General features: G+C 43.0%; 3 protein-coding genes and 1 long non-coding RNA gene across 5 annotated transcripts; 2 read left to right on the top strand and 2 right to left on the bottom strand.

Annotated features, from left to right (window-relative positions):
• Nucleotides 1–17,419: 17,419 nt before the first annotated feature.
• LOC125644863 (uncharacterized) lies at nucleotides 17,420–36,724 on the bottom strand. Of its 2 annotated transcripts, XR_012664453.1 has the most exons (4): nucleotides 36,264–36,724; nucleotides 35,739–35,862; nucleotides 25,839–25,902; nucleotides 17,420–17,744 (listed from the first exon to the last, which is right to left on the bottom strand). It is a non-coding gene; the product is annotated as an uncharacterized LOC125644863 (long non-coding RNA). The 2 variants fall into 2 exon arrangements; XR_007359139.2 differs by lacking the exon at nucleotides 25,839–25,902.
• On the top strand, nucleotides 20,722–29,861 carry METTL21A (methyltransferase 21A, HSPA lysine). Its single transcript, XM_048869477.2, is given in 4 exon segments — nucleotides 20,722–20,796; nucleotides 22,467–22,643; nucleotides 24,119–24,230; nucleotides 27,114–29,861. Coding segments are annotated over 3 exon segments (669 nt in total). The 5' UTR covers nucleotides 20,722–20,796; nucleotides 22,467–22,484; the 3' UTR covers nucleotides 27,512–29,861.
• A 5,694-nt stretch (nucleotides 36,725–42,418) lies between the features above and the next one.
• Nucleotides 42,419–89,067, bottom strand: CREB1 (cAMP responsive element binding protein 1). The gene is made up of 8 exons (XM_048869481.2): nucleotides 88,908–89,067; nucleotides 65,604–65,725; nucleotides 61,686–61,832; nucleotides 59,810–59,910; nucleotides 55,762–55,904; nucleotides 54,052–54,234; nucleotides 52,607–52,757; nucleotides 42,419–49,090 (listed from the first exon to the last, which is right to left on the bottom strand). The coding sequence occupies exons 2-8, from the start codon at nucleotides 65,715–65,717 to the stop codon at nucleotides 48,946–48,948; spliced, it is 984 nt and encodes a 327-aa protein (XP_048725438.1). The 5' UTR covers nucleotides 65,718–65,725; nucleotides 88,908–89,067; the 3' UTR covers nucleotides 42,419–48,945.
• Nucleotides 89,068–89,219: 152 nt separating this feature from the next.
• Nucleotides 89,220–94,088, top strand: LOC125644865 (uncharacterized). Its single transcript, XM_075118113.1, has 4 exons — nucleotides 89,220–89,373; nucleotides 90,968–91,070; nucleotides 92,405–92,548; nucleotides 93,520–94,088. Exons 2-4 carry the CDS (start codon nucleotides 91,023–91,025, stop codon nucleotides 93,964–93,966), a joined length of 639 nt encoding a protein of 212 aa, XP_074974214.1. The 5' UTR covers nucleotides 89,220–89,373; nucleotides 90,968–91,022; the 3' UTR covers nucleotides 93,967–94,088.
• Nucleotides 94,089–137,574: the final 43,486 nt, after the last annotated feature.

Below are 137,574 nucleotides of genomic sequence, written 5' to 3'. Positions count from 1 at the left end.
ATAGCAGCTATCTGACAGCTGCTCAGAGGTTGGGAATGTTAGATTACACCCTAGGGAAAGGTTTCAGAGTAACAGCCCTAGGGAAAATGGATTACTAGGCAAGATACCTCATGACACAGTCAAAGTTCATGATAAGTACAACCTATGCATGGCTCTGCAATGTATCACCACAAAAAAATGTATAACTCTAGATCCTGATAAGAATGAAACCACAAAAGATTGAAGAGAATAAGATTTTTGCAGGAATATATTGAAATCAAGGACCCTAGAACACAGGCATTTATCCAAAAATTAGTGGAATTGATATCCGTTTTGTAGTAATAATCGTAACTGAAGGTGCATCTTGCATATATGAACATATACTTTTAGAAACAAGATATCCACCTTATGAAGAGAAGAAGTTATAAATGCTATATGACTAGAGTCCAGCTGAGTTAACAGTGTTATAAATACAGGAACCTATTGATTTATATAGTCCTAGTCTTACATGTGGGCTAAACCCTTATACTGATAAATTATGTTTTTCACCTGCATGCTAGTTCTGCTAAACTTTAGTACCACCTATGTCCATGTAACATGTTGTTAAAGTCTAAAGGCATGTTACCCTAGAGAAATGTGTCATTTAATACAAGAGTGGTTTGGACTAGACCAGCAGTTCTCAAACGGTGGGACAGGACCCGAAAGTGAGTCGCAACCCCCCTTTGAATGGGGTTGCCAGGGCTGGCTTAGACTTGCTGGGGCATGGGGCTGAAGCCCAAGCCCCAGTGCCCAAGGCTGAAGCCAAAGCCTGAGGGTTTCAGCCCAGGGTGGCACGGCAGGGCTCAGGTTGCAGGCCCCCTGACTACGGGCTGAAGCCCTTGAAATTCAGCTTTGGCCCCCATGCCTGGAGTGGTGAGGCTTGGGCTCCCCCTTCTCCCCCCGGGGCAGTGGGTCTTGGGCAGAGGCGATCCCTGCCTGCCTCAGTACAAGCAAAAAATTGGGGGGAATGACCCTGCCCGCCTCCCCCTATGCATCTCCCCTGGGCTTGGGTGGGCTCAGGCTTTGGTCCCCCCTCCTGAGGTCATGAAGTCATTTTTGTTGTCAGAAGGGGATTGTGGCTCAATGAAGTTTGAGAACCCCTGGAGTAGCCTTTTAGGGCTTGTGTACACAAAACACTGAGGCTAGGTCTACACTACAGCTTATATTGGCATAATTTATGTCGCTCAGGGGGGTGAATAAATCACCCTGCTTGGCGGACCACCTGAAACCTGCTCACAGACCCCTGGTTGAGAACCACTGATGTAGACAAATCCTAGCCGCCGAGTAACCCCTATGTTTCAATGTGGTCTTAAAGGGCACTTTGCCAAGGCTGAGGTTTGGGGATGCAAAAAATCTGTTGCAGGTTAAAACACAGACAACTGAATGAGAGAGATGAGGAACAGTGGTTAACCAAAAAGAAAAGGAGTACTTGTGGCACCTTAGAGACTAACCAATTTATTTGAGCATAAGCTTTCGTAAGCTACAGCTCACTTCATCGGATGCATACTGTGGAAACTGCAGAAGACATTACATACACAGAGACCATGAAACAATACCTCCTCCCACCCCACTCTCCTGCTGGTAATAGCTTATCTAAAGTTGTCATCAAGTTGGGCCATTTCCAGCACAAATCCAGGTTTTCTCACCCTCCGCCCCCCCCCCCCCACACACACACACACAAACTCACTCTCCTGCTGGTAATAGCCCATCCAAAGTGACCACTCTCTTTACAATGTGTATGATAATCAAGGTGGGCCATTTCCAGAGAAAACCTGGATTTGTGCTGGAAATGGCCCACCTTGATTATCATACACATTGTAAAGAGAGTGGTCACTTTAGATAAGCTATTACCAGCAGGAGAGTGGGGTGGGAGGAGGTATTGTTTCATGGTCTCTGTGTATATAATGTCTTCTGCAGTTTCCACAGAATGCATCCGATGAAGTGAGCTGTAGCTCACGAAAGCTTATGCTCAAATAAATTGGTTAGTCTCTAAGGTGCCCCAAGTACTCCTTTTCTTTTTGCGAATACAGACTAACACGGCTGTTACTCTGAAAAGTAGTTAACCAGACTCCAACCCAGCTGATCATTAGGACTCACCCTATGATAGAGTACCAGTCATAAAAGGTAGATGGGAACTAGGGTGGATAAATCTGATTTTTTTTTATTTAAATCGGATTTTTTTTTATAAAATGCTTTTTGAGGAAAAAACCTATCTAAAGATAGTTTTAACTAAGATACATTATAGCTCATATCTCATCATGGAATAGGGATTATAAATTCTAATTCTTATGGTATGAATTCTATAGTATATATTCATGTAATGTTTAAGAAAAGTTTTGTAAATGAGTTCCAATAGTTCATGGATTAGGGACCCAATCTTATGGGGTTCCAGAGGCTTCTATACAGATTATTTAGGTTAATCTTTCTATGTACCCAATGGGACTCAGTGCTCAGTCTAGAAGATACCATCAGAGATGCTTAGTTTTGCAGTTCTCAGACTGTGGATTTGTGTCTCCAGAGGTAACATGCCTGTTAACTGCAAAAAATGTTTTTAAATAAATAAATAGAGGGGAGAAATAACAGACCCTATTGTCCCTCTGCAAATTTGTGTACAGAGAGTCAATCCCTTACCTCTCTCTAAAAGTGCAAAGTTTCAAAAAGTTCAATGAACAGAAGAATGTTGGGGGCGGAATAGATCTGATAAGGAGAAGTCTGGAGATAAATGTGAGAAGCAAGGCACAGATGCTTGTTTTGTTAAAATATTATACGTTTGCTGTTGAAAACATAACATCATTGTTTTAGTTAAATACAACAATTTAAATGCCTGTCTGGTGACGTTCTCCTCCTAATACAGCATGGCAAGAAAATCCTCCAAATATTAATGATTAACCTGTTGAATTGGAGATCGTTCACCTCCCAATGACTTCATAAATATCTGCTTCAATTACCTTTGGTAAATGAAATAACCAAACAATCATTCATTTTCTGATATAGCTGTAAAACTAATCTGAAAAGTTTTCAAAATAAATCACTTTAAAAATGTATAGTGTGTATCTTCTAAAAATGAAACCTACATCTATCTCTGAGTTGTGAAGAATCTGTATTAAGGTTATAACAACCAACAAGAATGTACTTTTATGTAGAAAACCATAATTAAATCAAGTCTTCCTGACTAGTGATTTAAATTATGATTGAAATCAAATCCACCATGATGGCCATAGGCACCGACTTCTGCTGGCGCCGGTGGGTGCTCGACCCCTTCCTCCCCTGCCCAGTCCCCTCCCGCCCCTGCCCTGTCCCCATTCCAACCCCTTCCCCAAAGTCCCCGCCCCAACTCTGCCCCCTCCCTGCCCCTAAGCGCACTGCATTCCCACTTCTCCCCCCTCCCTCCTAGAGCTTGTTATACCGCTTAAAACAGCTGTTTCGTGGTGGCAAGTGCTGGTTGGAGAAGTGGGGACACGGTGCGCTCACGGGAGAAGGCTGGGGAAGGGGGGGCACGGTGGGGAGCTTGGCTGCTGGTGGGTGCAGAGCACCCATAAATTTTTCTCCATGGGTGCTCCAGTCCTGGAGTCAGCGCCTATGATGGGAACCAGCATTGATGTGGGTCTTTTCTCCCACAGTTACTAGCAAGTGGAAGTGTATGATTTACACAACTCCCAGAGGCTGAAGTTTCTTGCTGGATTTTGAGCTTGATGCATCAGGCTGCAAAGGAGATTGATTAGGATAAACATATTCCTTCTGCAACAAGCTCTTTACAAAAGGAGCAGGATGCAAGAAGAAAAGAGACTAATCAGAAGTCAGTTTCTCTGAAAACTCTGAAAACTAATCAGAAGTCAGTTTCCCTTTACAGCCTTATTCATAAAGATCAAAGTCCAAAAGGAAACTCCAGCCCCTGGGAACCCCAAAACAACAAACTGTGTCACATGTCAGTAACTCCAGGAGAAGAACACTTTTCCTAGTATCTAGTTTAACCCTTTCCTTCCACATTCCCCAAATATGGCCACACATTATACTTCCCATCCTATAAGAAGTCATATCCAGATCTTGTTATGTCCCTTTAGGTACAGAAATGGGGGGTCTTCAGTTTGTTCCCCAAGTTTATCAAGTTAACTCTTGGGGTATGTTTATACAGTGATAAAAACCCACGACACGGCTGAAGCTGGCCCAGGTCAGCTGGCTCGGGCTCATGGGACTCAGACTGTGGGGCTATAATATCGCAGTGTAGACATTCAGGCTCAGGCTGCAGCTTGGGCTCCGAGATCCCAGGATGGGGAAGAGTGAGCTGAGGCTCCAGCTCAAGTTGGATCGTCTACAATGCAGATTTTTAGCCCTGCAGCCCAAGCCCCGTGAGCCCAAATCAGATGACCCACCCAAGCTTTGAGTCTTGGTGCTGAAAGTTTTTTATTGCAGTGTTATTTTGCCACTGGAGACTTTGTTTCTTGATAAACCAGATCCTTCATATCATGAATCAAACTTTGTACTCTCTCCAGGACCAGGATATCCTTTTTTAATCAGTGTTTCCTTACTCAGGCCTGTGGAGAGAGACCATTATATCTTTGATTGAAACATTATTCCCTTATTTATGAAATTTAACACCCTATTGACTCCCTGCTAATAGCAATACACTGTATCTACGATCACAATTTATTACCAGCCCTAGGTCTCTTTCTTCCACTGTCTTACTTATTTTGATTTTCTGCTTGATCTAAGTCGATACATCAGACAGTTCCCACTATAACAAAATCACTTTGGTCTACAAATATGGACATTGTTCCATATTTCACACAATAAACAGGGGGTTTGAATATGATCAATTCCAGCATAATGAATTCATGTGCTGCAAGCAGTTTACTCTATACATGAGATTTGAACCATTGTCGTGCTGCCTCAGAAAGCCTCCACCCCTTGACCCAAAGGAAAATTTCTGTGGCTGCTGCTATTAGTAGACCTTTTATTCTCTGTCTGACAGTCGCTAGAGAGCAGCTAGTCACCGACTCACACCCAACCAGTGCCACACCACTGTGCAGTCCAGTGGATTGGAGTCAATATTTTCTTGACTGTTTGTAGGAAAGAGGAATTCCCCATTACATACAAAATCCCCTTACTACACTGTTTATCCTGTCTGGGCCCACAGCATATATAGGACAATTGAAACTATAGTTTCACTAAAGTGCAAAGAAGTTTCACTAAAGTGCAAAGAAGTAGAGCTAAATCCTTAGCTGCGGGAAATAGCTAGGTTGAAGTGTGGCAGTTTACACCAGCTGAGGATCTGTGCTATAAAGGTCAATATAACTTTATTACAGATCAACAGTTATAATATACGACAGTGGGAGAGTTACTTACTAATTCTATTAATTAGGCAATTAATCTATACTTATTATTTACAACATTTGTAGTGTGGGTTAGTGCTACATTGCTATGAGAACTGTACCTTTTGTAAGTTTAAATTCATACCACTAATGCTCAATTAACCTTTTGTGAATTACATTTTATCTTATCGTTTGAACACACAACTCCACACTGCACAAGACTAATATAGATTCATAGATTCCAAGGGCAGAAGGGACCACTGTGGTCATGTAGTCTGACAGTAGTCTGACCTTCTGTATGACACAAGCCACAGAACTTCCCCAAAATAGTTCTTTGTGAACGAGAGCATCTCTTTTAAAAAATAAACACCCAATCTTGATTTAAAAGTGGCCAGTGATGGGAATCTAAGGGGCAATTGAAACAAGAAGTGCATAAACCAAACTCCTGGATTCAAACACCCCTGTATCCATAATTAGAGTAAACTTTTCAATTTGTAATCATATTTCAAACAAATTTCAACCACTCCCTAAAGAAGAGAAGAATCATTGACCATTCTTTTCTTCTGAATGTGTAATGTGAACTTAAGAAGTGGTATTTACATTATTGTTCCCACGACACCATGTGATATTGTTAATATAAAAATGAATGCTTTATCAAGAATAGATCGTGCTAGGTTGTTTTTTTTTTTTTGTTTTGTTTTTTTTAGAACATGCCATCCTATGGTTAGATATGCACTTCTCAGTATTTTATGGCCCCACAGAGAATATCTATTTGCTAGAGAACTAAACTGATCCAGTTGAGGTGATGACATAGGTAATACTGTGAATATCAGAGTCTGGTCATACAGCAGTGAAAACCAAGAGCAGGAATTCCATTAACTTAAGGGAGCAGGAGCAAGCCCTAAATCAGTGTTTTCCAAAGGGTAGGGCATACCAACTCTCCCTCCCAAGAGCCAAAGGGATGCAGACAGGCCTCTTAATTGTTCTCCAGAATCTCCACTTTCACAAAGGAAAAAAGTAAGTCTCTTGTTATTATGATTACAAAGAAAATCTTACGCAAGTGTAACCTATGCAGCCATGAATGTCTGAGTTTGCAGAGATCCTGACACAGTAGTTCAAAGGTGAGAAGTCCTGATGCATTTCAGTGAATGCTAACAATGATAGTTAATGTTGACAGTTAAAGTATGTCTCTGTCAAATTATGTAAGAAAGGAGAGCAAGTATATTGTGTAGATCTGCGCATTCTACTCTGACAGCTCATTTTGGATAGGGGTTTAACAACATAAGGTTGAAGGCGGTGTGATGGGTTTTGTTTTTCTGAAAGGGGGAATCAACTTTCAAAAGCCTGGAAATGCCACCCAAGGTCACCAGGGAAACTTCAAGCAGCCTCTGAATATTGTTCAGGATTCATAGGTGGACCTAGTTGTCATGTCACAATGACATTAGGAGGAGCAGCCTATATTCTAACAGGCTCTTTCTCTCTCTAACATCTATGATTCCTTTAAGCTATGAAAATATAATGGGACAAATTCATTCCTGGAGTAACTCCAAGGACGTCAAAGGAGTTATACCAGGGAGGAATTTGGCTCAGTGACTATTGTGCACAGCATTTAGGTGATAAGCATATCTTTGATATGCATCCTGCAAGTTATTATATAAAATAATTTGAAGGATGCCTATTAAATGAAGACTGTCAAGTTAGACAGACTAATATTAGAGCCAGCAGCTGTGGTTGTGCACACATGAGAGCATGTCATTCTGTCTTTTCACTGTGTCTGCCTGCTCCGTATATAGAATCAGGGAGGCCCTTGAAAAGAATCCTGCATCTCAGAGGAGTCTTTTACATTTTGAATCCCCACACTGTCCCTGGCGTGGTTAGCTCTCTCTGTTGATTTTTATATGTTTTCATGAACTCTCCCCCCCACACACTTTATAAGCTCAGCAGTAATGTTCATAACCACATAATTAATGCTGTTTCCTTACACCCTTGCTTCACTGTGTAAAACCATTCTCTCCTGAGATCTGGGGGCGGGTGGGGAGAAATAGTCTTGTGGAGAGAAAAAAAGATACAGTAGCTGAAACCATAGTTACCGGAATTCTGGTCTCAATAATGGCTCCTGAAAATGCCAAAAATTTAGAGTATATTTTTACCCAGACTAATTGCAGCAAGGAATTGAGATGCTCCTAAAAGCTATTTCACAACCAACAGGGGCTCTGATGCTTTCCCCAGTCCTTTCCCTCCTCTCCCTTTGTAGCAGCCCTTATTCCTGTAAAGGGAGAATGGCTCTTTGAAACATCTATGCTGTGCTTCCAGTTGCTAAGAGAGTCTCATCTTGCAAATTCTAACTGAGATCTTGACACTAAGGGGGCATCTTCACCCAGTGTTGGATATAGAATCCGCAACCTCTTTCCCAATGCACAACCTCCTCTCTTGCACATCCATAGGTGGATGCCACCAGTTTAGGAGTGCTCTTCCTTCATCTTCTCCCTTCTTAGAAAGTATTTCAGCTGTCACAGATGACTGTATTTCCGCTCTTCCTCTCAGGGCATTCTATGGATCTTTTTGGACAGGAGCCAAGACAGAAACATAGCTACAGGAAGAGTGAATCAGCAGGCTGAATCTGTATAACCAACTGAAAACAAAAGCTCAGAGTTGGGTGTTTTCCTGTGGCATACAGTGCGCATTCTGGGAAAAGAAAATCTTCTGTTTGGAAAATCCACCACCAAGCAACAGGACAAGAATGTTGGCTGGAATGATTTTCTTCTGAAGCTGGCAAATAATGCAATGAAATTATAGCAGGCAGGATCACCATTTAAGTGAAAGAGCCCGAAGGAAAACAGTAGTTAACAGTGAAGTATGAATTTCGGACCTATTAAGACTTGATTTAACCATTCATCAGTGAGGGTGAGTGAAACACACACGCCTAGATTTTCAGTAACCACATAGATTTGCACTTTTCTATCACCTCCATGCTACTCTTGGCTACTGGTAAATATAGCCTAACTAAGGCTACCATCCCATGCTTGATAGCACAAAGGCAGACTGCTACGCCTCTGTCCTAGATTAAAATGAGCACCTTTGTTGTCTCAGCAGCAATGTAAAGATTGCTGTATTGATATCCATAGTATGTCAAAACACAACCCTATACAGAGGTTTGGTTTGACTATCTCTGTTCTGATCCTACCTTCAGTTTGTCCTGAGTAGACTAATTTTGTGGGTAGCTAAGTAGTACAACGAAGTGCAGCTAGTAGAATCAACCACCTCTTTAAAATGCTTGCAAGGGAAATGGGATCTCTCTTCAACTCAGGAAAGCTTAAAGCCTAGTCAGCGATATTGTGTGTAAAGTGAGGCAGAGACCTGGCAGAACCTCTTCTATGACTTAGCATGCTGTAGCAGGAAAGAAGTTGATACTACAGGTCATGTTTAAAAGTTTCCTTTGCTGTGAGGAAGAGGCAAATCTTTTACAGCACTTTGGCCCTGGGGCAGTGGAATGTCGATGTGAAAGTTCTTCTGGAGGAATAATGTTGCAGGAGTAACCCTTTTATTGAGCCTGAGGAGTCAGGGCCGTTAGCGGTGGGCCACAGATGGAAAGAGCCCTCTAGCACCACCCACAATTGGGGAGGAGCTATAAACGAGCCTCAGAACAGCTTTGAGTTACTTGAGGATGTTATTATGTAGACTTGATTACAGCCTATCAGCGGTGTGAAGGGTTTAAAGTGCTTCGAGAAGAGAAAAGACATATAATTAATGCAGCAGGCACGGTATTTGATATTTGTGTTTGTAACCTAGGATTTTGGCTGTTTTAACTGGAAAACTTCGCACAGGTTCAGGTTGCTTCGGGGGATGCTATTTTTTTTAAGGACTCTGCTCGTTTCTATAATTTCTTCTCCAATTACATAAGATAGCAGCTGTAAATAAAACTGCAAATCTGGGTGCCTAAAGTTTAAGCTTCTAAATCCATATTCAGGCTCCTAAATAGAAGTGAAATGTGGCGCAACTTTTAGAAATTCTGAACACCCACAAATCCCATTAAAGTCAATGGGAGTTGCGGGTAGCATCATAGAACTGGAAGGGACTTTGAGAGGTCATCTAGTCCAGTCCTCTGCACTCGTGGCAGGACTAAGTGTTATCTAGACCAGTGGTCCCCAACCTTTCTGTGGGAATAGCATCTTCCTAGTCCCAGAAGACTGTGGTGGCAGCCAGACACCCTGCTGCTGAAATGCTGCCGAGAAGTGGCAGCGGCAAGAAGGGTCGCCGCTGAAATGCCGCCAAGAAATGGCAACCCTTCTCAGCAGCATTTCGGTGGCGTGGTGGCCTGCGGGTGCACAGAACTGCCCCGGCAGGTGCCATTGCGCCCGCGGGCACCGCGTTGGGGACCCCTGATCTAGACCATCCCTGACAGGTGTATGTCTAACCTGCTCTTAAAAATCTCCACAGCCTCCGTAGGCAATTTATTCCAGGGCTTAACTACCCTGACAGTCAGGAAGTTTTTCCTAATGTCCAACCTAAACCTCCCTTGCTGCAATTTAAGCCCATTGCTTCTTGTCCTATCCTCAGAGGTTCAGAAAAACAATTTTTTCTATCTCCTCCTTGTGACAACCTTTTACATACTTGAAAACTGTTATCATGTCCCCTCTCAGTCTTCTCTTTTCCAGATTAAACAAACCGAGTTTTTTCAATCTTCCCGCATAGGTCATGTTTCCTAAACCTTTAATCATTTTTGTCGCTCTTCTCTGGACTCTCTCCAATCTGTCTTATAAGCACTTCAGCCCTTTCTAAAAAGAAGGTACTCAGCACTTTCTAAAAAGAAGCCAAACTTTTATTTAGGAGCCTAATTTTAAGCACACAGGTTTGAAAGTGTTGTTAATTGGTCATCTAAATGATACTATAAGGTAAATAACATCAAGGCTCCACTCTGCTAAGCAGAGTATAGATACATAGGCCCATATCCTCAAAGGTATTTAGGTGCCTTGCCCCCAGATTTAGGTGCACTTTTGAAGATCTGGGCCATACTGAGAGACCATGAAGTGCTTATAAGACAAAACAAAAGTTGACAGAAAGGAAATATTATCCCTATGTTAGGTAAGGTACGGAGGCAGGGAGGAATCAAAGCCCAGATCCCCACAGAAATTTGGGCTGCTCACATCCATTAAAATTAATGTTTGCAGTGTACGTGTAGCCATGTTGCTCCCAGGATATTAGAGAGACAAGGTAGGTGAAGTAATATCTTTTATGGGACTAACTTCTGTTAGTGAGAGAGGACAAGCTCTCAAGTTTACAAAGAGCTGCCCAGGGCAGTAGAATGCATTACACCACCTCAGACCCTCTACGTTAGTTTTCCTAGCTCTTTCTGGAATGACCACAGGGCTGATCCTTGACCCCAGCAATCGTTATTTTGTTTGGGCATGGGGTATTTGATTCAGATCCTGGTGCTGTGAGAAGAAGATAATATTTTGGTACCAACTGGTAGCCGATCATGTTTAGCCTCACATCTTGAGATTCTCAAGTCTTTTATTACAAAGACTGTTTGCCGGTGGCGGCTGCTGTTGAGGGAAAAATGGTGAGAGTAGCACTGTAAACACATTCATGGTTTGTGATAAGTGACAGCACATGTCTAAGTATTGTAGCACATCAGGTTTGCATGAAATGCCTACTGTATCATGCTAATATCCAGTACATGTTGATTTGTCTTGTTTCTTGTTATCATGACTTAATTAAGCTTTCAGAGTAAGTTATCTTTCAAAATTGCAACACCTTTGAATCATAAGTTATATCACGCCATTAAAAGCGAAGCGTTTCTTCTGTAGCAAGGCATTTTCATAAAGGTGGAGATTATGTGTGACTAATTATCAAGGTGAGGTTTCAGGCACTTACATAATATTACTGAAGGAAACTATTCTGCAGAAGAATCCAAAATCACTTACATTTCGGTTCATACACAGCTCTGTTATTAAATTGTGCATCTGTGTATTTTTGTAGCTGAGTGTGTGAAGGAACACACAAATTGGATTCCTTTCCAATATCCAATAATTCTTTGCAGGAGTCTTACTAAACAGGCAGGACAAACTGCCACTTCTCTGTTCAGTTTCTGCAAAACTTAAGCTTTCATTTGAAACAAAGATTTTGGCCTCCCTGGTTTCAAAGATAGCATTAACCTCAATTTGATCTATCTTCTTGTGTCTGCAGTCTGACAGATACAATGAGCCAAATTCATCCCAGGTGTTACTCCATTTTCTTCAACAGAGATTAATTTAGCTCAATGCCTCTGAAATGTAAACTGCCCATCCATCTTATTTGTGTGATAAAGTTGAAACCTAATGATGAATGTGTAAATGTAAAAATTGTTAATCATTTCACGGCTGAACATTTGAGCAGAACAGTCCAGTTGTTTGTGACTGTGTGTGGTTCTTAAGAAGAATAAGTCACTGTCTTTTCCTTGTCTATTTTCTTTGCTGACTAATCGTAGTTGTTTCATGAAATTTTCATAGCAAAGTATCTATGTATAAAATGTTCGTTTCAAAGATACTTTTCAAGAATTCAGCAAAATGGAGCACAGAAGGGACTGATGTTCTTGTACAGAAGAAAGAAATAAGCAGCATAAATAACTGGAAATCTTTACCCAAATGGTTGTTGCTAGTCTTTTGTTGAACAGAACTGTTTGGAATAAGCTACAGCTATTAGGGACTTGTGGACAACATGGGTTTTCACAAGCAAAGTGAAAAAAATCCAAATGTTTCTATTTATATCACATTTCCCCTTGGTAACTAGAGATTGCTTGTTTAGTGCAGTATTTTCTCCACATCACAAATCACTGCAAGCTACCATGTGCAGTCACACAATGTATGTAGTAGGTAGGATTTCACATTATGATCAAAGTAATTTCAACAGAAGCCAAGGATTTTAGTTATTAAGCAGGAAAGAGAAGATGTCAGTAACATATTTACAACTATTGCTTTAAAAATAAACCTTATTAACTTGTATCCATCTATCTGACTCTTTGATCTTCTGAATATTATTTGCACAATAACACTTAAAAGAAATTGTTAGATATCACTTAAGAAGCTTATATGCTTCTGAGCTGGCAGCGTTCACTGATAGTGAGATACAGACCCGGATGATCCCATCAAGTAGCCAACTGAGCGAAAGACCCCTCCACATTAATCACATAACAATGTATCTGAAGCAGTGTTTCTTGATTTAAACCTATTTCAGCTCATCCTACAGCAGACAAGTATCTATGTTACAAGTTTTTTAGAAAAAAACAGAGAGGGAAAGCTATCCTAGTAATGTACAAGTATCACAATGCTGTCACACAACAGATCCAGGTTCAAGGATGACTTCAGAACTGTGACTCCTCAAGTCAGCAGAGTTCAGCACTTGCACACACCCCAAAAAAGTTGCACCTGTGTAATGTAGGGCATGAATTTCAACCAATGTAGTTAAACTGCTGCAAAAGGCTGCATGGATGCTCTTACTTTGGCATAAGGGGGTTTAAGTTGATCAGGAGCAGGGTTTAGCTAAATATAAGTAACCCACTCTTACGCAGAAATAAGAATGTCCACAGAGCCTTTTGCTCTGGTTAAACTACATCAGCTTAAAAGCAGAGTCAAGAAATACTGATGCAACTTTCTTATTTAGCTAAGCCCTTAACATAAGAGAGATTAAGTATTTCAGCTCTCTGGCAAGTTCTCAAGATCAGTTCTCTGTCGGTACCTCCCGCCAGTTATTTTATTATCCCTCACTGTGGGGGAAGCCATGTAGCTCTTCTCTGCTCCTGTAATACCCAAGATAAGATATCATGAGAGCTGATGAGGTTGGACAGAAAAAAAAAATTGGTAAATAGCAGATTTAGAATGACTAAAGGGAAACTGTTGTAGAGAGGGCCAGATCTATAATCCATTTAAATCAATGAGAAAATGGTCATTCACTTTAGTGGGCTTTGGATCAGGAACCTAATCTGTACTGGCCTTGTAAGCAGCATGGATGGACTCCACGAAGGGACTTCGGTGTTGCAGCATGGAGCATCGTAGCAACTGCTTTTAGGTACCTAGAAAAATCACAGGAACAACACTGCAACCCACAAAGCTAAGTCAGGCGCCTAGGCTCCCTATACGATGGATGGGGAGAGACAGGCCCCTAAGAATGCAAGCCACAAAAGCCAGCACGCTAAGAGGGGAACTGCCGAAGGGAGCCAAAGAGATATGCCAACAACAGGGGGGTGTACTAAGCCCCTCCCTTCTCGCAGAGATCGGCGCCTAAATCCAGGCTGTAGGGAGGTGGCCTCGTTCAGCGAGTGATCCGTGAATGGGAACCAACTGTCTGGATCCAGGCACCATAGGCCCCGCAGCCACTTGAGGGAATGAATTCGGTGCGAGAGGAGAAGACGGTGACCTATAGCTTTTAGTCTAGTGGTTAGAGCACTCACCTGGGATGTGGGAGACCCACATTCAATCCCCCTGGGTCAGCCAGAGGGGGAAGAAAGGATTTGAACAGGGGTCACCCACATCTCAGGAGACTGCTCTAACCACTGAGCTATGGGACATTTTAACATGGGGCTTCTTCAGGCTCTCCTGCGAGAATGATTCTGTAGCGCAGGGCACCCTGGGTCCAGACCCCCAGCTCCAATCACTCTCATTATTTATCCATGGTGGAACAGCTTCAAATCCATCTTCTCTACTTGCAAAGGTGGGGGGGCGGGGGAGGACGAGGGATTGAACCTGGGTCTCCCACATCCCAGGTGAGTGCTCTGACCACTGAGCTGAAAGTTATAAAGTTACCACCACCATCTCCTCCTCTAGATTTTGAATGGAACCCAATCTGGTAGACATGATGCGAGGCCACCTGTGAGATCAGGCCCCACATGCTACTTAGGCAGATGAACACCTATTTTCCACCAGATTAATGGGATCCCATCCAGTAGGTATGATCAGCGGCCATCTACAAGATTGGGCCCTACATGCAACCTAAGGCAAATGCTTATCGTCCCCCAGTTCATGAATCACTCTGGGCCTTAGGAGATAGGTGCCCGGGCACCTAGAGGGTGGCAGCCACCCACCTGCTGCACGGTCTAAAACTCAGAGAGCTAGGGAACTTTCAGTGGAAATTTAGGTGCCAAATGAATTTAAGCAGGGTTAGGTGGCAGCCAAGCTGGAGTTTTGCAGATCAAAGTAGTGCCATGCATGGGGGTTTAGGTACCTAAGCTGCTTCATGGATTGTACCTTATGAGACTAATCTACTTCCTTCAGTTCAAGGGAAGTCAGTACCAAACAAAGACATTACCTGGGAAGAAGGTAGAAATCAAATAAGTAAGTTTTTCTGTGACATAGAGCTGGCCTGGTATGGTATCCACTGAAGGTATTTAAGGATCCCTGACTTACTCATAGCGCTGTCTTGTTATCATGTCATTCCCCAAATGTTCTCCTTTGGGATCACTGCTGTATCACTTTATGGACAGAATTTTTTTTCCAGGGTTGGTGGTGGTGTCAAATAACTTAGAATCATAGAATCATAGAATATCAGGGTTGGAAGGGACCCCAGAAGGTCATCTAGTCCAACCCCCTGCTTGAAGCAGGACCAATTCCCAGTTAAATCATCCCAGCCAGGGCTTTGTCAAGCCTGACCTTAAAAACCTCTAAGGAAGGAGATTCTACCACCTCCCTAGCTAACGCATTCCAGTGTTTCACCACCCTCTTAGTGAAAAAGTTTTTCCTAATATCCAATCTAAACCTCCCCAACTGCAACTTGAGACCATTACTCCTCGTTCTGTCATCTGCTACCATTGAGAACAGTCTAGAGCCATCCTCTTGGGAACCCCCTTTCAGTAGTTGAAAGCAGCTATCAAATCCCCCCTCATTCTTCTCTTCTGCAGGCTAAACAATCCCAGCTCCCTCAGCCTCTCCTCATAAGTCATGTGTTCGAGACCCCTAATCATTTTTGTTGCCCTTCGCTGGACTCTCTCCAATTTATCCGCATCCTTCTTGTAGTGTGGGGCCCAAAACTGGACACAGTACTCCAGATGAGGCCTCACCAATGTCGAATAGAGGGGAACGATCACGTCCCTCGATCTGCTCGCTATGCCCCTACTTATACATCCCAAAATGCCATTGGCCTTCTTGGCAACAAGGGCACACTGCTGACTCATATCCAGCTTCTCGTCCACTGTCACCCCTAGGTCCTTTTCCGCAGAACTGCTGCCTAGCCATTCGGTCCCTAGTCTGTAGCGGTGCATTGGATTCTTCCGTCCTAAGTGCAGGACCCTGCACTTATCCTTATTGAACCTCATCAGATTTCTTTTGGCCCAATCCTCCAATTTGTCTAGGTCCTTCTGTATCCTATCCCTCCCCTCCAGCGTATCTACCACTCCTCCCAGTTTAGTATCATCCGCAAATTTGCTGAGAGTGCAATCCACACCATCCTCCAGATCATTTATGAAGATATTGAACAAAACCGGCCCCAGGACCGACCCTTGGGGCACTCCACTTGGTACCGGCTGCCAACTAGACATGGAGCCATTGATCACTACCCGTTGAGCCCGACAATCTAGCCAGCTTTCTACCCACCTTATAGTGCATTCATCCAGCCCATACTTCCTTAACTTGCTGACAAGAATACTGTGGGAGACCGTGTCAAAAGCTTTGCTAAAGTCAAGAAACAATACATCCACTGCTTTCCCTTCATCCACAGAACCAGTAATCTCATCATAAGAGGCGATTAGATTAGTCAGGCATGACCTTCCCTTGGTGAATCCATGCTGGCTGTTCCTGATCACTTTCCTCTCATGCAAGTGCTTCAGGATTGATTCTTTGAGGACCTGCTCCATGATTTTTCCAGGGACTGGAACTTACCTGATGGTAGGTCTTCTGAGTCACCTTATAATAAGGACATTACTCAAGAAAAGAAACAACCACCCTACCTGCCCAATGCTTTCTGGAGTCATGATAAGCACAGGTTAAGTGATTCCAAAACTAAACCAATCTGAGATTTCCTTCCAGGTGCGATTGCTCTCATCACTAGGTGAGAGCTTTTTCTTATACCGCCCACACATGTAATATCCAGAAATGCAGCCAGATAACAGCATTAGCAACTCGAGTTCCCACTTGCTGTACTAACAACAACAAATCAGCACTTAAGGCACTAAACCTCAACATGCTGAATCACTACACCTGCCCTGGCATGCTTCTAATCATGGGGTTTACTTAGCATGAGGCACGTATAAACTGGTTTGGGAAACTGGAATTTCACTTGCCCATTTCCCTATGGCAACAGTTTTTCCCTCAAAAAAGTTTGGTTCATCCCATCCTTATGCAGACTATTATTGTCTCTGAAGAGCTTGAACTGATTTTGACCAACTGTGTTGAAAATGAGAGGCTTCAGATGTTACCACGTTAGTTTCATCTAGCTTGGGACAGGTTCTCTCCTGCAGCCAAGCTGTGCTCAATGCAGAAGAGCAATGGGACATCTGGGAGCGGGTTACGTTCTCTGATCCCGAGGGCTGGTCAGCGCTGTCCCTGACCCTGACCATTTATTAGAGCAGCTGAGGAGGATCGGCAGATTCTATGCCAGTGGTGGACCAATGTAGTGGAGCCCTGCCATAGTCCCTTGCACCCTGACTGGGCAGATCCAGGGGGTGGTGCATAGGCAGCAGCAGCTTTATGCCAGGTGGGAGTGCGACGGGTTCAGTCACAGAGACCCCCTTGAGGCTGTTACCTGATGTGCTGAGATTACCTCTGAGCCCGTTTTCCTTGCCAGCTTGGGACTCCAGAACCCTGCCTTGTTGAGCCAGACACACTAGCCTGCTGCAACCCAGACCCAGGTCTGGTCCACGCCCCCCAAAGCTGCAGACTTTAATCAAAAATTGCTCTGCAGGTCACCTGACTCCAGCACCCAGAAACCCTGTTCCCAATGGGATCCAAACCCCAAATAAATCCGTTTTACTCTGTATAAAGCTTATACAGGGTAAACTCATAAATTGTCCGCCCTCGATAACACTGATAGAGTGATATGCACAGCTGTTTTCTCCCCCAGGTATTAATCACTTACTCTGGGTTAATTAATAAACAAAAGTGATTTTATTAAGTATAAAATGTAAGATTTAAGAGGTTTCAAGTAATAACAGACAGAACAAAGTAAGTTACCAAGCACAATAAAACAAAACACGCAAGTCTAAGCCTAATACATTTAAGAAGTTGAATACAGGTAAATCTCACCTTCAGAGATTTTCCAATAAGCTTCTTTCACAGACTAGACTTCTTAGTCTGGGCCCAATCCTTTCCCCTGGTACAGTTCTTGTTAGTTCCAGCTCAGGTGGTAACTAGGGGATTTCTCATAACTGCAGCCCCCTTTGTTCTGTTCCACTCCCTTTTATAGCTTTGGCACAAGGCGGGAATCTTTTGTCTCTCTGGGTCTGCACTCTTCCTTCTAAATGGAAAAGCACCAGGTTTAAGATGGATTCCAGTACCAGGTGACATGGTCACATGTCCTGTGAGACCCCAAGCCTCCATTCTTTCTGGCCTGACTCACAGGAACACTGGAAGGCTTAAAGTAAACAGAGCCATTTACAACCAATTGTTCTAGTTAATGGGAGCCATCAAGATCCTAAGCCACCATTAATGGCCCACACTTTGCATAATTACAATCGAACTTTAAAAAGAAAAGGAGTCCTTGTGGCACCTTAGAGACTAACAAATTTATCTGAGCATAAGCTTTCATGAGCAACAGCTGACTTCATCGTACAAGAATGATACATTCATACAAATAGGATGAACACACTCAGTAGATTATAAGCTTTGTAATGACACTTTACAAGAGACCTTTTGCATAAAGCATATTCCAGTTATATTATATTTACACTCATAAGCATATTTCCATTAACATATGGAGTGCAACATCACAGGGAGTTTCCCTACACCAAGGCAATTCCCTGCTGCCCCTTCACAGCTAGATTCTGTCTCATTTGCACTGCCCGAGGGATCTCATTTAAGAATCTGATTCTGTATCTTTTCAGGGGATAGACCTAGTCTGTGCCATAAAGGCCAGACCCACAGCTCAATGAAATCGATGTGAAGTCACCCAATGGCTTCAGTGGGCCTTGGATTAGGCTCCACATAACCGGATATTGAAGATGGAAAAAGAGAGACGCAGTATGTCAGGTCCTATTGCTTTCCTAGGCTAAACAAGTAGCGTTTGAACAGAAACGGGATAAGATGGACAGAAACCCCCTACATAAACAACTCTGCAGGGACATTTACACCAAACAGCCACTATGCAGAGCATCTTCCAATCCTGAGATATGCTTTGACCAAGATAAGCTAAAAGTTCAGTGCTGCAGTAATGGTCAACTGTGTTTACCCAAGAACTATTTAGATATGAGTAATGAAAACTTCCAGGTGCTTAGGTCATGTTCATAGCCGTGCAAATGCAAACAGGCAGGTACGTCCCTCAGCCCGCGCCACTTCCTGCAGCCTCCATTGGCCGGGCACAGCGAACCGCGGCCAGTGGGAGCCGCGATCAGCCGAACCTGCAGATGCGGCAGGTAAACAAACCGGCCCGGCCTACCAGGGGCTTTCCCTGCACAAGTGGCGCCCCAAGTTTGGGAAACACTGGCCTACCAAACTCAGGCTATTTAAAGCAAGGCAATGGACAGTTAAGGAAATAAGAAATCTTAGCTTGCCCACATTACATATAAATTACATTATTAGGGATAGCTGAAAATTTTCTGACAGAAAAACAGATTGACGGAAAAACAGACTGCCAACTAAACAAAACGTTTCAAAGAAAAATAACTGTGCACCTTGAAAAATTTTGATTTTTTTGTAAAATAAAAAAATCCCAAACCCTGAATATCAGATTTAAAAAAAAAAAAAGAAAGGGGGGGGGGTTTGGCCCCAAACTGAAATATTCTGGACAAAACCCCTAATATTTTAATTCTAAAATGCTGCCCTGGTGGTTCATATTCCCTTCCTCCTCAATGGGCCCCCAGCCAGACTACATCTCCCATGATACACCATGGTCATGCAACTGCCCCGACACATGGCCTCACCATAGGAAAGATTGTGGTGTATCAGGGAGATGTAGTCCGGCTGAGGAGTTCCGTCTATAGAGGACAACTCCCATAAGGTACAGTGTGGGCATTTCGGATTCAAAATAGTTCAGTTTTTGATATTTTGCTGTAAACTCAAAATCTCCCCATGTGTAGCCCATAGAGCTAGTTTAGCATTCTTTTAGCAGTAGCGCAAGAAACCTACCGCTTTATATCCAGAAAGAAAGCATTTTCAGACCAGCTATAATTACTATTAAATAACAGGTTTCAGAGTAGCAGCTGTGTTAGTCTGTATTCACAAAAAGAAAAGGAGGACTTGTGGCATCCGATGAAGTGAGCTGTAGCTCACGAAAGCTTATGCTCAAATAAATTGGTTAGTCTCTGAGGTGCCACAAGTCCTCCTTTTATTAAACAACATGTATATTAAATCACACCCTTAAAACCTTATCTCTATTTATTGGAGTGTTTTCTGAGGGATAAAACAGTAAAGATTGTCAACACACCAAAGCTGTATTGCTTTAACTGTACCACTATAGTTAAAGCAGTGTAATACCCACCCACCCAGTGTGGATGCAGTTATACCAGTATAAAAGTGCTTATAACTTCCACCTGGGAAAAGAAATACATTTCACCAGTACAAGGCACCTTTATATGGGTATAACAGTGCCCACTCTAGGTTGTACTGGTATCACTATACCAGGGGGGAAAAAATCACACCCATAACCAACATAGTTATACTAGTGCAAACAGTGTGTAAAGCAACAGGCCTCAGGAAGGCTGGATGTTTGCCAACTCTCAAAAAGGAAATATTTCAGAGGCTTTCGATTTCAAAAAGGCTTCAATTTATTCCACCCTTTCAGAACAAATCCCAGTCTGTCTCTAACTAGCTGCCAGCATGGCAACGTTGGGCTTGCAGCCAGAAGCCTAGGGGACCACCCTGGACTATTGCGTCCACCATCTCAGCGCTCCCTCGCACTCCCCCGCCTGCCTGGCCCAACCCTTAGACTGTAAACTCTTTGGGGCAGGCACGGTCTCTCCGCTCTGGTTTGTCCAGTACCTGGCGCGCTGGGGCCCTGGCCCAGGACTCCCTTATGCCACAGGAATGCACATAAATTATCACCCCCCTCGATCAGGGCCACTGGAGGCTTGGGGGGAGCTATGCCCTCTCCCCCAAGGAATGGAGGGGCTGCGTTCAGACATGGGGGGGTCTGGCCCCACGCCGGAGCAGGGAATCCTGCCCCCCCCCCGACTCACTGCAGCCACCGCGACCATTGCAGCATTTTTTAACCCTTGGGGGCCCCCCATTAAACCAGCGGCCTCCTCCCCTGCGGGGCCAGCTCCCCCTGCGGCGGGCGGAGCAGGGAGCGACACCGCCCCTTTAAGGGGCGGGGTGGCCGAGGCGCAGCGCGGCCTGCAGCGAGGCGGTGGCGGGTGAGTCCCCGGCCCCGGGTGCAGCAAGGGGTCCTCGCGGCCCCGGGGCTCGCTTGCAGCGGGGCGCGTCTCCAGTGGGGCCGCCCCCGCCCCCCCCCAGCGTGTGCACGGCGGGCAAAGGGCGCTGCGGGCTCACTGCGGTGCAAGGGCGTTTGCAGCCCTGCGTGGGCCGCCCCGAGCGCGTCCCTGGTGCCCGGGCAGCTCCGAGCGCTTCCCTGGTGCCCACCGGGGACAGGGCGCGCGGGCGGGGACGCCGCAGCCAGGTACAGATCTCCCTTGCCTTACAGAGCCCCACAGATTACGCTCACCCCCCCCCCCCCGCCACACACACACACACACACACACACTCTGTTTTCTTTCCTGTTGCAGGGTTTGGCCGAGACCTGGGCATTCTTAGAGGAGTTAGCATTACTCCCAACGGCCCGGCCAAATTCCACGGGGGATCATTTACCGTCTCCTTGAATTCCTCCTGCAGCCTCCAGTAGTATTCCTCATGCTCGGTCTGAAACCCTTGTGGTATTAAGCTGTCTTTGTTCCACCCACCAGAGTGGGTGATGGGATTCCCAGGAGTATAGGGGACTGAGCATCATCAGAAGGCATGACAGTTTAGGGCAGGGAACCTAGACTGCCGTCTCCAGCGGGTTCAATCAGTCAGTGGTACCAGCGGTCTTTACAGAGCATGGCGTATGCGCCAAGGAGTTCTTTGGTGGCTGCTGAGTCCAATGGGCTAGTGACCGCTCCGTCCACCAGCAGGGCACACCCACGCACGAGCAACGCTCTGCATCCAAGCAGCAGATTCTTTCCTTCTCTGTCGCCGGTCATCCACGAAGCTTGATCCAGTCCACCTCGCAATGCTTCGACCCATCTACAAGCTGACTCCATCAACCAGAGCGGCACTCTGCGTGCCTTTCCCAATCATCCACAGAGATTCCAAAGGATTCTAAGTTCTCTTTGCAAGCACCCCGAAATCTGCGCAGCAGCCTGCCTTTCTTTCTAGGCCCTCCGCGAGCTTCAGAGTACAGCACGCTCTTCGGGATCCTGTAGTCCGGCATTTGCTTCACATGTCCAAGCCACCTAAATCTTTTCTTACTAATCAACGTTCCCGTCAATGACATACCCGCAGGATTAAACATTTCCACATTTGTCACCCTGTCTTGCCATCTTATTCAAAGAATTTTACGCAAACAGCTGCTTTGATGATGTGAACTGGGAAGTATCGGCATTCCTCTGTCTAACTCACCTGAGGGGCCTATTTGGTAAGTGTGCTCAGAGAGCACCTACTGCATGAGCCCCTACAGGTGAGTTTACACAAAACAGAGAGGGAGAGGAATGCCTTCTTCCTCCACTTTTAGCCCAGAGGTTAGGGTACTCAACTGGGATGCAGGAGACCGCCAGTTCAAGTCCCCCCTCCAGCTGAGTGAGAGAAGAGGTGGTCAAATTCCTTAGGTGAATGCCATAACCACCGAGCTAAGGGAAAGTCTCGCGTGGGACTCCTTCAGTCTCTCGTTGAAGCTGTTCCACTGTAGCTAAACGAGTGAATTATTAGGATCCAAAACGGTATTTGGAATCTCCCTCGTTATTTAAAACAAGCCAAATTAGTTTGAGAGGACAAAACAGATGTTCTTTTCTCACTGAGGTTTCACATAGACTTGTTCTCCCTTGTTCCGTAGGTCAGAGAGATTTGATAGATGGATAATAAAATGGCGTTGGTTCCCTATGATGACAGTGCGGTCTGGGGATTGCAGAAGTTCCATAAATCTTCATCTGTGTATCATTTTGCCAACCACACAATCCAAATCAAACAAAACTGGAAGCAACTGGGTGTAGCTGCAGTCGTATGGGATGCCGTATGTATGATTAAAATAAATATATTTTCAATTTGTGCAGAATATGTGTCTGTTTCAAGTCCAACCCCAAATAATACTGAGCTTTTGTGTAGTGTCTTTCGTCAGTACACTTCAAAACTCTTTACAAAGGAGGCCAGTACAATTATTTCCATTTTACAGAGAGGTGAAATACATGCCCAGCAGCTTAGGAGAGCTGGCTGCAAATTCTCTGCATGAGAAGTTTTTTCCCCCAATTGAAAAGTGCTCTTTTTATATTTTAAAAAAAACCTTTTTATGGTACATTGTCGTCATGATCAAAACTTTCCATTTTCACAATTTTCTGCAACATTTAAAAATTAATAATTTGATCTAAATGTTCAATATTTTTAGAATTTTGTTTTGTTAGATTGCTAGTGTACTGGAAACTCCTGTTTTCAGTAAGAAAATCCACTTTTTGGTAAATGAAAAATGTTGACAATTATTGCAATAGAAAGTTTAACATTTTGGAAAAAAAGATCATGAAAGACTTTGGGAAATAGGGCCTCTTTCAAGATTTATCACAAAGTTGTTTTCCCATTTTTTTTAACCAAGTCTTAATAATAATAAAATAATACTTTGTATTTGCATAGCTCTTTTAATCTTCAAAGTGCCGGGCAGCCACTAATCCCCATACCACCTTGATGAGATAGTTAAGTAGTGTCATGTTGTAGCTAGAGAACCCAAAGCACAGGAGTCGTCAGTGGTTGGGTTTGTGTTGGTGTTTAGCTGTACCTGGGTCCTAGACCTGTACTTTGACCACTAAATCATGCCCCTCTCTCTGGTCATAAATAATGAGTTTGGCAGTTGAACTGCTCGCATTAATTGGAGCATATACGCTAACACAGCTATCATCCTGTTCCTAAGGATACTGGTGAGACAGAATTTTCTATAGCAGGTGCTCTTGCAAAGTCATGATTTGGGTGTGGGACCTTGCTTAACAGTAGCTCACATTGGATTTACTTTGTACTTAAATAGAAGTGCTCTTAATCCATTACACTCAACTGCTTGACCTTCACACACACTATGGAAGAGCATGCGTACCAAGATTAAACCAAAAGGTTTTGGAAAGATGTAAGAAATACGATAAAGGGCAATGGTGCCTCTCAACAGTTCTGCAATTTTGCATTAATTTTTTGCATCAACAAAAATCCTGCTTTTCTTTTCTTAGTGCAACTGTTTCTTTTTCTGCTTCCTTCTGTTTGTGTTTTGGATTTAATGGAGAAACCATCCCATGTCATTATTTTAACCTCCTTTGCAGGATTGATAGTTTGGATATTCCTTTCTGCCTCCCGTCAGCCTTTGTATAACACGGATGGCGAAGTATACCTGCAGACTTGAGGTGCTTGATTGTCCACACCTTTCTTGCAACCTTCTCTACTGGTTTCAATCAGAAATACTGTGATCTGGCATCACTAAAATGATCCCCAATTCTTAATTAGTCCTGTCTCTTGATTCAGGCTGTAGTCCTGTGTACTTATCTGGAGATGGGAAGTATTGATCTACAAGGGCGCTCAGTGATTGAACTAGGAGCAGGAACTGGATTGCTGGGAATAGTGGCCACGTTATTGGGTAAGTTTTTTTTTTTTCTTTAAGGAATTGGTACCGCTGTAAAATTCACACACAGGTGACAGGGTTGCTGTGTAAGTTAACAGCCACGCTGTGTGACGGTTACTGTGATGTTTCATCTGTGGCTCATCCTCCTTTTCTTATTCGGTTATTTATTGTGGTGATGGTGCTACAACAGGTTGCTTCAGAGTAGCACCCCCTTAAGGCTGCCTGCTGTTTCCATGGCGGTGAGCTCAGTGGCCAGGGCCGTCTTTACCCATACGCAAAGCAGGCAGCTGCGTAGGGCAGCAGGAAATTTGGGGCACCACATTTCCTGGTGCCCTGCACAGCTGCGTGCTGCTCCAGCCCCTGCCCCACCTCTTCCCCATGGCCCCCACCCCTGCTCCGCCCCAGCCCCGCCCCCACTCCCCCGAGGACTCCAGAAGCAGGGGGGCCTGCACTCACCGGGAAGTAGAGTGACCCGGCCCCAGCCTGCTCTGCTCCCCTGGCTCCCAGGTTTGGGGGGAAGGGGGAACCGCCCCCCAGCACTCGCCGGCAGCACGGCTGGGAGCCAAGGGAGTGGAGCAGGCTGGGGCCAGGTCACTCCACTTCCTGCAGGAAGTAGCCATCCCCCATGGAGGCCTGGGGCGGGGCCCCACGCAGCCGCCCAGCAGAGGCCTGGGGCCAGCCCCCCCTGCTTCCCTCTGTGGAGGCCTGGGGCCTCACACAGCCCCCCACGGGGGGGCATCATAGGGCACCAAAATAGCTAGGGACGGCCCTGTCAGTGGCATCCCTTTCTTTTCTGTAGCTATTCTCCCGCAGGGAATAAATGCTGTGCTTATGTCCTTCAGCTTTATTAATACTTCACATTTTGTACAGTGAGCTCCATCAACAGATAGCAAAGCACTTTACAAAGATGCATATGCGTTATTAACCCTGTTTTTGCAGGCAGGGAAACTGAGGCACAGAGCAATTAAGCAACTTGCCCAGGTTCTGTCAGTCACCCAGTGGCAGGGCCAGGAACAGAACTCAGGTCTCCTGATCTAGTCTGATGTCCCATCCACTGTGCTGTGCTGCCTCCCCTTTACAATGGGTGCTAGTGAGTCATGGCATCGTTAGACCAAGAGTGGGGCCAGTGATAAGTCTGGTATCTCACAGCCCTAGCTTTGCTTCCTGCTGTATTCACTCATTGTTTATTTCAACACCCTAGCGGTAGCACAGATTAAGAGTAAATGTAGCCCAGGACTCCTTTGCCTGACCACCGACAACTCTTGACAAATGCTCAGTTCCCCTAACATTAACTAATATTAGTTTGATTTTCATTTGAAAAGCAACCGGTATTTGATTATTTTAAAACTAGCGCCTTCTTTATCAGAGAAACTCACTTGTTCTAACTGTAATTAATTCCTGCACGGTGTGTGTTAAAAATACATTATTTCCCCAGGCCTCCCCTGGGGGGGCATGGATCAGGATTCATGTCGCACTCCCCCTCGGTGCCCAGTCCAAGCGGGGAAGCTAATGATCCAATCTGCGGACCAAATTCAGGGATGAATCCTTGTCACATGCCACCGGAGGCATGTTACGCATACGCTAAAATGACACCTTCCCCCCCCATCTTATTTTTTTCCTTACCTTTGCTGTAGCCGTAGGATTTGATCGTGCACTTGGATCTGTGAAGGTGGATTTGATTGGAGCCCTAGGTGGGGATTTTCAAAAGCATTCAGTTTAGCCTAGTTCTGTACTCAGTGTAGTTAATGAAGTCAATGGTAAAACTCTCATTAGGCCAATGAGTTCTTCTGCTAATTTACATAGGTGTAGAAGTGGGGTGGGAGTGATCTGACTCTGACCCCATTGAAGTCAGTGGAGTTATGACAGTTTATCCTGTCTGAGGATCTGCTCCGGGGTGTCAATTCTTAAATGTTAAGTCATCTTTAACATGTGTTAACTAGCACAATTCTATAGTCTAGAGCAGACAGCACACACATTTGTGTAGAGTCTAAACTTGCCATGCCGATCATATCTCATTGAACTAAAACATGACTATATTCAAGTGTAATGTCTCTGTAGAGATAAATTCTAGCCACTATGGCAGATTTCCTTCTAAAATGGGGGTGAAAAAACTAATCAAATATTTATTAAATTATAAGATAAGAACGGCCATACTGGGTCAGACCAATGGTTCATCTAGCCCAGCATTGTGTCTTCCGACAATGGCCAATGCGGAGCTTCAGAGGGAATGAACAGAAGAGACAGTCATTGAATGATCCACCCCTGTTGTCCACTCCCACTTCTGGCCATCATGCTGGGGACACCCAGAGCATGGGGTTGTGTTCTTGACCATCTTGGCTAATAGTCATTGATGGATCAATCGTCCAGGAACTTATCTGATTTTCTTTTGAACCCCGTTATAATTTAAAACTCTGCCCAAATTCAAATAAACTATCACAACCATTAACTTAAACATCCATTGAAAAAACCAGCTGCGGCTAAGGCTCTTCAGTCACCCATCTGCTCTGTCTGGATCCCTGGGGTAATCTGATGCTACACCAGGGCAAAAATCAGTGAGACTTTTTTATAATAATCTCCCACAATTTATTCTGTAGTTTCCTCATAGAAAGACAGAAAGCAATTGGCTCCGTCTTTCTAAAAAGAAATAGTCATTTATTCCAAAAACAATTTTGATCTGATAGTACTATTTTTACCATTAAACATAAATAAAACTAAATATTCCAAGTGTCAGTTGACTTAAAATCAAGCAGCTCAGTAAATGTTTTCATTGTTGTTCAGTAATTTTGTTAACTCTTAATGGGAACTCGAAGTTGCGTCCCTTAAACCGTTATATTCCAAAAGCTGTATCGGTGGGCAACAGTTATTTGTCTTGAGACTTACACTCCTTGTGCCACACAGGTGCTCATGTCACCATCACAGACAGGGAAGCTGCACTGGAATTTCTCGAGTCAAACGTTCAGGCTAACTTACCTCCTGACCTCCAGCCAAGAGCCGTGGTAAAGGAACTGACTTGGGGAAGAAACTTGGGGAACTTCGCGCCATAAAAGTTTGACTTTATCCTGGGCGCAGACATAATTTATCTGGAAGACACCTTTGCGGATCTGCTTCAGACACTGGAGCACTTGTGCTCAGAACATACTGTTATTCTGTTATCGTGTCGGATTCGCTATCAACGGGATCAGAATTTCCTGGAGATGCTGGAGGGACGATTTTCGGTATGTGAGGTCCACTACGATCCCAGTAAAGATGTACGTGTATTCAAAGCACAGAGGAGCATTCACAAGGAAGACTTTTGACTGCATTTCTTTTCTCTAATATCAAACACTACCTGAAGGTTTGCTACTATTATTTCTACTACATATACTGTAACTTGTACTGATGAGCTTAATTTCAAAAGGATCCATCTAGCCTCTTATGCCACATCTGTCACCATGGTATCTGAGCACATTTGAAGGTTGTATGCTCCGCCCTTCTCATGTGTATGAGGCTCATTGTCAACATTCTCATTATCACTGAGTGAGCTTAGAAAAGGTCATTTGGTTTCAACTTTTTCCCTGTGAAAAATAGGGTTTAATTGAAAACAGCTGTTTTGCAGGAATATATCGTTTCATGAAGGTTGTTCAGTTGGTTGACAGAAAATTACGAACATTTTTTTTGTTTCAAAATGAACATTTTCCTTTTAGTTCTTGTAAATTGAAAATGTTTCAAAATAACAGATTTTGGGGTTTTCCTCCTCTTTTCTCCCCATTTTTGCACTGAACAGAATAGAATGAAGGATGTTGAGGGATTTCCCTTTCACTTCGTCTATTTTTCCCTCATTTTTTCTCTTTCCTTGATGTAACTTTTCAAAGCTCCCTCAACTTTGGAAAGTTTGAGTGGGGAAAAATGTAAACTAAACAGTGTAGAGACAAGTAACTGTCCCAGGACACCCCATTGTGGCCTAGGGCAGCCCTGTAGGCACCCTGCCTCAGTTTCCCTCTGAGTTCTGCTAAAATAATTCAGTCAAAAGCAAAGTCTTTGAAACAGTATTCCTCTTCTCCTGGGGTCTAATTCGTTGAATATAATTAAACTCCCACAAAGCTTCCTTTCTACTCATCTTCAGATTTAGGGTCTGAGTCCTCCTTGCGACTGTAGCTTTAAAGTTTGGCCTCCCCAGCCTGTAACTTACCTCGCAAGTCTGGGATCTCACAGTCCTCCATTCTGGGGTTGTGTGCTGGTTGACTTCTTTATCCAGCAACTTCCTAGTGTCCCCGAGGCCTCTCCCTTATATATCCCTAGGCTTGGCCTGACTTAGTCCCATGACTTTCCTGTCACATGACCAAAATCATTTTCTCACCTGGGGAGGCAAGTTAGGCTTGTCACTGGAGGACTTAGGCCCACCTCTCCTTAAAGGGCCAGCTGCTGCTATGCCACTGTAGTGTTGTAATATGGACACTTCCTACATTAACAGAAAGTGGTAGCTACGTCCTATGGGGTGGAGCTTTTGCCTCCCTGTTATCCTTGCTCTCCCCAAACCTTAAGGTGCGAACGTGAGCCCCGGTCCTCCCACTCCCACCAGGCTCCTAGGGAGGGTGTGTGGTGTCCCTTCTGATGACCTAGCTGCGTCTACTCCGGGGGTAGGTTGCTGTGGTGCTCCAGGCATGATATTTTTCGCAGCCCTGAGCAATGTAGCTAGGTCAATGTAATTGTTCAATGTAGACCAGGACTAAGAAAAAGGAAAAGTGTCCAAAAATCTGAAACCGTGGACACTCAGTAGCAGAAAGGAAAAAGTGAGGGGAAAACAAACAATAGTTTGAACGTTTTCAAAAAAAATATTTCATGAAAATTTTAAAAAGCCCTGCTAAACTGAAACAATTTTTAAATTTTGTGGTTGGGTTGTTTTTTTTTTTCATTTTTTCCCACCGGCTGTAGGAACTTTGACACTGAAGTCCTGTCAATAGCAGGATATGCCAAATAGCAGGGTGATTTTTAGAGCAAGAAATGTTAAGATTCACACAGAGAGTGAACATTCCTTGGTGTGTATGCACCCATGCGCGTGTGTGTACATGCACAAAAAGAAGGGATATTGTGAGATCAAGACAAATGGATTTTTAAAGACCTAGTCAGCCTTTGGGTCTCAAAGAATGGTTACAGCATAGTGTTCTAAGCATCACCACCTCAGTTACATCATTGTCATGAAACTCCTTCTATTATTCTGACCTGATAAGTTTTCAAATAGGTTGAGGGCTCTCATAAAGAGGATGGTGATGAATTGTTCTCCATGTCTGCTGAATGTAGGACAGGAAGTAATGGGTTTAATCTGCAGCCAGGGAGATTTAGGTTAGAGATTAGGAAACACTTTGTCAGGGTTGTTGAGCTCTGGAACAGGCTTTCAAGGGAGGTTGTGGAATCCCCATCATCGGAGGTTTTTTAAGAACAGGTTGGACAAACACCTGTCATGGATCGTCTTGGTCAGTGGTTCTCAAACTTTTTTTTTTTTTTTTCACGGCCCACTTGAAAATTGCTGAGGGTCTCAGTGGACCACTTAATAATCTTTCCAAATGTTATTTCTACTGTTAGCTAACTATTGTAAATCACTTTGGATAAAAGCGCTACATTAAAAAAAAAACCCTTAATAATAAACGTTTTTTTGTTCTACAAATAAAAGCACACAACTCGTATTTTAATATCCGTAGTCTTACCTTTCTAATGTGATGGATGTGCCCTCTCTCCCCCGCCGCGGCAGCCCCCAAGCTGGGGCTGGGAAGGAGGAGGGTCTCTCCCCAGCCACAGAGCTGAGGCTGGAAAGGAGGGGGGGTCTCTCCCCGGCAGCCCTGGAGCTGGGGAAAGTCGGCTCTTTCTCTGGCCACCGCAGCCCTGCACGTCCCAAATTCCCCCCAACCCCTCTTCTCACTCCACTGTCCCCTCCCACCTACGCCCTATTCCCCCCCCAAGTCCACCACCTCACTTTACGTGTGCGTCTTCTCCATGGTCCAGGCACCTAATTAGTGGAGCCACGCCTGTCCGGCTACACTAATTAGGGGGGTGGTTCTTCATTCTCTTGTGTGCGGCTGCCCAGGTGCGCACCTTAGAGGGAACTATCCACGGACCACCTGAATGGAGCTCGCGGACCACTGGTGGTCTGCAGACCACAGGTTGACAACCTCTGGTCTAGGTTTACTTGGTCCTGCCTCAGTTCATAGAACTGGACTAGATGCCTCTGGAGGTCTCTTCCAGCCCTACATTTGATTCTCTACCCTAATTTGTTTGTGGCTAAATCATCTGTTTTGACTACTATCCTTGAGAATTGCTATTTCTGGATGGGGGGTTGTTTTCTTGTAAACAGACCTCTCAGAGTCGAGTTATTGTGTTGATAATTTGTAATACAGCTGAGGGTCACCCCATCCCAAAACTACCAACCAAGATCTAGTAATGGTCCATCACAGTGGTCCATCATTACCTGGCAGGAGAGAGCCAAGATAATACAACTGGTTGTCAAAAAATAAATAGAATAACATAACAGGGATTTTAACTTAAACCAGAACAAACAGAACTGGATTCCACCTACCTACAATAACATTAAATAGATGAAGAATGTAGATAAGTTTCTGTGTGTTATAAATGTTTTTATTACTACTAAGTGTACTTAACTCAATATAACCCCCTAAATAAAGAAATATCTCTCTCTCTGTATGCACAGGCTATTATAGGTTGCTGTTGTTTTTATTATGTTAGTTCAAGGTTCCCCTTTCCCCAGATATGTCACAGGGTACTATCTAACGCTCAAGGCAGCCTTTGAGCCCTGAGTGGCTCTCCTGACTTCCTGAAGGGATGGATTTGACTCCAGTGGTGCTCGCTTGCAGGAGTGGATGTTAGACCAGACCCATGGGATCTGAAGGACTTTTGCTTCGCCTGTTGCAGTTCTCTGGCACCACCCGTGTCAATGATAGGAGATGACCAGAACCGATGGTGAGGAACGGAAGCTCAGGAACAGGCTATCGAACATGGACTGACTTGACCAGCCAGCAGAACCCTCTTCTGTATGCCCTGCTCAACCTCAGTCACTCCACTTACTCTCAGTCCTCGTTTCCTTCTGCCTCTCTGGCTGCCCTCTCCCCACACCCTATTTCTCTGCATTTACTCCCAGACTCTGTGTTTCTCTCTCTTTCTCAGGCTGCCCACTGCCTGCCTTTTCTCCCCCAACTGTCACTTCCCCTCTCTCTGAGAGTAGGGGCCACCTCCTCTCCATAGCAAACTGACAGTACATTCACCCTGAACACCCCCTAAATCATATATTCCCATACAGGGTCGAGTCCATTTACCATTTGTTTTGTTTTCAGCAGGTCTTAGTAGTTGCTGTTAGGGAAAAATATCATCCTTTGTATTGTGGTAGTTCCTAGAAATACCAGTCAAGAGCTGGACCCCATTGTACTATGCACTTTGTAGAGACACAGAAAGAAGCAGTCAGAGCTCCCATGAGCTTACGGTCTATCGCCGTCTTCTTGCAAAGACGCAAACGTGTAATGTTAACCAATGAAAGAACAAACAAGTTACCAAGTTAAAACAGAATTTGATTAGAAAAAGGAATGGGGCGGGGGAGAAAATAGACAATAAAATCAGGAAAAGATGACATCAAAACGAAGAAGAGAGTAAAGAAGGAAAAATAGAGGTGAGAAAGCAAAAGTATTCAAATATCAAAGGCCAAGCACCTATATCTCCAAATGTATTTGTAAAGCATAAAAAATACACAAAAACAACAGGAGTACTTGTGGCACCTTAGAGACTAACAAATGCTCTAATCTCTAAGGTGCCACAAGTACTCCTCTTGTTTTTGCAGATACAGACTAACATGGCTGCTGCTCTGAAACCAAAAAATACACAGTTTCAAAAATTTCTTTTTTGAATTACTTTTGTCTATTGTACGCTCAATTTATAAAGGCCCCAATTCACAAAAGAATTTTAAGCATGTGCTTAAATCATGTGCTTAAGTCCCAATCAGGCCTGTGCTAAGCTGTTTTCCCTGGGTCCATTTCCACCAGCTTTTTGACCTGGGGCCATAGTTCTTATTTCTCAGCATTACTCAGAAGTGATCTGTTAAGAACGTTAATTTTAAGCAGTGAAGGAGGATGTGGCCTGAAATGCACTATTCTGTGGATCTGCTTTTAGGAATATTTTCTTGTAATTCACAAGCCACAAGGTGTCACTAAAGCTGCAGACACATCGCTCAACGAAAATCAGCATAATGAAAACAAATATTAATTCCCGTTAGATGATGGGGAAACTGCATCTTCAATAAAAACACCACACCTCTAAATCATAAGCCATAATTTAACAGCAAATAAAGCTCATTCTGTAAGTGAGCTTGTGGATCAGCTGAACAGCGTTAAGAAAACTGTAGAACATTCACGTTCTCTTCCCTGGTGCATGGCTGGCCTCCAGATCCTGCCTCTCAATTACCTTCCCATTGGCCTAATTTCCAGTGCTGTCCACCCTTATTCCTCTCACACTCTTGATCTGTCATCACTGTACATTTAGTTTTTCTTTTAGGGCTTGATCCTGCAAAGAGCTTTGAACTAGGGCTGTCGATTAATCGCAAAAAGAAAAGAAGGACTTGTGGCACCTTAGAGACTAACAAATTTATTACAGTATAAGCTTTCGTGAGCTACAGCTCACTTCATCTTATGTGATTAACTAAAAAAATTTAATTGCGATTAAAAAAATTAATCATGATTAATCGCACTGTTAAACAATAGAATACCAATTGAAATTTATATTTTGGAAGTTTTTCTACATTTTCAAATATATTGATTTTATTTACAACACACAATACAATGTGTACAGTGCTCACTTTATATTATTTTTTTATTACAAATATTTGCACCGTAAAAATGATAAACAAAATAGTGTTTTTCAATTCACCTCATGTAAGTACATGGTGCAGTCTCTTTATGCTGAAAGTGTAACTTACAAATGTAGATTTTTTTTGTTACATAACTGCACTCAAAAACAAAACAACATTAAACTTTAGGGCCTACACGTTCACTCCGTCCTACTTCTTGTTCAGCCAATCATAGAATCATAGAATATCAGGGTTGGAAGGGACCTCAGGAGGTCATCTAGTCCAACCCCCTGCTCAAAAGCAGGACCCATCCCCAATTAAATCATCCCAGCCATGGCTTTGTCAAGCCTGACCTTAAAAACTTCTAAGGAAGGAGATTCCACCACCTCCCTAGGCAACGCATTCCAGTGTTTCACCACCCTCCTAGTGAAAAAGTTTTTCCTAATATCCAACCTAAACCTCCCCCACTGCAACTTGAGACCATTACTCCTTGTCCTGTCCTCTTCCACCACTGAGAATAGTCTAGAACCATCCTCTCTGGAACCACCTCTCAGGTAGTTGAAAGCAGCTATCAAATCCCCCCTCATTCTTCTCTTCTGCAGACTAAACAATCCCAGTTTCCTCAGCCTCTCCTCATAAGTCATGTGTTCGAGACCCCTAATCATTTTTGTTGCCCTTCGCTGGACTCTCTCCAATTTATCCGCATCCTTCTTGTAGTGTGGGGCCCAAAACTGGACACAGTACTCCAGATGAGGCCTCACCAATGTCGAATAGAGGGGGACGATCACGTCCCTCAATCTGCTCGCTATGCCCCTACTTATACATCCCAAAATGCCATTGGCCTTCTTGGCAACAAGGGCACACTGCTGACTCATATCCAGCTTCTCGTCCACTGTCACCCCTAGGTCCTTTTCCGCAGAACTGCTGCCTAGCCCTTCGGTCCCTAGTCTGTAGCTGTGCATTGGGTTCTTCCGTCCTAAGTGCAGGACCCTGCACTTATCCTTATTGAACCTCATCAGATTTCTTTTGGCCCAATCCCTAAGACAAACAAGTTTATTTACATTTATGAGACATAATGCTCCCCGCTTCTTAGTTACAGTGTCACCTGAACGTGAGAACAGGCATTTGCATGGCACTTTTGTAGCCGGCATTGCAAGGTATTTATATGCCAGATATGCTAAACATTCGTATGCCCCTTCATGCTTCAGCCACCCTTCCAGAGGACGTGCTTCCATGCTGATAACACCGTTTAAAAAAAATGCTTTAATTAAATTTGTGACTGAACTCCTTGGGGGAGAATTATATGTCTCCTGCTCTGTTTTACCCACATTTTGCCATATATTTCATGTTATAGCAGTCTCGGATAATGACCCAGCACATGTTCGTTTTAAGAACACTTTCACGGCAGATTTGACAAAACGCAAGGAAGTTATCAACGTGAGATTTCTAAAGATAGCTACAGCACTCAACCCAAGGTTTAAGAATCTGCAGTGCCTTCCAAAATCTGAGAGGGATGAGATGTGAAGCATGCTTTCACAAGCCTTAAAAGAGCAACACTCCAATGTGGAAACTACAGAACGCGAACCACCAAAAAAGAAAATCAACCTTCTGCTGGTGGCATCTGACTCAGATGATGAAAGTGAACATGCGTCGGTCTGCACTGCTTTGGATCGTTATCGAGCAGATCCCATCCTCAGCATGAACGCATGTCCTCTGGAATAGTGGATGAAGCATGAAGAGACGTGAATCTTTAGCACATCTGGCACATAAATATCTTGCAACACTGTTTACAACAATGCCATGAGAACGCCTGTTCTCACTTTCAGGTGACATTGTAAACAAGAAGCAGGCAGCATTATCTCCTTCAAATGTAAACAAACTTGTTTGTCTGAGTGATTGGCTGAACAAAAAGTAGGACTGAGTGGACTTGTAGGCTCTAAAGTTTTACAGTGTTTTATTTTTGAGTGCAGTTTTTTTTTTGTACATAATTCTATCTTTGTAAATTGCACTTTCAGGATTAAGAGATTGCACTACAGTATTTGTATTAGGTGAATTGAAAAATACAATTTCTTTTGTTTTTTTACCATGCAAATATTTGTAATAAAAAATAAATATAAAGTGAGCATCGTACACTTTGTATTCTGTGTGGTAACTGAAACCAACATATCTGAAAATGTAGAAAACACCAAAACATATTTAAATAAATGGTATTCTGTTATTCTTTAACAGTGTGATTAATCGTGATTAATTTTTTTAATTGACAGCCCTACTTTGAACACTTTAACCTGATCCAGTAAAGCACTTAATTTTGTGCTTAATATTAAGAATATGGGTAGTCCCATTGCAGGATTGAGGCCAGCATGCTTAGTGTCTTGCAGTGCTTCATGCTGTGGGCATTTACACCTGCAGGTTGCCACTTGGAAACTATTGACACAATGTAGTAACCTCAATTCAGCAGACCAGAAGAAATGCCAACGAGGCAGTCCCACACCCTGGAATAAACAAGTAGCTTCCATACTAGATCTTGGTGCAAAGAGGGGCTTTCCAACTGGAGAACAGTTTGACATTTGAACTTAAAACTCAGGGTTTAGTGTCACTTCTGCTTATTATTTAACAACTTGCAACAAAGGGTTTCCCACTTCAATGCATCTCCTCCCAGAGCCTACAATGAAATCAGAGGGTTGTAATGGTCCAGCTTCCCTTACCTGCTATGGTGGAACAGAAAAGGGGGCTGAATTCATGTGCTCTGGGCTCCAACCGGGAAGAGGAGTTAATGGTGTCCCAGACGATGCTAAGGGATTTGTGGTCAGCCGTAGCAGAAACGCTGATCTAGCAGAAACAAAACAAGTTACGTAGTGGCTAGCAAGTGCGACATCTGTGTGTAAAGTGCTACTCCACCCAGCTCTGTGTTCATACTGGGAAAAGCGAGGTCTGTTCACCAAGGGCCTGATTCTCTGTTTCCCCGCACCTTGTGCAGTTCTTCGCATGGCAAAGGGAGCCTGAAATACGGCCATTCTGATTCGGCTGTGCTTTGCACTCACTTTGCATTGGCGTTAGTGACTACATGAGGTGCAGCGAAATGGCAAATGGGAGCCAAGGATTGTAATTATTGACGGCCCATGAAAGATGCTGCTGAACTGTACTTCAACTCCTGAGAGCCCTGACTGCTCCAGGCCGAACAGCCTCTGAGAATTAAAGCCGTCACCCTCTCTCATTTTCCTTGTACTTACCAGAGGAAAGAGCTGAATTGCCTGCCCAGGTCAGCTTAGCTGTTGCATATCAGTATGCTGCACGCTGGGAAGGGTACAGGTGGCTTGTTTGCTCTCCTTCAGAGCCGTAGCGTGGGGCACCACTGCTTTTCAGTGCCTACTGGCAGGAAACTGATACACATGACAACTTTTCATTGGCAGCCTTGGCGCAGAAACGTGTGGTCAGTCAGTTCACCCACGATTGCAAAGCGGAGCTCAGATCAGAAACTTGCCCCCGGGGGGAAGGAAGAGGCTCAGAACCAGACAGGAACCTTCTGTGTTCCTTGGTGCCAAAATATGTTTTCCGAGGATGAGAAGCAGCGAGAGCATTTTGCTGTCCTCATCACCCGCACAGGCTGCACTCATGCTCTGTGTGTGTGTGTGTGTAACTTTGCCATCTGTTTGTTGAGTGAAGTTTGTGCTGCATCCCTCACACTGCTGCTGTGTCTAGTTAGAGCTTACTGCTGTTCTCTCCTGTCCCATCCGTGTCGTCCGTCCCGTCCCCCCCCCCCCCCCCCCGGCTGCATGCTGCTCACTCAGCTAACCTCACTGCAGGCTATTTGGGGAGGAGGGAAGTGATGTTGTTGAATTCCCTCCCCTTTAAATTGGATGTGGGAGGCCATAAGAAGCCACACAGAACACATATCCACACAGGGGTTGCGTCTGCTCGTGGGATGAGAGTTACTTTTAAGCGTAAAGAAATTAAAAAGGACAGTGACTGACTGAACTTAACCATACAGAGATTAATACACAACTCATTTTGGCTACCTCCCTGACCCCCCGCCTTTGTTTGAGGCTGTCATATGGTGGCCTTTCTCCTGGGGAGCCCTCCTGGGGCAGGCCATAGGACAACTAGTGCACCTGCCTCACTTTCTCCTTTCTTCCAGCATCTCCATTAAGGCCAGGCCTTTGTTTCCAGGTATAAATAGCCCTCTGCAGAGTTAATTTATTACAAAAAAAATCCCACAACCATAATCTAACCCTGCCCCGCACAGTCTAAATAGTGCAGTCAATCTTTCAAGTCCCAGCAGTCTATCCTGTACAGCTCCAACGTCTCTCACCATGCCTACAACCGCCCCCATAGTACAGCTCCAGCATCTCTCACCACGCTCCGGGTCTCAGGTACCGCTCTGTGGTCGCTCACCCCGTCTAGCTGGGGTGCTTCTCTGTGCTTCCGGTTTCATTCTCAGGTCTAAGTCTAGCTCTTGACCAGAGACATCAGCTGTCTCACTCCTTCATCATTCCTCAGCCTTCAGCTCTCTGGCTCAGGGAGCCAACAGGCATCTTCCTCTGCCACTTTCAGCCCTCTCTGGCCTGGGGAAGTTTGTAGGTGACCCAGACTGCCTTTCTGCCTTTTGCTTTCACCAGCCTGATCTGGCTCCGCTGCTCAACCAGGGAACGCTGACCACTCTCTCCTTCGGAGGCATCCCTGCCCATGTAGCTCTCAGCCCAGCTCTGCACTTCTTCTGAACTCCGTCTCAGGAGTCTGAGTTCTGAACTCTCCTTCAGGGCATCCATCCCTGAGCATCCTGCACTCTCGGTTCTGGACTCTGTCAGTGCCCCTAGGCAGGAAAGTTGGGTCTGAATTCATGGAAGGGACCAGCTACCCTGTTACAGAGAACAACCATAGTTTATCAGACAGCCAGTCTGAGATCCAGCGCATACATTGCTCGTCTTAGGAAATATCTCCCTAGCTTATCTCAGTTCTTCTTACACAGAAGATGGTAACTAATTTAACAGCCAGCAGCAGTCCAAGGAAATAATTGACTGAATTTGAGGTGTTTTCTTAATAGACCAGAGGCTCTCAAACTGCATTGCACCACAACTCCATTCTGACAACAAAAATTACTACACGACCCCAGGACAGGGGACTGAGCCTGACCCTGGCCGCCCTGGGCAGGGCGGGAGCCTAAACCAAAGCCCAGGGCTTCAGCCCTGGATGGGGGGGCCTGTGACCTGAGCACCGATGCACAGGGCTGAAGCCAAAGCCTGAGCCCTGCAGCCCAGGGCTGATGCCCTTGGGCTTTGGCCCCAGGCGGTGGGGCTCAGACTTGGGCCCCAGCAAGTCTATCGCCAGCCTTGGCGACCCCATTAAAACAGGGTCATGACCTACTTTGGGGTTGTGACCCGCAGTTTGAGAACTACTGTAATAGATGATTGCCCACCCATTAGCAGTACAGGGTAAGCCGGCTGTAGGAATCCACAGAGAATCTGGTGGCTTTGTTAGGACCAGTGGCTGGAACGTGTGTGCGTGAAGTATACATGCATTTCTGCTGAAAACCACCCGCATGAAATCAGCACCTACTTTCTTAACACATGTGCTCCTTGGGTGTGTTCAGAGTCACAGCTGCTGGCTTTAGTTACAACCCCCCCCCCCCTAGTTTTACTCTTTAGGCAAGACGTGGTGGTGGATTCCATTCACATCAGCCACACGCTTACTGCGCTCTGCTGGGTTACTCCTGGGAATGCCCTTTTGAGGCAACAGGCTTACGGGGGCGGGGCGTGTGTGTGTGATTGATGACAATTTGTCCTACACAACTGTTATTTCTGATTGTGAGGTGCAGGAAAGCAACCTGCTTTTCAGATTTCCAACTTGAACTTAACAAAAGGATTTTTTTCCCCACTGTAAGCCCAACATATTTGATAGGGACATCATTAAGAAATGACAATAAGGGAACCTAACAATGCCACTTGTACAGAATGGCTGGTAAGAATAAAACTGCTTTTTACAGTTTGGATGGACCCTGGCAACCATGTATCCAGAGGAGCTGAATGCCAGTTTCATCCATTAAGGGGACCCGCTTTTGCTTTCAAATTAAGTTGTACAGGTGAGCTAGCAAATAGCAAAAGAGAACACAGGTGCCATACAAGTCTCCTGATAGAAGAGTTAATGGTATTTTGGCCCCATCCAGACCTGTGAGAAAACTGGTAGACAAAAATAAAATGCAGAGAAAAAGAATCAGTTGAAATAAAAAAGTGTTTAAAAAAGTAACAAAAGTGAAAGATTCAAGTTAATGCAGAGTAAAGAATGTGTAAAAGAAAAAGGCAATTCAATCAATTTAGCAGTTAACACTTTAAAGTGTCATGAGCATAGCAGATGGTTAAAAAAACAAGAGACATAAACAGTTAATTCTATTTAAAGAGCTATCATGTTTAGAAATTAAAAACAAGTGAAAAGAAAGAAAAAGACTCCCCCAAATATTTAGCCAATAGAGCCAAAGGAACTAAAGGGAAAGTGGATGAGTATGGTTTTGATTTTCATTACATACAAAAATATTAAGCCCTGTGAGGGCTCTGAGAAGGGACCTCAGGATTCAACACATCCTGTGTGAGATTAAGAAAATCTGGAATCTAGGACAATTGACTGATTCCATTCTGTAATCTGAACATTGGTATTAGATTATTAATAGATCCCAATTATTCATTTTAGCAATATCGTTTACTATGTGTTTTGTAAAGTAATCAGATTCCATTGACAAATTTTATGTTGCTGCTTTCCCCCCTAGCACTGCAGAAGTCAATATGAATGTCTTTTGGGTACATCAGTCTGTGCACGAGCATTGTAATAGAATGGATGACAGCAGGAACATACAGTTACATAATCCCAGGTGAACACATCTTTGATTTCTCCTTTGTGTTAAGTGTTTAGGGCACACACTTGGATTTCAGGATGAAATCTGACTCATTTTACTTGTGCAAGACTCCCACGTGTGTCACTGTAGGAGTCTGATTGAAGTCAACGGGAGTTTTACGTAAGTATGTGTTTGCACGGGGACTCTTACTGTAACACTCCCATTGATGGGGTAATGAATTTTAAAAAGACAAATAAATATTCCATTAGGAAATTCCTGGTCAGTTAAAACCATAGGATCCAGGCCAGGGAGGTGGTCAGGATATTCACTAAAAGAAGAGGAGTACTTGTGGCACCTTAGAGACTAACCAATTTATTTGAGCATAAGCTTTCGTGGGCTAAAACCCACTTCATCAGATGCATCGTGGGTTGTGCAGTCCACCACCAATGACCCATTCCTTTTTCTGTTTGCAAAACCTGGCTCTGTCTCTGGTGTCAACTCTAAACTCACTTATGTCCTTCCTGCATCTCACTAAACTGATCGCAAAGGTAGAGTCCTTAGCTACAACAATTCTGTCTTCTGGATGCATAGAGAGACAAGGTGGGTGAGGTAATCTCTTTTATTGGACCACCTTCTGTTGGTGAGAGGGACCTGAAGAACAGCTGTGTGTGGCTCACAAGTTTGCCCTCTCACCAACAGAAGGTGGTCCAATAAAAGAGATTACCTCACCCACCTTGTCTCTCTATGCATCCGGAAGACAGAATTGTTGTAGCTAAGGACTCTACCTTTGCGATCAGTTTAGTGAGATGCAGGAAGGACATAAGTGAGTTTAGAGTTGACACCAGAGACAGAGCCAGGTTTTGCAAACAGAAAAAGGAATGGGTCATTGGTGGTGGACTGCACAACCCACGATGCATCTGATGAAGTGGGTTTTAGCTCACGAAAGCTTATGCTCAAGTAAATTGGTTAGTCTCTAAGGTGCCACAAGTACTCCTTTTCTTTTTGCGAATACAGACTAACACGGCTGTTACTCTGAAAGAGGATATTGACTAGGATTCATTGCTATGAAGCCTTGGGGCCGTTACTGAAATCTTGCAGCGTGTAACATTTAATAAAGGAGTGAACTTGTTTACAATATCATTAACACTAAGAAGATGCTTAAAAATATTTACACCATAAGGACCAAATTCTATTCTCTGCTACATCCAGGCAGCTGTTTTCAATAAGGTGGTGTGGCTAAAACTGAGGGCAGAATTTGGCCTTAACATAGGGAAAAAACTGCATCTTGTGCAAGTATTTTTCGGTCAGGACAAAAGACCCATTCTACTCAGGAAAGCAACCGCAAAGACATGTGACATGGATACAATTTTAATATTTTTGCCAGCAAAAACTATGTAACTGTAATAGCATTTCTGCAGCGTGCTAAACAAAGTTACCCTCATGTGGCCTCGCAGTTCCCACCACTACCTTTATATGGTATAGTGTTAACTGACTTCCTTCACAATGAAATTCGAGCCAAGTTTTACTTCAGTACTCATGAGAGGGTAAGCCCTGGTGTCACCCTCTCCTAGATGGGATGGTGGATTTTCAAAAGAAAAATGTTCCATTAAGAAATTAGGTGGTCACTGAAAACCAGCCATAGAAAGGGGATGGAGGACTTCACTGCACTCCAGTGACCTTAATGGAGAGGCATCTGCTTACGGCAGTGCTGGATTTGGTCCACTGGCTTTTACCCCCACTGTTTGACCTGATTTGTAGATTACAACCCAGTCACGATCTTTGCATGATCCCAGTGCCTCCCTGCATTTTGACCTGCCACACATCATTACTTTGCAGTATTTTAGCCATGATGGTCCCAGGATATTAGAGACACAAGATGGGTGAGGTCATATCTTTTATTGGACCAACCTCTGTGTATGAAGTAGACAAGCTTTTGAGCTTACACAGAGCTCTTCTTCAGCTTGAAAGCTCGTCTCTCTCACCAACAGAAGCTAGTCCAATAAAAGATATGACCTCATCCACCTTGTCTCTCTATTACTACTTTGGATAGTGCTAGATTAAAACAATAGTATAGGTTTTACAACGGGATGTTCAATACACTGAAAGGCAACACATTTAAACCCGATAAAAGGAAATACCTTTTCCACACAACACACAATTATTCCACAAAACTCCCTGCCACCATGACGGTAGGTTTCAAAAAAAGGATTAGACCCTTAGAAAGAGAGAAAATAGCAGAGGATTAAAAATAAATCAAAAGGTCCCGTTGTTTTTTTTTTTTTTGGAAGGAATATAAAACCTTGTACTTCAGGATAGAAACCAATCTCTAATTAACTTAAACTAATGAATTAAGCTAGGAAGAAACTTTCCCTACGGGCAGGTTATCCCATAACAGCCTACAGCAGGATTTCTTGTATCTCCCTCTGAAACAGCTACTGTGAGATAGAGGATACAGGATTAGACAGACCATTATTCTGATCAAATATGGCTAACTTCTTACCTAACTGCTTTGTAGCTGCTTCCCCCAACACAGTCTAAATGGAACCCACTCCACAAAAAAGAGACTTTGTAGAGTTTTTAAAAGCATGTTTATGTGACTGCACATCAATGTTTGTGTAAAAAGGGATTTATGACAGTTTATACCACAAAGGTTACAGTAAGAAAAAGCACTTCTTTATGACAATAATTCACAAATTCACAAGGATCACTTTAATATACAAAGCAATTACTACCATTCTGAAACACAAAGCAGCTAATATGTACATAGTGTTAATAAAACGCATTATAACTCAGTACAATTTTTTTTTTAAACACAGATAAAGCACAAAAAGATTAAGTAAAAAAAAAATTAAAGCAGGGATGTTTCTAGAATGTAGGGAATTGTAATAGGAACTTATTTCCCGCATCAAGGTTTCTTTGTTTAGTAATTTAACTCCCACAGAAATGCTGGAGTTAAGTCTGAAATACCCTGTTTTGTGCTGATAGTTTTGGGTAAAGGATCAGACATGGGGTGAGGTGAGCTTTACCCTCTCCATCTTAAATTAAAAAATAATAACCATAGTTAATAATAATCCTTGCTCTAGAAACCTCCCTGAAAAACATTGTTCTAAAAACATTTCAAATTATAAATCTGGCCTAGAAATGATTTATTTTTGACATGAACAACTGATATGTGGACAAATCTGTGGGGGGTGTTTGGGAGCAGTTGCTAGTTACCACCTCACTCTGCCCCTTCCCTTCCTCACCACAGAAAGTCCATACAAGCAGTAGAGTGATAAATTTCATACAAATTTGCAGTTCTATAATTTTATTTCTTTTTTAAATATAAATAATTTCATTACACACACAAAATGGAGTGGCACCTGGATAAGATATAATTTGGGCAGAGCACCCTGCTGTCACCGATTCTTAACCGTAACCATTTGCAGATGGCCAATGGGCACAAGGCCCTTTTCTGGTTGGTTACCCCACTGCATGTTATCCCAGCTTTCCCCTTACTTCACAGAAATGCTGCCATAGGCTGAGACTCAAGGAACTGATTTCAATACCAGTATGCTTCCAAGTCACAAGTACAGCAAACGGTCAGCTTACGTTAAACGTGCTAACCTTGGATCATTAGCCTCCCTTCCCTCACCCTCTTCCCTGCCCAATGTATGTCTCCTGAGGACAGTAAACTTTCCCTATTTCTTGCTGGTGAGAATGAGATCTAAAATTACCATCTTATATCGTGAGCCAAAAAGTGCAGCTGGGACCTGCGCTTGCAGTACCAGAATGTAGACAGGTCAAGGTCTTTAACTTGTGGCTAGGCAAATTTGCCTGTTCAATTCTCTTCACAGGCTATGATTTAAATACACTTACAAAAAACATTGCAAGCTGAAAAACCTGAAATACAAATCCTTTTTACAAATTGAATCTGGTCCCTCTTCCCTAAAGATACAGAAATATTGAAGCTACATCCATTAACAGAGCTGAACCTACCCTGAGCAAATGCCAGCTGGACCCTGTTTGTATATTGGTTTGAATCCTCCCAACCTAGCTCAGCTTTATGATACATTCAGGTCCCTCTCGGATCAGTATCTTTTATAACTAGCAAATTCAGAAGATCAAGGAAACCAGTCCTTAGTTACAGTCCACACAAACCGTGAATGTACAGGACATTTGAAAAGCTTACATTACAAGGATTCAGGGTATAGCTAAGTCATTAATTCCCCACATTGCCACTGCAAAAGAGAGTTAGCTGTGCTTTTTTTTTTTTTTTAAAGCTGAACGGGCGAGTTATCATTAGATGCACCTCCATTTCCTGGTGCCTAGAATCCATAAATCTTTTTGCATTTGTTTTCTTGGTATGCAGCTCCGGAAATGTGCAACTAGATCTCAAACTGGGGACAGGGGACTAACGTGACTGAAAAGGTTTCAGTTTTCCTTCCAAATTAATTCCCCTTTCTCACTTGAGTTCTTTGAACTAGTTCTGTTTTGTCTAAAAATAATTTAACATTCATCCCGTATGTGTTCCTAAGTGACACAATGGGATCCCTTACATTAGACCCGGGTATCTAGCCTTTTGGTACTGCCAGTTCAGATCCCCTGCCATTTTGAAGTAGCACCCGCTGAAAGTCACGTGCTAACAGGCTTCATGCTGAAAGCTCTTCATGAAAGAGTCAACAGATTTGTGGAGAGGAGTGAGAATCACAAACAGGTAGTAGGTCTGTAATAATCATGTCAGGGAGCTTCTCAAGCAAAGCGAATATCCAATTGCTCTAAGCTTTTTTTCTTTTTGTAAAAGTGCACATTTTATCAAACATTTACAAAGCATATCACGTAACAAAAATAAATATACAACCTTTCCTTTAGGTCATTGGCGAATGTTATGTCACGAACTCTGTTCTCAGGGCAAAAAATGGCAATACAAACAGGATCTCAGAAACGCAGAGAAACCTTCCTATAACTGCCACAGGTTTGTGACCACTGATAATGAACTAACTTTAAAGTGTAGACTTGTTCTTGCTTTAACTTGCAAAAAGCACTGGCTATCTGTTTTAAAAATAAGCAGAGACCAGTTTTAATTAACAGATGACTGCCTGCAGCTGCTGTCTACTGGAAGCCCAGATTAAAAAACGGTAGTACAAATTTAGATCAGAAATGTTATGTATAGGGTGATTTGTCCTTGTTAAATTAACCTTTATTTTTTCCTGAGTCTTTGTATGGTTCCAAACACCCCACCACCTTTCTGGTCAACATTTAGTACCAGACAAGCCAGTAGGTCTGAGACACAAAGACAAACCATAGAACAACCAAAAGCCTACAGATGACTTCGTCCTGAAGAGCATGACTGGCTGGAATTGTGCTTTCAGATACTAGCAATGCTGCTGGCAACTATCCAAATCTGGTGAAATCATTGGTCAAATAAAAATGCATAGCCCCTACACCATGAGAAAAAAAAAAGTCTTACCAGTGGTTTCTTAGTAAAACCCCTTCCAATTATTTTTGCCTTTGTTTTATAGCTGCCAAAGAGACAAAGCACAAAAGTGAATAATTTGGGGGGGTGGGGGGGGAGAGTTTTTAAACAATTGTTTACATTATTTCAAAATATCCATCTAAGAAAAACACAATAGCTTTGAAGGATGAAATAAAATCCTTTAAAATGGGTAACTGAACAACAGCACACACAAAAAAAATCAATAATAAGCGCCTGAATAATGTAGCCCAAACCTACTGAAAATGTAAGCGTGTGCACACACTCACACACACACAAAAGTAAAAATTGTTTGACCTCAGTATACTATAATACTCAGCATTCCTGACTTAAAAGCTCTCAGAGCTGTAGATTATATACTGTGTGTGTGTATATATATATATATATATATGTACATATTATACATATGTATTTTTTCCAAGAATATCTAAATTAAGAGAGCACCTCTGACAATATCTTAACTGCCTGCTTGGTGCCTTTGTTCTGAAAAATAATGACATTACAAAAATTATATTTGAAATCAATTCTTATTTATTATGAACGTAATGGATCTAGCCCTTTCTAACCCTCTCTTCAGTTAAAACCAGGCTATTAACGCTTGAAAACTCACAACCGTGAGATCTAAAACAAGCCTCCCATTTAGTTTCAGCAGAATTTCTGTTCTACAGCAAAATGGCCCTAAGTTATAAAAGCTGACTACCCCCAACACCTTGCTATTTGTTACTGGATTCCTGTATTGTCTTTTTCTTTCCCTTTTTGGCCAATGTGAATACTAAAGCATAAACTGGTAAAATCAGCCAGCCCTGTACTTGGTCTAATATGATAATTTTTATTCTTGACTTGTTTCATTTCCATTAAAGAAATCCAAGTCCCCAAATCCTCAATGCTGCGCACAAAAATAAAGATTCTTTTTGATCTTTGGGTAGTTTAGAAGGCTCAATTTTTGTGTGTGCGACCTTAATGCTGATGTTAACCCTGAAGAGCCTATCCACAGGACATGTACAGCACGGACATTAGCAATGGGAGCTTTCCCACACTGCCCAGTGAATGATTCCACTTTGTCCTGGAAGGAGCACCTCTGGGGCTAACAGTTCAGTCTCCACAGCCTATTCAGTTCTTGGTCTCTCTCTGCTGAGAGACTATTAACAAAGGTGCTAATTAGTGCCAATTATCTAAAAGGAACAGATCTGAGATCATCAACTAATTTCATGCAGGTTCACCACAAAACCCAAGTTTTTGCAAATGGATGGTTCTGTAGTGAGAAAAACCTTGCTTCATGTAGAGTATTTACAGCTTTTTTAATTCTCAGAGCTGGAGTTATTACATATAATTGTTTAAATGAGGCAATCAGTAGTCCACTCCTGCAGTATCATCAGGAATTCTGCTTCTAGCACTAATTCTGAGAAAATACCATGCATTTATAGTAAGCTATTTGTCTAGAGTGGGGGGCACAAATTCACTCCAATATATGTATTCTCCATCTTTAAGAATCTGCAAATTTTAATAAAAGCACATTTGAGAATTTGGGGGCTTTCTTTAAGTTTGCATCACTAAACTCATACAGTGACCTCTAAATTTTAAAAAAATAAAATACAAAAGGAAAATCACTCCTCTATTGCAGATAAAAATAGGCCATGTATAAAAACTATTTGACAATCTTAGATTTGAAAACTTATCCTTTCACAATCCTGATACTCATGTTCCAGTTTTGTTTAATTTGACATACAAACAAAACTTGACCTTAAGTTATCTCTGACCCAAGATGAAACAATAATGCTCTTTCTTAAACCTCTTGGAAACCGAATGCCCTTTCAAATAAGAAAGCCAGAACTTTTAATACTGCTTACAGCTGTTTGAGTCAATTGCTTACCGTCCTCTCAGTGTCTTTTATTATAATGCCATCTTGGCTCTTTCACCATTTAAAAGGATCTTAAATTGAAATTTTACCTTAAACAGACTGAGTGAACAGGAGAAAATATTAGCTAATACTTAGATAGCCTAGGTATTAGTACAGACCATAGTCTTGTGTGTATGTCTATATACACAAAGCTTGAAATAATAACCAGGACCTGAGATCCAGAGCAAACTTATTTCATCAAATGACCAAGTTAAAACATCACAGTCTGGCTTTAAAGGGCCAATACACAAACTAACATGATTCTTTTTGACACACAATGGAAATCCTAATGTTGAGTACAGAGTTCACTGTTTTTAACATGATACATCTACTGTTTCTTGCCATATATTTCTGGGAAAAATAGCTATGCCCTCAGTGCATACTCAAGGGCCTGATCCTGCAAATGTTTGACACATGTGAGTAACTTTACTCAATAAGTAAAGTATCTGCTGGATCTGGCCCTTTACATTAAAACCATCCACTGAATAAATTATGTACATTTATGGTTAGGATGGGCAGGTTCATAGTCAGTATTTCCCCCAAACACAGTTCTCACCCTAAAAGTCTGCTAAAAGTGGATTCAGTAGGGAATATTTAGTCACATTTGTAGTCCTCATATTTGAAGTTGTCTTACAAAGACGAATTTTAAGTATAGAGGGAGGCCTAAGGGTTTGAAAAAGAATGTAGGAAACCAGTGTTCAACATAAAAGTAATGCAGATAACCTACTTGTTTGAGTACAGCTGAGACATTCAGAGGAATTCCATGTTCATCAGTGAATTTATACATGGAGTTGGTGATATAGTTGTCTTGGATAAAAACAGGTAGGGCTTTAAGCATTACTCTTGTTTACTATGTAACTGTCTTCTAAACAAAAGCTGTTCTATGTTACCTTTGTATACTTTGAGTTCATTTCCCATCCAATATCAAGATATTTCACTCAGTTGGTAATTTCTTTTAGTGTATTCAAAATATTGAACACACAGACACACATACATACACCTACCGCAAGAAGCAACAACTGACAAATAATGGAGCTAGTTTCAATTAAATGGTTTCTGAGGTATGGAGAAGCTTTTATCAATCTAGAAGGCGGAGAGATTACAGATGACGCACCAAAAAGCCTTCTGGGCTAGTTTAATAATTTTCTCTCCATACTAAGAATCTGTATATGGAGCTCCCTTCGTTTGGCATGCCACTCAGCCATATATTTGTATTGTTTATAATGAATATGTATCAATTTGGCAACCATTGCTTCTTCATCGCACCATACCTACTTTTATATATATGTGGTCCACAAAGTACTTCAGGCCAAGAGGATGAGGGTGATTCTGTCCCTAAGGCAATCAAAAGAGGTCAGCACAAACTCTTGAAATCATACAAAAGAACCTCCTCCCCCACAAGTCTTCACAAATGAACATTATTACTCCTTGAAAATGATGGGGGGCATGAGAAAGAAGTATTTTTTTCTTCTTCTTCTTCTTCTTCACGCTCAGGATAGTTGTGATGAAAATAATCTCTTAGGAGGAGAAGTGGAGGCAAGTGTTTGAACATTCACAGTTTAATGCAAAGCACAGACTAATTAAATTCTGTAGTTGCTTTCAGGCAGTTTCGCGCATAGAAAAAAAAGAAATGTTTAGAAAATAAAAAGTTTACTTTGTCTTTCTGGTTGTGGGTAAAACCAGTCTCTATCCCACCTTGACAAGTGAAAATGGGATCCAAAATTAATCTGATTTGTGGCAGTAAAGGTCCTTAAGTGCTTTCAGCTCCTCAATCAGTGTCTTGTTTTGGTTTTCAAGCACAGCCACTCGGTTTTCTAGACATTTCACATATTCCTTCTTCTTCCTGCGACACTCACGTGCTGCTTCCCTGTAAAGCAAAAAACGCCATTCAAACCCAGAACATTTGAGACCATGAGCTGCTTTTGAGCTTGATTGTTCAGGTCAAACTGCCAAAACAATATCAGTGTTTTCAGAACCTGGCTGTAGAATTAGAGGTATTTGTAAATCAGGAAGAAATTAAGTATATAATGATTTACATCTCAAATCACGAACATATCAAAATCACAAGGATCACTCCAATATATAAGTAGCAGCAAATAAACACCAACAAAATTCTGCCTGGTTTAGAACGTGACTCTGAACAGTATCGTAACTATGGCGGCCTTTGTGTTGAGTGCTACAATTTCACTGGGTTCTATAATAAGGGTTAAGATGAGTAAAAAACCTGTATAAGAGCAATGTTCATCTTTCTAGTAAACCCATCCATTTGCTATGGCACAACTGAATAATGACAGCAGTGATAAAAAAACGTTTAGCTTTGTTTACCCGATGCAACAGAAGCTATACTTAAGGCACTCGTGTATTTGTCCTCTACCTGTACCAAACCTTGCTAACAATGCCCTCATTTTACTGACACTGTTCATATCACTGCACTTAATATTACAAAAAGAAAAGGAGTATTTGTGGCACCTTAGAGACTAACCAATTTATTTGAGCATGAGCTTTCGTGAGCTACAGCTCACTTCATCGGATGCATACCGTGGAAACTGCAGAAGACATTATATACACACAGAGACCATGAAACAATACTTCCTCCCACCCCACTGTCCTGCTGGTAATAGCTTATCTAAAGTGATCATCAAGTTGGGCCATTTCCAGCACAAATCCAGGTTTTCTCACCCTCTGCCCCCCCCCCCCCCCCACACACACAAATTCACTCTCCTGCTGGTAATAGCCCATCCAAAGTGACCACTCTCTTCACAATGTGTATGATAATCAAGGTGGGCATTTCCTGCATAAATCCAGGTTCCCTGGCCCAACCTGATGATCACTTTAGATAAGCTATTACCAGCAGGACAGTGGGGTGGGAGGAGGTATTGTTTCATGGTCTCTGTGTGTATATAATGTCTTCTGCAGTTTCCACGGTATGCATCCGATGAAGTGAGCTGTAGCTCACGAAAGCTTATGCTCAAATAAATTGGTTAGTCTCTAAGGTGCCACAAGTACTCCTTTTTTTTTTGCGAATACAGACTAACACGGCCGTTACTCTGAAACTTAATATTACAGCATTTCAATCTTAGCAACCACATGGACACAATACACTCATCTTACCAGTGTCTATTGTATCAATAATACAGGGACCAAAAAGTGATGAAGTAAGCTTCAATATAGTAAGCCACAGGGCTGCTTTGTAAAAACTGGTGCTGAAGCCCCCTAACTCAGATGCCAGCCCTCTAAGTGCAGTGCTGGTACCAGAACGCTAAGAGCATCAAGGAAAAATACCTCAACAGTGCCAAACTAAGTGCATCCTGAAGCAATAACAAAGAGGCAAAAACTTTACGAGGCACTAAATTATCAGCACCAAAGTGTAGAGGAAAAACAGGTGTCAAAATGCTACAATACTGCACTGAAGCAACCAGAGGCAAGAACCTCAAAAATGAATGTTTACCAGACCTGACTGGAAGGCTGGATAAAAGATCTGTAAAGGATACCTAGATAGGGGGCACTGGGATCTGGTAAAAAGCTGTAGCAACCAGGACATTTGGAAGGCAATATTTACATGAAACAAGGAGTGGGTGTGACAGCCAGTTTCTGCCCTGGGTGTACTCCCTCTTTGAAGGGGAGTTCTGGGGTCATCCACCAGCTGGGGGATCTCCAACAGCATGACCGTGATGATCTGGATCACTCTGCACAAGGCCTGGATCTCATGGTGATCCCTTGAGAGGGTGGAGTTGGGGGCATGATCCCTATTTTTGTAATGCCTTTCATTCAAAAGATCTCACACCACCCCTGTTGGGTGCATAAATAAGATCATGACTGTTTTACAGATAAGGAAACTGAGGACCAGAAGGGTTAAAACTCATCACCAAAGGTCACAAAGGGCTTGATTCGTTTCCCATTAAAATCAATGGAAAGACCCCACTGACATAAATGAATGATGGGACAGGCCTAAAGTCACAGGGTGGCAAAGCCAGGAAAAGAACCCAAATCCCCTGCTCTATCCACATGTCATCTGGAAGCTGCATAAGACTTCTGTGTAACTGACATAAAGTCAATTCATGACTGTGACTCAGGACCTCTTTATGCCAACTAGCAGAGCCCTATGGTTTCTCAAATAGAAGAGGCTCTAGAAGGTAAACAGTTACACCAACTATTTACGAATATCTGAAACCTGTCCTGAAAGAGGAGACGGGACCTTTTGGGTAAAGACCTTTTGAAAAGGTGAATTCTGCAGTTCAGCACTAGTTATTTCTTCATTCATACTACTCAAACAGTGCACAACACTCTGTTCATGTGATGACCTCTCACAGTGTATCCCTGGCTTACCAATAAACAGAAGATACACTCACCGAGGTAACACAGTTGGCTTTTTGGAACAACAAGTCAGTCAATCAGACCCTTCACAACCCCCAGGATTTCTTTCCCATCACAGATGACAGAAAACATTGCCATTTTCTTTCTTTCCATTTTCTTTACTGTTTAATGCAGAGGTGTCAAATACATGGCCTGTTCTGCAGCTCAGATAGGTCACAGAGGGCCCAAATGGGAGGAGCTGAAGGGGGAGCTCAAGCTTGTTGGGGCGGAATCAGATAAACCTCTTTCTCCTTTTCCCACTCCCAGCCAGCCACTTTCACCTCCACAACATCTGTACTTGAGCAGGCTCTTTCCCAGCCTCTCTCTGACCCCACGCTCCTTGTTGCCCTCCTTCCCCACAGTGTAATAGGCTTGGGGGAGTGGCTGTTTCTCTCCCGCCTCATCAGTTCCTGCTTCTCCAAACATCCCTACCTCATAGCGTAGAGTTCCTTTTTCTCTCTCCCCCACCCTATCTGCTGCCACTGCTGAGACATGAGACTCCAGGCTCAGAGGAGCACCTGCTTCTCTATCCCTCCCCTTGGCTCCTGCTGCCTCCAGAGAATAGAACCCACGGGGCAAGTGCCCAAAGGGAATGGGTGAGATGAGAGAGAGAATTCACCGAAGTGGGAGGTGAGCACGGGGACTAGTGATCAGCAGAATGCACAGAAGGCTAAGTTAAAGAACAGAGGAAAGGAGATTGCATAAATGTATTTACTTAACAGATGCTAGTTGAAAGGGTAACTCAGCCCTTGCAGAATGAACTGACAGCCAAGTCTTATGGCTTCATAACCACAATATACTGAGTTACCAGATGTTGTTTGTCTTAGTTGGCATCTTTAAAGAAGATTGACCTTCTTCAGATAGTGTTTCATAAAAGGGATGAGAAAGGCCAGGAATCTATTTGCATAAACAATTACACACCCACTCTTCTCGAGACCTGTTAGAAATGTGATGTGTATATTGCACGAGTTTAACACTTAATACTCTAATTCTATGCACAACTAAAGCAAAATCAGCACTACACACATACCTGTTCTTCATTAGACGCACTTCTCTCTTCCGTGCAGCTTCCTCTGCTGGCTGGGTGGGAAGTGCTGGGGAGGAGGCCATGACCACGCCAGGTGCAATGGTGCTGGTGGGTGCTGTGCGAATCTGGTAGGTCTGCACGTCTCCTGAGGCAGCTGAAAGGGAAGTATAGTGTTAGGTTACACAGCACTGTGAGAATCCACTGTTAAAATACTGTGTGAATAACACCTAGTCACCAATCTAAGCATAACCAGATAAAATGAGGTGATGACTCTAGGCTACAATACAGGAGGGATTAGCATTATACGGGTTATCAATGGTAGTTCATTCCTAGTTTAGTATATTTATGGTTGCATCCATTCTTGCTGAAGAGGGCTTAGCTTGTGTCTGATAACTAGATTTATCTGCAGCTGCTGGTCCTACTGCACATTTATCTTCCACTGGATTTCTGACAGTTCTATTTTGTGAACAGGCTAAGCAACCATAAGTCTAGCAAGGTAAGCAGGAAATAGCTTTTAGGATCTTCCTAGGCAAACTGTACTTTTCAAGTGAACTCCAAATGACTAACTGCAGATGCGAACTGGTATCTGGGGGTTTTGTGCAGAAACGTAGGATGTGTATCCACGGCAGGCATGTGTGCAATTTAGACACTAACCTTTGAAACACAGCCCATAGCACAATGCTATTTCTTTATGATCAGCTTTTATTTACTTGGGAGTCTATTGCATTTTCACTATTACTTGAAGAAATGGCTTTTTAAAAAAATATACAAGACAGAAGATCAACAAGACATATTTTCCTCATACATATTATTAATCTTAATGCACTAATATTCATCAAGGCTTGAAAGTCTCTCCCTCGAATGACTTGAACAGAGTCAGAGCAAAATCAGAAGCATCCTTTTTTAACAATGTCTGTTTTGTAATGCCAGGAAGAGCATTAAAAAGGAACAGTGATTTCTAACGGGAGAGGGCAGTTAATTACTAGTAAAGGAAAATTCCCCTACGGAAAGAAAAGATTTTGAACAGATCTCTGCCCAAAGAACAGGAAAACATTCCTAAAACTTTACTTCTAATTTATCATCATTGCAGATAACCACTTGACAGAAATTAGGAACTCTCAAGAAATTTGTGTCACAGGTTTTGGGGAACAGATAGCAAACATTCTTTTGAAAGAGCTGAAGGAAATAACGGTATGGACAAAGCAAAAGTTAACTAGCTTTCAGGAACCGAAATAGAAGCATTTTCTATATCCAAAAATATCTTAAGTTTGTTCCGAGTGAGAGAAAATGTGACATATAGTTTTGTCTTGAATTTATTTTATCTGTTTTAGAATTTGATCTGTGCCAAAACTGTTAATTGCTTTTTCTGACATATTTGAGGGAATTATTTTGGCAAGTTAAATTCCCCTGGGACTAAACATAAAATGATGGATTATGACGTTTCGTACCCTGTACAACAACTTGGTTACTCGGTACAAGAATCTGTTGTCCATCAGTGGTCTGAGCATATTGTAAAATGGTGGTGCCAGGCTGGGTTGCAGCTGCGTTCGTCATGGTCAACGTCTGGAGGCCCTGTACTCCATCTGTGCCATTGTTAGCCAGCTGTATTGCTCCTCCTTGGGTGATAGCAACTGAAAACAAGTACATTTGATACAATAGTTAAAAGATTAATTTATTCAATATCCTACATGGTTATTTACCATTTACAGCCCAGTTACAGAAGAACAGTTTGAAACATCTGAGTTAAATCCCTCGCATAACTACATACCTTAACATCAGATAGGTCACTATAACTGTATTTTAGAAGTGGTCATTCTTCAGCAGTGACCTATCATTTCATTCAGTACCATAAGGTTGCCACCTTTCTGACAAACAAAAATATAGACCAAGTTTTGCCTCTCCTATCAATCACATCCCTGCGATGAGCTATATCCCTCCCAATGTAGAGCCAAGAATTGTAGTATTTACTGAGTTGATGATTTTCTTGTTGGCTACCTGCTCTTTTCTCTTTTTTTCCTTCTGCTCCTTCCTCTAATTCCTCTCCTACACGCTTTTCTCTTCCACTTTCACCTTGCTGTGTCCATTTTGTTCTCCAGTGTCTTTTCCTGTTCTCAATGGTAGCAGATGACAGAACGAGGAGTAATGGTCTCAAGTTGCAGTGGGGGAGGTTTAGATTGGATATTAGGAAAAACTTTTTCACTAAGAGGGTGGTGAAACACTGGAATGCGTTAGCTAGGGAGGTGGTAGAATCTCCTTCCTTAGAGGTTTTTAAGGTCAGGCTTGACAAAGCCCTGGCTGGGATGATTTAACTGGGAATTGGTCCTGCTTCGAGCAGGGGGTTGGACTAGATGACCTTCTGGGGTCCCTTCCAACCCTGATATTCTATGATTCTATGATTCCTGCTTGAATCTCCTTCTCCACTACCTCTCCATCCCCTTCCCATGCATTGTTTCCACACACACATATCCAGCCTCTCATTCCGTCTAATAATTTTGTTTCCTCTTCCCTTTCACTTCCTCAATCCAATAATTTCCATGCCAGTATTCAGGCTGCAGTGGGAGCACATCTTACACAGATCCCCTCATTCAGCGCCTCTAGAGTATTTCTCTGCTTTTCCACATCTATATCAGGATGTATCAGACAGAGCAGATATTGGCAGGAACAGTATTTGTACATCGATGGTAGAAGTGGAGTGTCAGCAACATCAATCTCTAAAAAAAATCAAGAGGCAGGACTGGGGAACAGACCATGGAGCAACTATAGCACAATGCTTTTAAAAGGACACTTATAAGAGGAATAAGTCATTTGATAGGTCTTCTCTTCCCCTTCTTGTACACTTAACAGGAGTTCATCTGTTTGTTTTAGCTGATGGAAAGTAGAACATGTACCATACTAACAGCAACCAACAGGGCTTGGGAATGTAAATTATACATTTTACACACCCACAGCTGGAATGTACTTAAAAGTCACAGACCCTAGTATATAGAGAGAGTCATGGAACAGGATTAATAAGGCTTCTGACATTGCATAAGGGTCAGATTAAACTAGTGTTATATTGGCTTCTTTTACCCCAGCCCAAACAGTCATGCAAGTAGAATTTAACAGTTCTCTTTCTTCCTGTCCAACTACCACAACCAATAATAAACGTAACTACATACTGTACTGCCCACTGCTGGTTTGGTAGATTGGAGTTGGCACTGTTACAGTGGTGATGGCAGGTGCTGATGTCTCCTCTTCGGACTTTTCTTCTTCAATCCTTGGCACTCCTGGGGCGTCTGAGGATAAGTCATTCAAAATTTTTCTGGCAAAGACAGTGTGTTGTAAAAATTTTAACAAAAAGTGAAAGTAAAATCAATTCTACTGGCTACTTGGTGCTGTGGAAAAGTGTAGCAAATAGGGAAATAAAATACATGGGATGGGAAGAAAAGTTAAAGCACACTTTAAAACGATTTTAGGTAACTGTTTTAAAAATGCCATCAGAAAAGGGTGCTGTGGAATCAATCTAGAATAGCCTGTGTGTTTCTGCATACTTGGATCTAGAACTCACATTTTCCCTTTTTCGTCAAAAACTTCTTTATCTTTTATATACTTTTTACAAGTTTTCTGCTTTCAGTCACAGAAAGATGTGAAAAAAGAAAGCAAGAGCATTTAAAGCACCAAACCCCCTCATTGCCCCCACCCACACTCAGAGGAGTGTACCTGCTGCAGAGGCCACCAAGGCCTAAACTTCACCCAGGGACTTAAGTTTCAAAAACTTGGCAGAAATTATTGTGAAGTGCAACCAGCACATGACCTACCATCTGTTCAGGAGACAAAGCTGGGCATTTTAATGAAAGTCACACAATTAAATCCACAGATTAGGTAACTGTTCTGCTTGAGAAAGCTTTGGGACTTGCAATAGTAAAGGGGGGAAGGAGCAATTTGGGTTTAATTACTGAGTTGGCTTAATTATTTAAAGCCAAAATGGACAAAACATAACATACTGTAGAACCTCAGTGTTACGGCCACCAGACTTATGAACTGACTGGGCAACCTCACACCTCATTTGGAACCGGAGGTTTGCCATCAGGCAGCAGCAGAGACAATCAATCAATCAAATAAAGCAAATATAGCACAGTACTGTGTTAAACGTAAACTACTAAAAAAATTAAGAGAAAGTTTAAAAAGAGATTTGACAAGGTAAGGAAATTGTTTCTGTGCTTGTTTCATTTGAATTAAGATGGTTAAAAGCATTTTTCTTCTTCATAGTTAAATTTCAAAGCCGTATTAAGTCAATGTCAGTTGTAAAAGTTTGAAAGAACAACCATAACGTTCTGTTCAGAGTCACAAACGTTTCAGAGTTACGAACAACCTCCATTCCCGAGACGCTCGTAACTCTGAGGTTCTACTGTAATCATAAAGGCCATGGATCTCACTGACTATGACTAGAACTGACTGGGATAGCTGCTCAACAAAACAGCTGCCCAAAATGCTTGGGTCTACCACCTGCCCGCTGTGATGCAATCTGACTGATAACTCTCTCTACCAAGAATACGGAGGAGTGGCAAACTCTCTTTTATTGACTGCACGCTCCATCGTATGCAACTGCAAAAGGCTTCATTAGGCAGCAAGGCAAATTGGGATTTTCTTTTGTTTTTGTATGAAGCATCTATTAGTTCTGATGTGGTTTGCACCCCTAGTTCTCATCCAAAAACATTTGAAGAACCCAGGCCCAGACTACACTGAATTTTCCTGCCTGGCTTTGGTAGCCAAACCTATATTGCTGTATTCCAAGGAGGCTAGTCAATTACCAAACAATTTGAGACGAAGACAGAGATAGAAACAGGGCTTTGTTGTTGTTATTAATTAGACTTTGTTAGTACCTAGGAACCCCAATTGAGGATCAGCTCCCCATTTTGCTAGCCGCTGCACAGACAAGTAACAAAGACAACAGTCATCTCCCTGGAGAGCTTACAATGTAGGAATCAGACAGGTGATGAGACAGAAAAGATGAGACAGGTGGACAAAACAGACAAAACAGATGGGGGGTTGTGGGGATGAGGTAATAATAAAACTAAACAGCAGTTATCAGAAAAGCAGAAATTACAGCTCACCACTTTCCTAACCAATGCCGGATGGGCATGGTAGGTGCTGTGGCAGAGGTAAAGTGTTAAGGAGGAATTTCAAAGATGATAAGGTGGTGGCTTTACGAATTTAGATGGGGACTTTCTCACAGGCACATGAGGTGGCGTGGAAAAAGTGCAAGATATCTGAGGAAAAAATGGACAAGCAAGGTGAAGGTGTGGTCATCAAGGAGTTGGTTATGGCTCCCTGATTCTGTGGGCTGATCTCTACCAGCCCTGTCCCTGATGTAAATTACAGCAGCCTGGGTTATGCTGGTTGAGAACTGGCTGTACTCTGGTCCTTTCTGTCCCAACATGACCCTTCCGCTGGGGTGGGGAGGCTGGCTGGCATAGGAGCCAGGTACACCAGGTTTATACCAGTTGAGTTGCCCCCTGCCTAAATGGCACATAGAAGCTGACTTGAGGGGAACAGAATCTGGCCCTAAGTGACTTCATCAAGGCTAGAGACGCAGTCAGTGTTAAATCTGAGATGAGAATGCATGAGTCCCTTGTTCTCAGTGCTCTGCCTTGTTCACTAAACTCTGTTGCCTCATTTCGTTCAACTGCCTTTTCCTTGTGGTCAGAGGTCATACTGGGTGCTCAACAGAGGAGAAAGCTCAGCTGCAGACAGCTGACTAGGAGGAAGTCTGTGGCAGATTTAACACCAGTAGCCCCTGCCCTCCACAGCTACAAACATACCTGGGGCACTCACAAAATGTAGAAGCCTGCCGTCATGGCTTTAATGGACCCCCAAAGACCCTGAATGGCTATAGAAGGGGACATAGAATAACCTGTGCACGCTAGGAAAAATGAATAACAAGTTTTCAAGCCAGGTGACTGGCTTATATTTTCAAGCCAATTTTCAAAAAAAGGGCTAGAAATGTATAGCTGGATTTTCAGAAGTACTGAGCACCCACAAATCACTTTGACATTGAGGGGAGCTGTGACTGCTTATTAAAACTGCATAGTTAGTACGTTTTAAAACAAAAGGTGAGATTCTCATTTTAAGGCCCCCCCAAATCAGAGTTAGTGTGAAGTATGATTATGGGTCCCAAGGCCAATTCTGATCCAAATAAGTGATTCCAGTACAGTCTCCATATCTGCTACTGACATTGTCCCTGCACATTTTCTGAGGATGTGGGGCTCATTCTAGACCTTCACATGCCAAAGTAAGGATAAGTGTCAGTTTCAGCACACCAAAAAGCATTGCTGAATGGAATTACATATAATCAATTGCTCCACGGTACTGAATTTTAAAAAGTAATTCATTTACTCAAATACAGAAGAAAATTCAACCCTGCCAGAATGAGCTGTTCTTTGTAACGTTCATGGGCATTTACTAAAGGAAGGAAGACATGAATGTCTGATTTAAAGAAAAATACCAGTTGTTCTGCTGCATAAGTGCTTACATGGAAGTTACAGATGCCGAAGGCTAGCTCTAACTCACACCCACGGCGTTCCTGATTTCGAGCATTTTGAAGAGAATAATACATGTAAACTAGCTTGACTAGGCCACTTCTCTCTCTGCTGGGCACCTACAGCCTGTTTGGTTATTAACTAGTTTTCCCCAAGAAGCATGGCAAATTCTGAAATACCACCTACAGCAGTTTTAATGAGCCACACAATGTCATGTTTCCACTGAAAGTCTCAGGTGAAGGAAAGAATTAAATCTGACTGTTGCTAGTGTTTCAACATTAACAATAAACAGAAAGGTTGATTTTACAGAGACTACAGAATATACAGCAGCAACCTGCCTGCACATTTCAGTGGCGCTCCAAGAATTAAATATCCGTTTAAGCGACTTCTAAGGCTCCTCTCACAGTTGTATCTAAATGCTACACATAAAGAGTTATTTAGCATTCAGCTTATTCTCAATTGATTTTCTTTCCTATCTCTCCATAACGGCAGATATTTTTCTCTTCCTCCTTATCTTATTCTGCTTATCTCCTGGCATCCCATCAGAAATTGGTCATGGAAATGTGTCACTGAAGGAATATTTTAATAAAAAAGTAGATCTCACATTAACTACAGAAACACACTATTTGTCTACCCATTTGCTGAATAAATGCATCAAGCAAAATGCTTCAGCTTTTAACATCCATACCTATAGGAGGGTCGTCTGGAAAGGATCTCTCTGCGTTTCTGAGAGTCTGTGACACTGTCCACTGACTCCTGTGAATCTTCACTTTCTGCAATAGTGGAGATCTGTAAATAAGAACAGAATAAATTTACCACTGTAAGCAAGTTTAACAAGCTACTTCTACAGTAATAAATCTACCACTAAAAGCAAGTTTTCACAGTATGCGAAAGACATTCCCAATACAAGTACTATACAGGACTTTGACCTAGAAAATCAGAAGTAATAGCTGATCACTTGTTACTGGATACATAGATGCCCAAACTCAACCATCTAGCTTCAGAAATGTATTTAACAATTAAGTCACTCAAATGAGAGAATATATAATGGGCAAATTATTATAAATAATGGTTCCACCCACTTTTTTCTTTCCATAACTCCTTCTTTCTATCCTGCTTCCATCCAGTCCAAAGAACCAAAGCAAGGTAGGCAGTCAGGTCTGGAGACACAGTAACTAGAAGCAACGTGGGATTGAAAGCAGAAGGGTCTGGAGACAAAGGGAATGAGGAGTGCAGTTGTGACAGAACCAATTATAAAACTCTACAAGGATATGGAGGTCCTGCAGGAGCCTTTCCTGGTTTCATGCTGTATACTTGGTGCTTAAGGCCTCCTTGGTGCCATGCTAACAGGTTATACAACCATAGCAGACTGTGAAGTACTGGACTGTAAATATCACCATTCCAAACACATTTTTGCATTTCATCCTCCTTCTGAATTCCAACATGATTTCATCATCAGTCTCTTACCTTGAATCACTAGGGCCAGAAACAAGTGCCACATACCATCTGAAAATTGTGCATCTCCAGATTTTAACAGGATAAAACACTAAACTCTAACTCCAGTGGTCTGAGGTAGGTAGAGGCTGACGAAAGTACAGAACTGAAGCAATGCAAGGAAATAACCAAGATCATTATCAGAATGATCCAATTTTAAAGCATGAGTTTCACCTAATGTTTTTTAAAATCAATACTGGTTTAAATACCTCTATAAAAAAAATCTCAATAGTTAGCCTTTAACTTAGTTTAGTTCTCATCTCTGTGGGTTCCCAATGCCCCAAAAATGATTTACAATCCTTATTTTATGTGGTCAGTAACAGCCTAAATAGTTCCTGCTTCCATGTTCAGCAACACTGGATTTAAAAGGTAATTTAAAATGTTGCTCAGAGAAGGAACCACAGTAGAGATTAAGACTAAGGCTTTCTGGACTACTGAAGCCTTTCTCCACGTCTTTAATAAGTTTTGAGATTGACTTTTCATCCTGTGCATTATGAACGGTCTTTCTTTGTTTATACAGCATCAAGCAATTATTAAGGTTTTATAAAGTTAACATTCAAAACGAAAATATTAAAATCACTTATTACAACCTGCCAGAGGTAGAAATACACATGCAAATCAGTACAGATGTTTTCCAAGAAGCAAAAACTTTGATTCCTGAACATCAGCCACATTAATAATTCGGCACTCTCTAAAATTCTTGTTGTTGTTCATTTAAGATACAGAAATAAGACATCTTAGAAGTCACTAAACAGACATAAAAAGGGTCTAGTAATGGTTAACCTTGCAGCAGGTAAAAGCCAGATATAGAAATAGTATCAGCAAAAAGCACAACCTAATAGGCTTACCAACTTCTAGAGGGAAATGAAACTCAATAATGTATGGAAATGAAAAGCAGATAAACCATAAAGAAAGAGACAAAAGTAATGGGGTAACAAGTACAGTACAGACTTTCCTTTCAACATATTCTAAATTGACATGACACAGAACACACATAAGTTTGATTAAGGTGGACTGATAAGGTTATATAGAATGCATGAGTTAGGAGTTTGAAAGCCTTTAATACATACCTGAACCGTCTGGACCTGTGGAGACTGAATAACGGATGGCTGGGCTGCCTGAATAACTCCATGGACTTGAACTGTCTGTCCATTAGGCAACTGTACTAAGGTCACCGTTGGGGCAGAAGATGTTGCATGAGCTGTCGGCATAGATACCTACAAAAGAGAGAGAGGGAATATATATTAGATTATTGCAGCATCTCATTATTTGACTACCAAGAAAATTCTTAGCAGTAAAAGGATGATGCCTCTTCTCCTAGGAAGGGCTTTGGTAACCAAAAGTGTTTAAAAGGGACACCAGAAAACAAAATAAAACAAAAAACCACACCCCTGTCTAGGCCCAACATTTGTCCTAATTTGTAACTTAATTTTCTGAAGAATGTCCCCCTGGCTCTAAACATCATGTTATAAAACCACTGCCAAGAAATGAAGGAAACACTTATTTTTTGAGGTAATGTAATCAAAACCTAATATGCGTCCCTCCCTTGCAGCAATTAAATATTGCTAGAACTGTGAATATTCCTACAATGAATATTTCCTTCCAAGCACTGGAATGGGTTACCTAGGGAGATGGTGGAATCTCCATCCTTAGAGGTTTTTAAGGTCCGGCTTGACAAAACCCTGGCTGGGATGATTTAGTTGGTGTTGGTCCTGCTTTGAGCAGGGGATTGGACTAGATGACTTCCTGAGGTCTCTTCCAACCCTAATATTCTATGATTCTATGAGATGTTGCTGACTCACAAGCAGAAACATATGGGAGCCGAGCTATGTTTGTTTTCAGACTAGAAAATGCAGGAGAGTATTTGCCAACTGTAAAAAGTCAAAATTAGTTAGGGAGTCAAATTTTGAGACTTGTTAGAAAGTATAGCCACGAAGTAAATCAAATCAAGTAGCTGGCAATGTCCTTTTAAATGAAGCCTACAGACCAACTGTTCAAACAGAGTAACAATGCATGTTTTCAATGGAAACAAATGGCTTCTAGGTAGTCATTTCAATGTTATACTGAAAGATACACAACTAAGAGTTAATTTATTGCTACAAAGAACAATGGTTACAATTTTCAAACATGGGTGCCTAAATATGGTTTTTGAAGCTTAATTTAGAGCTTATCTACATGGTGAAGCAATGCACACTATAGGGGTGTGATTTCTAAAGAACACCAATGTGCTGTGCGCTAACTGGGCCACGCAGACCCTGCTGGCGAGCATAAAAAGTTCTGTGTAGTGCTACGTTAACACGCACTAGTGTATATTGCTGTGTCATGCAAACAAGCCCTCGAAGACCCAAGTTTGAATATGCTAATCAATGTCACTATGTTTAATGGAGTTTTCAGGCAACTTAATAACTTTTGACTAAAAAAATTCTATGAACCTCAAATAATGTCATACAGCAGCATTAATATTTATTGTAATGCAGAAGTGAACACATTTATATCTTAACAAATGAATGATTTTCAAAAGACTGATCTCTGAATTTCCATAACCAACAATCCTTTATGTGAAAGCCTTGTTTGATAGAAAATCAAGGGAAATTGTACTTGGATCACCCACGTGTCTCCCCTTTATTCTCCAAATTTGGTGCCTGTCTTTTTGCTCTCTATTGTGAAGATGGCTGCTACAAAGATGCACTGCATTGCTGCACAGCGGCACTTGACCAATTTCACATGTGCCATCTGCAGCTGAAACCAGGAGCTACAGTAGCATGGCGCTACTCTTCTTTGGCAGTTGAGGGGCACTTGTGCCATGATGTCAGTTGACTGGAGGAAGGGTAGTAAACAATCTGGGAGATAAGCTTCTCAGGCAGAAGGGAAACAAACTTGCAGAAAAATCCGCTTTTTAATGTAATTTTTAAAGACAAATTAAGTTCCATCATCATGTGGTCTTATTAATAATGAATCCAACTGACTAAAGCAGTTCTTGCCAATGAAAGCAAAGCTGATCAACTGAAGGCTGTTGTGCTGTTGAGCTAAGCCAACATCTGATAATGATTTCAGCAGATGTTTCTGACTCATACCTAATGGAATCAGTTTACCTTATTCAAAATAGCAAGTATAACTTTTCTCTTTACTAGGGGAGCATTCCCTAGCCCTCGAAAAATGTAACAATAAAATTATAGAATCATAGAAACATAGGGCTCAAAGGGACCTCAAGAGATCATCAAGGCCAGCCCCTGCACTGCGGCAGGACCAAATAAACACAGACCATCCCTTGCAGGTGTTTGTCCAAACTGTTCTTATAAACCTCCAATGATAGGATTCCACAACCTCCTTTGGAAGCCTATTCCAGTGTTAAAGTATCCTTATAGTTAGAAAGTTTTCCCTAATATCTAACCTAAATCTCCTTTGCTGCAGATTACTTCTTGTCCTACCTTCAGTGGACAGGCAGAACAATTGATCACTGTCCCCTTTATAATAGACTTAAACATATTTGAACACTGTTATCAGGTCTCCCCTCAGTCTTCTTTTCTCAAGACTAAACATGCCCAGGTTTTTTAACCTTACCTCATAGGTCAGGTTTTATCATTTTCATTGGTCTTCTCGGACTTTCCTAAAGTGTGGCAGCCAGAACTGGACTTCGTACTCCAGTTGAGGCCTTGCCAGTGCCAAGTAGAATAGGACAATTACCTGCAGTGTCTTGCATATTACACTCCTGTTAATACATCCCAGAAGTAACTGCATCACATTGTCAATTTATATTCAATTTGTGATCCACTATAATCCACAGATCCCTGCTAGCAGGGCTACCACCTAACCAGTTATTTCCCATTTTGTATTTGTACATTTGATTTTTCCTTCCTAAATGAAAAACTCCGCACTTCTTTTTATTGAATTTAATTGTGTTTATTTCAGACCAATTCTCTAATTTGTCTAGATCATTTTGAATTCAAATCCTGTCCTCTAAAGTACTTGCAGTACTATACAGCTAAATTCTGAGTGTTTCAATGTCGATTATATAAGACCATAATCCCAGTGAAAAGAGTTTAACACTTGCCTATTACAAGGTGTCATGTATTTTTGTAAACATGAAAGTGGTAAATGATTTCATAATCATGCCATAAGACAGACATCAGAAATTCACAAAAAAAAGAGATGAGAGTGAGACGTAATTTTATATACTTTGGGGGAATGCAAATAATTTACAAAGTGAAACTGTTACACAAGGGACTGATGCCATAGGCCATATTCTATACTCATTTACACGCTGGAGTTACTCCTGGCAAACATCAATGGAACCTGGGAAAGAACTGGGTTCCAGAAATTAAGAAGATAATTAGATTTGCATTATTTCTGGCCTCTACAAAGTAACTTTTTTTGAGACAATAAAGGGTCTAATAGTGCCCCAGTAAAAGGGAGACAACTGCAGAATTTGAGTTTCTGATTAAAAGCAAACAGCATACAACAAATGGAAGTCTGTTCCTGTTGCTTATAATGGTCGTTATATCCATCCCTTTTGTTAATTTATGTATTCTCTGCATTATTTAACCATATAAAACAAATCAGTTGTTTTCTTAAGAAATAGGTATACTGTCATAACAAAGTTCCCAACTAAAATAAGCAAAAGCCTGTTTATACAAGTCAGTACAGAAACACAGAAATTCAAAGTTTCGAAGTATCTTTAAAGGATGGTGGGAAGGAATGCTACAAGTAAAACAAAGTAATTCAAAAGTCTATATCTGTAGTCTCTTTATAAATGGATTATACATTAAAACTACTTCAGTCCTAACACAGTCCAATATGATACTGAAGTTAAATCAACAAGTAGTACTGTACAACTCTCATTACAAAATTAAATGAAACACACATATTCCCTGTTCCAGACTCACATAAAATGGAACATTCTCTCATCCTCCTCAGAAAACAGTTTCCTTCTGACACCTTATGCAGTTGGGAACAATGCTGTAGAAATATTAAACCAAACCACTTTGTACCTGGGCTAATGTTGCAATCTGCGGTTGTGCCTGTACAGTCATCTGTTGGCTTTCTGCCTCTGTAACGGCTGCATCTCCACTCTGCTGGTTCTCTGCACCAGATTCCATGGTCATTTAGTTACCTACAATCACAATGATGTGTGTCATGAGTTTGGGTTTGCCTCTTTCATGGCTTACGTACCCATGTAATTCCATTATTATCGGTGGAGCTGGTAGCAATGCATACAGTTAATGTAGGCCAACATTTCATATTATAAGACCTAGTTTTCAGTTGCTTATAATTTTTCTTTTAACCATTCAGGAAGAAATTTTCTGTGCCAGCTGTCTGTCTCAGGCTGAATTTTCTGTTAAGTTTCAGTAAAAATAGTTTAGCAATTTCTAATAACAAGACTTGAAGAAAATACGTTGTTTGCCCTATGTTAAAATATTCTTACAACCGCTTTGTTGAGAAGTTCTAGTGCTTCCAGGGACTCAAAATCTCTCAGGAGGCTTTGCCTGTCGTCAGTTATATGCCGTTTGCCATCCCCACGAAAACCTGCCCCAATTTGGCCAAGTTATATAAACCTTCAAAAAAACCTACAGTTTGCACATGCTCAGCAACTTAAGTTTGGCAGCTAAATTCGCTGAAGATTCTATATGAACTATTCATGCTCCATTCCCCACAAATCCTATCTGTGATCACACTGTGCACGGACCATCCCCACAGAGCAAGTGAGTATGTGCCATCCCTTGGACTGAGCAGGATGTTTCTTACAAATGCTGTTCCTGTGAATAAAATTTTACCCACAATTGTGGGTAAAATTCACCTGCCAAAGAAAATAAACATAGGTAATACTGTAAGTCACTTCCAGAATGGACCAACACCTACATAAGGGATTTGGCATGATTTCCAATAATCAACCCATAATATTTTGAAATATTTTTGGAATTAGCTTTATAAAAATGTCGGAGGGCTTTATGCTGTTTTGTATACAACATGAATTTTCCTTGGCTAAATTACGCATCATAGACAGCTCTTAATACAATCTTATTTTAAGCGTTAATTGAATAAGTGTTTTTCAGTAGAACATACAAAATTCTATACAATGAAGTTGCATAACTCCAAAAAGCAAGCATGTAGGGAGAGTTTACTGAATGTTAAATCTGCACCAATCTGTGAAAGTGACGTTACAATCGCCTTTAAATACTCAAAAGAAAATATTTAGCATGTAATAAAGAATTGCCTCAAAGTTTAGAGAAGTCTTCCAATCACACTACCTTTCAATAAGCACCTGAATATTGTACAAACCAGTCACTTCTTAATGGTGGTGGTCTAAACATTTCATATGAAATATTATGGTAGAGAAGCTTCCATTTCAACAAGAACTGTGATTCAGAATTACTGGAATGTATATTCTTTGGGAATAGGCACTGCTCTCTTTTAAAGCGATCATTGTCTTTCACATTCATTCTGTTTATCACACTTCAGTCCTGGGTAAAATATGAAATCTCGATGGCTTGGATTAGAGTTACTGCATATCAGACCAATGAAAGTAAACAGCATTAAAACAAGTATCTGTGGAATGATGATCAACAATAAGAGTGAATTCTGGACCAGTTTAGCCTCTACTGAATATTTCCAGACTGTTAAAGAGAAAGCTCCATAAATACTGAAAGCAGCAACAGAAGACCAATTTTGCGTAAACAATTTTGTTTTCTTCAGGAAAAATACCAATGGAAAGATACAGGTGCCAACTACCTTAGTCATGTTCCATGGGAAAAGAGGAAGGCACTGTGCATAAACCAAAACGTGGTCATTCCAATACAAAAAAAATATTCCCTCAAATCAGCAACCTAGTTTTAGTGCTATCAAGTACCACATATGTAGTTCCAACATCAGTTTGGAAACAATTAGAAAAGTCCCTGGTTAAGATGGAGTGATGTTGTAATTAAGTATCACTAATTTAAGGGAAATATAACATAAGAACACAGTGATTCTAAAAATCCAAACACTATGCAAAGGAAGGAAATCAAGGTTAAGTTACACTTAAAAAACAAAAAACACAAAACCCTCTCCATTTCTGGAAAAAGCAAGTTAGGTTCTCCAAAGCATTCCAAACTCTGCCCTGCCTCCCACTGATGCCAGAATTTGTATATTCCACAGAAGGCAGACATGAGTCTGACAAATATCACAGCTCACAGATACCTGATACTCTATAATTTGGTAATCTGGCAGTGAATCTTGTAGTTTTAATGTATTTTAAGCAGTTTATACCTTACAAATTTTCATTAGGACTTCAAGAAATACACAGCCTGTGGCCGGGTAACCATCATGAATCATGCAATCAGAATTCAGATTGCAGGGGCCACACATTGTTCATACACAGAATACAATTTTCATCTATTAGTATCTATAGGAAGCCTGCCACTGAGGATCGGAACAATTTAAGATTGGTTCATTGCATCCAATGGTGGGTCTGAGGGAACAATATTAGGAAGGTAAGGTGAGATTTGGATAGGTCTTTGTGTGTCTGACCTCTAAAAGGTGTGATGTTCGGGTTGCTGGTTGGTCAGGAGAGAGCAGACTGGAGATACTATGGCCATTTGGTTGGCAGATGATGCAGATATTAGTATTTCAATTGTGGGATGTGTAGTATGTGGTTGATTTTGTCTTAGTTGGAAAATGTAAAGGTTGCTTGCCTAAGAATATCTCATGAATGGAGTTTGAGCATAGATAGGATAATGGGGTTGAGATAAGGTTGTTTGAGACAATTTAACTCATCATTTTTATATATTCTATAGTTTGTTGTTTTGTTCTATAGTTCAAAGTTATTAAATTTTGTTTAAAAATAAAACCTTAAACTTCCTTCCTTTATAATGCTTAATTTTGTGAACGCCAGTGTTTATCTATCTTTAAAGTTAGAAAGATTTATTTACAATCTTAACTCTGACCTTTGATTATGTTTTTTGCATGGAAATCTCTTTAAGTTATTAAACAGATATTAAGATTTGCTGTGTAACAATCTGATGTACATAATTCACTTCTAAACTAGGAACATATTTGTAGTGTGAACCTTCACGAGAATCCATGCAATAGTTAGTCCATGATCCAGAGCTGTCCTAAACCTCTCAACCCAAGCTCTTCAGCTGAGGACTTCAGGAAGTCAGCAAAGATTTTAGTTTGCAAGCAACAATGAAACATCTACAGCACACAGAAGTGTCATTCTGGATATTATAATGTCTTCTTCAGACCATGAAGACTTTCTAGTCTTCCTTAGGTCATCAGACCTTTCCACAGATTTAAAAGTTCACTGTAAAATGTATATAGTTTACATACATGCTATTCATGGCTTTTCCATTGACTTAATATTTGTGAAACCCTGTGTATATGTGCAAGTCTTTTTTTGGTATGTACAGTAAAGCGGTTCTGTGTCAAAGAAGGGAAGACACATTCTTGCTGTCTGGCAAACCTTAGCGATGTGTTTATCCAGACTTCTCTAGGGAGAAAATCTGCTAGATTTTTAAAATACTATTTGCTATACTATCACAAATCTTTTTCATATTCCATTTAATTTCCCCCCAAAAAGTAACTTAAAAAAATACAATCCTATGCACTATTACTACTTATTAGTTGTATTACCATAGCAATCAAAGACATCATAAATGAAACAAACTGCAAGTTTGCACTCCACTGCACTGCTTATCAAGGCGCAAAAATGCATGAGACTTTTGAAACAGTAACAGTTGGTCTACTTCCCCCTTAAATTAAACTCTATTGGTGTTGTTCCTCTAAGTCCTATTGTCGAGACAGATGCAAAAACAGAGACAGAAAGGACATCTGTACAAGAATTTGGGTGAGTGTACATCTAACATCTTTGTCATAACCTTATGAAGTGTGTATGATCATTTCAGGTTCAAAATTCAGCTATAAACCAGGGATTAATGGAATCAAATAAGGCAGATCAGGACATTGTTGAGAAGCTAAATGATTTCTTTACAATAGTCTTCAACAGAGGATGTTATTCCTCTCCCAGATCCACTCCTTTCTGGTAGTAAAGATCACATACTACCAGAGACTAAGGTGACAGAAGAATAGTTGCTGGAACAAATAGATCACTTAAAAAGCAGTCACTAGGCCCAGGGGTTCTGGAAAAGTCTTGAGTGTCTGAGCTGCTAGCAAAAACACATAAGCTCTCATTAAAAACAGCTACCATAACAGAGAATTGGAGGGTAGCAAATGTTATACCTATATCTAAAGAAAAAAAAAAAGATATTGATCCAGGGTATTACAGACGAGTAAACTTAACAAATATGCCCCACAGTATCCACCTGTACCTCTACAGTCTCCCTCCTGTACCCCACATTCCCGTTTCTCTCAGTCTATTCCTATCCCACGTATTCTCCTAAGTAAAACATTCTCCACGGTAAACATCTGATGAAGTGAGCTGTAGCTCACGAAAGCTCATGCTCAAATAAATTGGTTAGTCTCTAAGGTGCCACAAGTACTCCTTTTCTTTTTTCTCCTAAGTGCATCACTCTCCTTCTTGAACATCACATTCCACTCCTTCTCCACCTCTCCCTGCATCTCCACACTCCCCTGCAGCTCTCACTTTCCATTGAACCTTCACAAAAATCAATTGCTGCCACACTCTGGGGATCTGACTTTTCCCTCAACATGATTTAGATGCCCTAGCAGCAGCCAGAAAAGATTTGTTTTTTTGTTTTCTTGTTTTCTACATTAGAAATTGAAGTCTTGTCTCTCCTGGAATACTGTATGGATGACTGGAAAATTAGTATGATCTTGACATCTCATACAAAGGAACTGAACCCCAATTAATTGAAATGGGAAGTGTTTAAAACTCAGACTGTTTAAAACTCTTACCTGCTATTCAGGTATCACACTTCAGAGAAAATTTCTCGTTGTTAAAGATTTAACACCCTGCCCCTTCAAGAAAGGAGTGAACAAGCTATCCCTGCATATTTCTGAGTCTTCCAGTAAGGTCTTCAACAAAAAAATGAACATCCCTTGAAACATTCCTGATATTTTTAAGGAAATCATCAAGTAGAAAACCTTTCAGGCCTTCTTCATACAACAAAAATAAGAATAATAATTTAAAAAAGGATGTAACTCCCTCCGCACCCATTTCATACGTCACCTTAAAGAAACTGATACTTAAGACATCAGAAAGCCAAAGTATATTTAACAGAACAAATTTAAATACTATTTCAAGAAACACTGTGTCTTTACATAGATACATATATCCAGTTTTTGAATCTGTAACAAACTGCATGGATTCTATTTTGACCCCTTCTATGTCACTTTTCATAGAATCATAGAATATCAGGGTTGGAAGGGACCCCAGAAGGTCATCTAGTCCAACCCCCTGCTCGAAGCAGGACCAATTCCCAGTTAAATCATCCCAGCCAGGGCTTTGTCAAGCCTGACCTTAAAAACCTCTAAGGAAGGAGATTCTACCACCTCCCTAGCTAACGCATTCCAGTGTTTCACCACCCTCTTAGTGAAAAAGTTTTTCCTAATATCCAATCTAAACCTCCCCCACTGCAACTTGAGACCATTACTCCTCGTTCTGTCATCTGCTACCATTGAGAACAGTCTAGAGCCATCCTCTTTGGAACCCCCTTTCAGGTAGTTGAAAGCAGCTATCAAATCCCCCCTCATTCTTCTCTTCTGCAGGCTAAACAATCCCAGCTCCTTCAGCCTCTCCTCATAAGTCATGTGTTCCAGACCCCTAATCATTTTTGTTGCCCTTCGCTGGACTCTCTCCAATTTATCCACATTGTGCAAACATTATTGGCAGTCTTTGGCATTAGATCAGTTCAAGGATGTTCAGGTAGGAAATAATCTAGCATTATAGTGCCTTTGTACTACAGTATCTAAACAAATTTCATGTAGCTCCCATTAATAATTTCACTACTTCATTTTGGCTATCTAAATGACAAACAACTGGCAAAAATTATTGGGGCTACAATTATTTTCATCCTCAATTAAAATCTCACAACCAAGGATGTGAGTGTCTGATCTCATCATAAGTACAAAATGTAACATCAGAGCTGTGGAACACCCAAGTCAGGAAATTCCTGTGTAGTTTTTGGCACACACTAACCATAATACAGTAAAATTTTCCTTTAACAGGAAGAATGAGAAAGAGAAAATATACACACAAGATGTCTGAGTGAATGTTGTCTAGCATTTTTAACTACTGGAATGTTCTAATTTGAACGCTTAACACTACAACCAGAATGTTACACTACTATCTAGGATTTTTTGAATTTAAATTGTTTTAAGTAAAAGAGAACATGGTGGTGATCTAATTGCGGAGTTTATTTCCTGCTGCACACTTTCCATAAGTGTGCACTTATGTTCTGGTCCTGCAAACACATACATGCATAATTTAACTCATGTGAGTCATCCCATTGCCAGACATTTGCAGAATCAGGGCCTGAACTAGTAATGCACAAATTCACTCCTCTTTGATAAACTAAAATTATTCTTTTTGAATGATCAAAGTCACTAGTTTGACATTTAAAACTTGATATGGACATTTTTTGTGTATTCTGCCAAAAAAACGAATGTCTAGAGTATTTTTAAATGGGCATTTCCCCCCACCTTTGCTGAACTTATAGCTGAAAGAGTTTTCCTAAAACTTTTTTTTACAAGTATTTACACAGACTTGAAGCATGGAATATTCTAGTCCAAAATGTGAATGTTTTGGGAGGCCATGAGCATGTGAAATTCAGGAAAGTGATGGGGGGAATAGAAAGAGATGTGTGTCATTTTACACAATTTCTGATTTTTATTTTTTTTTAATTTTAGAAATCCAGGTCTTACCTACCTGCGGCTGGGAGCATGCCTCCTAAGCCAGGCAGAGAGACAGGTGCCGGCTCTGCCCAAGGTAGAGCACTAAAAATAGCAGTGTGGACGTGGTGGCATGGGCAGTGGCTTGGATTAGCTGCCAAAGTCCAAGCCCACTCAGCTCCTTAGGTCCAAGCTCAGGTGGCTAGCCTGAGCCTCCGACCATACCGCAATAGCCACACTATTTTTAGCTCACTAGCTTGAGCAAAACTAGTGCAAGTCTGTCTGTGCAGGCTGTAGAAATACCCTATAGACCTAGCTGAAAAATGACCAATGATTTCAGTGGGTTTTGGATTAGACTCTAAATGAGAGGGGAAGATATTTTTATTCAACTCTCTTCCTTTTTTTAAAAAAATAACAGCAAGTTTTGTGACCCAGGAACCTCTTGGTGCCAACTGGCAGAAAGAGTGCATGAAGTTTTACAGGCACTCCCTGGGTCAGATACTAGGATAAATCATTAAAGGGTGGCACATGTGAGGTCTCTAAAGAGAGCCAGCAGCCCTGTGGTTGTCATCATCACTGCACAATGTTTTACAGATAGTATTTAAGGACTTGTGTGTCTCTACTGAAAATGACGTTCTTAAGGTAGCTAACGAGGAGGTGATATGTCTCAGGCAGATTCCTGTCAAGCAGGAAGTGTGTCTCACAGTGCATACTGAGCCAAATGTTAATCAAGATTTAATGATGTTAAGATGTTAATGCAAAATCCTCAAGAGATAAACAGCAGGAGGGGATCCTATTTATGAGTAAAGACAATAGATTGTTGGGGTATAATGCTGGCTGTAAAAATGCTGGAAGGACTTTGGGTGAACATTGCTCTGTAAGACATGAAAGTATCTAGAGAAGTAAGTGTAGGTGGTAGAATGTTTGTTATGATTTTATATGTAACAATTTGTTTCCAATACTTCTACTTTGCTATTATCTCTCTTCTTTTTAAAATAAACATAGACATGTCAATAGTGAAAACAAGTATAAGTGCTGTGTGTTAAGTGGAGTGGTGACCTAAAGTGAAATGGGTAAGCTGGGGTATACTATTTCTTTAGAGGCAACAAATCTGTGAATACTGTGCATGTTCAATGGACCAGGGGCTGGATGCTTCAGAGACATGACCGGAGGGCTCCAGGGGTGCCTATTGCTAGTTTGTAGAGAAAGCAAGGTCTGCATTGGCCTAGAGGGGAGTGCTTGTGTTGCCTGAGGAGTCAGGGAGCTGACCCAGGTACAGATGAGGCAGGTACAGACAAGGCTTCCTCATGCTAACGGCAGGTGATAGCGAGGTGCCTCACAACCCTGAGAACCCCTGGGAAGTAGCACAATATTTAACTTAAATACCCGATTGCTAACTATTTAAGATTCTATACCCTGTCCCTTCACCTGAGAGCTAAAAAAGCTCTTATTCCAGTTCTCTGGATCCTCTAAAGAGGCTTCCAGCAGAAAAAAGGAGGACCAAACTTAATATTTGAGGTGGATGTTTAAAAAAGCCACCACGAAAAAGATTCCCCCTACCATCCAAAGAGATTCTTCCACTATCAAAGAGAAACAGAACAAAAACAGAAAAAGGCACAACCCCTACTCCCTTTTAAAAAGTTATTTTACAAGTCACCTTTAATTCATGAATATGATTTACTGCTTCCAGCTGGATGCACACAGGTAGGATACTAAAAGGATAATCAGTTTGTTTGCTTTTATTTGAAATTTTGATATATGTTCCAGGATTTGAAATACCTTTGATAAGTATGCAGACAAAAAGAATAAAAACAAAACAACCTCATCCCCAAACACCTCCATGCATTGCAACTATACAAGCAATAGAGATTCTGAAGGCTAAATTTTGCCCTAGAAAGTATGTGACCAACTCCCATGGACTTCAATAAGCATACCGCACACGTTATTAAGAACAGAATTAAGTACAAATATTATGTGGTCTGTTCACTTCTGTATTCCAATTGTGTTTCGCTGCAGCTTGGTATCTTTTCTTTTTATTTATTTACTTTAAAAAAAACAAAAGTACCGGTACCTTATTTTTAACCCCACTGAGTTTTTTGTGGTTCTCCTTAATAGTACACACACCATTTTCCTCTGACAAAAATGAAATGTCAATAAATGAAAGAGCACACCTTTTTAACTTGGTGCTGATATCAAAGATCAAAATATTGAAGCTAATATAATTCAGAAAGTTGCACTCATGTCACTGTAGCAGCATGATAGCCCACTAAAACGATCACTTTACTAGACTGGGCCAATGTGACTTAAACACCAAAGTTTTTAACTCTATGTAAAGAGCAGGTGTCAGGTTATTTTTTGATGGCAGAATCTTGGAGCTGATGATCCTACTATATATTTAGACACTTACCTCTTCTACAAAACAAGTTCTTGACAGGTTGTGTAGGCCCGGTAAACTAGAGTCATGCTCAGCAATATACTGTTCGATAATGGGTTTAATTTCTGGCCTTAGTCAATTATTCCTTTTATCTTTGGCCAGAATCATACTGGGTATAGAACTGAGGACTGGAGAATGAAAAGGACACATGAGAGTTTACATTTCTTGACAACTTACCTTGAAGCCAGTGACTGTAGCAAGTCATAAATCGAACCCTTGTAACACTGTCACTTGTGTCCAGCATTAAACTACAAACCAGTTTCCATTTTGATTGGCAGTTAAAAAAGCAAAGCTACAATCACATCAGTATTAAGACATGTGTCATTTGGGTTTATGATCTCAAATGGGGGCCCCTATACTGCTGCTTTCAAATACTGCAGCTCCCTAATGTCAGGCTCACCACTGTAAGGGGGTACAACACAGTGATTCTCTTCTCTTTTACTATTTAATAGCATGTGAAATATTTTGGGGAATCTCCTTTAGAAGCAGTAAGTTCGGAACATTAGCATCTGATGGTCCTTTGGCTAAAAGAGCTAGGCAGCGCAGAATAAAAGAGAGAAGAGCTGATTCTGAAAGCAGACCCCTTGAGAGAGAGGAAGTGGGAGAGCGAAGCGAACAGAAAGCAGGGTAATGTCTGTGTGAACAATAAGAAAAATGACAGAGAAAGGAAATGAAGACGCCATGAGACCCAGGAAAGAAGCAAGAGCAGGTTAAGCGCCACTTGAAGAAGCAAACATGCACCCGTTTCTCACTGTGTGGAGTTTATCAGGATTTGGAATTGATGGCAGACCTGTCATTTTCATTTAAATAGAACATTTATTTTTCCCCCAAGTATATTCTAATCTCTGAAGACCCCATCCAGTTAGACCTAGAGTAACTGCTTCAGGAAAAAGTGAGATGAACCCATTTAAGGATCTTGATCCATGTGCCACATTGGCTTCATACATACCAATTCACTGGGTGAGGTTCAGTGCAGACATAACTGCTTGGATCCACCAGCCGCAGAGGCTACGGTAGTCCTGAACCACTGTGGCCTGGTGTTGGTGGTGGATTCCCCTTTACGGGGAAGTCTGCACTTATCCCGGTCACTTAGGCTGCATGTTGAGTGTATGACTTTCGATAAGGCAATAACTAGTTACTGCCGAGAAGTGGGTAGTGAAGGGTATATTAGTAATACAGGGAAACTGGGTTTAAACAACTAGTTAGGGGAGCAAAGATTGGTTGCTCAACAGAGGTGGTCTTCTAAGAAAGGTGAAGTAGAATTGTACTCATATTTGGGGGGATACTTTGCAGCTGGCTTAAGATATCAGGCTGTCTAATAAGGATAGTCTCTTGTACAGACTTTGTTTTCCCTCTGCAATGCAGAGATTCACAGACTCTAATCATTCAGTCCCTCACATACTGGTTAAATTAACAAAGTCCAAGTTACTATGAAATGTTAATTTCCTTCAAAAAACTGACATGTAAGTTTCCCGTTGCAGCTTTCTTTAAACTAATGCCCTCTGAAAAAGTCAGTAGCTCAAAACTTCTCTGCAGGCATAGAACACTAAATGCGACCTGCAGTAATCTACTAAACCGGAATGCTGCACATCCGTACGCAAGTGGCAATCTTGCAGCTCTACTAGAAAGCAAGGAAACTGCCTCAGCACAGGTGTTTCCTTATCTGATTTATATGGTTACAGAGGATCTGTATAACAGATAAATATGTATTAAGGCTACAAAAGCAGGTATCAGAAAAAAACACTACACACTGTATTAAATGTAGTGCCATTATTTGTAGTCTTTCAAGCCAAACTCATTTGTTTGTGGACAGTAGGTTAACGTTACGGTGTGAACATAGACGTCAATCCTTACACTGATCAAGGTATCCCATTTTAGGATTGGATTGATGGCCCACAGAGATCACAATCAGAATGGGGGTGCCATCCTGGTCTATTATGTATGTAAGGTTATGTTTTGAAACAAAATCCTAGCGAAAATCCCCACGATTCTGGAACTAAATAGATTCCAGACAACAAAACATGTCTTCTCTCCCTTCCCATAATATTGGGTGGCAACTCTGAGTAGCTAAAAATTGTTATTCAGTCACAAAAAAGTAAATGATAAATTAGACTCAATGCTTGATTTCTATTATCTGGGCCACTCCTTTCCTTTCTACGTTGGGGTGGATTTGAACACTAAGACCATCTGAGCATGAAGCAAAATACTGGAACTTGAAAAATCTACTGCTGAAGCTCCAAAGTGGTAAAACCAACATTTACAGCTGGAATGTTTTTGTATTATAAAAACTGGCAACTGAGTCAAGACGTTCAGTGCAAGAATGTCAAGTTTTAGACGTGATCAATAGAATTACTAAATTCTATGTACCAGAATGTCAGACAACTATTCTTTCTCTATGCTCAGATTTTATAAGTTGATCAGAAGTGACAACTTCATTTTGAATGTATCTGACCCACTTTAGAATCTAGAGCACTAAAGTAAGCATTACTGTAAATCAGGTTGTACAAAATCATTGCTTCGTGTATAAACTGCAGCTTTTACAGGAATAGATTATTAAAAAAACAAAACAAAAAACATTTTTCATAATGTTTGATGTTTGGAATATACATGACAGTTCAAATATTCAACCCCAAACATATGAATACGAGGTTATATCATATGATGAACACTGACAAGACTTTTGTTTTAAAATCTGTTTAATGAGTTCATAAGGGAAAAAAACAAAAATGGACATGTTCATTAAACTGATTTTTTTCTACTAGTTTATTAATGGATTACTATGTGAAGTGGATTAAATCTGGATGCAAGATAGCTAGAAATAACAGAGGCCAAATGTTTGTAGTGAATTAAGAACAACAGTCAATATCTATGAATTCAACCTATAGAGTGTTATTGTTTTAAAGTTTTACTCGCTCCATTATGCACAAAATGAAAGTCTTTAGAAGCCATGTGCACGCAAGGTCACCCCTTAAATTTTGAGACACTTACAAAGAATTATGTTATACACATACACCCCCATTCTCTACAACTACTTTGTCTTTCAGGCTCCACTAATTTTGAAACAAAACTGTCAATGTCATCTTGCTTTAATTGAACTCCCCCATTTAACTCAATGTCACTACTCTTGTAAACTGTTTCTGAAGCGATACAAGGAGTCTTGATTCTATACTAATTGTCCTGTTGTACTAAAACAATGTAACTTGTAAGCCACTTTTGGCAGCACCCCCCCAAAAAAATCTAAACGTAAACTTGCTAAATTTAATCCAAAATTACTCTGCCTTAAAAAAAAAAACATACTCAGTGAATAGTTTTTCCATGTATTTTTAATCAGTCTGGCCATTGCAGGAAGGCATTCTCAAAAGAGGGTCTTGCAATATGCCTTATGGGTGGTCTGGATTACTCTGATCTCCACACTTAAACCTCCCCAAGCTAGAACACTAATACTTCATCTTGAATTTCGAGAACTGCATTGCTCTAGAGCAGCATAGCTGTCTTGGTAGATAGATAGGAATGAGAGGTGGTCCTGAGGTATTGATGACTTTGAAAATCAGGACTAAGAACTTGAACTGGCAATGGAATCAGACCGGGAGCCAGGAGAGGGAGTGGAACACATGGATGAGGTACCTGCAGCAGCTTGTCCTGTTGAGGTAGTGAGAAGCCTCTTCCTGCACAAAACTGGAGACTCTGCTTTGCTTCTACATTCAGCCCTGGTACAGTGATCCAATGTGGAGATAACAAATGCATGGATAAGTGTGCCCAGATCCAGAAAGAGGTGGAGTTTCTTAACAAGCTACAGATGAAAGGTGGTTTTTTCATGTACTGATGCTATTTTATCTTTTAGTCAAACATGAGTTCAATGGAAAAGGAGGACAATGTCCAGCTTAGTTCTTAAGTGTATTTCCCTGCTTCCAACCAGTATCACTTCTTGATTGGACTGAGTTTGAGCCAGCTGCTCTTCATGGATATTTCTTTCATGTACACATTGGCATATGCTTGTGATGCTGTTGGTTGCCTTGGTGTAAAATAAAACAGACAGGTAGGTGTCAATGGTGCACCATTGGCATCAGTGCCCCAGATGTCTTACCATCTCTGTAAGTAGCCATGTAGAAACTGAAGAGATGGGGAAACAGGATGGATCCTCAAGGGACCCCACAGGGCAGGGCCTTTGGGATGAAAAGCATCACTACTCTCTGGGTCCTGCTAGAAGGAATGAGTTGAGCCACTGTAGTTCTGCCCTGTCTAAATCTAGTTATGTCATGAATGCGAGTGGAAAAGGAGCACCCCATGCTTGGCTGGAGCCAAAACTACAGGCATATCAAACAGTATGTGCATTAAGTCTCTCTCCATTTCCAGGAGGAGATCATCTTTTAGAGTGCCTGATTGCAATGTATCCAGGATGTCGACAGAATCATGAGATAGAGCTTGATTGTCACTATTTTAATCAATGATTTTGCCTAAGACTGGAAGTTTGGAGATGGGATGGTAACTGGAAAGGTTTGCTGAGTTCAGTGCTGGCTTTTTGAGGATGGGTAGGCAATTACATTTTTCTTACAGTTGCTTCTCTGAAAAAAGTGTTGATTATTTATTAGCAATGGGCAACATTGTTCTTCTCTGGCTTTCACCAACCAGAAGAAATGTGAACCGCTCTGCAATGCATTGTAATCCTAACTGGCAACAACTTGCTAATCCAGTTTTAGGCACAATTCTTACTTCAAAAAAAAAAAAAAAAAAGAGAAAGAGAGAGGCCAAGCTGCATATCGTTTGAGATAAGGACACTACTAAGGCCAAATTCACCACTGTCCTGCAGAGTAGGAAGCATCATCAGTGAGTTCTAAGGGGCAGTGCCTCCTGAAAAATATACTGTCTGCCTTGCTCCAGCAGCTGAAGGGGACTGCTCAGATCCCCACCAAGATAGTGCCCCTGGACTCTGTTTGGGGGTTTCACGTTTCATATTATTTATATCGGTATTACCATAGCACCTATGAGGTTCGAATGAAGGAACATGACATTTTGGAGTTCTTCCTGTCACATGGCTACCTGGAAAAAGGGGGAACCAAGGTGTTCTCTCACCTTGCCTCTTGCAGGGATTCTTTCCTTACCCCTCCTTCCCCATGACTTTTGACAAGGGATAGCTATGTTCCCCCCACACATGTCCAGGCTTCTGAAAGGGGGAACATCTCCCTAGATCACCCACATACTTTGCCCAGTCACAGCTTTCATGGCTTCAGTATGGACAAGTTTACATGACTTTGGTCACTGTGGACAGACGCAGTTAAAATAATCAGTCTTTGGTTCTTGCCTCTGCCTATACTTGGAATCTGCAATTTGTTGCTTCCATCTACTGGAGTCACTCTGTGAGAATGAGGCAAAAGGGAAAAGACCGTTCCTATCCTGTTCCCCTGTAGGAGATTTTAGAGCAGCAAGAGAGAAACAGCCATGACTGTGATCAGTTTCACAGAGCGTGACCAGAATCCTGTTGTTTTCATGGTACTGGTTTTATACTCTCTCTAGAGGAAGTTCTCTACACCCCACTAGGGTCTGGATTTTTTAAGCCCCGCTTATATCTCCTACTGCACTTTGTGGAGAGCACACACAAGTACATTTGAAAGTACTGCCAGCGAAGCAGAGCCAGAGGAAGAGTTTTGCAGAATAAGGGCCAATTCAGGTAAATCATGCTTTCTTCTACAGTTCAATGGGGTTTAGAAGGAAACCCATACAGGAAGAAGGTTATCGTATTTAACCCCAGATCAGATGTGCTGGTGGGTCTGTTTGCAGAATGGAATAATGGTCTATTCTTTGCTGCTATTGAGACACCAAGCAGAAGATTTAGAATGGGTGTCTATTTCAGAGCGATAGCCGTGTTAGTCTGTATCAGCAGAAAGAACGAGGAGTACTTGTGGCACCTTAGAAAATAATAAATTTATTTGAGCATAAGCTTTCGTGGGCTAAAGCCCATTTCATCAGATGCATGCAGTGGAAAATACAGTAGGAAGAGATATACATATATACAGAGAACATGAAAAAATGGGGGCTGCCATACCAACTCTTAACAAGACCAATCGATTAAGATGGGCTATTATCAGCAGGAGAAAAAAAGCTTGTATAGTGATAATCAGGATGGCCCATTTCAAACAGTTGACAAGAAGGTGTGAGTAACAGTAGGGGGAAAATTAGCATGGGGAAATAGAATTAATCTGCAAACTGGACACCATTAAATTAGGCTTGAATAAAGACTGGGAGTGGATGAGTCATTACACTAACTAAAAACTATTTCCCCATGCTAATTTTTCCCCTACTGTTACTCACACCTTTTTATCAACTGTTTAAAATGGGCCATCCCGATTATCACTACAAGTTTTTTTTCTCCTGCTGATAATAGCCCACCTTAATTGATTGGTCTCATTAAGAGATGGTATGGCAGCCCCCATTTTTTCATGTTCTCTGTATATATATCTATATCTTCCTACTGTATTTTCCACTGCATACATCTGATGAAGTGGGCTTTAGTCCACGAAAGCTTATGCTCAGATACATCTGTTAGTCTCTAAGGTGCCACATGTCCTCCTCGTTCTTTCTAGTGGTGTCTATGTAACAGACGAAGAGATATAATCAAAGTGCTAGAAGGTTCTGGGAAATTCTGTTGCAGCTAGAGAGAGCCTTTAGAAAACGACAGTAACAGAAAGCTCAAAAAACGGGCAGTGAGGTTGAAAAATTAACAAGATGAATAATAAAGCATGACCAAGGAAGGAAACAGAGTTGAGAAAGGATAACATACAAGGTAAAGAGTGCCACAGGAAGACAATTAAATAATGAATGTGACAAGGTAAGTGTGCATGTGACTGCAAAATATCTGAAACTGCTGCATCACATTTTTATTTATTTTGCACATATAAAAAAATTCAAATTTACATAAACCACTCAGCACTGCAGCCACGAATAAGGATCAGAGTCCACATCATCCATCCTTAGTTATAAATGCATCCATAATTTTAAAATTTAAGTTAGTCTGGAAGGCAGTATGTAAATTTCAGATTGGGTTCTTGATTGTCCCAGGCTGCTGGACAACAGGATTTTTTCCCCAACCTGTCTGGCCTTGAAAGAATGTCACTATTTATATGGAACAGAAAAGGTCGGTCTGTCTACAAAGCAATCCAAGGCACTTTCTACTTCAAAAAAAGACCCTGCCTAACCCCAGGGAATGAGGGACAAAACTATCCTCAACCTAATATGCTATCGCTCAAATAATACTTATAAAGGATTAGAGATTTATATGGCTAGTCACATGAAACAGTATGAAAATGTACATAAAGGGCATACATGCTTATGCTTCAGGGTATCAGCCAACTGCCTCTAGAGCAGAGTAACAAAAGTCCATTATTAGTTTCTAGCACCTTCCTCTAAAGCAGCTGATGCTGGCCACTGTTGGAGGCACTACTTCAGACCAGACATAAGACCATAAGAATGGCCATACTAGGCCAGACCAATGGCCCTTCTATCCCAGTATCCTATCTTCCAACAGTGGCCAATGCCAGATGCTTCAAAAAGTAAATGAACAGAACAGGGCAATCATCAAGTGATCCATCCAGTCCCAGCTCAGGGACACCCAGAGCATGGGGTTGCATTGTTGGATCATATTAAAGTAGTTCTGTATTAAAATCACAAATGAGTTTGATTCCCCATAGCTTAAATTCCAGGGTATTACTAATTAAGAGGTCTCTTGGTTTTTGGTACTGTTTCTCTCCCCCTATGTGTGAAACTTGCAAGCTGCTAATTGTGTTAGTACATTCTAAGACAGAGTCTGTTCTCAAAGCAATTCTTTGTAACAACAAGTACTCACACAGAGAGAGACTCAAAGCAATACTCTGTCACAAAAGAAACAGCACACAGAGACTCCCCGCCCTTTTGTTGTATTCATCTCGCTTTGTTAACAACTGTGATTAAAATAGAGATAGAGGATGTATTTGGATGGATGCTTGGTGTGGATAATAACTGAATGATCAGGGAGGTGCCAGCCTAAGAATCCAGTGTCCATCGGCTGAAGAAGGCGTCAAGTGGAAATAACCAGAGGACCCCCGGAGGGCAGACTGGAATCCACCCAACAGCCTCAAGAATGGGAGAACCAAAGAACAAGATAACATCTGGCAGTACAGAGCCATCAGGAATGTGCCATCTGCTGACTGACTCAGCAACAGCATGATGAAGCAATTCCCAGAGACTGGCATAGGAAGAAATTCCTATAAAAATGGACTCTACGAAGTGAGAACTTTGGGGTCTGATTCTGCAAACCAACTTCCAGGAGCATCAGTTGAGCATCTGACAAGGCCCTGCTCCCTCCTCATGTCCAGGCTACCTGGCCAGTGGCTTGGCATGAGCAACTCTAAGGCTGGTAACTATGATAACAACCTTGCAGAACCTCTGTGTGTGTGTGTATGAATGTGTGAATAAATATGAAATTGAATGGAATGTTATAGTTCTAACTAACTGCTTACTATGATTCTTTCTGTATTCAGAGTAAATGTGGCATTTTGCCTTTTTCCCTTTAATAAGATCCTGCTGGTTTTTATTTTATTGGTATAACAGCATCCCTGACCATCTTAGCTAATAGCCATTGATGGATCTATCCTCCAGGAACTTATCAAGTTATTTTTGGAACCCAGTTATTCCTTTTGTCTTTGACAACATCCCCTGGCAACGAGTGCCACTGGCTGACTGTGTGTTGTGTGAAGATGTACTTCCTTTTGTTTGTTTTAAATCTGCTGCCTATTAATTCCATTGGTTCTTATGTTATGCAAAGGGGAAAATAACACTTATTCACTTTCTCCATGCCATTCATGATATTATAGCTCTCTATCATATCCCCACTTAGTCATCTCTTTTCCAACCTGAACAGTCCCAGTCTTGTTAATCTCTCTTCATAAAGAAGTTGTTCCATTCTCTTAATCATTTTTGTTGCCCTTCCCTGTACCTTTTCCATTTCTAATTATCTTTTTTGAGATGGGACGACCAGAACTGCATACAGTAGTCAAGGTGTGGGCATGCCGTGGATTTATATAATGGCCTTATGAAATTGACTGTCTTATTATCTCTCTCTTTCCTAAAGGTTCCTAACATGGTTAGCTTTTTTAACTGTCAGACCACGAGTATGGTAATACTAGTGCCAGGCCACTAGTATGATCCAGAATGGCAATTCCTATGTATTTAGCACTATTTTAGCACCGTTCACCCAAGGATCACAAAGTGCATAACAAACAACCACCACTCTTGTGAGATAGGTAGGTATGCCCATTTACTAAGGGGGAAATGGCTGCACAATAATTAGGATTTGCTTAAGGTCGCGCATGAGTTATTGAGTCAGCCGTAGTAGCAAGATAATGTCTAGAGCTGTATTTTAACAACTAAATATGCTTCCTCCAATTTTCTTACCCTCTCCTATCAGGAGACTCCCACAATTTGTTTTCTTCTCCTAGATGGATAGTGTACATCCCACACAGAGAGGGAAAACACAGGCAATAGGAAACTGAGGAAATCCTTGTCTATTTCGAACTACTGCTTTTGCCAGCATCAGGGAGAAAGCAGCATGGGAATGTGCACTCCTGCCTTTCTTCTTAAAATATGCTGCACTTCTCTGGTCTAAATGTAAATTTTTGAAGCATTTACCAAATATTAGCAGTTGAACAGGGAAACAACTGGGAGAAGTGGAAGAGAAACACTCATCTACAGGGATGCTTCTCAACACTCAGACATAAGATTACAGACATTCATAATCACTGACCACAGACAAGGTAGCGTGACAATTTTTACTTTAAGGATTCAGTTCCAGTGAGATAGCAATACAAATAATAAATAACGTTTAAACATGCCAGCTGTATCATAGACAACTTTACAAGATGTAGGAGTATGTAAGATCAATGCTCCAATTTGGACAGTTTGCTGCATTTATTTAAATAAATAAATAAAAGGTTGCTATTTTGTTCTTGATGTGCTCATACATATCAATAAGACTCCAACCAGGCCTGCTAGTTGCAAAGAAAGCATTGAAAATGAGAGTAGTGTGTAACTGTAAGTGACATCTACTGTATCTTTACAAATGTAGGGCCTTACCTACATTAACAAAATTTGCAGCTACATAGTGATGCAGAGCTCTGTACTAGTGCAAGACAGGGCTTGTACTGATACTTTTTATTCCAGCAGAACAGTGATTTTCTGCAGTAATTTGTGTCAGTGTGGCATATCTACATTTGATGATTGTAGCAGCATACCACCACCAGTGAAGGTTTTGTTTTGCAGATGGACCCTAGGATAATCTAAATGTCAATATAGTTAGTTATGTCACTGGTGATTAAAGCAAGTAAGAAATAATCAGGTTCTGAAGGTCTACCCCCCACATGTTAAGGCTACCAGTACTTGGGAGATACCACCACTACTCCCAGTCCCACTCTGACCTATGAAGCCTAAGGGGAGCCTAAGGTGGCACATAAGCCTCTCCACAGAGGAGCCAGAGTTCAGCTGGGCAGCCAACACCCAATGGACTGCCCTCTCCCCTCTGCTAGAAGTTCAGTCTCCTCCCTTCCCAGGACAAGATTCCCATACAATCTAAAGACGGCATTAAGTTTATTGACAAAAATATAGACACATTCAAAGCAAACTAATTTAAGCTTTAATATTTTGATGAGGGGAGTGGTAAAGTTCTTAAACAGGTATTTCGCAGGTTAGAAAGCAGTGATTTAGTGTCTTACTTCCTATCCTCAAATAGGATAGGTTTGGGATAGATGAGAGGCAAGTCTTGCAGATGTAAAATAATAAGTGAGCTGTAGCTCACGAAAGCTCATGCTCAAATAAATTGGTTAGTCTCTAAGGTGCTACAAGTACTCCTTTTCAAGATGCAAGTATTTACTGTCACTTTACTAACACTTTCGTATTAAAAAACACAATCCACTTCACTAAGAATGAATTACACAAAACAAAATGTTTCAGAGTAGCAGCCGTGTTAGTCTGTATCCACAAAAAGAAAAGGAGTACTTGTGGCACCTTAGAGACTAACAAATTTATTTGAGCATAAGCTTTCGTGAGCTACAGCTCACTTCATCGGATGCCCCACTGAATGCATCCGATGAAGTGAGCTGTAGCTCACGAAAGCTTATGCTCAAATAAATTTGTTAGTTTCTAAGGTGCCACAAGTCCTCCTTTTCTTTTCTAAGGTGCCACAAGTCCTCCTTTTCTTTTTACAAAACAAAAGCATATTATATTTAATTACTGAATCACCAGCCCCTAAAATCAACAGAAAGATCCACTGATTTCAATGGTGCTGTATCAGCCCTTCAGTTTCCTAAGATTTTCAAGCACTCCTCTAATTGTCAAGTTTATACTACTCAATGCGGGAATCAGGAATAGTATGTGGCTTCCACTGCAAAGAGGAAAGGCACTGGTGGTTAGAGAGGAATTCACATACATGAGAAACAGTTTACCTACTCACTTAGAGCCCAACATTTTTGTGAATGAGAAACTGTCTTAAAAAAATTAAATTTTGGGACATCCCAGCTTTACAGTTGCTGTAATTTAAAGACCCCAATCTTGCATTCTGATTGGTACAGATAGACCTGATTACAGGACTAAGGCATAAAGGGTCTCCAAAAAACAAAAAACAGCTAAACAGAAGGGAATGAAGAGACTCTCACCAGAGTATTTCAAAAAATTTTTTTTTTAAAAAGCACAATAATCCATCAACACATGGTACTCTAACCCTTTAGTAACAGTCATCTCTTTGCAGGAGTGGAGGGAGACACTCAATATTCCCCCGTAATTTCCAGCTTTATATACAAGAACCTCTGGAAAAGTTAAAAACTGATTTTTGCCCCCTAATAGAAGAGTTTTATTTCTTTCACACAGTTGATGGCTAGAGTTCTTCCAGAAACACTGGGTTGCTAACATGACTTTATATATTAAAAAGGGAAAAATTTGTTTTGGAGGGAAAAGACAAGTCACATGTACTTTATAAAAACATATACAAGAATTAAAAAAAAAAGTTTTAAACCTACTGTAGGACTCACAAGGGCACCAGAACCTTTGCAGAAGTGTTGGGGGATGGGGGAGGGCAAGGCCCCCACTTTTTAACATGGGCATTGCCCTCCCCAAACTGCAATCTTTGGGCAGGCACAAAACAGCACCAGGAAGGGGTGTGCTTCCGGGTTTGAGCACTGTTGTATCACAACAGTCCTTAAAAAAAAGTTGAGAACATTGTGCCTTTAAATGAGCTGCAGAGTATTTTAAAAGGTTACTGTCCAAGAAGATGCAGAATCCTAAAGCTGAAGCAGGTGTACAACAGCAAGTGAAAAAAATCACAGATTAAGAATTTCTAGTATGGACATTGAAGAGGGGGAATAAAAACTACAGTCACAATTATCAGAAAGAAGCATAAGCTATCTAAAAAGATTTTTCAGAATTATGGATAATGTGGGAGAGAGAGCAGATATTAACAGAAGTATTGAGAAATAGTATAGGTCCAATCCAGCTATCTTTCTGCCTGCAGAACTCCCACTGAAGAAACTTGCAAAATTAATGGCAAGAGTGAGCGCCAAACCAAAGCTAACTACAAAAATGCTTATGGTGAAATTCATTTTTTAGTATTTTAAAGTATTAGCAAGACTGTGTATCTTTCTACTACTATATACCAGGAGTATGTTACAAACAGACATCTGTATCTTTATTATTTGCTCTGTGATATAAGCATCCTCAGTATTTAGACTGAACTTTCATGAAAAGCAATGTGGTGGTAGACGTTGGGAAAGTTTCTTCTTCAGGCCTTTCAAGAATTGAATATTTGCATACCCCACTTTGAAAGAGGATCCCATCAAATCAAGTCTGGCCCAAAACATAAACTCTTAAAAAGTTTTTATTGGAGAAAAACTAGTTCTGCAACAAGCTAAAACCACTACACATGTTTTTATATAGTTTAATTGCAGTTTCTTTAACCAGATATTCCCAGACAGCACAGTGTAGCATACCAGTCAGAAAGTGAAACTGACTAAAAGCGAGTGAAACTAACTAGGCTGTTCAGTATCCAAACTAAATTGAATAAGCATGAAGAGAAAAAGCTTTTCAAATTCAGTTTTAATCTAAGAGATATTTGTGCCATACATGGTGGGGTGTGTTAATAGTAACTGACCCTTTGAACTGAGCTATCTGCACGCAGCACCTTGTAGGTGTCAAAAATACACTTTTCAAGAGGTCTATTTCTCATCGAGTAAAACATCGCCCTACTCTCACAGTAACAACTCGGTCTGGACAGGGGGAAAGGGGAAGCGAACAGCTTCAGGGCCGGCCCGGGCTGGGGGGGTAAAGGCCAGCCCGGACTCTGAGGGGCGGCGGGGACCGATCCACGGCGGGGGCAGGCCAGCTCAGTGGGGGGCGCGGGGGAGACCGTCCCGGGCTTTGGGAGGCGGGCGATGCAGTGCCGGGCTGGGCTTTGGGGGGCAGCTGGCGGGCTGATCCGCGGCGGGGAGGGGGGCGGACCGGGCTTTGGGCGGTTGTTGAGGGAGGACGATCCGTGGGGGCGGGCTGAGGGGACCCGCCGTCCCGGGGGGGACGATCCGCGGCGGGGCCAGCCCGGGCTGTGTGTGTGTGTGGAGGGAGGGGGGGCACCGGACAAGGCACAAGCGAGGCGCCACTTTCCCGACAGCGGCTCCTCGGACCTGCGGCGCCCCGGCGGCGGCCGGCGCTCCCGCGGCAGGGCTCTCCGGAGGCGGGAAAGGAGCGGTCCCTCCCGGGGGGCCAGCCCGTGTCCCCCCGCGGCCGGGCGAAGGGACCGCAGCGGCCGCTGCTCCCCTTGCCCCCGCCGCGCTGCGCGCGGGCTGCAGCCAGAGCGGCTGCGGGCCGGCTCCCGCCGCCATTACTCTTTGTTCGCCGCGCTCGGAGCGGCGGCGGCGGCGGCGGGGATGTTGCAGGCTCGGCTCGGCTCCATCTTTAAAGCGGGCGCCCCTCCCGCTGGCGGTGCAGGCCGGGCCGCGTCCTGCGCCTGTTGCTCCCTGCGCCCCGCCGGCTCCATCCCCCCCTCGGCTGGGCGCCTTCCTCCTCTTACCGGTTACGGGCTGCTCCGTCACTGCTTTCGTTCGCGCCTAGGCTCTCGCCGCAGTTTTATTCTCTCCCCCACGTAACACACCGCGTCAAACTACACCTCCGCCGCGTCACTCACACACAAGGCTCTCCCAGCCCGGCGACAGGCAGGCAGCGGCCGACTGAGGAGAGCCAGCCAGGGAGCAAGCGCCGAGAGCGCCGCGGCCCCGCGCGGAAAACGCCGAGCTCTCACGGAGAAGGCCGAAGCCACACTCCGCGCGGCGGCGCCCGAACGCAGCCGACCGGCGATCACGGAAACAGCCGAATCTGTCCGGAAAAGTCCGAAGCGACTACCTGTGCGCACGGCAACTCCCGAAGGAACACGGAAAAAGCCGAACGGCCCACCGGGTTCACGGCAATGCCCGATTAGGTACGGGAAAAACCGAAGCGCAGGACAACTCGCACGAAAACTCACGGCAGCGCCCGAATAGGTACGGACACGGCCGAAGCGCGGGGCAGCGATCGGAAACGAACAGCAACCCCCGAAAGGTCACGGAAATGACCGAAGCTCGGGAGGAGTCGCTGAGCGTGGCCCCGAACGGAGAGCACCGCTCTCCGGAAATGGCCGAAGTGCTGGGGGAGAAGCACGGAAATTCCCGATTGGCGCTGGCCTGCAGGGTGGTGGGGCCCGGCTCCTGGCAGGGAGCCAAAGACCTGAGTGGGGCATGTCCAGAGCTCTCGGCCCTCGCTGTCATGGAGATGGGAGCAGGGCCCAGCAACCACCCCACGAACCGTGCCCACCTGAGCCCACGGCCAGTGCTGACATAGACCAGCCTGGGCCCCACGCCTCGCCGCCTCTCCCCGCCTGGCCCCCCTGCCTACCTGGCCCGATGCAGGGCACGGGCCCCATGCCTCACCGGCCCACCCCAGCCGGCCCGGCCCCATGCCATGCACGGGCCCCATGCCCCGCCAGCCCTCCCCGCCTGTCCTGGGAAAGATGCACCAGGTACCGCAGCATGGGCGGGGGTCAGCTGGGACATGAGAGCCCCCGTCCGTTGAGGGATCGTTAAGTTCTCCATTGCAATATTCATAAGAGCAGCAGTTTAGGGTACTTGACTAACCTGTCTCCTCCCAACACATTGCAGACACGCTCTCTGCGCTCTCACCCCTACCCTGTCTTGCTCCCTCACCCATCGTTAACCTTGCCTGGCTCCTTTCAAGCAATGCGACACCCTTTTGAATCCTAAAGAAATCCTCACTCCCCAAATCCTTCCCACCTTGTCTCCCTCCTTTGAACCCTCCTCCAGTCTGGGTTCCACCTCTTCCCTACCCCTTCTGTTCTCCTTCCTGTTATGTTTTTCTGATTTAGGCCCCAAGCCTGAAGAAGCTCTTTGCTGGCACAAGGATCAGCATACTTCGCTTCAGCATACTTCTCTCCTTCCAGGATTGGGGTCTTTGGCCTGGTATGCACTTAAAATTTAGGTTGATATTGCTACATGACTCAGGGTTGTTCCATATTCCAGAGCTACGTAGCTATGGTAACCAAACCCCCAGTGTAGACACAGATAGATCAGTGGAAGAATGCTTCCATCAACCCAGCTACAATTGCTTAGGATGGTGGTGTTCCTACACCACCAAAAAAAACCCCCTTCCATCAGCCTAGGCTGCATCTACACTATGGGGTCATGCCAGCATAACTAGGGCACCATAGCTATGCCGGTATATTCCTTGTAGTATAGATATGGCCTTAGGCCTGGTCTACACTATGAGTTTAGGTCGAATTTAGCAGTGTTAAATAAATTTAACACTGCACCCGTCCACACGACGAAGCCCTTTTTTTCGACTTAAAGGGCTCTTAAAGTTGATTTCTTTACTCCACCCCTGACAAGGGGATTAGCGCTGAAATCGGCCTTGCCGGGTCAAATTTGGGATACTGTGGACGCAATTCAACGGTATTGGCCTCAGGGAGTTATCCCAGAGTGCTCGGTTGTGACCGCTCTGGACAGCGCTCTCAATTCAGATACACTGGCCAGGTACACAGGAAAAGGCCCATGAACTTTTGACTCTCATTTCCTGTTTGGCCAGCGTGGCGAGCTCACCTGCACAGGTCACCACGCAGAGCTCATCATCACAGGAGACCATGCCGTCCCAGAATTGCCGAAGAGCTCCAGCATGGACCGAATGGGAGGTATGGGATCTGGTCGCTGTATGGGGAGACAAATCCGTGCTGGCAGAACTCTGTTCAAAAAGACGAAATGCCAAAATATTTGAAAAAATCTCCAATGGCATGAGGGACAGAGGCTATAACAGGGACCCTCAGCAGTGCCATGTGAAAATTAAGGAGCTCAGGCAAGCCTACCAAAAACCCAGAGAGGCAAATGATCACTCCGGTTCAGAGCCCCAGACATGCTACTTCTATAATGAGCTGCATGCCATTCTAGGGGGTGCAGCCACCGCTACCCAACGCTGTGCTTTGACTCCATCCAAGCAGTGGAAGGCAACACGGAAGCGGGTTTTGGGGGCGAGGAAGATGAGGAGGAGGAGGAGGTTGTGTTATACCAATAAAATAAAAACCAGCAGGATCTTATTAAAGGGGAAAAGGCAAAATGCCACAATTATTGTGAATATAGAAAGAATCATAGTAAGCAGTTAGTTAGAGCTATAACATTCCACTCAATTTCATATTTATTCACACATTCATTCATACACACACACACACACACACACAGGTTCTGCAAGGTTGTTATCATAGTTACCAGCTTTAGAGTTGCTCATGCCAAGCCACTGGCCAGGTGGCCTGAACATGAGGAGGGAGCAGGGCTTAGTCAGATGCACATCTGATGCTCCTGGAAGTTGGTTTGCAGAATCAGAACCCAAAGTTCTCACTTTCTAGAGTCCATTTTTATAGGAATTTCTTCCTATGCCAGTCTCTGGGAATTGCTTCATCATGCTGTTGCTGAATCAATCAGCAGATAGCACATTCCTGACGGCTCCATGCTGCCAGATGTTATCTTGTTCTTTGGTTCTCCCATTCTTGAGGCTGTTGGGTGGATTCCAGCCTGCCCTCCGGGGGTCCTCTGGTTATTTCCACTTGACGCCTTCTTCAGCCGATGGACACTGAATTCTTAGGCTGGCACCTCCCTGATCATTCAGTTATTATCCACACCAAGCATCCATCCACATACATCCTCTATCTCTATTTTAATCACAATTGTTAACAAAGCGAGATGAATACAACAAAAGGGCGGGGAGTCTCTGTGTGCTGTTTCTGTTGTTACAGAGTATTGCTCTGAGTCTCTCTCTGTGTGAGTACTTGTTGTTACAAAGAATTGCTTTGAGAACAGACTCTGTCTTAGAATGTACTAACACAATTAGCAGCTTGCAAGTTTCACACATAGAGGGAGAGAAACAGTACCAAAAACCAAGAAACCTCTTAATTAGTAATACCCTGGAATTTAAGCTATGGGGAAATCAAACTCATTTGTGATTTTAATACAGAACTTCTTTAATATGATCCAACAGTTGCAGATAGCTCATAGCAAGGAAGTGGAGAAACTGGTTTCCCCAACAGCCAGGATCTGTTTATCACCCTGGACCTGGACCCAGTATCCCCCGAACCCACCCATGGCGGGGTCCCGGACCCTGAAGGTGGAGAAGGGACCTCTGGTGAGTGTACCTTTATAAATATTATAGATGGTTTAAAAGCAAGCTTGTTTAATGATTAATTTGCCCTAGCATGCACGGCCAGTACAACTACTGGAAAAGTCTGTTAACATGTCTGGGGATGGAGCAGAAATCCTCCTGGGACATCTCCATAAAGCTCTCCTAGATGTATTCCCAAAGCCTTTGCAAAAGGTTTCTGGGGAGGGCAGCCTTATTCCATCCTCCATGGTAGGACACTTTACCACGCCAGGTCAGTAGCACGTAGTAGGGAATCATTGCAGAAGAAAGCATTGCAGCATATGGTCTCAGTGTTTGCTGGCATTCAAATAACATCTGTTCTTTATCTCTCTGTGTTACCCTCAGGAGAGTGATATCATTCATGGTCACCTGGTTGAAATAGGGTGGTTTTAGTAAGTGGACATTCAGAGGTGCCCATTTCTGCTAGGCTGTTTGCCTGTGGAGGAAGAGAAATCTTCCCTGCTGTTAGCCACGAGTTGGGGGGAGGGGTGAAGCCATCATCCCAGAGAATTTGGGGTGTGTGGGGGGGGCGGGGTGGGTTAGTTGGGTTTCTGCTGCACGTGAACCCGGAAACCGCAGCCCCCTCCCTTTAAATTGCCAACCCATTTTTAGTGGCCAACCCAACGGCTACTTCGTATGGGAAATGAGGGCGCTGCTGTTTGAAACCGTTCCCACATGTTATGAAGGTTAAAGAAGCCAAAAGACTGGGGCTTACCATGGCTACCTGCAAGCCAAATTCTGTTGCCCGGCCCTGCGTGAATGATCTCTCACACCAAACCAGCATATCCTCAATAAGAGGCAAAATGCGACCTTGTAATGAAAGCACATGTGCTATGTAATGTTAACAGCAAGGTTTACCATGAAAGAGTGTACCCATTGTTCTATAAAATGTGTCTTTTTAACTACCACTCTCCCTTTCTTTCCCTCCACCCGATGCATATGTTTCTCCTTCCCAGAGGCTAGTGAAGATTAGAAGGCGAAAAAAACGCACTCGTGATGAAATGTTCTCTGACCCCATGCTGTCCTCCCACACTGACAGAGCACAGCAAAATACTTGGAGGCAGACAATCTCAGAGTGCAGGAAAACACAATATGACCACGAGGAGAGGTGGCAGGCTGAAGGTGGTAGGTGGCGTCAGCTTGCTGAAAGAAGGCAGGAGTCAATGCTCAGGCTGCTGGAGGATCAAACTCATATGCTCCAGTGTATGGTTGAGCTGCAGAAAAGGCAGCGGGAGCACAGATTGACACTACAGCCCCTGTGTAGCCAACCGCCCTCCTCCCCAAGTTCCACAGCCTCCTCACCCAGACACCCAAGAACACGGTCGGGGGGCCTCCGGCGACCCAGCCACTCCACCCCAGAGGATTGCCCAAGTAACAGAAGGCTGGCATTCAATAAGTTGTAAAGTTTTAAAGTGCTGTGTGGCCTTGTCCTTCCCTCCTCCACCACCCCTCCCGGGCTACCTTTGCAATTATCCCCCTGTTTGTGTGATGAATAAATAAAGAATGCATGAATGTGAAGCAACAATGACTTTATTGCCTCTGCAAGCGGTGATCAAAGCAGGGAGGGGAGGGTGCTTAGCTTACAGGAAAGTAAAGTGAACCCGGGGTGGGCGTGGGGGGGTTCTATCAAGGAATAACAAACAGAACTTTCACACCATAGCCTGGCCATTCCTGAAACTGGTTTTCAAAGCACCCTCCTGTACTCTTCTAACTGCCCTGGTGTCTGGCTGCACGTAGTCAGTGGCCAGGCAATTTGCCTCAACCTCCCACCCCACCATAAACATCTCCCCCTTACTCTCACAGATATTGTGGAGTGCACAGCAAGCAGTAATAACAATGGGAATATTGGTTTTGCTGAGGTCTAACCGAGTCAGTAAACTGCGCCAACGCGCTTTTAAACGCCCAAATGCACATTCTACCACCATTCTGCATTTGCTCAGCCTATAGTTGAACAGCTCCTGACTACTGTCCAAAGTGCCTGTGTATGGCTTCATGAGCCATGGCATTAAGGGGTAGGCTGGGTCCCCAAGGATAACTATAGGCATTTCAACATCCCCAATGGTTATTTTCTGGTCTGGAAAGCAAGTCCCTTGCTGCAGCTGTTGAAAAAGACCAGAGTTCCTGAAGGTGTGAGCATCATGTACCTTTCCCAGCCATCCCACGTTGATGTTGGTGAGACATTCCTTGTGATCCACCAGTGCTTGCAGCACCATTGAAAAGTACCCCTTGTGGTTTATGTACTCGCCTCCTTGGTGCTCCGGTGCCAAGATAGGGATATGGGTTCCATCTATCGCCCCACCACATTTAGGGAATCCCATTGCATGAAAGCCATCCACTATGACCTGCACATTTCCCAGAGTCACTACCCTTGATATCAGCAGCTCAGTGATAGTATTGGCTACTTACATCACAGCAGCCCCCACAGTAGATTTGCCCACTCCAAATTGATTCCCGACTGACTGGTAGCTGTCTGTCGGTGCAAGCTTCCACAGGGCTATCGCCACTCGCTTCTCAACTGTGAGGGCTGCTCTCATCTTGGTATTCTTGTGCTTCAGGGCAAGGGAAAGCAAGTCACAAAGTTCCATGAAAGTGCCCTTACGCATGCGAAAGTTTTTCAGCCACTGGGAATCATCCCAGACCTGCAACACTATGCGGTCCCACCACTCTGTGCTTGTTTCCCGGGCCCAGAATTAGCGTTCCACGTCATGAACCTGCCCAACTGACACTATGATGTGCACATTGCAGGGGCCTGTACTTTGTGAGAAGTCTATGTCCATGTCCTCATCACTGTCGTCACCGCGCTGCAGTCGCCTCCTCCTCGCCTGGTTTCACTTTTCTTGCAGGTTATGGTTCTGCATATCCTGCTGGATAATGCGCGCGGTGTTTATAGTGCTCATAATTGCCACGGTGATCTGAGCGGGCTCCATGTTCCCAGTGCTACGGCATCTGCGCTGAAAAAAGGCACGAAACGATTGTCTGCCGTTGCTTTGATGGAGGGAGGGGCTACTGACAACATGGTTTACAGGGTTGGCTTACAGAGAATTAAAATCAACCAAGGGGGTGGCTTTGCATCAAGGAGAAACAGAATGGCCCCCTCAAGGATAGAACTCAAAACCCTGGGTTTAGCAGGCTGTTGATTTCACGGAGGGAGGGAGGAAGGGGGGAGAAAATGAATCCAAAACAAATCTGGTCTATTTCTTGTATTAATCCACTTCATCTATCTTTATACATCTTGCTGGCAGCAGACGGTACAGTACGACTGCTAGCCATCGTCATCTCCTGGGTGCTCAGCAGAAGATGGTGCAGTACGACTGCTGGCCATCGTCGTCTCCTGGCTGCTCATTAGAAGATGGTGCAGTACAACTGCTGGCAGGACTGAATCGCCATGAGACGAAACTTAAAAGGGTAATGCCCTGGCTGAGTCATTCCCATGCTTGCCCAGGTGCCCCGACCGACCTCACTGAGATCGGCTAAAAGAGCACTCTGGAGTACAGCGACGACGGCTACCAGTCATACTGCACTGTCTGCTGCCAAAAGGCAATGAGCTGCTGCTGTGTAGCAGTATAGTACCGCGTCTGCCAGCACCCAGGATACATACGGTGACGGTGAGCTGAGCGGGCTCCATGCTTGCCGTGGTATGGCGTCTGCATGGGTAACCCAAGAAAAAAGGCGCAAAATGATTGTCTGCTGTTGCTTTCACGGAGGGAGGGAGGGAAGGGGGGGCCTGACGATATGTACTCGGAACCACATGCGACAATGTTTTTGCCCCACCAGGCATTGGGATTTCTACCCAGAATTCAAATGGGCGGCAGAGACTGTGGGAACTGTGGGATAGCTACCCACAGTGCAACGCTCTGGAAGTCGACGGTTGCCTCGGTACTGTGGATGCACTCTGCCGACTAAATGCACTTAGAGCATTTGTGTGTGGGGACACACAATCGACTGTATAAAAATGCTTTCTACAAAACCAATTTCTATAAATTCGACCTAATTTCGTAGTGTAGACATAGCCTTAGACTCTAAATTCTTTAGGGACGCTGTCTTTATGGCTGTAAAGCATAATACAAATGCTAAATAACTGATAAACACAAAGCCTGCTGTGACCACATCAAAACCAGTTAGTGCTGAAATAACTGACCTGAAGGCTCAGGGCAATTGTTGTTGCCTTCCTGAAAAAATGCTCCTAAAAGTCCTATAAGTTTGAGTAGCCAACCTCAAAACTGAAAGGACACACCCAGAGGATCATGCCTTCTTTTCTTTTGGAAAGGGCCTAGAACCACAGGGTGTGCTACCAGAAATTAATATATAACAATTTTAAGAACAATACATTCTCAGGCAGCAAAACCCCAACTTCACCGGGCTCAATGTAATCTTCAAACTCCTTTGCTTCCGCCATAACATGGAAAACCTGAAACTTCCTAGAAAAAAGTAGTGAAATACAATACACACAGGACCTAATTCTCCACAGTCTGCCCTTTGTGTAGTCATTGACACCAGTGCAAAGCGGCTGCAAAACATTCCCAGATCAGTATGGTTATTAGAGCTGGTTGAAAAATGGTGACGGGGAGGGTTGTTCCCACAGAAAATGTTAAGTGTCAGTGAAAAATTGAAAATGCAACTGAAAATATTTAGATTCTGAAATGTCATCGCAATGCCTCATGGGAGTTGTATGTAGGGCAGGTGCCTGATTGTCCCATTCTCCTCTATAAGCCAAGCTCTCTGATTGGACTACATTTCCTAGGTTCCAGCATGGAATTCCCAGCTTAGTGAGAGGAGACAGTGCTTCATGGCAGTTGGTCAAAATCTTTTGGTTTTTGATTTTTCATGAAAGCTTGAAATTTTCTGTGGAAAGTAGGCCCTTTTCATAAAAACAGTCATATAATTGAAAACCCAACTTTCCACCAAAAAATAGTTTTAATGGAAAATGTTTGACCAGCCCTCATAGTAATCCGCTTTGCATTCAGTTTGTATTGGTGTAATGACTATGTAAAGTCTAGGGCAACTGAGAACCAGCCTCAAAAGCTTTCTTTACTAGGCTTCTTGGTAAACCTGGGAGGTTCCCCTCAGTTAAGAAAATCTTGCCAGAGAATGAAATCACATACAACTAGAAATACCCTGCAACCTCAATTGTGGGCACAGCAAACAATTCTTTACTATACAAAGAGGCATTTAAAGCACTAACACTTTTCCCAGGTAAACAACGGCTCAGGTACGTGAGTCCTGGTAAAGCAGAACTTAGCCATTTATATCTGGGATGCTCTGGCAGCTACCTAATTATTATCTCTCTCTAGAATAACTTGATCAGTTCACAAGGGTTTTTTGTTTGTTTTAGGATGTGAGTGTATTGTGTAGCTCTGTGTGAAAAAATTATTGAGGAAAAGCTATTGAATAAATGTTTGCATTGACTTGTGACAGTGATAGTTATTCTTATCTCTTGGGGGAATAAGTTTCATAGGCGATGCCCTGCTCCTGCACACACAAGCCTTCCATTATTGAAGTTTAAATGTTCCAGACAGGGGCAGTGCTCTGGGGTAAACGAGATGTAGACCTATGTGTTAACTGTGTGCCATTAACACTTCAGCTCATGCTATTTCACCAGCTCTTCCAATAGCTTTGTATCAATATTTAATAATGGGGGGGAGATGACTGTGCCCTGTAGGACTCCACAGCTGAGAACTCTGGAGGAGGAGGAACAATTTGCCATAATTAGCCTCTGAGTTCAGTCTGAGAAGAAGGACATGAGCCATTTCCATTCTGTACCTTCTTGGAAGTATTTTCTGATTAATGGTATCAAATGCCAGGGAGAAGTCCAGCAGGATGCATTACATCCCTTGTCTATGGACAGGAGGAGATTGTCCACCCGAGCAACAAACGCTGTCTTTATAACATGCCATAGCCTGAAACCCAATTTACAGCCCAAACAATATCTCCACAAAATAACTGCATGAACCAGACTCTACAATGTAATTCTTATTGGCTAATTTTGAAATATTACAGCAATTCATTGGATTTTTTTTGTGTGTGTGTATATATAAGAAAATGCTTACCCTTTCTATACTTATGTCACAATACCTCCAGGTGGCATTATATATGAGGGTTTAAATAATTTGATTTTGTAACTTCAGTTTAAACTAGATGGAAATATTTCTTCACTGTTGCATGCAATTACTGTAGAGCAAACCACCACTAATAACTACAACAGATTCACACAAAAGTACTCAATATCTCTTCAACCTCATTAGCTGGTGGTTTTTTTTTAACTCATGGCTCTCGTGCTGACTAATTCTTCCTTACAAAATCCCTTGGTTCATCACTGGGACTGGGATTGTGAATCATGTTCCAGGGTCTCTTAATTTCCCGCCCCACGGTTAAGCCATAGAAGATCTCTACAGTGGAGGTGGACGTGAAATTCCCCTCTGCGGGAAGAGGAGTAGAGCTGTGTGAAAGTTTTGTACATGTTCTTGTGAAATTGCATGCCAGCTATTTTGCCATCTCACTCTTGGCCCTTTCCCACCTAGGCCTTCCACATATTCTACCCCCCTGCCCCCAATCAAATCGGAACGAAACATTGAAGATAGGCAAAACTGGGACTGTAAGATGCAAAGCCATCTTTACCTAAAAATGAATGGATGTTTCCCAAATGCCTGCATGTTCATTTTCACTGCTGTCTCAGGGGGGAGAAGGGCGGGGGGGGGGGGGGGAGTTTACCCTTGTAAAAATGTGCCATCACGATATGCTGATTATTCAGAGTGTCAAATATTATCCAAGATAAGGCTGCTGTGGGGAATCAGTCTCCTTCATCCTTACTACATGCACAGAGTTGCTTTACTTGATGCTGAGTGAAACCCAGCAAGATTAATTAGTTTTCTTCACTATTAAGCCTTAAAGGCAAATTAATTAGCTTTGTAGAATTCAAGTCAGTTTCCCCTGGGCAGCTGGCTTCTTGTGTATAGCACTAATCGTCCATTGCCCTCTGCCTAAGGTACTTTCTGGATAGTGGCAGACAACTGATCAAGGCAAGATCATAGGTGGCTGCAATATGTGGCAGATCCTCTGTAAATAAATAATAATCTGGACTGGTTTGTCCTTCTCTCACACCTAACACTGGTAGTCCACAACAATATATAATATTGCTAAAATAAACATATACACTTGCAGGGCTCTAATCGACACCCCTGAAATGAAATCAGAGCTCCTGAAAAAGAAATACAAAGGTACTCCCACCAGGGAATGTACCGTCAAAACCTCTTATTGCCAAATCCTGAAGGACCATGCAGCTGCACCAGGGTGGCAGAGCAATGTGGGGCTAGGACCTGGGGAGCTTGTGTAAGTGGTCCATTGAGCACAAGAGTTATTGAAGAGAGGAGAAGATGCGATGGGTCCTGTGGATTTCCAGCTACGCTAATTATTCACTATTCTCCCAAGCAGAGAGAGAGAGAGAATGCTTGTGTGGGCCAGTCTTGACGTTGCCACTGTGTGGCCTGCAAAGAAGGAAGGATTCCTTCCAGTGCATGGTTAGAGTATAGGAACCGTGTCCCAGATAGAGGATCTGCATCCAAAAGAGAATCTAGCACCATGACTCAAGACCTGCAGACCAAACCCTCAGAGCCGTCAGGCATAAATCATGAACAAATCTAGGCACCTTAGGGCCCAGTTGTCAGGATCCCAGTGAATGCTGTGATTCTGTGGCCGCAGAATCTACGCTTGGCTGAAGAAGTCTGCTCCAGAATATAAACTCTCCTTCTAGATCTTATGGTTCCATCTCCTATGGCTCCAAATAAACCCTTCCCAACGTGAGATGATTGTTAATCAATGCAGCACTGCCTTTCAGAATCTGCAGAAGATCTGTAGCAATAGCTCTGAATTCGTTTCATTTGGCTCACTCAGAAATCTAATGATAATTCAGATGTCAACACAATTAACTAGGTCACTGTCGATCATTTTAGCAGAAACATTATCTTATCTGTTTATCCCACAGTTCCAAATGACCTTCGACACCTCCCAGGTTACCAAAAGGCCTTCACCAGCCCCTCACTGCCAGTTTCTACAACGCAGGCTACGTTGTCAATACAAAAATCTGCAGCCCACTGAAAATTTGGAAGCAGCATAACATTGAATTTAGCATCAAAATATATTACATGAGGAATATTCTGATGGTATGGTTCATTTTCATACTGCATTCAGTTAATGGGGCCTGATCCTTGGCTGATGTGTATCAGTGTAGCTCCACTGAAGTCAAATGGCCCCAGATGTTCAACAACAGAGTGCCTCCTCCCATTAAGAATGTGTCTACATTACAGAACCACTGGGTGTGAAACATAGCAGCTTCTGCCCTCCCCACAAGTGTGGACAGGGATAACTGAGCTTAATAGCTATTGTGGCAAAGTATGTTAGGCACTTAGCAGAATGAAGGGTCTAGCACATTTCGCTGCAGTGAATGTTGGATTCAGTTGACCATGTCACATAAATGGGACAACTGATTCTGACACCAGTGAAGGGGAAGCGGTAGGGCTGCCATGTCTGGTATCCCCATGACAAACATGGCAATTTTGTAGCGCAGACAATCCCAGATCATGAGTTTCTGGGGAGAAAACAGAAACAACACAAAGGCATGTCATCCTCCATTTTGGTCTCTGATTCTGAGAAGGCGGAGATTTAACTTCAGATGTCTACAGAAAAGAGCATTCTGTGGCCCCATTTTCTTCTTGTTTCAGGGAGGCTTGCTCGCTCATCAAGATGAGAACAAAAACCATGAAGAATAAGAATCACAGGATTTCCCCAGCGCTTTATTACTTAAATAGCTCTAAATTCAAAGGCAACTTAAAATAAAATAACCAAAAATAGAAATGTTTTTTCCAACATCTTCCCACTGAAAGTTAATGAACTGCAGCTCAGGTCTGCCTCAACTGCATTTGGACATTTACTGTCACACCAAGTAGTAAATCTTCTTGGCCAAATACAGGCTTTACAAGAAGGCAAATCACACGCTCGATTAGTCCAAGGAAATTGGTGACTTTGTTTAACCTCTGCAATTTGAAATACGGATCCTGCTGCAGTGGAAACCTGCTTGGAGTGAAGTCACTTTTTTCATAGAGCAAATGGAGGAAATCTTCTCTACTGAGCAAAGTCAAAACAGATGGAGCATGTGCAGGAGCAGTAGAGAGAAGGGATGTGATCATGTGCAGAGTAGAGGAGCTTCTCTTCATGACTACCACTGCAATTCCTGGCTTATAGTATCTGTAACCCCCTACGCACAGGGGTTTGTCCAGTAGATCCATGTAGTTGGCAATCAAACAACCTTACACCTAGTTCACCATGCCAACACACCACACAAGCCTGTGATGCTGCAGAAGGTAGTTTGGTGCTGTACCCCATGATATTGAGGAGGCCAGTGCCTGTCCCTCCTCATGTAGCTGAACTGCTCTGGTTCCATGGCATTCAGGGCCTTACACAGCACTTACCTGGGTTGGTGGATTTGTCTCTAAATGCAGTATTGTGATTTTCACATTGCAATGTATGGGAAAAGCCCAGGAGCTTCATTCTACTTCATTATAACAGAGCTCCCCATAAGATGGTTTTAATGTACATCTAAAAATGAATGCACTTTTAGGGAAACTATGTGCGTAGTATGTAAACACCCCTCTTTAACTTGTGTAAAACTCTTAGATTTCTCATAACTGTGTGGCAAGGAGTTGCACAGAATTTCTTGTTCTGGAATATGTTTTACTACGTTGTCAAGCAAGGAGAAGTCCTTTTCTGAGTTTTAAAATCAAATAAAAACATCAGTAAAACATTATCCTTCCAGGGCTGGTGGGGATTTTCCAGGAATATAAAGGCGTGAAATGGACTCCTGGAAGCAGATTCCTGCAGTTTTATCACTGTACTATGTCTTATGTACAATAAAATAGCTCTTTTGAAAAAACCTCATTGGACAAACTGCTGAAAGCAAAGTGCTGCCAAAATGTTAGTCCATGCTCTGGGTATTTTCCGTATTGAATATTAAAACCACTTCCTCTCTGGCCTTCCTTTCTTCCAAAATGCCCTGGCAAGACCATCTTTTTCTGCTACTCTAGTTATGTTTTCTTCCTACTTCATTCTCTGTATTGGCCTTCCTTCTTCTTCTTCATTAAGTTCATGTGTCTCCTCTCTTTAAAAGCATTCCATAATCCTGCCTCTGATTTTCTGCCACTTTCTCCTCCTACTCTTCCCCCTTCTACCTGTTCCAGTCACAGCCTTAACTCTGACCAAGACATAGCTATCAAGAATCATAGCCTTCTGCTTTTGAGTTAAAGAAAGCCAGTAAAAATAAACATAACACATAAAGCAAATGGCCTAAATTTCCATAAATGTCTACTGGGTGACTCAATTGTTGGGTGCTCAATTGGAAATACTTGAGAGGGGCTTGATTTTCAGAGGTGCGGTCCTTTCTATGGTATCTCAAGTGGGCATGCCAAAAGTGAGTCATTCAAATGACTAGCCACTTTTGAGAATTTAGGTGTAATACATACAGCAACTTTAACTATTCTTAAGCAAACCACATGAGCAATACTTTTCAAGGTGTATTGAACGCATCTTCCAACCGTGGATTACTAACATCTTCGTTTGTAACTATTATACCAGCAGCACTGTTCTGAATCTCATACATTATTGCCAACCCCACATGTCCAAAATATCAGCCCCCCAATCATGTGATTGGTTTAAAAATAATAAGATTAATTTTTTTTAAATTTTAAAAAAATTTGCCTTCGGTCTTTTGAGCCTTTAGGATGCACTCACTTCACATATCTCCACAATTATAAGGGCTAAACACTTACTTTTTTCCCAATAAAATGGAAGATGAGATTCTCCTGCAATCTACTGACTCCAGCAGCATGAGTTTTATGAAAAACACTGGGTATCATCAGCCTTGGGTTTATACCACAAGAGTTGATGACACTTAATATGGATGTGCACCTAAGACAAATCTTCTTAGCATTTGTGTTTCTAGAACTTTACGTGATAGGGTGTACAGGGGGTTCCACTCTCTGCAGGAATGCCTCCTTACAGCTAGATCTGGGAATTCTTTCTCGCCCTGTCTGGTGCCCCCGTCTAGGGGTTGTTTACACTGTGGCCCCTCTTCTTTCTGTGACACAGGATGCTCCCTTCCTGTGACTTGGCCCTCCAGCCAGGTCACTATGTAGTTTCCCCCCCTTCTGGGGTAACAAAATCCCACCAGACAAGCTGTATAGATGCTGACTCTGACAGTCTTCTGTTCCAACTCTCTGGATCCTGTGCCACTTTCCCAGTGGCTGGTAGGGGAAGCTGGGCCCACCCACTACTCCGGGCTCCAGCCCTCAGACCTTATGACTAGCAATCCACATCTGCTCAGTCTCAGACCCTGTTGCTGTTTCTCCGGGCTCCTTCCTACCCCATCTCTTGATCTCCTTGCCTATCTCTGGGTTTACTACTGCAACTTCCTCTGCTCCCCATGGCTATTTCACCCTTCTCAGTTGTGCGTCAAACTCCCCACTTCAGGGCAGGACTCCAGGGTTTACTCTCCCACTTTGGATCTCCTCCTTGTCCCTGGCCAACTCCCTTTCCCTCTGGGGAGTGACTGTAGACCTCCGCCCTGGAGCACCTTTCTGCTCTCACTTCCAGGCTCATAATCCTATCCCAGCTCCTCCCCCAGCTGGGCTTCATCTGCCATTAGGCCTTATCAATCCCTGGTTCCCCTCCAGGTGCAGCGATTAAGGTTATTTGGTCCACTCTGGCCCACATTAACCCGGTCAGGGCTTGGGTTGGGTAGACGCCCAATCACATACGGCAAATTCCCAAACATACATTCCCAACACCGACAGAACATCTCTACTGCAAAGTATCCTTCCACAATCCTGTTACAAGAGAATGTGTATCAAACAGCCAACATCTGAGAGAGTTGGGGCCCGACATCTAGGAAACCTGGGCAGGACCAGCAGCGCATATTCTAATCGTCACATTCATTCCCACAGCTGTGACAAGGGACCAGTCTTCAGGCCACTTCTTCAGTTAAACATCAGGCTTTGGGATAATCTTCTCTAAACAGTTTATAAACAGAACCTCCATTATCATTTCAGAATATTGAATACTATCTCCCACCTTCCATACTGCAGCCTAGGCACCTAGCATGCCTGGGACTTTTGGGTTTGTTAAATGACAGTGGGGATGAGCCATTACGATCTTGAGCTATGCAGTTGAAATGTCTTTTATTACCTGTAAATATGACAAGTTGTTCCATGGAGGAATTTCTGCTGATACTGTCTAAGCTCTCAAAAGAAGCTGGGACAGGCAATGACTGCTGGGCAAATACACCTAACACTAGCAAAGAGATCAGATTAGTATTTCAAATGATCCAGTGCCTGCTTGTGAAATAAATTTACAGAGCTAGTCTAAAACTTTGCTATTTGTTTAAAAAAAAGGGGGAAATCTCTGTAAACCAAGAATAAATACAGAGGGATAAACCTTCAGATGATGGAAAGTGACAATCGACTGGAGTCAATAGATCTATGCCATTTTACACTAACTGTAGAGCTGAGGAGCTGGCTCACTGTCAACATAAATAGAGATTTTTGTAAAATTTCATATAACTATAACATGTAGCCACAGAATTATATACAGGATATCCTATTATCTAGAAAGGGTAGGGCCAGATCCTCAGCCCCATTAAGGCCATTTTGTCCCTCTCTAGCATGATCAATCAATGTCATCTCTAAATCAATGATCCCTGTATCTCCTGTGTTGTGTGCACTAGCATTTTATGAAGAGGCTAATGACATTCTGCATTAGAGCCTTGAGCCTTATGATGGCCAAAACAGGATCATCAGGCTTGGTAAGATAATATGGTGCCATCACTACAGGAAAAGATTTTAGATGTAATTCAAATGATTGCATGTTGAAAAGGTCCTAGCCAGAATAGAAAACAAGTTATTCAGAGTAAGGAAATGCATCCTCCATTCCTAACTTCTTATATATAGAAAAAGATTCAAGAACATAACAGCAAGGAAGATGGTTGAGAAGTAGATGGTTGAGAGAACTTAAGTTCCTTGAGAAATAATGTCTCCTTTATGGTTTCCCCTAATGTTTTGTCCAAGAAGGGTCAGACCCCAAACCATTGATCTAAATGTTACTTTAACTTTAGATTTCAGAGTGGTAGCCGTGTTAGTCTATATCAGCAAAAACAATGAGGAGTCCTTTTGGCACCTTAGAGACTAATACATTTATTTGGGCATAAGCTTTTGTGGACTAAAACCCACTTCATCAGATGCATGGAGTGGAAAATACAGAGTGTATTTATACCTCCTTACTGTATTTTCCACTCCATGCATCTGATGAAGTGGGTTTTAGCCCACGAAAGATTATGCCCAAATAAATGTGTTAGTCTCTAAGGTGCCACAAGGACTCCTTGTTGTTTGAACTTTAGAGATTCAGCTACAATGGAACCAGGATCTGAACCAGGCTTGATTTTGATTTTGCAAAACAAAAACCCAGTGGATGATACTTTGCAAAACCAAACCATAGCCCGTCTTGATTTTCCTCATCTCTATAATTTGTATTTGTCCTCAATGGCAAAGTCTCATGAGGTACAGGTTCGGTATGAGATCCCAGAATTACAAGATATTTTTGTACGTGAACACTGCATTCCAATGTATTCTCATCCCTTATGGTTGGACTCAAGTACCACACCCATCTGCAGCTATTTTTAAACTTTGAAATCTAAATTAAAATACAGTGCCAAATTCTGGAAGCGGCTGTTGACTTCAATAAGATTTACAGATACTCAGCAGGTTTTGGGATTTAACCCAATGTGTTAAGTGAGGAGAGAAGCCATGAATTTCAGCAAAAAGATAGCTCAATATATTAGAATTTCAATGCCACATATTCTTACAGGTCAGACAGCACTAAACCATACCAGTAATGCTAAAGAAACGATCCTTTTCAGTTGCACATAGAAAACTATGACAAAGAAAGCACAAGAGAAAAACAACTTTGCAGATCTTAATCCTGGGAATACCACTACTACTGTGATCAGCACAGCACTGGAGCTATCTTGGAGCTGCAGCCATTCAATTTGTTTCTGTTTGTGCTCTCAAGCACTGCCTGTTTTCTGAGACTGCCAGGAAGGGTGTCACTTGTGATGGTGGGTTTCTTGGTTATGGATACCTGCTTGCTAGGAACAAGAATGAATAACTAATTTTGTATAGGGCATTAACCAGCCATTAGACTGTACCAAATTTTGATCACTACCAACCTTGACCATATTCAGAATGGTGACCTATAGGAGAAATATCCTGCTAATAAAATCCTTTGACCCATTAATTCTCTATAACCTTCTTCTCTGCTTGATGTCATCTCCATTGTAAAGTGATTAGTGTTTCTTAAGTGAGGCAGAAGACAGCTTAGAGTGCCCAGCAGAGGCACAGAAAAGGTCGGTAATGTACCCATTTCCTATATTCTCCTCACCAGAACTTCCCCTTGAGTTATCTAAGATGGTGGAATATCCTGTACTTTACTAATGAAGGAAGCCCTAATTTCTAGTTACAAACTTTTTTACATCTTGAAAGTGAGATTCCCAACTCAAACCATATATGACATATCAACCCATACTCCAGCCATGCCAATCCATATCATACAAGCATTCCCAAGTGAAACGAACAAGGTTAACGAATTACCATACTTGTGTTCAGCTTATCTGAGGTACTTGAGTGTCTTTCTCTCCCGCTGAGTCCCTCCAAAGTTGCTGAAGCTGACAGGGTTGCCCTTGCTCTTTGTCCCAAGTTTGATCTGGAGTGAGCTGGGCTACGTCTTCTTTGTTGAGGGACTCACTTCCTGAGTGTGTCTTCCCAAGTCCCTTTGAATAATAAATATTTTCTCATTCCTTGCACTTGTATAGCGCCTTCCATCCAGGGGTCCTAAAGCACTTTATAGACATGAATGAATTAGAACACCCTAGTGGGGGAGGGAAATACTATCATCTCCATTCTACGGATGCTGGGGAAGTGGGTTCCAGAGAGGTTCTGATGATCCAAAGTCACAGAGCAAATCCATGGCAGAATCAGAAGTTGAATCTTCCTAATCCCATTCCTGCCCCTTATACATAAAACAATCCTTCCTCTTTTACATTGGTCTCTGGTAGATATCAAGGTTCACTGTTAGGTCAGCTCATCTTTGATCCTTTCGTCCTCTCTTTTTTAATTGGTGCTTCCTTTTTAGAATATTTTTAGTATGTCTTTCTTTTAGCAGGGTGGTTGCTTCTCTCTGGATAATAAGACACAGCTTTATCTTCATGACTGTTGTTTTTAACTTCTACACAGCACCCAATATACGTGGTGATGGGTGCTATATAAACAAATAAGATAATTAAACGACTGATTAGTCAATGTCATTGGAACTGTTAGGTTCTTTCCATCCTTCCCTCCTGTACTAATGTTTTTTCACTGTTTTTAATTTAAAGACCTCATCAGTGCTAAGCAGTAGCTCCTAGGTCCTGATCTGAAACCCACTGAAGTTAATAGGAGTTTTTGCATTGACTTCAATGAGTTTTGGATCAGCTCTTTCGTCCTTTTGGTTGGGACTTTCCCACTGAAATGGAAACTCTCTAGTGTTTGTCTGCTACCCAGTAACTTTCTCAGTTGTTGCCATATAATGATGGCTGTTCTACATAAAATGAGTTGGCGGTCTCAGTTCAATACCTATTAGACAGGCATTCACATCACAAAAGCACAACTGAAATTGACATGAAATGGCAGCCTTTGTTGGCAGTAGAAGTATAGAGGCCAAGAGCTACATTCTCACCTCTATGTGTGGTCCCTCACTTCTAGTTTGAGGTACCATGAGCCAGCACTGCTGCTGCATGCTATATCTTGTTCAGCAGATAACCAGGAAGCATCACTCTTCAGGCTTGTCAGTCCAGACATTGTCACAAACACTCACTCCATAAATAATTGTGAGGGACTGTAGCTTTCTTGATTGCCAAGGCAGGTTTCTCTGACTTTATTTTACGCAAACCAACCAAAGAACGTCTGTGCATCCTAAGCAAAAAAAGCCCTGAGGCTGAAACAAGCACAGAAGAGAGATATCGTTATTACATTTGTTTAACGGCAGATAATGAGCGACTGTAATGTTGCAATTGGAACTTTCTTCAGCACAGCAAGACTTGCTCTTGAAATGGTAGCAGTTGTCTGTTATCTGCAATGAAACAAATGTAAATATTTTAAGCACCTTCACTGGTTGTTTTTCTATATCAGCCTTAGAGGATTTCCTAGGAAGGGTGCAGTAGTTCTACATTTATCCCACTCACCAAAAAAAAAAAAGAAGAAGAAGAAGAAGAAGAAAAAAGTCTCCTTTAACAATTAAGTCCATTGGCCATTCCTCTGCCAATGTAAGCCACATACCCAGAAGTTTATCTTCCATGGGTTTTGTCCAATATGGTGTTTGCTGCCCTATAGGAACCACAGCAGAGAAAGTGAGGCCCTAGAAATAACACTAAAGGTAACCATAAGGGATAAACTCCTGCAGTCCTTACTCAGGTCTTACTCACTGGTTTTAATGAGATGGCAAGTAGCTAGAGCACTGGACTGGGGCCTTGGGGGCTATTCTCTGCTCTCTCACTGACCCCGTGTCACTCTGTTTACTCTCCCACCCTTTGTCAGTCTTGTCTATCTAGTTTTTAAGTTCTTTGGAGCATGGATTGTGTCTTACTTTGTGCCTGTACAACACCTAGCACATTGGGGCCTCGATCTCAGTTGGTACCTCTTGCTGTCCCAGCGATACAAATAATTACAATTTGATGGTGGTTTTGCCCCAGTAAGGACTGCAGGATTTGGGCCAATTTATATTGTCATTGTGAATGTTCACGCTTGAAAATTTCATATTGGGATCTAGAAACAAATTAGGAATTTTGATACATATTTCATATTGATTTTGGCTAATATCAAGTGTAGTATCTGTTTCATTTCTGAGATATGCTTTATCGGAAGACAGAATCCTGCACATGCCAGGGGATGGACTCAGTATCATGGTGGTGGGTTGTTTCCATCTCGAACTGCTGTGATTTTGATAAATGGAAGCCAGCAGAGAGAAAAGAATGGGTCTGACTATCCTCTCTCTTACAGGGTAAATCAGGAGTAAATATCTCCATTGAAGTCAGGTGGCATTAAAGCAACGTAAAACTGGTTCACTGTAAATAACAGGGGAGACAGACTGTAGATTTCAAACACTGGCCCATGCAGTTCTAGCTGATGAACACTAAAGGGCAGGCTAGGCATATACTGTACAAACAACAGTAAGGCCGCTAGGAAGCTCTAATGCCAAGCACTGCTCAGTTCTGAAGCACAGTAGACTTAATGAAAAGCCAGCACTTCTTTCTCTGCTCAGTCCAGCTGGGCTCTGATTATACTTTATTAAAGAAAACTGGGAGACATTTTTTTGTTTTCTGCACTATTCCTCAGCGAGTCTATTTAACTCACCCATGTAACTCTAAATTCTGCTCTGCTGCAACGAAGTTGTGAGAAGACCTGGGTCTGAACCAAACAAAATAAAATAAAAATAAAAAATCCCTGAACGTTGAGAAAGTGGATTAAAACTTCGCATCTTAGCGCCATCTCTAGTTATGCGTAGTGGCTTATGGTACGAGCAAGCAGATCCATTGATCTGTGTCCTGCATTAGGGCTACAAGGGATCCAGATCAGCCCGCTTTGGGGGCCAGAGAACTGACTCTTCCTTCCTCCCTTCTCCAAGAAACAATCTTTTATCAGGTTACCCTCCCCAAGACAGAGTCTTCCACCCCTGCTCCAAATGGACTCTTGCCCATCTCCCATTCTACCTCTGACTTACCGTTGCATCTGACCTTGGGGCTCAAATCCCAAGGATCCAAGGATTTCACTTTCATCAGTCCCTGCCTGTGCATTATTTTTTCTACTTTTTTTTAAAGCATCTCCTGGCTACCTGTAGCTACTGGTGTACTCACTGTGGGGAAGAAGGCAAGGACATGTGGGATGGGTATTAACCAGACCACACCTTTATTAGTCAGATACATCCAAGGTTCAACCATCATGGGAAAGCCCAGCACAGTGACTCCTACCCCATTGATCCTTTGCCAATTCTTGGGGCCTCCCACCACAGGGGAAGCCAATTGTCACATTAGGAGAGTTTCTGGGCACCTCCACTCACCCACTAGCATCCCTCCCCCTTTCAGCGGTTAAAGTGAGAGGGGACCTTGACCTCCAGCCAGCACTGACTTCAAGTGCTTTGGCAAGGCAATGCCTATTAGTAATGCCCATGCCCCTGGTTCACCTTTGCCCCCAGGGAGTTAGACACAATGCCCCATCTCCTAAGGACATGCCCTCAGGATGCCCACTGTGTTACCTTTTTGGATCTGGAGCCTAAATAAGCAAGTTCCTGCACTGGGCACCTGCCACAAGGAGGTGCCAGCATCAGCTTGGTGGCCTTCACCCCACTCTGCACAGGCTACCAAGAAGTTTGGCCAACCCAATACCGAGATCACCCAGGAACAAATGTGCACCTATATCAGAGTGGTCCACTCCATTCTCTTGATAAAGCTCAGCTGCCCTCTGGGCTAATAACTGATACTTTCCATCTGGCCATCCTCCAGGCCCTATCCACCTTTCATGGGTGGACTGCAGTCCACCAAACCCTGCAGGTTAGTATCTCCAACCATACTATCCCCATGCCAGGAAACATGTCCACCAGCAGCCCTATATCCTGTTCAGCCTTCCAAATCAGTTGGAGTCCAGAATACATTCCCAAGTTGTTCTCCCCAGGCAGATAACAATGACATCTGATGTGTCCTCACAGGGCACCAGCCCCCATGCAATGGAGGCATAAGCTGTTCTCAGCACATGTCCTACCTGCTTTGCCAAGACAAAATTCACATCCAGCCCAAGGCCCAGCTGAAAGCCCCTTGCTGAATTACACACTCTCTTGTGAAACCAGTGCACCATGTTGTGCTCACAAATCCGTACCTCCAGCCGTAGGCATGCTCTCCTAGAATCATAGACTTTAAGGTCAGAAGGGACCATTATGATCGTCTAATCTCACCTCCTGTACAACGCAGGCCACAGAACCTCGCCCACCCACTCCTGTAACAAACCCCTGACCTATGTCTGAGCTATTGAAGTCCTCAAATCATAGGTTAAAGACTTCAAGGTGCAGAGAATCCTCCAGCAAGTGACCCGTGCCCCATGCTGCAGAGGAAGGCGAAAACCCCCCAGGGCCTCTGCCCATCTGCCCTGGAGGAAAATTCTTTCCCGGCCCCAAATATGGCAATCAGCTAAACCCTGAGTATGTGAGCAAGACTCACCAGCCAGACACCCAGAAAAGAATTCTCTGTAGTAACTCAGATCCCGCCCTATCTAGCATCCCATCACAGGCCATTAGGCCTATTTACCGCTAATAGTCAAAGATCAATTAATTGCCAAATTAGGCTATCCCATCATCCCATCCCCTCCATAAACTTATCAAGCTTAGTCTTGAAGACGGATATGTCTTTTGCCTTCACTGCTCCCCGTGGCAGGCTGTTCCAGAACTTCACTCCTCTGATGGTTAGAAACCTTTGTCTAATTTCAAGCCTAAACTTCCCGATGGCCCGTTTCTATCCATTTGTTCTTGCTCCGATACATTCTATAGGAGAGACATGGGAAGGAAGCAGGCATGGTTAAACCCTGTGGTGCTCACAGCCCACCACCTGCATTGGCCTCCTCCCAGGCAGCTGCACACAGGCATTATAGACTCTGGATCACCCACACCCTATAGCTTGGATCTCTGATGCTCCCAGACCCACTGGGTAGCCGCTGTTGTGGCCCCTGCACAGAACAAGAGGGAACCATGCTATCCTGGTGGCAAGCCCAAGAGCAACAGCCCCTTCCTAAACACTTGCATCAGCTGGAATTGGGTTAGGAAAGAACGGGACCCTCACCGGCTGTTGAATCAAGTCAAGCTTGCCTGGGTGGCAAGATAGACTGGAATGCCCAGGGGACTGTCAGTGACTCCAGGTCAAGGCTTGAGGTGTTCACACTTGCTACTTGGTAGATGACATCTAATTATAGAACCTACACCCATTTGGGGTTTTTTGTCCTGCCTCTTGACAGTATGCCCTGGGGCTGGCACTCACGGTCATGAGCCATTCCAAACAGCACAGCACCTCATTTCCTGGGACAGCTATTTTGAGGCTTTGCATATTTTTGATTCACATGCTTAGTTTTACTCCATTCCTTAATTTCCAAAGCTGCTTCTTTCTTCAGGCCGTTATGGAATGGCCGGTGGGATATTTGGCGTCACAGCATAGCTCTACTTTCCTAACTGGCATCTGAGCCAAAGCCCATTAGGTCAATGGAAGACTTTCCAATGGAGGTCAATGGAAGACTTTCCATTGACTTCAGTCGGTTTGGATCAGGCTTTTGGCGCAGTGGGGGATTCCACGGAAACGAAAGAACTGTGGAGGTCAGCTAGTAAGATCAGATCCTGATGAAAAAGAAGGAAGGTGTCGGCTTTCAGGTGGCTTTTCAGACCCTTTTAAAGATTTTTTTTTCATCAGTAATGATTCAGAGACAAGTGCATTGTCGGAGGTGATCTCTTGGTGGCAGCAGAAACTAGAATGGCATTTTAATTTAACTTATTGCATTTCTGCTTGTTGGAAAACACAGCACATAGGAGCAGCTGTCATGAGGACACTATTTCAGAATATAAATTGGGATTGGAATATGGGCTTAATTAAATCATTCCCGAGGTCATTGTAAGGAAAGGCAAACTTCCTTCTCTCACATTTAACTCTGTTTCACACAAAAGAACATTTAACACCATCAGAAATCTCTATGTGGGATTTGAATTTAATAGGAGAGAGTATTTTTTGGGAAAACTATGAAGGCTACAGTGACCGGTCTTAAATGAATGTACACTACAAACAAATGCATAATAGCAGCTCTGTCCCACCCCAGAGATGGCAACATTCCAGTGTTGATGAAGTGAAAGTGAGTCTCATTTTAGGTTTAGTTTTTAATTTTGGAAATTTCATTGGTGTTTGTGAGATATGCTATATAAAGCAACAAACAGTTATGATGTATATGCATGCATTAAAGCCAAGATTTAGCTAGTGTAGCAATAACCTGAGTCGTGTCTTTGTGAGGGCTCTGTGTGTGCATGCATCATACTGATTATACATATCAACTGATGTATATAGATGAAAGCATACTTAATGACTGAAGGCAGGATGATGAAGACTTCAAGGAGAATGGGAATGATCTCACAGTGATCACTCACAAGTGAGTAATTCAGTTATTCCCTGAGGTGTGCATGCTGTATGCAAGGTTGGTGCCAAATCTGTATTTCAGAAAACAGTAAATATTTTAAAGTGCAGCAAGTGGATCAAAATATTGTCTCCCTTTTGGATTTCATTATTGTGTGGGCTAATTGTAATAAGCAGGGAACATGGCTGACTGGCCAGCTGCAGCCAACTAGGTACACTGATCGACCTGCTATTAACACAGGGAGTACAGAGAACATTATGGGGTACAGTGGAGAACTCCCACAAAGCTGGTGTTTTGTTACCTGCTCCACCTGACACTCAACATTTCCCCCAGTGTTATACTCAATATCAGGTGACACATCATGACACAACTTGATATTCGGCACACAGTGCGTTGCACCGGCTGTATAGTGCTTTGTGACTGTCCTACTGCTGCTGCACACCTTGGGGAAACTGAAATCCTCTCATGTTGCCCATTAGCTAGACATATTGACCAAACGTATAGGCAGATAATGCAAACAATAACAAAGCTATTGATTAAGGAGATGGGAGACAGATAGGTATTTCTGATGACGTGTATACGCTTTGGATCTCTCCAGCACGCCGCTAACAGAGGCGTATCGATTGCACAGCGTTCAGTAGCTCAGAGCTGACATGGGTCCAGTGCACGGGTGTTTAGCTGTGCTGAGCCTGCTGCAGGGCAACAGGCATGAATTTGAACAATGTGAAGGCACAGGGAGCTTTTCACAGGCAGAGATGGGAGTCAGGTACCCGACGGCCAATGGCTGTCCATGGGAGGCAGGTGCCTGGCAGCCCTGGGTGCCTGTAGAATAGATAGCTCCCCCATGGTAGTGGCTAAGATAACCAAACAGTGTTGACTCTGCACTGTAAAGTCAGTGCATTCACAGCAGCATCAAAGCAATGTATTGTAAACATTGAGCTGTAGCTCACGAAAGCTTATGCTCAAATAAATTTGTTAGTTTCTAAGGTGCCACAAGTACTCCTTTTCTTTTTGTAAATATACTAAGGCTCAAATGCCCCACCCTCCACCCCATCCTCTTTATTGATTACTTCTTTCCTGGTGGCCAGGAGCACTGATGATGGCAGAAATGTTAGCAGCTGGCATTAATGCTGAGCTCTAAAGTTACCAGTAGGGATGCTGATTTGGAAGAGCTGTGAGAGCAGCATCCATCCTCCCCCTGCTGATGGCTGAGGGCATCACCTTCACAACACATCTGTTCCCCACATCTGGCCCTTCCAGTTGGCAGTGAAATCTGGCCAGGCTTATTATGATTGCTCCCTGCACCACGTGACCAGCTTGAGGCATTCACATTGCGTCGTCTACATTTCAGATGTAAACCAGTAAAATGCTGCTTTTAACACTATTGGTCTTGTCGGTTAGATTGCTGTGCAGGAGACAGAATGAGCCCTGTGCTGTGCACTGTAGATTGCAATGCAAGAAAAGGATCCTTGATATTCTGCCGAATATGTGAGTGTGACTGTTTGACACTCACACCAATAAGGGAGAGTAAAGGCGGCAGAAGGAATTTTACTCTATGTTGTAATTTATCGATGGTTCCTTAAACCCCTTGCAGAGCTCATCTGTTTGAAAAATCAGGTTAATATGGTCACCTGTAATGTTTGCTTTCAGGCAAATTGCACCAGAGCAAATGTGATTTCCATACGAGTGTTGCACTTGGAAGACTGAGCTGCTTCAGTGTAGGTGTTTAAGTGCCTGAGTATTTGTTCCAGAAATGTAGGGGGGGTCTATTCACCCCTCAGTGCACACTCCTGCTCACGAGAGTTGCTTACATGCAGAAGAGGAAAAAAGAACCCACGCTAGGGAAAGGCACAGGCAGGGGACACATCACCCCAACCCTAATTTAGGAGAGAGAAATTGAGAGGATGCCTAGAAAAGCATTCCTGGGTTTCATTCATTGCACTGTAATTTTACACGTCTTCACAGTAAGGGCATATATTGTCAGAGAAGCACTCTGAGTAAGTAATGTCACTCACTGAGTCACAAATGGAAGCCATGTCAGCCAGCATTGCAAAATAGATCTATAACTGGCTTTTTGTGCCTCAATTTGAGAGGATCTAACTCAATTTCAATGATTTACGACGAGGAGGAGGAGGACACTTTCTGCCCTCCTTCGCCCTGCCCGCCCCAGCTTATTTCTGCTCCTCTTCTGGGTTCTCTGGGATCTGGAACTAATTAGTCTAAGAAAGAGGAATGAATGTATTTCTTGCGCAGACTGATTTGTATACTAATAACTGTAACAGGTTTTCCCTCCCCTGCTGCCAGCCCAAAAGAGCTTGCATCAGTTAAGCCAATCAGGAATTTGGAGAGGATGATGAAACAGCATTCATATGAAAGATGAAGTATGCATTGAGGGCTGACATGGGATGGTGAAGGCATCTGCAGTCCTGATATGGACTCTGCTAATATTGCTGATCTGTCCGATTGCCAACATAACCCATTAGTTGAAAGCCCTTTTTTGCACAAATAGCTAATTTGCTCTCCTAGGGTCTGATCCCAAAGTAAAGTCACTCAAGTCAATGGACAGACTCCCATTGAATTCAAAGGGCTTTGGAGCAGGCCATACTGTATTGTTTGAAAAACACAACAGTTGGACTAAGAAAGCATCAGGGTTTACTATCATGGATCTAATTGTGCTCAAATTGCTGTGCAGGAGATAGAATAAGCACCGTGCTGTGTGCTGTAGATTGCAATGCAAGAAAAGGATCCTTGATATTCTGCCAAATATGTGAGTGTGACCGTTTGACACTCAGATGGTTGCATCATGGAATCAAACATACTCAGTATTAAGATAACCAAGAATACAATGCATGGTGCCAACATATTCATTTTCATGGACATATTTTCTTAAAGTTCCTGCAGTATTTCAAAGTACTCTATCTCTGAGTAGCAATGAAAAAAAAAAGCACCTCAATTTAATAGGTGAGGATCCTAAAACTGAGGAGCTGATCCTCTGGTTCAGAATGAATCATGACACAGACCAGTACATCAGTGTGCAGAAGTGATTTGTTTTTACATCATTTACTTTTTCACACACGCCCCGATTATCGCATCTTTCCATCCTCCTGTCATGTCTGCTAGGGTACTCAAGGAGACATAAAGTAATTGGCCTCCTAGCATCTGTGGTCATCAAAACACCCAAGGCTCTTTTCATCTGGGTAGGGAGGTTAGTTGAGCTGATCACATAATGGTTGAGTAATTTATTGAGATTGTATAGTATTACTGGGGTAAAAATTGTTTTCATTATTTGCTCACTTTGTAGAGTGGTTAACGTGTGAATATTCATGGACATGTATGAACTTTATTAAATTTATATATATGTAGGGCTGGGTGTGTTGGTGTGTGTACACACACACGCACACACACACACACACACACTTTTTGCATTATATTCACTCAATTCTAGATGCTAGGCCCTTTCTTGAACGATTTCCAATTTGGGAAAATATACTCTGCCTATCTGAAGTCTCTCACTTTCAGTCAGATACAGTATTCTGCACTTCCAGTCCTAAACTGTTGGATAGTGTTGCTGAGTGCGGTTAAGTTGCGTTCCCCCTTCCCTGTCCCCAGAGAGTGGTGGCTGCAGCAATCTCTGAATGTAAAGAGCTTTATGAACCTTCAGGCTGAAAGATACTGGATAACATAGCAGAGCATGATGAATTGTTATTATTACCACCAATATTAATACTTCATATTATTCCATACCTGTTCATGCTCATGACTCTTTGCGGAACAGTCCCCAGGTAAGTTCCTTGTTAATTATGTAATCCAAGATTTATGGGAGGGAAAAATGCATGGCAGCTTTAATGAAACTTTGTCCTGCAGCGTCAGTAAAAAGTTTTAAATCAAGCCACCCAACTCACGCAGGTGTCCCAGCACTAGAATTTGCAGTGACCCAGCTATCTCTGGCCAGGCTGTTGTTGGCAAATATCAAAAGCGTTTTGGCCTTGCCATTCTCAATTTGCTGCCTCATAAATTGAACACTCTGGGTTTTGCCTCTTCTTTTGCAGGCTTGTTTCCATTCTTCTTACCGATTCTATCGGTCATAAAGCAGAGCAGGAGATAACTATTAACCACGCTAGCTTAACTCAGCCCTCACTCACACAGGTGTAATACCATTGGCTTCAAAGGAATTTACTCCTGATTTACACGGTGTAAGACAGCAGAATCAGACACAAGGCCCTCTCCAGGGTATTAAGTAGCTAACCATCTATACTTTTAAAAAAATCTTACTATCAAGTTGTGTGTTCATAGTATCTGAAGCCTGACTCATGAATATATGTATTAAGTACAGAAGAGTCTTAAGCAAACATTTATATTCCAGAGCAATAGCCAACATTAAAGGCTCTGGGGATAGATGGTTAGAAACCCAAGTCACTTTCAGCTGAGACCTAGAAATGAGGCAGTTCTTACAAGAATTTTTTCCTCTCCTCAGTGTAACAGTTTCCAAATAAACAGGCGAAACAGCCTGAGGTGATTAAAGCAATAGAGAAGATTTGTTTTGTTAAATATTATCACCTTTGCTTCCTTTTTATGTACAAAGTGATTTTTCCTCAGTGGGATATGTTATCTACTTTAGATGAGGCTGGATTTTTTTTGAAAAAATGTAAATCAGCTTTTAAATCTTTTTTTATGTAAATTTGATAGCCTTTACTGGCGATTATTCTGCTTTGCGGTGGTTCCTTTTTTCCCTTCCCCCTTGGAATTGTCTCCCCCTTCTCTTTAATTGTCTTAATTTGAATAAATCTGGGATCACACCTTGGTTTTGAAATTTATTAAAAAGATTTACATGCTGAGCACTGACATTTCCCAGCCTAATCAGTGCTGGGGATGTTTGGTGCATCCAAGGGGCCCTGATTCAGCAGCCTATCCCTATTCAGCAAAGCACTTGAGCGCGTGCTTAGCTTAGGCACATGCTGTCACTTTGATCTTTGCTGGACAGGGATGGAGTTAAACCCATGTTTAAATGGGTTTGCTGAACCAAGGCCAGGATACACTCCCCATCTCAAACGACTGGTCCCCACAGGATAATCCTGTAGTTCGTCCACCAACACTCATTGGGGGAGGTTTGCTGGAGGAAGGACTGTGTACTAACTTTCGCTGGGCCTGATCCGCACTGCCCGGTACCTTGGGTAGTTGTTTACACCTGTGCACCATGGTTGTAACAGGCTACCTTTCCGAGCTGTCTGCATTTCACAGCCACTTTGCACAGGCGTACGTGACAACCTGGGGTTGATGGATGCCAAGAATCGGGCCCAATGGGAGCATTGCCTTAACAAAGACCTCAGAATCAGGCCCTACATGTTTATTTATTCCTATGCTCTTCCTTTAAATCTGAATTTCCCTTCTCTTTAATATAACTATTTAAGGACACTTTTTAATCAGTGTTGGAATTATGGCGGAGAAGAGCCCTAGCAGTTCAAGGAGCAGCCCTCATGCCTTTCATGTCAGGAAGTCACATTAAACGAAAGCCTCAAGATCTCCCACTGTTCTGGCAACTGAATTTCAACTGTGCTTTGAACTGAAAGGCTTGTAATATCTATGGAAAAGGAATGAATAATAGATTACTATTTTCTTTGTTCTGTGCCTTAATAATTCTCCTGTCATGGAGGCTGTTTCCACTGTTGTCAACGGCAAAACTCCTATTGACTTCAGTGGGAGCAGGATCAGACCCTAAATAGGATTATCCCCCACAATGATGCTTAATATTCTCTGTACAATGGGGCAGATTCTGCTGCTATTTAGACCAGAACTTGAGTGTAACTCAAGGCAGAATGTTACGCCTTCCCCCCGCACGCCCTCATATTATATAGGATTCTCAAAAGGTGAGAACATAAAATTTGGATGGGAAGGAAATGTCTCTGGTTCACCCACCAGTGCCCCAAGTTCACAAAGCCATTCCAGACCCTTTCCAGTGCTACTAGGTCTTGGACAAACTGTTCACATCGAGCCTTTCTAGCCTGGAAAGGAGAACATCCCGGGGCTAATCAGATCACCGCTCAATGCAGAGCTCTCCAGGTTTGCCTGCTGCCCCTGCAAAGACACAGCACCTAAATGGAATAGCTTTTGAACCATATGTTAATCCACAATTCATCAGCAAACATTTAAAGTAGTATGTGACCATGCCAGGACTCCCTTTCTGTTTCAACGTCAAGCTTTTGCACTGGCAAAAATGGGGGTTTAGAATGACTGGGTCAGGTCTTCGTCCCTGCGCTGGCTACTTTGGCAAGTTGGCATATGGCCAGGACACCGAGGTTAAAAGGTACTTGGCAAGGAGACTTCCAAGGACCGCCTTGGTGCTCCACCAAGTATTGCTGATGATACAGTAAGTGAGGATATTATTAATAATAATAATAATTACAGTGTCCTGCTCACAATGGGGACTGAGGTTTTAGCCTGCAAAACCTGAAGACTCCAGCTGTCTCATCACCCATAGATCTCAAAGCACATCATGAAGGAGGTCAGTATCATTATCCCCATTTGAGAGATGGGGAAACCGAGGCACAAAGAGGGGACGTGACTTGCCCAAGGTCACCCAGCAGACCAGTGGCAGAGCCAGGAATAGAATCTAGGTCTCCGGAGTTCCAGTCCAGTGCGGTATCAGCTACTCTAGACTGAATCCGTAATAAATCAATGCCGCAGCATGATAGAAAGAGTACTGGTTGCCAGAAGTGTTACCTTTCAGATGAGATGTAAAATCAAGGTCCTGACCACTTGCGTCTTTTAAGATCCCATGTCACTTTTCATAAGAGTTGAGGGGGTTAACCCTGGCATCTTGGACACAATCCAACTTGAGCAATTGCATTCAGCGTAGCTAGTTTCACTTGCAGGTGGTATCCTTTTCACTAAACTATTGTACAATGTTGCTGAGTTCGGTAAACGGTAGCCACATTTCACCCTACCGGTGACTGTATTTCAGTAGTGAAGGAAATGACCCCTGCATAATTTGTATATTGGTTTGGAAAGCACTTTGAAATTAACTGGGCTGTATAAATGTGAGCAATTATTACTGTTCTTTGGCTGGGGGAAGATTATTTTCCCTCTATTGCCACATCCAGTATTGCTCTGTGGATGAATGGCAGAGGGCTCCCACTATGATGTGGGTTAAACTCTGGCCAGGTTCCACTCTTATACAGCAGTAACTGCCAATGTGTTATTGCTGTGTTTTTGAACTAGTTTCCATGGGCACTCTCCGAGGAACAGTGGGTGAGTTTTCACGAAGTAACCTGAATTCTTCGCAATGCAGGCTTGGATCCAGATCCAAACTGTTCAAAGCCCGTAGGTTGCTAAAACTAAGGATAGGTTTTGCCAGCCAAGCAATCCAAGGTATTGTACCATGAATACAAAGGTTAAATAAGTCAGGCCAGTTCCAGTGGGCCTTAGATGTAGCTGTTCCTCAGACCTGTAGAGTAAACTGACCCTCTTCAAATGTTCTGATGGAGGATGAAGATGTGCATTGGAAAGAGACTATGCTGGAGACACAAAACCACACACAGGGGAATTTCTTCCGACAATTGCTAGGAGTGCCACCCATCCTGTAGTCAGGATACCAGCTGGCCACAATACCAGCTGATCTGCCAGGATTTTGTGCCAACACCAAGTATGATGTGACATTGTCTAAAAATGGCAGCTTTTCTGACGTCCGGTACTTGGTTTTTCCTCATGTTCTGTACACGGAGCTAACTCCAACAAAAGGAAAACTGGTCCGGTTTTAAATCTGGCAAAGCAATAGAAACTCTCTTCAAAAAGCCCATACTTCCGTGTGCCAGTAACCTTCCAAAGGGATCTTCCTTGAAGGAACAAAACCTTCAGAGTTGGAGCTTGCAGGAATAATGGGGTAACGTGTCATCCGAGAACTACTCTTTCCAGTGCTTGTGCTGGTCAATAGTGTGGGACTGGGGAGCCATAAAACATACTGCCTCTCCATTTCAGATTAAAGCCAAGAGAAAGAAGGGAAGGCGCAAGACAATTCAGACGTGTTAAAATATGTCCTTCAATTCCTAGGCATCTGCGGGGTATTCCTGCCAAAGGCTGCCCCATAGAGAAATGCTTCTCTAAATACAGGAACATTTTCATTACCTCTTGTGAGTTGCTGCAGCCTGTCGGGGACATGACAGCACGAGGAAGAGTCTGAGAAACGGTTTCATATAGACCTCTTTGAAAATGATCCCTGGAGCAACTTGGACTACAATGGCTCTCTTGGGAGAGCTCCGAAATGAATGTTCATCTATCACCGGGATCTTTAAAAAAAAGGTTTTAAACTATTGTAGACTGTCTCCTTCGCTATCTTGCAATGATGGAGTGACAGTGCGTATGGAGATGAATTCCTGCCTTTGAAATGTTACCATTCTGTCCACATAGGAGAGTCATGAAATCAATAACTAGGTAAATTAGAATGGGGCAGGAAATAGAGATCATGGGATTTATTTCAAAAGAAACAACACAGCTCAGGAGGCACACGGATGGCCAAAATGTTAGTCTCTGCAGTAATACAGCCAACGTAATAGGAAAAAGATGCAAATGCCCTCCACTGCCCCACCAGAAAACATCGATGTGACTGAATATTGGATTGCTAGTTGGAAATTTGAAAACAACAAATAAACAGAACCGTCGCGTACAATGACCAGTACTGAGTTTATGGGCGAGGAGTGTGGGCAGGGGTGAAAGTAACTTAAAAGATTTACCGGTACGCTGGAGTCCTGAGCAGGGGGCGTGGCCTCAACCAGAAGAGGAGTGGCCTCAACCGGAAGAGGCGGGGTCTTTAAAATACCAGGGCCCTTTAAATCAAGATTTAAAGGCCCAGAGACTCCGGATGCGGCTGGGAGCCCCGGGGCCTTTAAATCACCCCCGGAGCTACCAGCTGCAGAGGCAGCTGGGAGCCCTAGCGCTCAGGGGTGATTTAAAGGGCCTAGGGCTCCGGCCGCTTGCTACCGCAGTGCCTGGAGCCCCTGGCACTTTAAATCACCGCTGGAGCCCTGCCGCTGCTGCCCCAGGGCTCCAGCAGCGGGGCTCGGGATGCGATTTAAAGGGCCTGGGGCTCTGGCCACTGCAGGGAGCCCCGGGCCCTTTACATCACCAGCCTGGGGAAGCCAGACCAGTCTGGCATGGTGTACTGGCTCTTGCTGATGTGCCGTACCGGACCATACCGGCTTACTTTCACCTCTGAGTGTGGGGGGACATAAATATATACAGAAAGACTCTACAATGACAGGGAATCAAAATATTTTGTAGCAAAATCTACCATGAAGATTTAGAGCCCAGCTCGGAGGGCCTTTGTAATAGCTTTGTGCCGTTCTGGAGGTGTAAAGCAGCTTGCCAGTGGATTCAGCACTCTACCGGGGGATTCTAATGCTGGTTCTGCACCATCTCCCTCCTGGCCCTGGCACAGGGGCTATTCCTGGGAGACAGGGAGCACGGCTGGGGCATTCCCATGCTACAATGATCTTGGATTGCTGCCCTCGGGGCAGCACAGTGCACATAACTTAGAGCAGCCCAATTTATGTCAAGGACTAACATAACTAACTAACATGGTTGGCCTCTAGGATCAAGGAAGGCCAAGGTAGCTTAGAGCCCCCTTTTCCCCTGCACTTGCAGCTGCACTGAGCACATCACAACTACAGCTAAGGATCTACCCATGGAAAAGATTATAGGGAGGGGGGGGGAACAACTGGATTTTAATTGGGGGATTAACTGTAGCTATTGGAGCAGGTTGCCCTGCATTCAGATGTTGCGAGATTGCCGAATTTCTAATGTCCATGGACCAAAAACTCACCTCTGCTGCACAGAAGACGATGCATCCAAATACCTGGCAAATGAGGCCAGTGCATGTAGGCGAGGGGGCTCAGACCCTGGGCAGTGAGTTGCATCTCCACTTATCTCATGGAAGCCCCAGGCAATGACGCCATGCGATTTGGTCTCCCCAGGTCTAGGGGGAGAAGAAAAGGAGACATGTCAAGGCGGGTGTAACAGAACCAGACATGAGCCTCTCCAAGGGCTGCAGATTCCTGCCAAGAAAAGTGACTCAGATGACTGCTGCTTACAGCCCAATTCTGGGCTCTCTGTAGCTGTAACACATTGTGGCACCCCGGCTATGAACAGTCTGGACCCCTCTCCACAGGGAAGACGACCAGGCTGCATTATAACATGGCCGGGGCACTACCCGGTTGTAACGGGAGTCTGACACAGCAGGCCCTCAGCTATCCAGTGTGCAAAGTGGGGGAAAAGCAAGGGCCAGATCCTCAGCTGGTGTCAAGCTGATCCTGAGAGTGACAGCATGTCCCAGCTGCCTTTCCTCCCCTCCCTCACCCTGCATTCAGCATCTCCCCCTTTTGCCAGCAGCAGTGCAAGCGGGAGCGTGGCGTGACTGCATCCAGCTCCACCAAACACGCAACCATCCTTCCCCTACACGGTTACAGCACCCTGCACAGGTTGGAATGATCACTACACGGGCCATGCTGCGGTGGTGTGCAGCGGCCGGCTTCACGCATGAGGTGAGCACAGGGCCCGCAACTGTGTCTTGTCCATGTGTAATGAAAGAGGCTCCAAGCCCCTCCTACCTCTTCCACACAACCACTCAAAGACAGGACGCAACCAGGCCTTCAGACGGGATCAATCCATTTGTGCCAGCTTTATTTACTCACTACCCCTGCTTCATCCACGGATTATTAGTTTATTTGGTGCTCAGTGGCAATGCTTACACTTCAATGAACTCAGCTAGATATTTGCTAGCTCTTAATAAGCTTTTCTTGTCTGGACAACACTGAGGCCATTTGGAGCAATCAATATTCTCAACGTTTATTTACACCAGAGATGCAATGCTTTCTGTTAATCTTGCTATTTTAGTAAATCTAATGATGTCTTGTACACTAAAGGCTTCTAATAGGAGGGCAAGGATATTCCTGTGGTTAAAGGCAGCAGATGCAGAGTCAGAAAATCTGGGGTCGGTTCCCACTTCTACCACAGACTACCTGTGTGACCTTGGGCAGGTCTCTTAATTGCTCTGTGCCTCAGTTTCCCCTCTCTTTAAAGTGGGGTTGATAGCACTTCTCACGTCTGTTTAAACTGTAAGCTCTTTAGGGCAGGGACTGTCATTAACAATGTAGTGCTGGTCAAAAATATCAGCAAAATTAGGGTTTTCAGCTAAATGAAAATATTTACTGAAAGCATCTGCATTGCTTGAACATTTCTGGTATTTTGTTAACAACTGAAAAGTTTCCAGTTTTTGGCCAAAAATGCAGATGTTTTTGGTTTTCAAAGAAAAAGCCAACTTTTTCCACAGGATAAAAAATACAAACTTCTAAGCATCTCAGACTGTGTATTTGTGCAGCTCCTTGCACAATGGTGCCTTCATCTCATTTGGGGCCTATAAGTGCTATGTAATATAAATAACAATAAATCATAGACACAGCATTATCAGTGTGAAGGGTAACACAGTTTGAACTCTCTATCACCTTAGCATATGCTATATACTGTGGTCAAGATTTTCACAAGTAACTAGTGATTTGGGATTCCTAACCACAAACACCTTTAAGGGGCCAGATATTCAGAGCATGGGTACCTGTCTCTTTCTGAAATTCTGGCCCCTGTACCGTGGGTAAAATTGGGTTCCCAAAAATTGAGCCACTCAGAATCAGTAACCTCTTGTAAATCTAGGCCTGCATAAATAAATATTGCCAGTGCAAACTATGTAACATGTTAGAATTCAATCCAATAGGAATAGTAAGGTTGTTTCCATTTTTGTATTTAATTCTGTGTATTCCTTTTTTCCAAACACTGAATCCCAAAATTATAGGAGGGAAAATATAATAAAACTCGAGATCACTTTCAGGAAAGAGAAAAAGGGTTCCAGTAAAAGAGGAATTAAGGGAAAAACAAGAAGTTGATCACTATAAAGGAAGATATGCAAAGAAATAAGGGAAAGAAAGAGAGGGTCCAAATGTCTGCTCCAGTATATTAGACTTCAGTGCGGATGTAAGTATAAAACGCTCCACAAGTCCTATAATTGAGGAAATCCATCAAATGTCCTGACAGCTGCTCCAGCATTTCCAGAAGCGATAAAACTTAAATTTATTTCACTTCGGGAAAGGGGGCAGTATCACCTTCTGCCTGCTTTAATGAAATGCCATAAAATTTGAGGAAAAACTGTGCTGTAAAGTAATAAAAACAGTAGCCAGGAGTGGATTGTTTGTGGAAACATTGCAGGAGGGGACACTCCATCCCAAGTCTGACCAATGGGAACCTGACTCCTGAAAGCAGGGCACCGAGGCAGGCAAGTTTGTTAGAGACAGACCATCAAATCAAGGATCACCCTGCCAGTGTTTTTTGGGCCTTGATAACTATGCAGATGGTGAGTCTGAGAATAGGCAATAATACAAACAACTGTATTTTTCTTATTATCTACATCTCAGTTAAACAGCAAATAATTGCGTGGGGCAAGAGAACTTATGAGGCATAGACAACTTGGGGGGAAAATATGCCTGCAGCAGAGATCTGAAGAGATGGAGACCAGAGGAGGTGGAGAGATGTAGGCCTTCCCTATGCCTGGGGTGCAACCATCAGTGACAAGTAAGTGGCATCACAGTACCAGTGCAAACCCCAAGTGCAGTGGGGCAAAGCCTCGATTTGCACTTGTTGAGCTAAATCCTGCTAAAAACCGGGGTAAATTCAGCTAATGCAAATCGTAACGTTCCTCATCTGCCCTGGGAGGAAGCCCTGGTGCAGCCACACTGATTGCTGGCCACTGATGGTGGAATCAGGGCGAATCCCAAGTATGCAAAGCCAAAGGTTGTTCTGGATGGCAGAAAATTCAGAGGAAAAGGCTCTTGTACCAAATGTGGCAAGACTATGTGAAGAGACAGGGGATAGATGAGGGGCGCAGAGTGAGACAGATCAAGTTCATGAGAAAATGGATAATAAAGGCAGACTGATGACAATATTCAGTGATAATTAGTTCTTTCCCCTGCCCCTCCTCCCCAAGTTTCCCAGTATAAAAAGCTTAGCAAAACATCAGGAACATTGCAAAAACCAGACATCCTTTACGGCAGAAGAGTTGCAGGGAATGTTCAGAAATGAGTTTCGTGAAATCATATCAATCTTTTACAGCTGAGGATTCAAAGTGTGACTAAGGGTATGTCTACATTGCAATCATCAGGTGTGATTGCAGCTCATGAAGACATACCCATGGCAGCTTTAATCTACCTCAGATGCCAGAGCAGTGAAGCTGTGAGAGCACAGGCTGTACAAGGCCATGCTGGCTCCCTGGAGACCCTGCTCCACTGCTCTGTTACCCGATTTAGCTAGACTAAAGCTAGCTTGGGTCAGGCTACACAAGCTGTAATCACACCCCATGACTGCAGTACAGACATACCCTAAGATACAGGATGGAAATCAGTTTTTCCTAAATCTTATCCATTCAAGAGTATTGGGAAATAATTTGGGTTGGCTCCAAATGAGGATATATGTACACACATCCCTCCACATTAATAGAGAATCCCTGAAACTGCAGCCACTGAAAAAGATTCACCACTGATTGGAGATGCACAGAGTTCTGGTCCTTTATGGATGTGAGGAGTTAGCCATTATAATTACATGGAACAGACGGACATTAAAGCGCAGATGAAGCTGCCTCACTCCTTTGGCTTTTAGACAAACGTGAATACACCACTACAGCCGTCACGTTTAGACAAATCGTACAGAGGAACCGGGTGCGCGTGTCCAAGCCACCGCCTCAAGTTGCTAGGGTCTAGGCCTAGCAACTTGGCTGCTAGCTAGGGAACTCCATAGGCCAAAGAGCAAAGGATGTGACATGGCCACTGAGCTTCCACAGCCACTGCTCCAACAGGTACTGTTACCCTAGTGCCACTTCCTCCAGGGGGGCGAGGTAAGGGCCAGAAGATCTGTGTAGCTCCTGACTCGCCAGCTGTCCCCCTCTCTTCCTCCTGCCCACTCCTCAATCCCCACCCTGCCTTGCACAACAGCACCACAGCAGGGTCTCTCCACGGCCAGAGATGTGGCACTCTCACAGCATGGTGGGAGGCTCCTTGTGCTATCGATGCCTGTGATGTACCTGTTCCATGCAGGGACGATGTCATCCTCCCGTCCTGAGGTGACCTGTTCTCAGTCAACATGGAGATAGTTGAAATCCTCCATTATTAGTGTTTGTAGCCTCTCTAATCTCCCTGAACATTTCACCATCCTGGTACATTCCTACTTATTAATCAAACATGGAATTTCTGCCCATAGAGCTTCTATGGCATTGTTTGATTCATTTAAATTTTTTTTTACTATATTTAATATCATGCTCTCTTTCACATACAATGTCACTCCCCCACCAGTGCGACCTACTCTGTCATTCCTAGATGTTTTGTACCCTGGTATTACTGTGTCCCACGATTATCATCATTCCACCAAGGGATGTGTCTGTCTGAACCATATGCTCCTCTGTAGCTGTTGGCTTTCCCCCAGCCCTTAGCTTAAAAACTCCTCTACGGCTTTTTTAATTGTACATGCCAGCAATCTTATTCCATTTTAAATTAGGTGGAACCCATCCTTCCTGTATAGGCTCCTCCTTTCCTAGTTCCTAATATACCTACATTTCTTCTCCCTGCACCATCGTCTCATCCACACATTGAGACACTGCAGTTCTGCCTGTCTAACTGGCCCTGCATGTAGAACTGGAAGCATCTCAGAGAATGCTACCATGGAGGTCCTGGACTTCAATCTCCTACCTAGCAGCCTAAATTTGGGGTTCAGGTCCTCTTTCCTACCCTTCCCTATGTCACTGGTACCAACATGTACAATGACCACCAGTTCCTCCCCAGCACTGCGCATAAGCCTGTCTAGATGTCTCGAGACGTCCTCAACCTTGACAGCCAGCAGGCAATCCACCATGCGGTTCTCCTGGTCATCACAAACCCAACTCTGAATATTTCTTAATAATTGAATCCCCCCCATTACTATTACCTGGCTCTTCCTAATAATAAGGTCCCCTTCCTCTTCTTCTCTCCCTTATTTCTCTAGCTGGGGCTTATTCTTTCACAGTTATATTTAACACACACACACACAAAATATTCTCTCTCTCCCCCTCCTGCTCAGCTGAGCACAACTAATAATATATTACTTCTGGTTTAATTGTGTTTCTCTCTGTCTGATTGCTATGACTCCACAAAAGCTATGGGTCTTCATCATGTCTCCTCTGCACACTTTATCCTGGGATTTTGACGGACTGTTAGCATCTCAGGACCCTAAGCAACAAGGCATTGTTTCCAGTGCCCAACTGGTCCAATTTTAAGACTAATTTGGGCAGGGAATCTGTATTTGAACCAACCTGAGACTACTTCCATAGCACATGGACCTTCTGAAAACCTGGGTCGTCTTGTCTCTCTGGTATATTTTATTACACGTGCTGTAGATAGGAGATTAGGGTTTTAGGGGTGGTGGAGGAGGAGAGGAATAAATTGAACAGAAATTGAAAAATCACTTCTGAACATGCTCATTGGGCATCTGCTAAGCTTTTAGCAGACACTAATGAAGCCCTATTCCCTACATAGTATCCAGTAAGGCAAGGAAATCTAGTGCATTGTCCCTGTTCATTTTGACATGAATAGGGGATGCTGCCCTCTCAGGGTATACTCCTGGGACAGTTTACATGGGAGAGGATATGCTCGCTCTCTCTCTCATCCCCGCTTCCCTCCCCCCCAGCCACCTCCAAGCATCTCTAAAAAGCTGTCTTAGCATCAGGAATTATAGTAAACACCAACTAGGGAACAAAAACCACACAAAAAATCAATACATAAACAGCTCTCGTGATTTTAAGAATGTCTGTGGTTTTTTCCTTCATTCTACAATATTTTGCAACTACTAAGATTCAGTGGAAGAAATATAGTTTTTCTCTTTTTCCATTGCAAGGACTCAGCCATAAGCAGTAAGCTGACCTGCTGCTGCGCCAGTAGCCCAGTCCTGAGTCTTGGCTATACTAGGAGAATAACAGCAGCAGGTTCAGCTGAATTGGTCCTGTACTCATTACATGTAGCTAAGGGCAAATTATAGCTAGCAGGTTTTAACCATGTTTTCTGGAACATGGTTTGTCTTTGGGTGCACTTTCCAGGCAAATAGAGTTCTCTTGCACCCAGTGTTGACACCCACTTTCACACATGGGTAATTTTGTTCACATAGACAGGGGCTGTGGCGGAAACCGTCTCCAGCCAAGTAGCAACAGTAGCAAAGTGGGTATTCAATCTTCTCCCACCCCATTCATCTCAATGGGATGTCAACTCCAAAGCATACCTGGTATCAGAAGGGGCATGTCTTTAAAAATACAATAACTGGAAATAGTGTTTTCTCCTTCAGGAATTACTGCCGCAGAGATGCACTCTTGGGGAAGTGTATGCTGAGAGCTCCAAAAAAACCAACAACCCCTTGAGCTGTATGGAGACCAACAGTCATGACACAGATTTGACCTGCCTTTGACTTTCATGAAGTCACCTCCGCAGAGAGCTCCCTCTAGCCGTTGGAGCTGCCAGCCTGTGTCCCAAGCCCCCATTGTGCTGTCTGTCTGTGACAGAATATACCCCTGTGTTCACACCCTACACTATTGTAATAATGTTTGTACAATGTATGCCTTGTGAGGTATCATTTAACAACTCATAGCTTGCTGATAATATCATGGCAAAATGCACACAGCATTACATACATTGTATATGAAGTTATGGACATAAGCTGAAATCATGACTGAAAGTATACTTCCCAGATAAGTCTGCGGGGTTTGTATGGCTATACCAGCTCCTCCGAGACAAAGGGCAAGCTGACATCTCAGCCTGGTGTCGACAAGGATGATAGGGCCATCACCTGCTAAGTGGCCATTCTTTGGCAAGGATGCAGGTACAGAAAAATCTACATCGTAGGGCAGGGCTACACTTAAAACACTGCATTGGTGCAGCTCCACTGCTGTGGTGCTTTAATGAAGATGCTCTATACCAACGGGGAGAGTTCTCCTGTTGGTGTATTTAACCCCCTCCCCGAGAGGTGGTAGATAGCACTCTCTACACTGGGGCTTAGGTCAGTATAACGACATTGCTCAGAAGTGTGGATTATTCAGACCCCTGAACGACTGTAGTGGAGTTTCCTTTTTTCCCCAGATTGCCTGTCGCCTTGCTGCCAGCTAGAAACGCTTCTCAACTGGGGAACAGGACTCTAAAAAAAAGGGGAAGACACCCCAAGACATCCCTCTCTCTCCCTGAATGACTCTGGCATTGCATTTAAGAGGACAAAGGAAAACAGCCATTGGACTGTGATGGGGGTGGATCCTGACCAGAGAGTTTGGTCAGTAGTCTACTGGAGCATGGATTGATAAAGTTGGCTTTGCAACTAAGGTAGTTTCTTAGGTAAATGCTAGGAAGTATTTTATCTTTATTTTTCTTGTAACCATTTCTGACTTTTATGCCTTTTTACTTGTACACACTTAAAATCGCTCTCTTTGTAGTTAATACACTTGTTTTACTGTTTTATCTAATCCAGTGTGTTTAATTTGGAGTGTCTGGGTACTCTATTAAAATAATAAGTGGGCATATTATTCCCTTTAAGGAATAACAGATTTAATATATTTGTACTGTCCAGGAAAGGGCCAGGCAGTACAGAACATACATTTCTAGGGGAAGATCTGGGACTGAGCGTATGTTGAGGACACCCGGCTGGCTGCAGAACACAGAGACATAGCTGGGCCATGTGACTTAAATGCTCAAGGTTGTTTGTGAGGAGTCCAGGTTGGAGGCTACAGCAGCAAAGCATTGTGAAGGACACCCCAGGTTACAGGGCAGGGGTGACACAGCTACTCAATCTGAATTGTACTCTGGTATGTCAGTGTCCTAACTAGATCCTCCATTGAAGCCCCTACCAGTGCGGTGGAGGCTGAACTGAGTGCTCACTGGAGAAGTTGGATCAGCTGCAGAAAACCAGTCTGTGATCAGGAGGGAGACTTTGTAGCCACATTAGTGCTGTCAAGTGGGGCTTCACAGCTAAAGATTAGATTGTTTCTTTGCCCAAACAATTTTGGATTCTGGTGCCCAGGGGTTTTTGTGAACCACAGAGCTTGTCCCTGGCCACATGTGTTGAAAATCATGAATGGCCTGTTATTTTTCAGGAATAACACCATGACAAAGAAAAGGAGTACTTGTGGCACCTTAGAGACTAACCAATTTATTTGAGCATGAGCTTTCGTGAGCTACAGCTCACTTCATCAAAGTGAGCTGTAGCTCATGAAAGCTCATGCTCAAATAAATTGGTTAGTCTCTAAGGTGCCACAAGTACTCCTTTTCTTTTTGCGAATACAGACTAACACGGCTGTTCCTCTGGAACCATGACAAAGGTTCAACCTCAGCATTCAGTTTAGGTTTGGAAGGCTCTCTCTGTAGCAAAAAGGGCTAGAAACATACTGTTTCTTAAATTAAAGCTGAGATTTTGGGGGAATTCTTGTCCCTAGTTAAATGTTTAGGGGGTGTATTGCCCTCCCCAACCCCACATATTTTGGCATTGTTCATCTGTAACATACATGGGAAGCAAAAGGGGCAGAGACAGAGAGTGAGAGGGAATTTAATTCTCCCAAACTTGAAAAAAGTGCTTGAAAAAAATCTGGTCTACAAATCTTTTTTATTTGGTTACTCTTGGCTTTGGATACTTTTGCGTAGATCATTGGACTTTTTTTTTCTTTGAGTGACATTTTAAGTGTTTGTTAACATAATGATATATTAATATCGAATGTCTGTCGGATTGTATGTGTAATTTACATGAATACCAGAAAATTCAATGTGATTAGTGGTATCACAACAAACACAGCATGACTGATCTAATGACTGTAGTACACTTCCCGTCATTGTAATTATCTCCTAAAACTTTTTAACGGGAATGCTGATTGCTATTCACTCTTTCACTACCAGAAAATGGAATAATGAACAGATGCCAGGAGTCAGATATTGACTGCAGAAGTCCTGGAGGAAATGTATGTTGCACATAGCTATGAAAATCAGAAAGAGCTTGAACAACAAATGAGATCCTCTCAGAATCTCAGATTTGGTGCCCAGCCATCCAGGAAAGTACAAGCCATATGCTGAGATGTGTTTCCGAACTTTATTATAGCAGTACTAGAGCCTCTAATTGAGATCAGGATGCCATTGTGCTAGGCTCATACTGAAAGACAGTCCTTCCCCTAAAGAACTTACAATCTAAATAAGACAGAGGAGAAACTGAGGCACAGGCAGGTGAAATGACTCACCCAAGGTCATGCAGAAAGGTAGTTGCTGAAGCAGGAATAAGAGCCAGCTAAATCCCAGTGCGGTGTTCTATCCACTAGACCACACTGTCTCTCTGATGCTCTAGTCCTGAATTGGGGCCTGAATGTGTTACGAAAGCAAAGCTGTTCTCAGTCCCACATTTCTCTCACATCTCTCGGGCTGGAACTCAGGCTCTTAGGACCCCAAGGCTTGCCAGTTTTCAGAGCTATTTTTAGCATCATAGCACAAGCCCTGGGAGCCTGGGTCTGTGGACCTGGGCTCCGAGACTCGCTGCCATGGGGCGTTTTTTGCATGTAGACGTCCCCTCTGTGCCTCACGATTAAGGACTAAGTTGAGATTTTCAAATCCAATTAGGGGATTTTGCCACATACCTCCCATTAACTGTAATGGGAGTTGTGTGACTAAAAGGGACTTTCAAAGGAACAAAGGGCATTTAGGTGCCCAATTCCTATTGCAAGTCAATGAGAGTTGGGCACCTAATTCCCATGTGCACCTTTGAAGCTCTCTCCTTAAATCCCCTAGTTTTGCTTGGAAAAATCTCTGCCCAGGATTTCAAACTCGATGCACTGTTCTCTAGGGGACAGAGCAGAGAAAGCCAAGCCTGGGAATGATGTGCTCTCAGTAATCCGTGTTGCTGAGGCGAGCTGCTGTTTTCTGCATCTGTTTGCAGTGTCTTCAGGGCCGATGCTTTCAAGCCTAAATAAATCGTAGTGCAATAATCCAGGTGGAAGGTAATGAAGGATGCATGATTGAGAACAGATCAGCAGCAACGATGGGGCTAGCCAGCTGCAAGTAACAGAACGCACTTCTTGGGGACACAGCTTTGTGAGGATCCGGTGGCAGCGAGAAGCCAAGAAGCACCTCTCTATAGCAATTCGCAGACATGCATCTTTGTTTGGTGCTTTGTGGCAGAAGGTATTTTAATTTGTTTCCTCCTGCCTAATCTCCATCTTGCTAGAGCTTAACTTCAGCCAGCTTTTCCTTGCCCTTGTGCTGCTCTTGGTCCCATGAAGCCGAGGAGAGAGAGAGAGAGAACTGTGTGTCAGCTGCATATAGCTGGCATCAGAGTCCATGAAGGCTCCCCGTTTCTTTTAGTGGCAGCATATAAATATCAAATCGGACTGAGGGGAGAATAGAACCCCGTGTCACTCCAGAGCCAGGCTCTACAGGCTGAGGTATAACTGCTCATCCCTACTAAAACTCCCAGCCCATAGAGTAGCGTCTTGCAAGCAACTATAGTGGCTGCTGTGGGGAAGTCCAAGTGTTTGCCCTTTATCTATGAAAAGCAAGAGATCGTTCATCAGTTCCACCTGTGCTCTCTTTTCCACAGCCTTGTCATGACACATGTGCAGGGAGTGGAGAACCTGCCTATGGAAGAAAATAAAGGCTGTATGAGGAATCCACTTGGATTCAAAATCTTGCCAGAGATACAATAACTTGGGTCTCCACTGAGATCGGCGGGCATTTGACCACAGACTTCAGTAAGGGAAAGATTGGGCTCAGGAGCCCCACTTCAGCAAAGCATCTGTGGAGTCCTCCTTGACACCCAAGTTAAGCACCCGCTGAAGTGTGTTGCCGACTTGGGGCTTTGGTCAAGTGTATCATTCTGCGTGCGAGTGGTGTGTATGCACGTGCACATGGAAGCAGAGAGCTGTGCAGCTGAGTGGGGAGTGCCAGATGGCAGTTGTGTGAGCTTGAGCAAACCTAGTCCTGGAGGAGAGCTGCCAAAAACCAAACATTTAGAGAGGAAAAGCAAACTGTTTAAAAATACCCTAAAACCAGTAACGTTTAACTAAGACAAAAGGTCGCCTGCCACACTCTGCCTCGTTGCTACTCAACAGCTAGGCTGGGCTTCTATTTAATTTGCTAATTGAAACTCAATTTGCAATACAATTTTAACTTATTTGAAAACTCCCTGACTCGGTAATTTAAACCTAATTAGTTGGCAAAGGAGCATACCTTTTGCATACATTTTGCTTTTGGCTTGCCATCAGCCCTTTATATAATTGCTGAAATGTTTTCCTTCCGTTGCCTAATTTTCTGCAAAGGCTGTAGGCACTTTGGGAAAGTACATTACTACCCCTGTCTGGCAAATATGACACATCTAGGTAATATGTTTGACAAGAAGAGCAGGCAAAATGCCCAAAGGTAGACAAAGTGTGTATTGGCAGTAGTAATAAAAATGCCTTTTCTAATTTCCTTCTGTCTTGCAATGAAGTTGGACTGTAAAGGACAGATATGGAGATACAGGCACAAGGCAACCAGGCCATTTTGTAATCGCAACATTAAATAAATACGCCATTTGCATTCCCTTCCAAAGAAAAACAAGAGGCTATGAGGAAGCACCTGTCAGCACTCCCAGATTTGGCTACAACAAAGCTCATTCAAGCAGCCTCTTTGTCAGAGATTGATGCAAGTGACTGTTTGGCTGAAACTACTAGAGCAGGCCATACTTTCCAATTCTGCAGTTTTGTTAATTAAGGTAACGTTTTCTCCCTCTAGGAGCTACAGACCAACATTTTCCAGCTTACTCAATTTAGGCCCCTCCATTTAGTGGCCTAATTTTCAAAGTTGCCGTGTGCCCATGGTTCACAGCGACATCCGTGGAAGCTAGGTCTGCTCAGCCCCTCTGAAAGTTAGGCAGTGCCTAAATCTGGATTAGGCTCCTAACTTTAGGCTGCCAACTTTGAAAATGTTACAACAGGTGTTTTGTTGAGGCGAAAGACCATTGTGTTAGTTGGCGCTGGAGATTCCGGCAAAGAGTGAAATCCTGAAGTCACAGGCTTCCTGTGCAACCTTGAGCAAGTCACTTCATCTACTCTGTGCTTTAGTTCCCCATCTTCCGCCCCTTCACAGGGTTGTCTGAGAGGATAAAATCCATCAGTGACTGGGAGGAGCTTAGATACTGGGGTGATGAGGGCAACATAAGTGTTTAGCTAGAGAGAAAATTACTACTGGATTATTTCACCCAGTTGTTTAACCCAAATTCCAAGAAAAGAGAACTTGAAAACCACCATCACTGTTTACATAAATGTACATACACTGGAGTCACCCACCACCGAATTCCAGCATACATCTGAGTTATACATGGCTCAATCCTACTGATGTTACAGTCAATGGCAATTGCTGAAAACTAAATACAAGATACCTGGTGGAATCCCCTTGTGGTCCACTGAAGTGAACAAAGGCATGCGTAACCCAGTGGTGAGTATGTGTTACAAGTCCCCATCTGTGCCAGTCCACAGAGGCTGTGGGCTACAGAGCTTTAACTCAAGCTGCAGCAGCTCTCTCTTTTTTAGCTCTGGAGGTCCCTGGTTCGACCCCAGGTGTGTCAGCCAAGAGGGCACCCCTCACAGCTGAACTCTTGCAAGCTCTCTGTGCAGAGAGCTGCCATTCACATCAGTGGGGTTTTCATGCCAGTGGAGAGTTGATAGGACCAGCTCTCTCTCTGTATGTTAGAACAAAAAAAAAAAAAAAAAACAAACCCCAACCAACCAAAAAATGGATCTAACGAAACCTTTGTCTTAAGTACTTAAGTACTTACCAGAAACCTTTGTCTTAAGTACTTACCAGAGACATAGTGAGTCAAAGGAAAAGCCAAACAAAAGCTACCATTTCCTTTCAGATTAGATCATAATAATGAATAATTCTGCAAGCCAGACAAAAACGAGGGGGTAAGGGAGGATAAAATCTGTCTCTGTTGTTCTGTGTAGTTAAACCCTTCATCTAAAATTTGCTTCTGTTCCCCTGCCTGTGTGTGTGCTCACCAGCAGTAAACATGGTAGCAGCTACTGCATATTGCCAGCAGCCCTTTTGGTATTTCTTCTAGCCCCTTGTGCTCTCAAGCACCTCTTATGATTAATTAACCTTTTGTGGAGTAACTGGGACATCTGTGTGCGATGAGAAGATGTACTTTGGTCAGACTTCAGTTTTCAGTCGCTCAGCGAGAAGACAATTAATTATAAGCGTCGTGTCAGAACAGGAGCCTGCTGGAAGGAATTCAAATCAAGCAAAGCATCTAATTACTAATGTGCATGAGGTGTTTTTGTTTTTACTGCAGAGCAAGGCAAATGTTTCCTATGAAGAAAATGAAAAGAACAGTCAGAGAATCATTTCAGAAGATCTTTGGAATAGATGGTTTTTCATTCAGTACTTTAGCCCACGGTCTTATCTTTTTACAGAGATCAGCGTGGCTTAGCCAATTCAGAAAAATCCAGTAACCTACATGCTGCTTTCAAGGTCAAGTTTGCCAATACCCAGTGATATGGAAGCAAACACATCTCCCATACTTTTGGTAATTGTTGCACTGAATTTATTAACAGAATTTGGAGCAGTCCATTGTTACTATTTCCATGAACATATAGCACAAAACCACTTAAGGCTCCAAGATAAGAAAACCTTAGTTTGGTGAGTT

Source organism: Caretta caretta, chromosome 11, assembly GCF_965140235.1.
Source record: "Caretta caretta isolate rCarCar2 chromosome 11, rCarCar1.hap1, whole genome shotgun sequence".
NCBI lineage: Eukaryota > Metazoa > Chordata > Testudines > Cheloniidae > Caretta > Caretta caretta.
The sequence above is the reverse complement of the archived record's forward strand: the minus strand, read 5'-3'. Positions and strand labels throughout refer to the sequence as shown.

Bases quoted from the DNA above. Each gene is read 5' to 3' on its own strand.
- CREB1 (XM_048869481.2), bottom strand. From the start codon at position 65,717: ATGACCATGGAATCTGGTGCAGAGAACCAGCAGAGTGGAGATGCAGCC. The intron at 61,833-65,603 runs GTACAAAGTGGT...TCTCTTTTGTAG, and splicing joins AGATTGCAACATTAGCCCAG to GTATCTATGCCGACAGCTCA. The intron at 55,905-59,809 runs GTATGGATGTTA...TGTCTTTGCCAG, and splicing joins TCCAGACGACCCTCCTATAG to AAAAATTTTGAATGACTTAT.
- LOC125644865 (XM_075118113.1), top strand. From the start codon at position 91,023: ATGCCGTCCCAGAATTGCCGAAGAGCTCCAGCATGGACCGAATGGGAG. The intron at 91,071-92,404 runs GTATGGGATCTG...ATGATCCAACAG, and splicing joins CAGCATGGACCGAATGGGAG to TTGCAGATAGCTCATAGCAA. The intron at 92,549-93,519 runs GTGAGTGTACCT...TCTCCTTCCCAG, and splicing joins AGGTGGAGAAGGGACCTCTG to AGGCTAGTGAAGATTAGAAG.